Source organism: Myotis nattereri (assembly GCF_964212035.1).
Source record: "Myotis nattereri genome assembly, chromosome: 1".
NCBI lineage: Eukaryota > Metazoa > Chordata > Mammalia > Chiroptera > Vespertilionidae > Myotis > Myotis nattereri.
This window is the reverse complement of record NC_138075.1, coordinates 218665026-218809204: the sequence shown is the minus strand read 5'-3', so window position 1 is coordinate 218809204 and position 144179 is coordinate 218665026. Positions and strand designations below refer to the sequence as shown.

Here is a 144179-nt window from a genome sequence, read left to right as displayed (position 1 = left end):
TTCATGCATCTTGAAAGGAACTGTGGACCACAAGGCTGTGGTAGGCACAGGGGTGGGTCTCAGCGCATCCTGCCTGGCCCCTCCCGCTGGATCCCCCAGTCCCTTGTCTGCTGGCAGCCCTGCTCCCGCCACCACTGCTCCAACATGCTGATGGCGCCGGTCCCACTGGCATCCGCTGATAGCACAGAGCTATTGGGGCCAGCACCAGCAGCTGGTGCAAGCAGTGGCTGCTGCCCCGATTGCCCCTCAGGAGCAGGGGGAGGTAGAGAAGCCCTCAGGGGGGATCAGAGCCAGCAGCCACTGCTCACACCCACTGATGGTGCTGAGTGATTGGTACTGGCTCTGGGCACCAGGAGCAGGTGCGAGTGGGACCAGCGCTGGCAGCAGATGTGAGTGCCAGGCGGGACTGTGGCACGTGAGAGCAAAGAATTTTCAGTAACCACCAGAGGCTCACCCCGATGACAGCAACCAGCGCCCCACCTTGGTCTGGCACCCCTGCTCACCTGCTCCACCATCCCACCATGGCTGATGCCCTCCGTGTTCCATGCATACCCCCTGGTGGTCAGCACACATGATAGCAACCAGTTGTTCAGTTGTTCGGTTTTTCTAGTTCCTCCATTTGGTCTATTTGCATATTAGCCTTTTATTATATAGGACTAGAGGCCCGGTGCACAAAAATTTGTGCACTCGGGGGGGAGGGGGGGTCCCTCAGCCCGGACTGTGCCCTCTCGCAGTCTGGGACCCCTCGGGAGATAACGACCTGCTGGCTTAGGCCTGCTCCCGGGTGGCAGAGGGCTGGCCCAATCCCTAGGTGGAGCCCCTGGTCAGGCTCAGAGCAGGGCTGATTGGGGAGTTGGGGCGCCGCCCCTGTCATGCACAGAACAGGGCAGATTGGGAGGTTGCAATGCCACCCTCAGTCATGCTCAGGGTAGGGCCGATTAGGGGGTTGGGGCACCTCCCCGTCACACTCAAGGCAGGGTCAATGGGGAGGTTGCGGCGCCACCCCCTGTCATGCACAGAGCAGGGCCCATCAGGAGGGTTGGGGCTCTATACCCTGTCACGCACAGAGCAGGGCCGATCAGGGGGCTGAGGAGCTCCCCCCTGTCACTCACAGGGTAGGGCCGATAGGGGAGTTGGGCCACCGCCCTCTATCACCCACAGAGCAGGGCCGATCAGGGGGTTGGGGCACCACCACTGTCACACTCAGGGTAGGGCTGATGGGGAGGTTATGGCTCTACCCTGTCACACACAGAGCAGGGCCCATGGGGGGGGGGGGAGGGGGTTGGGGCACTGCACCCTGTCACCCACAGAGCAGGGCCAATCAGGGGGTTGGGACGCCGCACCTTGTCACACACAGAGCTGCAGGGCGATCAGGGGGTTGGGGAGCTCCCCCCTATCAGGCACAGAGCAGGGCTGATCAGGGGGTTGGGGCACCTTCCCCTGTCACAAACAGAGCAGGGCGGATAGGGAGGTTGTGGCCCCACCCCCTGTCACACACAGAGCTGCAGGGAAATCAGGGCTGCCCCCTGTCACGCTGATCCCGGTGCCGGGAGGCCTCGCAGCTCCGCTGATCCCGGTGCTGGGAGGCATATTACCCTTTTACTATATAGGATAGAGGCCTGGTGCACGGGTGGGGGCTAGCTGGTTTGCCCTGAAGGGTGTCCTGGATCAGGGTGGGGGTCCCGCTTGGGTGCCTGGCCAGCCTGTGTGAGGGGCTGATGGCTGTTTGCAGCTGGTCACACACCCTTCAGGGTGGGGGTCCCCACTGGGGTGCCTGGCCAGTCTGGGTGAGGGGCTGAGGGCTGTTTTCAGGCTGGCAGGTGAATGAAGCTCCCAACCTCTCCTTTTTTTCTGTTTTTTTTTTTTTTTTTTTTTTTTTTTTTTTTTTTAATTCTGGGCCAGCTTTAGCTCTGAGGCTTGGCTCCAGATCTGAGGCCTCAGCTGCTGAAAGCAGGTATCTGGTTTGTTTGGGTTCTATAATCGAAACACTGTTTCAACTCCAGCTCTGAGATCCCAGCTGGCTGAAAGCAGGTTTCTGGGGTTTTGTTTAGCTTCTATATTTGTAACAATGTTTGAAACTGCAACCTAATAGGCCGGCAGCGGCAGGCGGGGAACGTTGGCTTCCTCCGTCACTGAAGCAAGCAAGCCTCATGTTCGCTTCAAGCTGCCTGGCTGCCAGCTGCCATCTTGGCTGGCAGTTAATTTGCATATCGTCCTGATTAGCCAATGGGAAGGGTAGCAGAGGTATGGCTAATTACCATGTTTCTCTTTTATTAGATAGGATAGGGTCTTACTGTATTACTTTATATGAATCGAATTGATCTACAAATCTGGTTCTGTTTCATTTATTATTTTGCACCCAACAATACACTTTCAAGACGCACATAGCTCCATGTAGCACCCCATGGTTGCTTCTAAGTGCTACATGAAAGGTGTTTGTGTGCATCTGCATTGGTTTGCTTATTCTTTCCCAGTGAGGGTTCCTCTAGTTTATTATTCCCACAGATGGCGATGCCGTAAGCATCCTAGGCTTATCGAAGAGGAGTCTATAACCAAGGGCAGGGTTGTGGGGCATAGGGGTACACACATATATTATTTCATGTGGTATTGCCAGATTTCTCTTCCCAGAGTTTCTTCCAGTACTTTTTCCAGTGGAGTCTAAGGCTTCCAAGTTCATTACCATCACCAATGTCTGCTATTATCCCAATTTCTAAGTCTTACCCATCTGAGCAGTATAAGCAGTTATCTCATTACTGTTTTAATTTACATTTTCCGGATCATTATTGAGGGTAAGAAACTCTCATATGTATAAGACATTTAGGTTTTCTTGTTTGTGAATTGCCAATTCGCACCTGTTGATTATTTTTTCTATTGTTTTATTTTAATTGCAGATTATCAGATATTTATATTTTTGTCTAGATAATTTGTTGCGGGTGTGGTCCCCAGTTTCTCAGTTGTTTTGTTATCTTTCATGTCCTTTACTGACAACAATCCTTAATTATTGTGTAGTGAAAATCCAACTCACTTTTTAAAACGAGATCTCTTATATACTTTTTTACATTATACATTGACATCATGGAAAGATGTCCACAATATGTTGTTAAAGGAAAAAGAAAAGTTATAAAACAGCATGTATATTATGATTTTATTTAATGTTAAATGATTCATAAGATCAGTAGTAAGTATTCCCTCTTCATTTGCTGGGGTATAACATTGTCATATTTTTTTTACTCTTCTAATTATAACAGCTCCAATCCTATTCTGCTCAGTTAAGCAGAAAATATGGTTTTCCTTCTTGGGACTCCTGCCCCAAGATTCCTCAATGACATTCCTCAATGTCCATTTTATTGCTTTACACAGTACCAACTCTTGATTTTGTTCATGTTTTTCCTCGACTGTTTTCTATTCTCTGTTGAACTTATTACTGCTTTATCTTTATTATTTTCTGCTCTCTGCTAGCTTTGTTCAACCTACTTTTGACTTTTAGGGTATGTGCTTTAGAGTTTTGTCTAAAAATTAGAGGCCCAGTGCATGAAATTCATGCATGGAGTGTGTGGGGGGGTCCCTCAGCCCAGCCTGCACCCTCTCACAATCTGGGACCGCTGGCTCCTAACTGCTCACCTGCCTGCCTGCCTGATCGCCCCTAACTGCTCGCCTGCCTGCCTGATCACCCCTAACCGCCTTTGCCTTGACCCCCACTGCTGTGGCTTCGTTTGGAAGGATGTCCGGAATGATGTCTGCGAGGTCGTTCAGCTGTCCAGTCTAATTAGCATATTATGCTTTTATTATTATAGATAAAATATTTAAAATTTTAATTTCTAATTGGTGTAGACTTTAAAATTCCAAATTTAATTTTCCCCACATAATAAAAAACAATTTCTTCAACAACAATGACTTAAAAGTCCTTCCTTTCACCATGGTTTTTGTGCAACTTACATCATTTAAAAATAACTAGATTCTGAGTTCTCTAATATATTTCATGGGCCCTTTTGAATTTAATTATTCTAGTACCAATTAATTCATTTAACAAATATTTATTGAGCACCTACTATAACTTAGATATTATTTTATGCGATGGGAAACAAAATTTCCTGACTACCACAGAGCTTACCTTAGAGGTAGATAGTGTAGAACATTAAAGGCCAGTATAAGAATTTTGTTTTTTTCTAAAATAACAATATCAGCTGACACATATGTTGTATTACTATTTGCTGGACACTGTTCTAAGGGCTTTGTACATGTTAAATTTTCAAATCCTCCTCTGAGTAACGCTTTGAGATATCACTATTATTCCCATCCTACAGATGAAGAAACCATGACACAGATGGCTTACATAACTTGCCCAAGATCATACTGGTGATGAGGGATAAAACTGGAATTCAAACCCAGTTAGTCTGATTCTAAAGCCTTTGTTCATACACCGTGCACTGTATTGCCTCTGAGTGGGAGGGGAAACCACTGGAGCAGTACCATGATGTTGACAGATGTTAGGTTTATTCAGGCAGCTATATTGAAATTGGGCTGTAGGTAAGGCAAGAGTAGAGAGAGAGAGAGAGAGAGAGAGAGAGAGAGAGAGAGAGAGAGAGAGAGAGAGAGAGAGAGAGAATGTGTGTGTGTGGGGGGAAGTTCTTAAGGAATATTTCCATAGTTTAAACAAGAGATGATGGTGATTTGGACTAATTAGTAGCAATGGATGAGGGGATGATGTAAGGAGACAAATTCTGATTTGTTGACAACTGGACAGTGGAGTGTGGGAGAGAAAGAAGGATCATTGATAATTTCAGAGTTTTTATCTTGAATGACTTGAAGAATTAAACAGCCATTTACCGAATGGGGAAGACTACCTAAAGAACAAATTAAGGGAAGAAAACTCCCTCCATCTTTTACATGTCACTTTCAAAAGGTATATAAAAGATCCCTTTTAAATGTCATTAGATGCTCAAGTGAGATTTGAATAGACAATTGTGTATGTCGGTCTGGCGTGCAGAGGCACGATCTGTCCAGGAGGGATAAATTTAAGCAATATTATAATGTAAACTTAAAAGACTGGAATAAGTCACCAAGAAAAAGAGAACAGCGGCAAAAAGTGGCTCAAAGACCGACAATGGTGTGCTCCAACATTTCTCCAGAAATGCCGGTAAAATCAACAACAACAACAACACAAAGATTAGGGAGAGGAGCCAGGAAAGGTGGAGTAGAACTAGGAGGACACAACTGTACGGAAGCCAAATGAACAGAGGTTTGGAGGAGGACGTAATCTACTTTTTCAATTCCCAATGATAAGTGAAGACAGAAAAGACTTGAGAACAAACTCCTGGAGGACATTGATCACCATGGAAGGAATGGTGAGGGACTGTGGGATCCAGAGACAACTATAGGAGAGTAATTGGTGACCATCAAAACAGACACTCTATCAAGGAGCTTTGCTCTTAAGAGTGACAACAACAAGGGGTGGGAGCCAAAGGTGGATGTGCCATCAATAAATAGAGCATTCTCCTTAAGATCTGAGAAGTTATAAAATGTTTGAGTGCTGATGGGAAATATTCCCGATGAATAAAAATGGAGAACTCTAATCTGTTTGAATAGATGAGAAAGATTAGAATGTGGTTCTGAAGTGATAAGAAGCATAAAAACTTCACCCATAATAACAGGAGAAAAGGCAATGGACATGAACATAGGTGATGTTTAGTGCTACTGTTTGTTTTTGCAAACTGATCATGTATTCACCAAGATTGCTACAAGGTCTTATTAGGTATAATAATATGGCTGTTGCTTTTTTGTATTTCTTGTTCATTTAGGGAAATACTCATAAATGCACAAAGAAGAAAAGTGTTGTGTCTTATCTTCTGTTCCAATTAATATGCTTCTGCGGTTGTCACTAGTTAATGCCCACCAATATTTCCACATCTTCCCCTTTCTGGGTCCATATCAAGATTTGACTTCCTAGCCCAGCCAGTGTTGCTCAGTGGTTGAACATCAACCCATGAACAAGGAGGTCACAGTTCAATTCCTGGTTAGGACTCATGCCGGGGTTGCAGGCTCCATGCTAATTGGGGGCGTGCAGGAGGCAGCCAATCAATCATTCTCTCTCATCATTTTTTTTTTTTTTACTCTCTCCCTCTCCCTTCCTCTCTGAAGTCATTAAAAATATGTTTGTTTTTTAAAGATTTGACTTCCTAGCTTTCCTGTTCTTGGGTGGACTATGTGATATTTCAGGCCAGCGAAGTTTTGAGTCAAGTGACAGGTATCACTTTTGAAACCAGTGAATGCCAGACCCTCCCAGCTTGTCATTTCCCCTTAAATACAATAATTAGCAATGCTGAAGATGGCGACTATTCCACTAGCCTACCTCTCTGAGTGATAGTGAGCCCAGTTCCTCTGCCAAACCATAAAGAACATTTAGCATGAGCCAGGAAATAAACTCTTGTGGTTGAGCAACTAGAATGTTTAGTTTTTATGAACTGCAGCCTAAGCTAGCGGCTAGTCCATCCTGAATGATATGCCTCTTATTTGTTTTTCTTAACTGGTTGCATTGGTCAGGATTTCTAACACCATGATTAAGAATAATGATGGGAGTGGGGATCCTTATATTATTAAATGTTTGGACTAGATTTTTATCAAGTTAAGTAATTTTCCATTTATTTTTAGTTTTATGCACATATATATATACATATATCTCAAATGCATTTTCTGCTTCTATTCAGATGACACATAATTTTTCTTCTTTAATCCACTGGTGTAGTGACTCTCTGTTATTAAATGATACTTGAATTCCTGGGGTAAACCCTACTTACTCATAACATGTTACATGGTAGGATTTGATTATTTGCATTTTAGCACTTCTATTTTAAATGCAAAGGGCCTAAACTTCCTTTCTCATATCTTCTTCGTGTTTGGAAGAATGATTTTTCTAGCCTCATAAAATGAATTAGACATATGTCTCTCTGTTTCCTCGAAAAATTAGTTTGGTAGGAATTATCTGTTTCATAATAATTTTATAGAACTTAGAAAAAATGTCTTATTTATTTTAATTTATTATTTTAAAATAATTATTTTAACTTTTGGTTTGATTAATGTTCTCTATTATTTTTACTCAATTTCATTGAACTCTTCATTTATCTTTATTATTGTGGATCAAGTGAGTTGAGTATTAACAATGCCTGGGCCAATAAAATTAAATATATTTTAATTTTCTTCCTTATTTCTTATTTGCTCTTAACTCTTGTACATTGTTAATTATTTTGTTAACTGAACAACTGGTTCAATTGACTTCAGTTTTTATTAGAGTAAATGTCTTTAATGCTACATATTTTTCACTGAATACTGCTTTAGCTAAAGTTCATAAATTTTATGTAATAATTTCCTACATCAGTCTAATTATTACATAATCTTAGTATTATTTATGTTTTTACCCACAAGGTTTTTAATAGTATGATTTTAGTTTCCAAATAGGTTACAGCTTTCTAGCTTTCCTTTTGTCATTGATTTCTAATTTTATTGAATTTTTCTGTGTGATGTTGATTCTTTTATTTATGAATCTTCTTTATCACAAAGTACTTGTACAGTTTTATGAATATTTTATGGGCATTCAACAATACTCAAATTTTTCTATGTATATATTACATATCTATTTCTATAAAAATCTATTGTCCTGAGGATATTAATTATGTTATTCAAATTTTCTATTTTGCTTAAAGTCTGTTTGATCAATAGGTTTCTGAGAAACATGTGCTAAAACACTATTGGTCTTCTTATATGCAGTGTGGCTGCTGGAACTGACCCCTTTGCCCACTTCTGATGGTCAATGCTCCCAAACTGAATTTCAGCCCCACTTAAACTTGACTCCATGAACTCTGGCCAAAGCTGAGCTGAATCTGTGGGTTTCGGGCCACACAATGATTCAGGCATAGACAAGCCACCAAGGTAAAAGTAGAAACTGAAAAGATCCCCAACCTCTTTCCCTTGCATATTACCCTTTTGTCTCCCTTCTGTCTCCTACGTTACATGGTCATTTATCTGGTCATGTTTGGCTCCTGACCCTCCATCTGAAAGCAGGTGATTTGAGAGCAGTTTACTGTAGACCCTGAAGCCAGATTCCTGGGGTGGGAATCGTGGCTCCACCTCCTACCTGCTGAGGGACATGGAGCAAAGGATCCCTCCTTGTTGTGCTTCTGATCCGTCATCCATGAGATGGGGATTAGAATGGTAGCACCTGGAACACAGGAACAAACAAAACCAATCGTAACGCCTCAGAGTTGTTGTAAGGAGTTAATAACTGTGAAGCCTCAGAAAAGTATCTGGCATACAACCTACAGCGTGCAAACAAACCCTGTGTAAGTGCCAGCTATTTTATGACTGTTATTATCACAATGATGATCATTATCATCATTATTATTATTTGTTACTGCGTAATGCAGTGCCCCTCAATTAAAGAGAGTGAGTCATTCTTAAGCATTACATAACAGGATTTTAATATAGCACTTGTTTGTCTGATCCTGCGGTTTTAACATGGATCAAACCACCAAGACATCATGAGAGCCACGATCACCTCAGCTCAGAATACTGTAAGTCCCCAATCCTCCTGCCTCATGCCTGCTACTCCCCTCCCCATACCCTCTATCCCCACCTGTCCTCAGTTTCTGCCCTTTGAGCTTCATCTCTCACACCCAGCATCCAAGAAGCCCTAGAACTGATGATAGAGCTCTCCTGGGTCATTTGGGGGGTCAGTTCTCTGTCTTTCACCTGCCTCTCCATCTTATGGTAGTTTCTCTGCATTATCACTGCCTGGACTTTTATACCAGGGGATCAACTAATAACCAATACAGTACAAGAGCATCTACTACACAGTAAGACTATAGAGCTACAATCAGGATTCACAATGTAACCCCAAGACACAGGAAGTGTCTAATTCTGTATTTCAAAAGGATTAAGAATGAGAGTATAACTTCTCTTCAACTAAAATCCCCTCTCCCCATGTCTGTTTTCTTACGAGTTCAAGGAATTTTTCCAGGTAAGTTACCCCCATTCCATGCCAGCAATAGTCAGTCACATAAGTAGGATTAGGATACTGACTTGCTATCTAAGGAAGGTGGCTAGAGGGAGGAGGGACCAGTTAGTTTGCAAATCATAAGGCTCACTGAACTCTATTTATAGAATACAAGACATATGTATGACCTGGCCATTAGTGAGGGTTCCACACCATCACCCATCTGAATGCAGAAGAAACAGCCATCACTCAGAATGTTACCTGAAACAAAATGTGGGATATGTTTAGCAGAAGGCATGGAACCCATAAAAATATCCATGATTTAAACATGAGACGTTTCCGATGTGCTAAACGTGGAATGATGTGCTTACCCATGGTCCCGCTGGAAGAGATGAAATGCTGGGAAATGAAAAAAGAATACTTCAATGTTTTGTTCATAACATACAGAATGGTAACTAGTAATACTGTTTTGCATATTTGAAAGTAGCTAGGAGAATAAATCTTGAAAGTTCTCATCACAAGAAAAAAAATTGTAACTGTGTATGGTGACAGGCTACCTGGGTTTATTGTGGTGGTCATTTTGCATTATGAACAAATCTTAAATTATTACATTGTACTCGTGAAAGGAATACAATCTTATGTCAGTTATACCTCAATTACAAAGAACCCTCAAGGTACTATTGAGAGCAAAAGGAGGTAGGAAAATATACTGAAAACAAATACATTAATGACAAATAGTGGCTAACTCTATTGAGTGCTTACTATGTGCTAGACATTGGCCTCAGCCTGCATATATATAATTTATGTAATCATCACAACAAACTCATGAGAGAGGTGCAATAATTTTTGTGATTTTTACAGATAAAAAACCTGAAGCACAGATAAGTAAAATATTTTGCTGAAAGTTACTCAGCTAAGAACTGAAATTTTTAATCTGGACTGTCCAGTTAGTTCCAGAGTTTACCCTCGTAATCATCGCACCATACTACAGGGATATAATGGCCTTAGTTTTGCTAAATTATCTTTTCTCCTGATCACAACAATATTTTTGGGTGATATTTCAAAAATAGATATTCTTTTTAAATTATTACCTTACAGAGAATGATTTTTTCATGCAAGTCAGGAGTTTAAAAATCAAGATTCTTTGGCTCCTGTATTGGTCTGGCCACAAAAGTACAAAGTCGAGTTGTTGATGTCTAGTAAATGCAGTCATGCTGAGAATATTTTCTGTTAGAGTCTGAGTGGAGCAACAGTAAATAGTTACATTCATTACCCTGACTTACGCTGATTTACAAAACCACCTATAACTTAGTGTGAAAGTGTCTAGGTGATTGGATCTATATGGAGAAATTTGGAAATTGACAAAATAGATTTGTCTGTTATACAATTTCAATAAAGATTTTAAATAAGTACACATTATGTGGGCAATTTGAAAATCATCTGCATATATATAGCCTGGCTGTGTCATATGAGTTCTCAGATAGGTAATCATAGTTACCTCCATAAGTATACTACAAATATCTCAGCGTCCAACTGAAGCCTTCCTGAGAGCATCTCCTAGGGCTAAAAATAAAAGAGTTACCGAGGAAATATTAAAAACTGGTAATTATCTCTTGGTTTCCCACAGAAATTCTCTATAGAATTCATTCCTTTTAATGTTGGCAGTGGCTGAAGCAGTAGTCCTCAACCTCTAGCTTTCAAAGCGGCTAATTATGTCTTTAAAAAACAGATTCCTGGACACCATTCACTCATTAACTCTGAGCGGGGCCCCAGAGTCTGTATTTTAAACAAGTTCCTCTGAGAATCCTGATGCAGAGGCAGGTGGCACCTGGACAGATGGCTGTTTACCTGGCTTTGTTTACTCTTCAAACCAGCCATTGCCTGACGTGCAGTTTGTGACTGAACTGGTGATGTTTTCTTTTTAACCACTGATGAAGGTTTCAATGACTTGAGATTTTGAAAATCAACGCAAGGATTAGTTAAGAAGAACTGAACCTGGAATATAGAACAAAGTATTTGCCATTTACTCAATAGTTAATATAAGCAAACACGTACAGAACCAATTTTTAGGAAGTGATGCTAATATCTAATCACTCCTAATTTGAGGACTAAGGAAAATTATATCCAGATAAGGTAAGGGGTAATGTTTTTGTCCTATAGTACTGCATAATTCATCTCCTTTTAAAGTCTTACTTTAATGAATCTGCTGATTCTCATAGTTTCCACAGGTGTTGATGTTGATCCTGCTACTTGGTAATTTAAAAATATCTTTAGACTACCATGTTCATTCACTAATGTCTTCATCAATTATGCATCTATAACTCCGGTTTTTCATGTTTTTCTTAGCTATTGCACAGATCTGCGTAGAATTAAAAATTTTCTCCTCCAACTTGGTTTGACACGGCCAGTTGTGATAGCATGGGGACAGCTATAATCTTTATTATGACCAAGTGAAGATGACAAAGAGAGTCTTGTTTTTTCACAGGAAAATGGGTTGCCAAACTGAGTGATGTCTGAGAAAGTTCCCATGGATGGGCAGAAGGTTTTACTTTTTTTAGTGTGTGTTGCATTACCCAGCATCTCAAATGGATGCTATTTAAACATTCCTTTCCCTCCACTGTGGTTTTCATGAGCCTAATGTTACTATGTTGGTTCTATTGTGACACAGGTAGAGGTGAATAAAAATCTACTTGGAGTTGCAGATTGGGGTCAAAACGACATTGGAAAAGTTTGGGATTTTACAGATTAGACTTTTTAGGTGGGGGTATACCATCTTATAGGATAGGTCTTACATGCCAAGACCTGTAGAGAGACAGTTAAAAATATTTCTCAATCACTTCTTCCAGTGGTAATTTTAATTTCCTAGGAAAATGAGGCGGTGTCAAGTTCTTACATATAGGAACCATTTTGATCCTCACAACAACCTTATTTAATATGTTCCATTATTATAGTGTTCATTTTCCTAGACCCGTGGTCGGCAAACTGCGGCTCCCGAGCCACATGCGGCTCTTTGGCCCCTTGAGTGTGGCTCTTCCTAAGCCTTAGGAGTACCCTAATTGAGTTAATAACAATGTACCTACCTATATAGTTTAAGTTTAAAAAATTTGGCTCTCAGAAGAAATTTCAATCGTTGTACTGTTGATATTTGGCTCTGTTGACTAATGAGTTTGCTGACCACTGTCCTAGACAATTAAAATGATACTGCAAAAGGTTAAACAAGTTCTAGTTATCACAAGGTAAACTCCACATTGTTAGCATTTTAATGAGCTAGTTATTCATAATAGGAAGGAGCAAAAGAGAGGCCAGACATTATAAGCATGGTCATTTGGGAAGCTTCACCATGAAGCTGCAATTTCACACTCCCCAGGGAACTACCAGTCCATTCCCTGCAGATCCCTAGGCGGAGGGGAAGATGGATGCATGCACAGGAAAGTTTGTGTGATGTAGGGAAGTTGCCTGTTAGTCTAACCAGGAAACAAAAAATAATTGGCTAGGACAGTGGTCGACAAACTCATTTGTCAACAGAACCAAATATCAACAGTACAACGATTGAAATTTCTTTTGAGAGCCAAATTTTTTAAACAAACTATATAGGTAGGTACATTGTTATTAACTTAATTAGGGTACTCCTAAGCTGGCCTTTGCTAAAAACGTCCTCAATCTGATTGAGGTACGTTCGCTGAGGTTGACCCCTTCCAACTCTTCCATCCACACTCGTCTTGTATGCTTGTTTCGTCTATCTCCTTTCGTTCATCCTCTCTATATGTCCAAACCATCTCAACATACCTTTCTCAATCCTTGACACTACATCTTCTTTCACTCCACAACATTCCCTGTACGTGTGCGCCCGCACATGGTATTTTGTGGAAGAGCCACACTCAAGGGGCCAAAGAGCCGCATGTGGCTCATGAGCCGCGGTTTGCCGACCACTGGGCTAGGAGGTACAGAGCCATGGCAAGAAGCATGCTAAAATCTGAAGGCTTAATTGGTTATGCTCCTAGTTTTAATCTTGAGACAAAGGAATTCTCTCCCTCTAGTTCCTCTCTTGTTTCTCTGGCTTTGCTCCTGCTTCGTCGCATTTGCCCTAGTTCTTGGAAGCAGCATGGACCACAGCCATTTGGAATCCACATGCACTGGACTGATGGACTACAGCTGGAAACACAAGCTAAGCTAGGCTGCTGCAAATATGGAATGGAAATGGAGCAAGATCTTTATGCCTAGCTCTCCTAAGGACACAGCTGGACTTCTTCCATGGTGGGGCAGAGGGTTAGGGGACTATGGAAACTCAGGGATTTAATCCCACGCAAATAAATGCCATTCATCCTCCTGTGTGAGTCTTGGAAAATTCATTTTCTTTTGACATTGCAATAAGCCCAATTCCACCAGCAATTCGTGGGGACATGGAGAGCTCCCCACTAATAACAGGATTCCAGAAGTTCAGGAGCTCCCAGTCCAGTCTGAGTCTATGACAGTTATGTTATTGGTCTGGACCTTAATTGATACACTCATGAAGAGTTTCCTGGATTGGGAGCTCACCAGTAGCATACCAAGTGGTGTACACAGAGGGGAAACAGGTAGAAAAAGAAAATAATAAAAAAATAGAGAAAGGGTATAAGAAAGGTACCAATAAATTACATCCCCCAATAAGATGCATTGAAATCCCACCCCCAGTACCTGTGAACATGACTTTGTTTAGAAATGCAAAAGGATCTTTTCAGATGTAATCAAGTTGAGGTCATACTCAATTAGATGCCCATTCTAGCAGCAAAGAAGGAAGAAAATGTAGTTTCTAGATGAATGGTCATGTACCTAGATAAACTCATAGTTTTTGCCCTAGACAAGTGGCTCCATTGGTTGAAGTGTCATCCCATATACCAATAGGTTGCAGGTTCGATCCCCAGTCAGGGCAAGTACGGAAGGCAACCCATTGATGTTTCTCTCTCACATAGACGTTTCTCTAACCCATTCTCTCTCTCCCTTCCTCTCTCTCTAAAAATCAATAGAAACATATCCTTGGATAAGGATTTTAAAAATAATAATAATATGAAAATAAACTCATAGGCTCTTCTACTAAAAGGAGAAATCAGAAGATGGATACCGAAGGACAATTAGCAATCACTAATCTCTAATTAGCGTCTTTCAGTTCTAATTAGCTTCTTTCAGTGCTATTCTCTTCCCAGGTAGCAAGAGTTGAGAAAATAGGCAAATATTTACTAAATATTTACCAAATAGTGCCACAAGTCTTATTTTCAGGGCTTACTGGTACATCGTGTAGGAAAATCCTATACTAACAATTTATTCATTCCAATTATTTATAAATGTTGGAGTTTATTGTTTATGGAACTGAGATTTGCATGAGTACAATCTCATGATCATCCAGGGAAAGATAAGGCCCAGATGCCTCAGAGTAATAGCTCTGCCCACATATCCCTCTTCTTCCTGGATACTTGCATTCATTAGCTTTTGCTAAGTAAGAACTCATCCTCACGCTTAATAGCTTATGATTATTTTTCATGATTCCTGGGTTTGCTGGGGAGTGCCTCTGTGCTGTGCTGGCACAGCTGGGGCTGGGTGGTGTAGGGTGGCTTCATTCATTTACCTAGTGGTTGGCAGGGTGGTTGGTACGGCAGAAGACCCAGCTGGGACAGCTTGTGTCTGGTCCCCAGGATCTCTCCTCCTCCATATGCTAGTCCATGCTTCTCTCCGTGGTGGTCTAGGGTTCCAAAGGGAAGCAAGATCAAGTAGCTTTTAAAACTCTGCTTCTGCCACTTTTGCTAATTTCTCATTGACTAAAGAGAGTCACGTTGTTAAGCTTAAATTTAAGAGGTAGAGAAATAACTCCACCTCTTGACGAAAAAGGCTTTGAAACATCATTATTTTTGCGATCTACCACTGTTTATTCTCTAGCCAAAATCACTTTAAATCTTCCCCAAAAGAAAATTATATAAATCCGCATCCTTGGGCCCCGCAAAGTCTCAATCAACTATGGCATTAGGCTCGAAGCCCAGGATCTGGAGACCTGCTTCAAGTGCAGATGCAGATGAGGCTGCCTGGGTGTGAATGACCAAGAGCAGGTGTTCTGGACCCAGAGACCTGATGAACTCAAAAGAGAAGTTATCGAAGTCCTGCCAATGAATGTGCATTAGTGAGAACAGAACAGGATGACCACTACGGACACTCGCATTCAACAAGAAAAAAATCAGGAGGCAAATAGCCTCTGGTCTATATCAACTCTGAAGTCCAGCCCAGCGTACATGGTCAGGGAGCAGTAAACAGTGCTGTCTTGGGGCCCTGTTCTCCCTGGCAGCGGTTACTCTTTGTTCCTCCTTCTGAACTGATTTCTCCCTCTGAAATAGTCTTACCTTTCCATTAGAAACGTTCCATGTTCACAGATGATCCCATTTCTCAGGCTTCTTCCTGAGAAAGTGAAAATCCCATAGGCCTTTTTTCATTTTCAACTCCCTGTCCTTTTTAGCTCAAGTTGGCTGTACTTTTCCTAGCATAGTTTTCTTTAAAATTCTGTGCACATCCTATGAAAATTACTTGAATTCATTCCATCCCCTAAAAACCACATCCATCCACAATTCTTCCGGAGAGGCTGCACTACCTTGGGCCACCTGTGAAATGATTGGGTGATTAAGCAGTGCTAAGTCCTACTGGGGTAAATTTGCTTCCGGTTCTGATTTTTATTGTTCCTAGATAATTGTGTCCGCACTAGTGGCAATAGTGTAAAAGGTGGGCTTTATTATTATGGTCACTCCTTTAAGAAATGCATGTTAGGTTTAAGGTGTCAAGAATGGGTATGGCAGTAAGTGCAGAATCTGGTACACTTATTAGCCTTTATTTTGGTTTGTATTTGCTTTGTATCTGTAGCAATATGGGCTCCTTTAACTTTGAAGTTTCTCCTTGCTTCATCTAAAACTCTGTAGCCATTTATATTTTCACTTATTATGTGTCTAATATTTTCACAATCAGTGAAAATGGAATTTCTATACCAAAGATGAAAAGCACCCAAATCTTTATCTGGCTTCCTTTGATTTCTCTAAATGAATGAATAATTCCAAATTAATGTTCCCTCAGGGTCTTTAGATAATTTCAAATTAGACAAATTGGTGCAGAAAAATAAGGGTTTCTAAAAGCCATGAAAACAGGAATTATTGGTTCCTCAAAATATAATCAAGTTCAGCCTTTAAAAATGATGAAAATCAATGACATTATTATAAGGCATATGAACAATGGAAAAAATGTTCTTCCATATTCGGAAGAGGTTAACAAAATTGCACAGATCCTCAATAAGAATATGTCCTCAATCCAACTAATGGTGCTTAATTATGTGTTTTTTGTCTTGATAACTGAGAAACACAATAACAACGGACACCTCCATTTCTATCATAAGATCTGTAGTTATCACAATTAGCTCCTCTAATTAACTGAAGAGTTGGTAAAATGTTCATTTATGAATAGGAAATACATTTTGAGCAAACAGTTTTGATATACCTCAGTTATCAAAACTGGAGCAAATTAGTAAACCACATTATAAGTTGTCTCAAAATATAATGGAATAGGGAACTTCACATTCAGCTATTCTAGAGTATCTGAAGCAGACTTGTCCACCATCATAAAGAATGAGAAAAATGGACAAGATATGTGAAACAACTGTTTTTGGACATTAGTGTACACGCAGCAAAGAACTGATCCCTAAGAGAGGAGAAGCAAACACAGTAGACAATACAATACCACAGCTTCTGCCTGGAGGCTCTTACTGACCATGCTGAGAAAGAGAGAATGCATGCAGCGCACAGGCATGTCCCTGAGTCCACCAAGGAAATACTGAAATTCAGGGATGCTCACATGGTTGGAATTTGCAGGAAAGAATCAGAGATGAGGAAGCTTTACAAAGAAAGAGCTTCCGAAATCTGCATTGGGATCTACTCCAGACTATACTGAATACTAAGTTGTGCACACATAGGGCGAAGAAGAGAGAAATTATAAGAGCTCACATAGGACTGACAGATGTTTGAGATTTAACCAGCCAGTGAGGAAAGGCTGTGTTGCCACCTAGAGTAGAGACCTGAGAAGTTTTATTGCTAAGTAGTAGGGTAATCTAGCCTTATAACGAAAGCTACATGAGACAAGACCTCAAAAACAAGCCTATAATATATCAAGCAAATCCTCAGGTAACTTTGTCGTCACCCATATAAAACACCAAAGCTCCTTAAGAAAGACAACACTAACAACATAAGAATCACAATGCCCAGCCTTCCATTAAAATTAATAGACTGAGAAGCTGAAAAATGTGATCCATTTACTAGGCGAAAAAAAATTGGCCAATACTAAAGAACACTAAAAGTGATTTATATGTCAAACTTATCAGACAGGAACTTAAAAAGAGCTATTATAAATGTGATCAATATTTTTTAAAGAAAAATATACACATAATAGAAAATTCAAAGAAGAACCAAAATATGTTCTGGAAATGAAAAATAAATATCTAAAATGAAAAATTCACTCGATCGTCTTCATAGAGATTAGCCTCTGCAGAAGAAAAGATCAGTAAACTTGAAAATATACAATATAAATTACCCAAACTGAAGGACACTGAGAAAAACAGACCAAAAATGAACAGAACTTCAGTGATTTGGCGCAGTATCAGGCTGTCTGACTTATGTGAAAGGAAGAGAGAGATATTCAAAAAAATAAGGCTTCAAATTTTATAATTTTAATAAAAACAATAAACACACAGATCCAAAAAATATATACAGAAAGAAAACTACACCAAACAAAATGTCATAATGAAATTGCTAAAAACCAATAATAAAGATAAAATTCTTAAAAGCAACCAGAGTAAAATGAAACTTTTTATAATAAAATTATCAATTCATTAACAGACATAAGAGTCTTAGGTTTTTATGTCCCCAATTACAGTTTCAGATACATGAAGAAAAAAACCTGACAGAACATAAAGAAGTAGACAGATTTGAAATTATGGTTGGAAATTTCAATACTCTTCTCTCAGCAAGTGTTAGCACAAGTAGACAGAAATCAGTAAGAATAACATCTTGGATAAAAGCATCAACCTAATTAGGTTCTACATTTATAGAACATTCTATCCAACAATAGAACAATGCACACTTTTTTAAAAAATCATCACTTGAAGATACTTTTTCCTTTTTTTTTTTTTTTTTTTTAGAGAGAGAGAGAGTGAAGGGGAAGGGAGAAGGTAGAGAAGAGAGATATGGATGTGAGAGAGATACATCTATTGGTTGTCTCTCGTTCACATTGTGACTGGGGATGGGGATTGAGTCTGCAACCGAGGTAGGTACCCTTCACTGGGAATTGAACTTGCGTCCCTTCAGTCTGCCGCCAATGCTTTAACCACTGAACAAAACTGGCTAGGGCTCATAATGAACATTCTTTACACATGCTCAAACAAGATACAACAAGATAGGTCATATGCTGGGCATCAAATATTTCTCAAATTTGAAAGGACATATAAAGTATGTCCTCTGATGACAAAGGAATTAAATTAGGAATCAATAACAAAGATATATGGAAAATCTAACACACTTCTAAGCAATACATGGGTCAAAGAAAAATTAGAAAATATTTTTAAGTGACTGAGAGTGAAACAAAATGGGGATGCAGCCAAAGCAGGATTTAGAAGAAAATGTATAGCTCTAAATTAGAAGGTCCAATTAACAGAGTTTCCACTCTAAGAATAGAAGGGAAGCCTGCCTGGTGTTACTAGGTGGTTGAGTATCTACTTACAAACTATGAGGTCACAGTTCAATTCTAAGTCAGAGCACATGCCTGGGTCAAGGGCTCAGACCCAGGTGGGGATGTGCAGGAGGTAGCTATTCAATATCTCTCTCTCCCTCTCCCTTTCTCTCTGAAGTCAATAAAAATATATTTTAAAAAAAGAATAGAAAGGAATAGCCTTGACCTGATAAAGGGCACCTACAAATACCTTATACAGTACCTAACTCATATTTAAGGTGGAAGACTCAATGCTTTTCCTCTAAGATTTGAAATGAAGCAAGGAAAAAGAAATGAAACACATAGAAATTAGAATTAAAACTGTCTTTAATTGCAGGCAACATGACCACATGCAGAGAAAATCCTAAGGAATCTACAAAACAGTTACCACAATTAAGTAAATTTAGCAAGTTTGCAGGAAAAATCAATATGTAAAAGCCTATTGTCTTTCTATACACATATTTTCTATGTATAAACAATTAGAAACTTTTTCCTTCTTACTTTTCCTGTTGATCTTATTTTGCTTTGTTACACTGCCAATTGCTAATTTATTATCCAGCCTCTTCATATACTATTCAAAACAAAATCATCCATTAATCATAGCTCAGAAAGAGCCTCAAATTACCTGTAGCAGATTGCAAAAAATGGCCACAAACTCTTCCCATCCTATATGCACACTCCCTTGAAATATGACTTTGAAGCTCTTCCCATTAAGAGCTGGAGTCTATTCTCTTCCCCTTGAATTTGGGTGTGGCCATGTGACTTACTTCAGTAGACCCATTTAGCAGATTAGTAAATATGTCAGAAACAAAGGCTCCAAAAGTGCATGTGCATTAGAGTTTACTTTCTCTTCATGCTCTTTGAAACTCTGTGACCACTATATGAAGAATCCAGATCTAGTCTATTGATGGAAGAGCACATGGGGCTAAGAGGTCATTTCGACTGGGGTCCTCCTGTACCATCCAGCCACAACCAAGCTGCCAATGGACCACAGAGATAGGCCAACTTGTCTCAGATCAAAAGAAATGTCCACCCAATCCAGATTGTGAGAAATAATGCTTGTGCTATGCTACTGAATTTTGGAGTGGTTTATTACACAGTAGTAGCTAACTGATCCACATTATTACTGTTCTCATTTCAGTGGTGAAAGCAAATAAGGTGCCCATAATTCACTTCAACTTCCAGTATACACAGCAGGTTTTGGAAGGGAGACCGTAATGAATAGCAATGATGTATGCATCAGGTTAGGTTTTAAAAGATGCATCATCTTTGTTCTTGCGGGATATATGTAGATATATTTAGAAGTAAAAATCACATGATATCTAAGTTTGTTATGAAGTAGTCTTTATGGAAAAGGAGGATGAAAGAAAGGAAGACAATAAGAATAAATGAAGCATGACATAATGTTGATAATTACTGAATATGGTGTATGGATAGAGGGTGTATTCATCTGCTAAGGCCGCCATAACAAAACACCAGCGTGGGTGGCTTAAATAACAGATACTTATTTTCTCACAATTCTGAAGGCCGGAAGTCTGAGATCAGGTGCCAGCATGGCAGATTTCTGGTGAGAGCTCTCTTCCTGGCTTGCAGATGGCTACTTGCTGACTGTGTCCTTACATGGCCTTCCTTGGTGTGTGCCTGTAGAGAAAGGCTTCTCTCTTCCTCCCTTTATGAGGCCAACAATCCTAAGGCATTAAGACTTTATCCTTAAAAACTCATATAACCTGAATCACCTCTGACAAGGTCTAATCCCAAATACACAGTGACATTGGGGATCATGGCTTCCCATATGAATTTAGGGTGGGGGAACAACCCAATTCAGTCCATAAGAGGGGGAATCCATACTATAATTTCTCAAATTTTACACTTGAAAACGATCATAAAATTTAAAAGATGCAACTGTATTTTGTCCCTATTGTCTGTTTATACTTTATTCGGTAAGAGACAAAAGTACTCCCAAGAAGAAAATTCTGGAAGGCTCTCTGGTCCCTTTACACCATTAAAAAGTCTTAATTAGAAATTCCAGTTCAAGATCATAAAGCTGTAAACTTGCTTTAATGTCCAATCTTCTACTCTCTTCCCAGAACAACTATACTTCAAAGCCTGAAATAGGATAGTGGTGATGGTCAGTCAGCTCTCCATTTCTGCATCTTGTTTCCCTCATCTATCTGAAGGACAAGTTCTATCCAAATGGACAAGTTGGAGAAAAAAACAAGAAACGTTTTCCTTGAATTGGAACTGTCATATGTTGGTCTTGAGCTCTCTGGGTCCTACTCTGCTGCAGTTTGCTTGACATAGATGGATGCTCACCCTTAACAACAGGTAGTCAATGGCCAACCTCTAGACTCATCCTGGTGAGACCTCCTTGCTCCTCAGAGGCCATTGTTGAATAGGCCTCACAAAAAACTCTTGCCAGCCCTCTCCTGTGAGATCCTTATCTGGCCCGTGGAAAATACTCATCCATCCCTCTTCCCACATTCTGTGATGTAGGTCAACCTACATCACAGGAACAGATCTGAGCTTTGTCACCAAAGCATCAGCCTATATATTAGTTAATTAAAACAAATAATCATACACTTACTGTTTTACAGTAATAGAGGTCAGAGTCCAAAATCTTTCACTGGGTTAAAATTGAGTTTTTGCTCGGGCTGTTACTTTGGAAGGCTCTGAAGAAACAGGGAGCAGCCGTTCTTGCCTTTTCCAGAGTCTAGAGGAAGATTCTGCTCTGACCTCTGCTTCCACTACATCTCTGATTCTGACCCTCCTCCTTCTCTTTCAAAAAGATCTGTGTGATTTCATTGGGCCCACCTCTTTATCCATGATAACCTCCTTCCTCTCAAGATCCTTAACTTAATCACATTTGCAAAGTCCTGTTTGCCATGTGAGGTAACATATTCACTGATTCTAGGGGTTATGAAGCAGACATCTTTGGAGAACCACTGTTTTATCTATTACATCCTGTCTTTTCCTACATGTCTTGAGGGTAAGGGTGAATTGGACCCCCAGTCTCCTTAGGTGCACCCCTGCCACCATGCTGGAGGAAAAGGAAGCGAATTCCAGTCCTTTCCCAAGGATGGCAACAGCTCCTCCTAAGGTCTTTCTTCTCCAGGCTCCTTCACAAGTCTATCTGACCTCTTCTTTGATCCTTAGCATGTCAGGTGGACATAAGGTTGTGAAACAGATTCCTCTATGTTTATTTTATAAAATTGGCATCTGATGCTTTCATTTTGTTTGGTATCCTCATATTCATAGAATTGGCACCTTTGTTGAAGTTGAGGCAGGGGAGTTCCATTCTAACACCTTGTCTATAACTATTTCCTTAAAGTATAAATATGAAATTATAAACAGATCTTCATGAATTATTAACTTCTTAAATGTCTTCTATTTTGTGACAGAAAAATGTATTTGATGAGTCAAAAAGAATTTCACTATTCAAATGAATATAAATGGATAGTATTCAATGGAATATGAAAGTATTTTAAGAATATTTTTGCTGCTGAAAAGCTTTTCAGTCAGTTATGGTATACTGTTGCTTCTTGAATAACTACCACTCAACCAATCATCTGTTCATATGAAAAAGAGTAATTTTGGCTCAAGAGCAAATCTCACCTGCAAAATATTAAATATGGCATGTGATGTTGGCATACTATTTATTGCCCCCCAAAATGTCTTTTTCTTTTTAAAATCTCTCTCTAGTAGTGCAATGGTTAAAATCACTTATAAAACCAACAAAATAATGGTGCCAAAATTATATTTACATTATCAGATATTTTCACTCAAATCATGAGAATGTATTAGAATGTTTATCCAAAAACGGAACAATAGCATTTACTTATCAGAGCTGAAGTATTTCTTCCATCAAAACAGAGATGTCTAATCTCTGAGAACGTGCAAAAAAAAAAAAAAAATGAGATGAAGGCTCTACTGGCATATTTATTTGAATTCTTGGGATGTAAGTAACAGAAAACAGCAGCTTTCACCAAAAAATAAAAAAATAAAAAAATTGGGTGACTGAGGGAGATTCAATGATAGAATATATGTCACAGAATTCACAGGTAGAAAATGTAAGGAAGACTTCAGAAATTTCTAAACCCAGGCACTCAAAAGCATTTAGCACTGTTTCTTGTCTCCACTCCCTCTGGTTTTTTACATCCTTCTCTCTGGCTGTAGGGTTACATGGCAGAATACATGACAGGCCTAAGAATCCCGAGTCTTTAAATTACCAATCAAGTGACTAAAAGAGACTGCTTAGTTCAAATTCTGAGGGAACATTTTCAGAAAGGGAAATTTATTACTTCCTGTGGGGAGGTAGAAAAAAAAAATAGGAAGACGTTTTTTCCCTATGAGGTATTGACCTATGGGTCAAGAAACAGGTTAAACATTGGAACGATGCATTGCAAAATACCAGAGCAAAATTAAATAGCAACAAAAATAACCATACACTCCACTTCCAGTTAGTTTTTCCTTGTCTTTAGTAAACATCATCCTGCACATATGCATCGACTTACCAGAAGCTCCTGGCCAGACAGTGGTCCAAGGTACAAGGGGCACATCCATCCATCTGGTCACCTTGCTTCCCCCACCAAAAAGAATGTCTCTAAAACTAACACCTGATGAAAGCCTTAACTAGAACTACCAGTTTTCTTATTGCAAAGCACAACGATTTATTCCTAATGCAGTAACCTAATGAAAAGAACGTTATACTCTAATGGGTGACCTCGTGGTGTCTGTGAGAATTACTCTGGGAAAATAAGCAGTAAATCAGATTTCGAGGTTTATCAAGGTAAGCTTGACTCTTAGCATTTCTTGAATGTAAATTTTTGAATCTGATCTGATTTAAACCTGCAGACTGCTGGCAATAATAGATCTACACGCAATGTACTACACATGATGTATTATAGAATCTTACACTTGAAACCTATATGATTTTATTAACCAATGTCACCCCAATAAATAAATTTTAAAAAGCCAACAGATCTTATCTGTCCAATCTTTTCAGGCATATCAGAGGGACAGGATGCACAAAGGAGTCAGGGCAGACCCCATCCACCTTTCCGGAGAGAATTCCAGGAATGGAGCACAGTGAGATGGGACTGCAGATGGACAAGGACTATCCTGCACTGATGATCAATGTTAACTTTTGGATGAGACCTGCTTTTATCTTTGCAATGGAATTTAAAAATCAGTATGTTAGCATGAACCCAAGGGACTTCCTCTCTTGAAGAACAAAATATTAAAGAATCCAGAATAAGTGAATGGGAACCTTGTATGGTAGCTCTTCATTTACATTCAAAAATCATATGCTGAGAAAAGGAAAAAAAGATTGAATAAGAAACTTAAACCCAAAAATAAACCGTGGAAAAGCCACAAGAGTGCTAATAATAGTAAAAGGATCCAATTGATATGGCAAAAGTAATGAAATTTAGAAAGACCTTTTTAGAAACGTTCTGTGAGCTTATAAAACACTTGAAGCATTCAAAATAATATTTATAAAACATCAGTCCAAGAGCCCTTTGATTCATATGCCATAATCAGTGGAGTTAATCATGTAAACATCTGCTAACCAACCTGTGTATATAGCTCATTAAACTACCCCAATGTGTAAAAACATCATTAAAAAAGAATTCGCTGCTTCTATTGTAAAATATTAAAATGTACGATTGACACAATGACCAACACCTATTTATTGTATTAAATACACATCTGAAATGTTAAGTCGTTATCACAGATTTCAAGAAATTACATTTCAGACCCAAATGTCCTGCTCCTAGTCTGACAACTAAAACAATGCTTTTGAGGTTTTCTTCCTTTCTTTTCTTTTTTTGTTTTTAATTCATAAAAAAGCAACAACTGGGGGGGGGGTATAAAATAACTAAAGTCCAAAACTTTGAAGTTTATTCAAAATTCTTTTGGATCCCTAAGGTGGCTGTAAACAGTTTGTTTTCCCGCGTCCAGAGCTTAAAGGAATGTGACTCTCAGGGTTTGCCCGGCGCTCTCTCTGCCCAGGAGGCCCACCACCGCTACACAGTCGTTTCGTGTTTCCATAGCCCAGTCCTCACGTTGCCCGCGCTGTCCGCACCCGGCGAGGGCCCCTCCTGCCCGTTGCTGTTGATGGGTCCGTTCTGCGTGGCCAAGTTGAGGCCGTAAGACTTCTGCTGACTTTCAAGTTCAACTGCAGTTGGCTTCCTTAAGGCCTCTTTCTTACTGCCACCCGACACGGTCTTGTCCGCATTCCGGCTGCTTTTGGGCAGCGTGCTGGCAGCGTCGCTGCTGTCTTGCTGGGGTGGGTTGTACTGTCTCTCTCTGTAGGCGAGGTAGGCCCTGCGACTCCTCGAGTGGCCCTCGCTGTTGGCCGGCCGGCTCTTGGGCAAGCCGTTCTGCACGCTGCCCTCCACGCTCGTGGGGACGTCGTAGGCGTATTCTCGGAGGACGGTCAGCCGGCTCGCCCGGTGCCCTTTACTTCTGTTTTTGTGATGGCGGCTGGGGTGCACGTTTGTTCGAAACTGCACTTCCAAAGGCGCCACGTGCATCTTGATGTCGTTGTCCATCGAGTGCTCCGTCAGGCTGTTGTCCAGCTGCGGCGTGGCGTTCACGGGGAGCGCGTTGGCGTGGCCCTGGGCCGCGGCAGCCTGCAGGTTGGTGAGTTTGCAGCCCTGGGAGGAATTTTTGAAGCTGGACGCGCTCTTGTTCGTGCACGAGGATTCGGCGCTGCTGTTGGTGCACTTGGGGGCCTCCCCGTTCGTCCCACTGGAGTTGGGGGGCTGCACGTTGACCTGCACCGAGTAGGAGCTCCGGCCTGGGCAGCAGGTCATGATCCACGCGAGGCGCACGTCCTCCCGGTTGACGCAGTGGTGCACCACGATGAACGCACTGAGGCTTAAACACGTGGCTCCGAAGAAGAAGCTGAACACCAGGTCCAAAGGGGAGTACAGGGCGACCGCCAGGGCCCCGCACGTCCACAGGGCGACGTAGAGGAGCAGAGCGAGGCCGGCCCCCCGCAGCTGCGCCTGGAACGTGTGCTCGTTTTCCAGCGCCGACGTGGAAATCAGGGACAAGGACATGGAGTCCTGCTGAGCCACTTCGCCGTTTTCGTTGGCCGCCAACCTCTGCTGCTCCTCGGCCGGCTCCTTCAGCTCGTACTTGCGCTCAGGGTGTCTTTTCAACTGAATAAATATGCTGAGAAAGTACATACAGTTTACGAAAGCGATGAAGCTGGCAGGCCCGTAGAAGGCTCCCAAGGACGGTTCCCAGGCCATCCAGCAACTAGGAGAGAAAAGGGTGAGCCAGCTCAGATGCTACTACATATGTCAGCAAAGTGTTTACGAAATTGCAATAAACTTTAGTGAAACAACTGGGTCAGGCCAGGTGCACCGAGAGCGCAAACTACTCACTAGGGCGCACTTGGCCGGCTGCCGTAATTCTTGATGTTTGCTGCCGCGGTGATCCCACAGACGATGACGGGGATGCCGCCCCCGATCAGGTAAAACCTGGGAGGAGGAATAAAAGAAGTCACAGCTCATCATCCCATTAGTTCAGGTGGACACATCCCCTCACTGCACAAGCCACTCCTTAAAGACTGTGAATCCTCTTACACAGTAAGCTGAAGGTTAACTTTCAGTGGCTGCTGTGTGAGCAATAATGTTTTTTAAAATTTTTTGTTTAGATTTCCTTTTTTGAAAGCACGCGGTCCACCAAGTTTCCAAGTGGAGGAAAGCTGGTCATCTTCTGCCACCTTGTGGACAGAAATGGTAACACAGCTATACCAGGGAGGGTTTTAGTCCATACTTTTTCTTTTAGGGGGAACTGTTGTTTTTTGTTGTTGTTGTTTTGTTTTAGATGCAGCTGGTGAACTGGAAAGTTAGTCCATTAAAAAATGGACTTGAAGATCTCACTGTGCCATACATAGTGCAGCCAAAACACAGAATGACAAATAAATTACTTATTTTAAATATATTTGTATTGATTTCAGAGAGGAAGGGAGAGATAGGGACATTAATGATGAGAATCACTGGGCGTTTGCCTCCTGCATGCCCCACACTGGGGATAGAACCCACGACCCGGGTATGTGCTCTGACCTGGATTTGAACCGTGACCTCCTAGTTCATAGGCTGACCACTGAGCCATGCTGGCCAGGCTAAATTATTTATCAATGCCCAGCTAAGCCTGTATTTCCAGGACGTTCCAGTGCTGGTGTGCTTATTTCTAGTCAACCGAGATTTAGGCTTGGGAGTTCCCTGGATCCCAGCAGCCCCGTCTGGTCCCTCCTGGCCCCTCTCCCTCCGTCTAGCTGAGGAGGGCAAGACAGATGACAGTGCACTAAGAACTGAGGGGAACAGTGGTGGCTGAGCCTAGGTGCACACCTTCTTTTTATGGCCTGAGCTTTCCTGAGCTCTCTGAAACGAGAAACAGGCAACTTTCCGCCCTGGCTGGGTACCCGCTGGGCACAGAGTCTTAATTCTGCATCAGCCACTCCCTGGACACAGCCCCAAAACTGAATTGGCTGGATAAAGGCAATAGTCATGACCCATTTCTCTGTTTCCTGGTCATGCTCACAGGTACTAAACCCCTTCAATATGATATTAATTAGTGTTGCTGAAAAAGACAGCTAATTACACTATAAAACCATCACCCTGTCTTCTCCTTCACACATTAGAGGGAAGCCAACATCAGAGATCCTCTCCCTTCCTGCCATGCTAATTCCCATCAATTCTTCCCTCAGAAAGAGGTGTCATTTCCCACATTAATCACAGGAGCTGCCCTTCCCCCTCCTACCGCCAGGACTTCTTGTTATCAACTAACCCTTCTTTTTCAGCTTTAAATCTTCTCCACTGCCTCGTACTTCCAGCCTAAAAAATTACGTTCACGTTTTCTCCTCTCTTCTAAAACTCGCCTTGGCCTACCACCTTCTGTCTCTCTCCCATGAGTGACAAACTCCTGGGAATAACTACCATCACCATTTGCTTCACCTTTATCACCTTATTTGAGGCTGTTCCCATGTATAAGCTACTGAAACTGCCACCTCTGGGGCCAGGAGAGACTCAAGCACCTCCGGCCCAACCTCCGGTGGCCAGGTTGCTGGGGCTTCCCCAGGCTCAAGGTCTTAGGGAAGGAAGAGCTTGCGCTGTCTAAAGGTAAAGAGGTACCTCTGGGTCATTCAGGGACCACAGTGGGTTTAGAGGCCAAGCCATCTTTTACTTACAGAGGCAACAGCTGCTTGAGGACAGGATCCCCGTCTCTTTGCTCAGTTCTTGTAATGAAAGTGACAGAGATGCTAGAGCCCTCACTCTCTAACCTGACTCTGGCTGGGAATGCTGCTGCCCTCATCATCCTGGGCCACTCTTCCCGAATCTTCTATGCTCTTAGGTGCTCTTTTCAATGCTTTCTTTTTTTAATTTTGAGAGATTGAAACATCAATGATGAGTGAGACATCGATTTCTGCCTCCTGCATACCCCCCAACTGGGGAGCGAATCCGCAACCCAGGCATGTGCCCTTACTGGGAATTGAACTGGATGCTCAACCATTGAGCCTCACTGCCCCCTTCCCCCGCATCAGAATACTTTTATTTTTCACATTTTCTTTTTTCATTATGTTTATTGGGATGACATTGATTAATAAGATTATATAGGTTTCAAGTGTCCATTTCCATGACACATGATTCTTCACCCTTTTATTTCCCAGGGTCTGTCTATTAAACACCGGCCTGGCCTGGGACTCATTCTCTTCTTAGCAAACTTCTCCCTAGGGGTCCCATTGCAGGACCACACAGGTAAATGTCTCCCGTCCCACCCACAGCACGTCCAGCTCCTCTTCCCTGCTGAGCACCAGACTTCCAGAATCGTCACGTTCCACGAGAAGGTGGTAGTGAGTCACCTTCCCTCGCTTACCAGCCCACCCACCCCACCCACCCCACCCTGCCCCATTTACTCTCTTACATGACTTCCTCACTTGACGGAGGTGCCACTTGCTGGCAGCTTCGCTCATTGAAGTAGACATTTGCAGCCATCTTTGTCACCTCCCCCTCACACACCTCTCAAATCCAGGTCATCGACCCTAGAGAAGCTGCCTGGAGTCTCTTGAACAGGTGTCCTCTCCCTACTCCCCATGTCACTAATATCACCATCAGCCCCCAGGGGACCCCCTAATGCCCTCGGCAGACTTCTTCATTCTCAGGCATTCCAATTCATATTCCAGGCCAATACATGGTGCTGCCCTCATGTAAAACCCTCAGTGCTCCCACATGTCACCAGGCACCCAGGGGCCTGAAGCTCAGCATCATCCTGAACTCCTGCTCCTCTCCACCACTCACCGGGGCTGTAGCCACAGTGCACTCCTCGAGTCCCTTGGCTCACCACCTAATCCTGTATCTGAAGTGCCACCTCCACGCTCTGCTCTAATCACTCATGAAGGTCCATGCCAGTGGTCTAACCATTAATAATAGCCCCTCCAGCTGAAACCGGTTTGGCTCAGTGGATAGAGCGTTGGCCTGTGGACTGAAGGGTCCCAGGTTCGATTCCGGTCAAGGGCATGTACCTGGGTTGCAGGCACATCCCCAGTAGGAGTGTGCAGGAGGCAGCTGATCGATGTTTCTCTCTCATCGATGTTTCTAACTCTCTATCTCTCTCCCTTCCTCTCTGTAAAAAATCAATAAAATATATAAAAAAAATAAAAATAAAAATAATAGCCCCTCCTGCCCCCTCTCACAGCTGCTTGGTTTGCACTTTCAGAAAATACATCTCCAAGGCAGGTTTTTTGTTGCTGCTGTTAATCCTCACCCGAGGATATATTTTTCCATTGAGAAAGAGTGGAAGGGAGGGAGTGGGAGAGAAAGAACCATCAGTGTGAGAGAGATACGTTGATTGGTTACCTCCTGCACACTCCCTGACCAGGGTCGGGAACAAACCCGAAACTGAGGTACGTGTCCCTGACCAGGAATCGAACCAGCGACCCTTCGGTTTCAGGCCAACGCTCTAACCACTGAGAACACGGGCCAGGGCTCCACAGCAGTTCTTCAGTCGCCAGCCAGTCCCTCCCATGCCTGTCTCCTCCAAGACTATATATAAGCTCCTCGTGGCGGGGAGGGTTTCTCTCAGTCACAGACAAACCCGGCACTTAACCATCTCAGAGACATTGATCGATTTTTACTTATCAAGCACAATGACCCACTGACAACTTTTTCATGATAATGAGTAGAAAGGACATAATTCCAGCACTATTCTGTCTTTTGCAGAGAATAATAAAACTGACGCATACTTGAGCGGAGTAAAATCTGTGACCTGACCCCAGGAAAATAAAACCAGCTGCCATTTATCCATGAACTCATTTCTTCAGCACACAGCTCTGCTTTGCAACCACCCCACCTTATAGATGAGCCAGAAAGGCCCCGAGAGGGTGAGAACTTCACGAAGGACTCCCGGCTGGAAGAGGCCCAGCCAGAACTCAAGCTCAGGAAGCCCAGCCTCCAAGTCCATTCTTCCACTTTCCAAACTTCACTCAGCAATATTGTTATGACGATGCTTCATTAAACGTAACGGTTAACACTGTTCAGTGAACAGAGGTATCGGTACCTGAGCATGGGTCTGGGTGGCGGAGGCAGTTCATCGGGATCCTGGCATCTTTTCGCTTTCCTCGTGACCTGCTTGTAGATATTGCGAGCCGTCACTCCCACCCACAGCACTGTGGCAAGGGTGGAATAATGAAGGAGAATTCCAACCTAGAAAGAAGATTGAAACACACACATAAACTAAAGGAAAAAAAATCCCCCATTCAGTCATAAAGCTGGCAAGGTTTATCAAAATGATTGGTGAGTAGCTTCCAAAAATCTGGTTCACAAACAGTATGAAGGTGAGGTCTAATGGTTGACTCCTTTGCCTGCGAATGAAACTAAGAAAGCCCTCTAACTGCCTATTAGAGAGGATTAGGTCTGATGACATGCTAACAGCTGGATCGAGGACACCACAGACTACACCTGATACCCAAGGTGACCCTTGATACACCCCGGAATTGGTGACCCCAGCAACTATAAAGCAAAGGCATGTTTCTCAGAGATGCAAGGTTATAAATTAGAGTTCTGTTTCCGAAGCCCATGCTAAGCAGTAATAGAGAGGGCAAAGTCACAGCACACAAAATAAGCTTTCCGGTAAGAGACCCCAGTCCTAATTCAGAGCTTTTGTACACAACCGTGGTGGGAGAGCAGTATCGCATATTGCTGGTTAGGAGGATGAGACCTGGAGTCAAAAAGTTGTGCCTGGTCTTCCCCTTATCTGCCCTGACACCATAGCAAGTCACATGACATCACAAGCATTGTTTTCCTCATTTGTAAACCGAGAATAACGTGAAAGTACTGTGGTTTTCATTCAATGTGACAGAAAGCACTTAACGTATTGCCTGGCACATGAGGAGCAATCAACAACAAAAAAGACCTGTATTTGTATTATTATTTATTAAGGATGTGTCTTTAAGAAGATGCTACTTGTCTGAAAGTAACTTCCTTCTCTTGAACAGTGGAGGGATTATCAAAACCATCCCTAGGGTTTTTGTAGGGATTTAATAGGCAATATCTAGAACATAATACGTGTTCAATAAAGAGTGGACAACTGGCCCAGCCGATGTTGCTCAGGAGCTGATCATTGACCTAGGAACCAGAAGGTCACAGTTCGAATCTGTCAGGGCATATGCCTGGGTTGCAGATTCGCTTCTCAGCAGGGGGAGTGCAAGAGGCAGTGGATCAATGATTCTCTCTCATCATTGATATTTCTATTTCTCTCTCCCTCTCCCTTTTTCCCTTATATCAATAAAATCAATATTAAAAAGAGTGAATAAACCATGTAAATTATTATACTGAGTTTCTTCAAGGGAGATAATGCAGGGCATGTTTATCATATGACCTGTGTTTGAACCAACCCTAGTTAAGGAAACAATTTCAAATGAAGATTTCTATGAGGCTAAGAGTTTTAAAATCTATTTTAAGAAAAATAAATACATGTGTCATTGAAGCATCAAGGACACAAGTCAGCTTTCTTATCGAACTAATTACTTACTATCTCTTTGATCATTTCTTCTTATATAACTATTACAGATAAAATCCTATTACTAAAAATCTCCAAGAAAAAAATATTTCATTCTAAAAGGATGGCTCTCCAATCTCAAGAAAATCAACTTGATAGACGTTATCCAACCTAGGTTAATCACAGGAGCATTTAGACTGCCGCCCGAAGTTCCTTTTAACGAGAAGCTCTCTGCAAGTGAAACGTGGAGGCATGAGAGCTCAGGGATCCTTTTGCAGGGCAACAAACTAGGGTGGTCAGTGTCCTTGCGAGGACTGGGAAAGTGCTGAGGGTGGGTCCAGCGTGGCCAGAGGAGAAAAGTCAGATATATTCCTCCTAACGAGCAAAGTGGCTCCTTGGTGCACGCTGGCTTCACTGACTGCACTGTAAAAGCAAAATTTACAGATAGAAGTGGAATAAGAAGCATAACATGGCACTCTGAGTTACCTGGAGTCCCCCCAAATATTGCAAGTAAAAATAGCATAAGTGAATTTGGTCCACAGGAACCAACACCTTCAAGATAAATCGCTGACACTGAGGGAAATGGCAGCAGCTACTATAGCTGGAGTTTTCTCTGGTGCAGAGGTCGAAAGAATGAGACTGTCAAGTAATAAGGGACGTAAAGTAATAAAGGCTGTAAAGTAATAAGTTAAAAAACAGCAGTTAAAAAGATTTTCAACCCAGGGGTTGCAAGACAGGAACCTCTTTTTTATTGACATATAATTGATGTACAATATCCTATTTGTTTCAGGTGTACGTTCCAGTGACTTGATATTTATACACATTAGTAAATGATCCCCCCGATAAGTCTAGTTAGCATATTCTTCCGTACAGAGTTATTATGGCATTCACTACATTACCTGTACTGTACATTATATCCCCATGTAATGATACCTGAAAGTTTGTACTTCTTCATCCCCTTCACCTATTTTGACTGCCTCCAAACCCCTCCCTCTCCGTAACTACCAATTTGTTTCCTAAAAATTTCTAAAATTTCTATGGAAGCATAAAAGACCCTGAACGGCCATAGCAATCTTGAGAAAGAAGAGCAAAACTGGAGGTATCACTATCCCTGATTTCAAACTATACTGCAATGGTATAGTAATCAAAACAGTATGGTACTGGGATGGAAACCAACATATAGATCAATGGAATTGAACACAGAGCCCAGGGATAAACCTATGTCTATCTGGTCAATTAATCTATGACAACGGAGGCAAAAATATACTGTGGGGAAAAGACAGTGTATTCAACAAATGGTGTTAGAAAAACTGAACAGCTACATGCAAAATATTAAACTGGACCACTATCTTATACCACATACAGAACTCACAATGGATTAAAGACCTGAAACCATAAACCTTCTAAGAGAAAATATAGGCTGCAAGCAATTCTTTATCGGTCTTACCAACTAGTCTCCTCAGGCAACAGCAACAAAAGCAAAACTGCACAAATGAGACTATACCAAACTAAACAGCCTTTGCACAGGAGGCAAACCATCAACAAAACACAAGGCACCTACTAAATGGGAGAAGATATTTGCAAGTTCAATCAGGGGTTCATTTCCAAATTATATAGAGAACTTATACAACTTAATATCAAAAACAACAACCAACCAATTAAAAAAATGGGCAGAAGATTTAAACAGACATTTCTCCAAAGAAGACATGCAGATAGCCAATGGGGCACATGAAAAGATGCTCCACGTCACTAATCATCGGGGAAATGTAGATCAAAATCACAATGAGATTGCATCTCACACCTGTGAAAAATGGCTATTCTCAAAATGACAATAAAATAACAAGTGCTGGTGAGGATGTGGAGAAATAAAACCTTCTGACACTGTTAGTGGGAATACAGACTGATGCAACTACTACGGAAAACAGTATGTGTTGCCTCAAAAAAATTAAAACTACTATACAGCTATAAACTACTATAACATATGATCCAACAATTCCACTTCTGGGTGTTTATTCAATGAAAATGAAAACACTAATTTGAAGATATTTATGCACCCCTGTGTTCACTCCACATTATTTACAATAGCCAACATATGGAAGCAACCCAGTGTCCATCAATAGATGAATGGGTAAAGATGTGTGTGTGTGTGTGGGGGGGAATGTATGTATTTCTATATATATATATATATATATATATATATATATATATATATATTAGAATATTATTGTACTCTAATAATATTGAAATATATGCATATACGCATACACAATGTAATATTCCTCAGCCATAGAAAAAAATTTAAACCTTGTTATTTGCTACATGGGCAGACCTAGAGGGTATTTGGTTAAGTAAAATAAGTCAGAGAAAGACAAATACTGTATGATTTCACTGGTATGTGGAATCTAAAAAATAAAATAAAGAAAGAAATAAAACAAAAACAAAAAACAGACTTACCGACACAGGAGAATTTTCTTGTTTTAGATCTAAGAGGGAAAACTTAACCTTTAGATTTCTGAAGTGTTTTCTAAAACATGTCAACATTTCTAGAGACTTGTTCATATTTGAAAGATACCGACCCTTTCAGTTAAACAATTATGACCAATAGTGGAATTTTAGTCTTTTGATGTCATCAGTCAAGTAAGCAAATCACCAAACGTTCCACAGGAACCAGAAGAGAATAGGAAGTGAGATCTAGTAGAGAGGGCACTTTCAGCTTCTGGAATGAGGTACTTCCTATTGTATTCCCCATCAGATATCCACCTACACTTCAAATACAACTCTATCACAATCTCTCCCAAATAAACCAGAAATACAAGTGAAAAGTTTGTAAATGCTTTGGCAATAGGTAATCTAATTCATAGACATGTAAATGATATTAAATGCAACAGATGATCACTTAAGTCACCTTACTTCAGGACATCAATTTCTAATGCTGCAAAATGGATATTAATTCATTATCCTAAAGAACTGTACTGAACATATAGGTATGTAACCATACACTCTCCTAAATTGGATATCAGAAATTATAACGATCATACTCTTAACCACCAAAAACCCTAAGATATAGCAGCATGCATAGAAAGTGTGCAAAAGCAATGTTTAATATTTACATATCATATATGAATACATACAAACATTAAAATACTAACACCTTCCACTACTGAATGCTTGCCATGTGCCCAACATTGTATTAGACAATTATGTACATGTTTCTATTTTATACTCCCAGCACCACCATTCAGTTATTCATAATGAACTTGAATTTCAGACAAGGAGGCTGAGTCTGAAAGAAGTTCAATCATTCACCCACCAGAGGTCACAAGGTCAGAGGCAGGGCCACAATTCAAACCCAAGCCTGGTGGTTTCCAAAGCCCGCACCACTGCCATTATGCCGTGCTGGTCCTCACTGAATAGGAACGCACAGTGATGGGAATGAGGGATGCCCAGAGTCAGAGACTGGCATTTAAATTATTCCTCTGCCACCCAATAGCCCCAGTGATTTGGGGCAAGTTAGTCAAATCTCTTAGACTTTACTTCTGTACTTACAAAATATACTAGAGGCCTGGTGCACGAATTCGTGCGGGGGAAGGGGTCCCTCAGCCCGGCCTGCAGTCTCTCCAATCCAGGACCCCTCGAGGGATGTCTGACTAAACTGGCAGTCGGACATCCCTCTCACAATCTGGGACCACTGGCTCCTAACTGCTCACCTGCCTGCCTGCCTGATCACCCCTAACCACTCTGCCTGCCTACCTGATTGCCCCTAACCTCTCTGCCTACCTGCCCGATGCCCCTAACTGCTCCCCTGCCTGCCTGATTGCCTCTAACCACCTCTGCCTGCCAGACTGATCACCCCTAACTGCTCTCCCCTGCCAGCCTGATCGCCCCTAACCGCCTCTGCCTTGGCCCCTGCCACTGTGGCTTTGTCAGAAGACATCTGGTCTAGATAGCACGTTACCCTTTTATTAGTTTAGACTAGAGGCCTGATGCACGAAATTCGAGCAAGAGCAGGCCTTCCTTCCCCTGGCTGCCAGCACTGGCTTCTCTCTGGCACCCGGGACCTGGGCTTCCCTCCAGCCACTGGCAGGTACCCAAGACCCGGGCTTCCCTCGCAGCCCTGGCTTCATCCGGAAGGTCATCTGGAAGGATGTCCAGTCTAATTAGCATATTATTCTTCTATTATTATAGATTATTATTACAGATTATTATAGATGAACAAGAAGTGTGGTCTAGGGTTAATATCTGAAAGTTAAGATAACACATTTGCAGCAGTTGGCAAGTCAAAAGCTCGTACTAGTCCCTGACTAAACTTCTCCCAATGCACCTCCCATGCCATTGCAGCAGTCTGCTGGATAACAGATATTAAAGGGCACCGGAGAAGGTCAGCTGGCATTATATTTAGTTGATTAAATCATGGAGTGGTAGAGCAACAAGGTCACTTAAATGAGTCCCAGCCAAATCCTTTCACTGCAAGCTAAGGAAACCAGGGACCAGAAAATTAACGATGAAGCAATTATTTGGCGGTGGGTCATGACCCAGAGCCTCGATCCCTTCCAACCTGCAGTCAAGAGCCCCTGTTACTCTATCATCACTCATTCGGCTCCTCTGGCAAAAGGGAGTTACAGGTTCTAGTAAGTACCCAAGGTACCACCTGGAACTGACTTGGAACCACAGTGGGAAATACCTGATTGTTTTCAATCCTTGTGGGGTGGGAACTATATTAGAACCTGCTCACACTGTCCATAAAATAGGTGAGCTCTAAAAGGCAGACAAGGAAGACAAAACTACACCGATGATGTGCACATATCAAACACGTGAAATGTGTCCATGTTAGAGTTCAATTTTAGAGATGGAAGAACCTTAATGCTCATTTCACTTAACTAGCCCAATCCATTGTGTTCGAGAAGAAACATAGAGCCCCAATTGGGTTATGTGACTAGCCATACTGGCTGTTCTAGAAGTCACAGAATTAGAACCTACCTGCTAGTACCTGGCATCCTAGGTGGCTCCTTTCTGCATTTACCACTCCCCTCTCAGCAGGCTACCAACAGAATTAAGTACAGATTGCATTAGGCAAGCGCAGCCAATCATGTCTGAGTCAGAAACAAGTGAGGCTATGTCTTTCAGAAAAGGGGAGGACTTTGTGAAAACAGAAGGACATGTGGAAACAGACACAGACTTGCCTTTCCCTTTTCATGCAGATCTTTAACAAATGGACATTGGCCAGCAATTGTTCTTTTCTTTTCTACCAACGGTAGAAAACACTCTTCAGGACAATGAATGGCAGCCATGTTTACAATGTGGGTTTTTTTTTTTCTATTGCTGTCCTAAGGGAACTCAATGCATGTGCCTGCTTCAAGAAAATGAATATTTTTCAATAACTGATTACTATCACGGTGTGCTAAGTACTCCCCTAATAGTTCATGCTCCAAACGGCTCCAGGGGTAGATGATTTCTCTATTTGCAAACAGAGGCCTTTTGTTCACTCACCCAACAAATATTTGCTAAGCACCTACTGTGGTCAAGTCCCGGGCTGATCCTTAGGTCAAATCAATGTGATTTCTGCCCCTGCAGAGCTCAGAGGCCAGGACAGTGAGTAAGCAAACACCAGCCAGCTACAGGGTTTTGTAGGCACCATGGAATTTTAATAAGCTCCACAGGAGGATGAGGGAGGTGAAGGAAGTGACTCTAGACCAGTAACAGTAAACTGAGACCAGGACAGTAAGTGCGGTGAGCCTGTGAGGAGGGAAAGGCTAAGTTGTACTACTGACCTGAGTGAGACCCATCGCCTGACTTCTAACGGGCTCCAAACAAGGTTGTTTTCAAGTTACAGTAATAGCCTAAAACAGGGAAATGCTCTGCATAGCTGAGAGGCAATTTCATTAATAATAACAGTAATAGTAAGAGCTAGCATCTACTGAGCACTTACTGTATGCCCGGTGCTCTAGTCATTGAATCCTCTCAATGCTTCTTATATTGTCCAGACTCACATTTTATTTACTAGTATTTTATTTTTTAAAATATATTTTTATTGATTTTAGACAGAAAGGGAGAGGGAGAGAGAGAAACATTAATGATGAAGAGAATCATTGATTGGCTGCCTCCTGCACACCTCACACTGGGGATCAAGCCCACAATCCAGGCATATGCTCTGACTGGGAATCAAACCGTGACCTCCTGGTTCATAGGTCGATGCTCAATCACTGAGCCACGATGGCCAGGCTACACTTACATTTTAAATGGCATCTCAGATATACACGATTGGATAAATCATCTGCCTTTAGGTTCATGGCACATGTTAATGATTGGACCAAGTATGGCCTGCCTTCATTTAGTCATTTATGTAGTTACTAGAGGCCCAGTGCACGAAATTCATGAATGAGTAGGGTCCCGATGCCTGCCCAGTGATCAGGGCTGATCGAGGCCTTCCTTCTGGCTGCTGGCTGGGGCCTTCCTTCATTCCGCACTGCCCTCTGGTGGTCAGCACACATCATAGTCAATGACCGGTCTCCCGGTTGAACTCCCGCAGGGACAATTTGCATATTAGGCATATATATATATATATATACACATATATAGTTAACACCTTGGAAACCAGTAGTTTTATTGCTAGCTTTACCCAGTGGTCAGATAAGTTTCTATTGAATGAGTACAAAACACATTTTACATAAATGTTAAAGGCACGCTTTAAAATTAAATACCCATTGCATTTTGAAGTTATTTATTACATGTTCTTACAAGCTAGTATCTTTTTAAAGTATGATACTTTGTAAAACACTGTGTAATATGAAGCAAGAATTCTCATGATCTGTCCGCAATGTGTTAATAAGTATTCAAGAATCTACCAACAAGACAAAAGGTAAGACCTGGACAAAAAACCCATATTGAAATAGGATCCCCCTCACCCAAGGTAACCAGCACCTGACATCGTATGTTTATCATCCCCTTGCTTTCCTTTTATGACAGTTTTATTGCACACTTCATTAAAAGTGTAATTTCATTTTAGTTACCTTATCTTTATAAAAAGAGATAACAGGAAATGTAATTTATGGTACTATGACATATTCATAGTTACACATTGCTGCAATCCATTAGTATTGACTCTCGTATAATATCACGGTTTATTCATTCACTCTCTCAGCGATAGGCATTTGGGTTGCTTCCAGGTTTCTGCTACTGTGTATAGGGCTGCTATGAATATTCATATGCACATGCATACTCATATGCACACCAAAGTTACATATGGGCAAGCTTACTCTCTCAGCCCAGGCGTGGGACTGCCATGTCCCAGGGTATGTGAATGCCTAGCCTGAAAAGGTAAAGACTCCCAGAGTCACCCAGGTACATTCCCACACACACAATGGATAAAAAGAGCCTGTGGATCCACATGCTCAATGCCTGGCAGTGTCAGGCTTGATTTTTGCCCACAGAAAAGGCTAGTTAACTAAGTGTGATCTTAATTTGCATCTCCGTGACCACCAATGGTGCTGAACTTCTCTTTATGTGCATATTGGCCCTGGGCATTTACAGTTCTACGAAATGCCTACCTACTCTCATGTCATTTTGTTCTACTGGGCTTTCAGTGTTGGCCTTCTCACTGATTATATATTTTTTATTCTAATGCTGTCTGTGGTATGTATTGAGAACACTGTCTTGTGTTTTCACTTTTGCTAAGAAATCTTAACCAAAAAAGGTCTTATTTTTAAATTAGTCAAATTTATCTCTTTTCCAGTCAATGCCTTCTTAGTGTCATACTTAAGAAATCCCTCCTTATCCCCCAAATTGTGATATTATCGAATGTGAATTTTAACATTTTGGCTTGGGCATGTAAGTTTTTAATACACTCAGAGTTGAGGTTTTGTTTGTTTGAAATATGGCATGAGGTATAGATCCAGGTCCACCTTTTTCCAACTAGACTTTCCCAGCTCCCTTTACTGAACAGTGATCTCTCTTCACCCAATGACAAAGCTCGCAACTCTGTCTTCTACAAAGTTCCACACGGGTCTGCTTCTGATCTCTCTCTTCCATAGCATTGGTCAAGTTAATGATCGCTAAACCAAATGCTCGTTTCATTACAATAGCCTACTTAGCTCTGATGAGTAGAAGGACAGACAACCTCCCCACTCTATTCTTCTTCTTCAGAAGTGTCCTGGCTATCTTTGATCCTTTACTTTTTTTAAAAAAATGTTTTTATTGATTTCAGAGAGAGGGAGAGGAGAGGGAGAGAAGGACAGAAACATCAATAATGTGAGAGAATCACTGATTGGCTGCAGGGGATCCCAAACCCCAGGAATGTGCCCTGACTGGGAACTGAACCCTGACCTCCTGGCTCAACCACTGAGCAACACCAGCCCAGCTGATCCTTTACTTTTATATAAAACTTACAACCATTTGTGGAGGAGAAACTGGTCCAGATGTGACTGACTGGTCCAGATGTGACTGCTGCTGGACCCACGAGCTAGACTGGGACCAGGATGGAGATTACTTCCTGTTACCCCCTCGGAGACTGTGGGATCCTTCCTGGATGCTCTCCTGACAAAAACCAGTACCTCTCCTATGTGTCCCACAGTGTGCTGGTGCCTGGAATAGGCCATTGTCCTGGCCAGGTCACGCATGTAAGGCATGTTCCTGTACCTGGGACTGGTCACATTCTAGTACCCCTGCCCATCCTGCCCTATTCTATATAATTCTTTGGCTACATATATAACAATTATGTAAAATTAAGTTGAATATTTTTTTAATTCTTCATATTTACCACACCTAAGATGCATCTTGTTTTATCTTACAGTTAAATCATTTTCTAACTCCTATTGTTTTCATCAACAAATAAAATAATTTTAAAAAATATATATTTGTATTGATTTCAGAGAAGAAGGGAGACAGAGAGAGAGAGAGAGAGAGAGAGAGAGAGAGAGAGAGAGAAACATCAATGATGAGAATCATTAATCGGCTACCTCCTGCATGCCTCCTACTGGGGGTCAAGCCCACAACACAGGCATGTGCCCTTAACTGGAATCAAACCCATGACCCTTCAGTCCACAGGCCGGCACTCTATCCACTGAGTCAAACCAGCCAGGGCCAAGTAAAATAATTTTAAAAATCCTTCTGTCAAAAAATGTTGCTTCTTCTTCAGAGAAAGTCAGGATTTGGTAAAAATTTTAAATAAAATGCTCAGCATTATAACAGATGTAACAAGTAGCACTGAATTCCTAAAGCTACAGAGACAAAACCCTTCAGTCATTAACTCCTTAGGAAATGACAAGTGAAAACCGAAAGCATGCTGGCAACTGTTTAAGGGACAGACATTCCGTTCCACTTAAATTAGCTAAAGAAAAAAAAAAATAAAGGAACATTTTCCCTATTATAGTTCATGAAACATATGAAATCACTTTCTAATAGCAGCACTTTTTTTCCATTTCAGTTTTTTGCTCGGACTTACCGCTTGGCAAACGCTGGCATTTCTGGTTTGGGTTATGCCTCCCACAAAGACCACACAGGTCAGGAAAATATGGAAGCACAAGTTCACAAGCATGTGCCAGCCCTTGAGACTGATTCTGATCAAACTGTTAAAAGAAAAAGGAAAATATTAATATCCAGGCTAGTACATTTGAAGCAGGACACTACATTTCCTGCCTTCAAAACTTCACGCTTAAAACACCAAATTTCATATGCTATCAGACCAACAGACAGAAACACACACACACACACACACTTTGAGAACTCATTTAACTCAATATCATTTCTTAACATTTAACTTTACACATTAAAAAAGACAAGTCATAAATGAAACTACTGCCCCCACTAAAGGCTAAAGAAATGCTCCATAATAAGAAACATGTGGGCTTTTGTTACTTCCAATGTCTGTGACAGATGAAGGACTTGTCTGCTTCCTAGCTATTTCTGCAAGGTGCCAATCTCTACTTCCCTGACCTACCCCTGCCCAGTGCTTTTCTTCTTGGCCTTTCCTAATAAAATGCTGAAGTCTTTCATTCTTTCTTTTATTTTAATATCAAAACCTCCTTTTGTTTCTTAACTAAATGTCAAGAAATGCCATGCAGGTCCAGCTTGAATAGGAAAATACATTCTATCAAAACCTCTTCTAACGTGAGTTGCTGCTTAGCAAATCCCTTCAGTGCACTGTTTCCTACCATCAAAGTTTCTGTAGCTCTGCCCCCAATGAACAAAAACCATACCTCGTGCTTAAATGCCACAAACGTTCTTAAAAATGCCATCTATAAAATAAAGGATATCGGGACAGAGAAAAAGTCATAAACCAGAAATAACTCCCCATTCTGGTTCTGGAAGACACGGCTCCAGGTAACAACCTGCACCTGACCTCACCCCTGGTGGCTGCCCGGCCCCCTTCCCAGCCTCCCTCCCAGACCTGCCACGTTCTCTCCCAGATACAACTGACTGGAGGCTGTAAAAGCTAAACTGACCATCTCATGTACTAATTATGTCGCAAACTACATGAAATGAACACAGCTTGTATGTATTCTAAAATAGCTGTTCTTACCCTGGAAAGATGGCAAAAAAGACACAAAAACTGTCAGTATTATCGTAGTGAAATGTAAAATAAACTCCCCTCCATCAAAGTCCTATACTCGCCAGGCTTTATGTCTCACCTGTGATGGTACACGTAACTGACGATGACCGCTAACAGGCACAGGAGAAGGATGGCGGCAGTGGTGTAGACCACGGGGTGCAGGAGGCTGGCGGCCTGGGTGTAGAGTTCAGATCCTGTCAGGTCCTGAGGGGAAAGAAAGCATCACTGTAGCTGAGCTCTTCCGGACACGTAACCTCTGAGATTTTCTCCTGTGAAAACACACTGATAACAAAACTCTGGTCCCTGCATTTGGCCTCTAGGCTCCTTCCAGGCACTGGCTGCTTTGCCTTCCGCTAGGAACTGTTCAACACACGTCGCCACTTTCTTGCTGGCTGTGTAATCTGGGGGCAGTTGCAAGTGGAGACGCCACCAGTGTCTGGCAGGTTTGGGGCAAGGGCAAGAGGAGGGTGTGAACATGCCTTCCAAGTCCCTGGCAGAGAGTAACAACACAGGCAGCTGGATATTATCTGATAAGACGTTGGACAAAGCATCGAGTTCCCAAAATATATTATAGATTGTAATATTTACATTGAACAGAAATAAGTGTTTCTCAAAAGCCAGATGAATGTGACACAGTCCATGAAAGTAACGATTCTGAAACAGAGGGCAGTGACTCCTAATTCAAAGTGACGAATGGAGAAAAACACGAGGACTACGTCCCTGGTCACTGCGGGCACGGCTTCCACAGGCCACTGCCGACCTGCCCAAATGCAAGAGAGGCCCCGCGGAGACGCTGACCAGGGGACGGTACAACGGGCCGGACAGTGAATGTTTGGGGCTTTGCATGCCACGAGGCTAACTGAGGCCATGGTGTGGGTACTTAAAACCACAGACCATTTAAAAATTTTCAAATCACGCTGAGCTTTCCAGCATTTAAAACCAACAGCACCAGACTGAATCGGTGGGTCAAATGCTTGCCAGGGTTTACCGGCCTCTGGTACAGAGAGAACAAATAAAAGAAGAAAAGCCTATCTCGATGGCCCACAATTCTTGAGACTATACAACTATTTAAGACAACTGCGATTAGGATAGGAAAGATGCTAAGATCTCAAACAAGAGAAGTCACGTAGAAATCTGAATCAAAACCATTTTTAATTATACTAGTAAATAAATACAGACTGTGATGCTAAAAGCAAAACATTTCTAAATACACTGCCCAAAAACGGCCACTAGGAGACACCCCTGAGAAAGAAAAGTGAGACCTTCAGTCACACTTGCAATACAGTGATGAGACAGGAAGTGTCCATCTGCCACCAGTGCTTACAGGACACAGTCCATCTCCAAACTAAGTGGTGATCGTAGTCACTCTTCCATAGGGTACAAAGTCCAAGGAAAACACTCAGCTCGGAGTGAAAAGCAAAGCTGTCTGCAGACATGAAGCAGGATTAGAACACCTGAAAGTACGTTAAAAATCACAAAGATTATTATTAAGGACACAAATCAATGAAAGAAGTGTTCTTCAAAATCTTTGTTTCCTTGACGGACAAATGTTTTTTTATTTTCAAGCTACTTCTAGCCCAAGAATAACTATATAAATTCACTGGCAGTTTTAAAGAGTTCATTAGCATTGTATCAATAACAAGGATAAGTATAAATCACTAGTCCTCTAATTTCACCAGGATCTGAACAATGGAAGAAAGTAGGGTACATTCTGTCAGAATATAAAGAATTATTCAAAAAAGTTTACCAATACATGAAAATTTAAAAATAGATCTGAAATCAGAAAAGTTAAAAAAAAGACTATGAATTCTATGTTGCTTTTTATATTTCCCCTAAGAAACAGGCATAATTTAAAGATTTTGCTCCCCTGACATCACAGCATACACAGTCCTTTCCAGTCAAACCATGGACTTACATGTGAAAGATAAAACACATTAGAGCTTCTTAAAGAAAACAAAGGAGACTATCATTATGTCTTAAATAGAACATAAAAAGCACTAACTATTAAAAAAAAACTTCAGGAAAATTAAGAAATTCTGTCCATAAAAAGAAAACATTGAGAGAAAAAGAATAAAGGCATATCCATAGGCTTAACGTTTGCTCCCCACCCCACTCATATATGTTGAGATCTAACCGCCAATGCGATGATATTAGGAGGTGGGGCTTTTGGGAGGTGATTAGGTCATGAGAGGGGAGTCCTCACAAATGGGGTTATTGCTCATATAGAGAGACCCCTGTCCCTTCCACCATGTGAACACCAAAAGAGGGCCCTCACCAGACACTGAACCCTGATCTTGGACCTCCAGCCCTCAGCGCTTTGGGAAATAAATTTCTGTTGTTTATAAACTACCTAATCTGCGGGATTCCATTACAGCAGCCTGAATGGATTAGATCAGGCACGGATGAAGAGAAGATATCTACAACACATAAATCCTACAAAAAGCTCCTGTTCACAGTCCATATCAAGAATCCCTGCAAGTCACTAAGAAAACAACAGATAACCAGATTAAAAACAGGCCAAGACTTATATGTGGAATAAAAAAACAAACAAAACCTCATAGAGAAAGAGACGTGAGGCAGAGCGGTGGGAGGGTGGGGAATTGGATAAAGGTGGTCAAAAGGTATAACTTCCAGTTATAAAACGAGTAAGTACGGGAAAGTAATGTGTAACATGATGAATATAGTTAATACTGCTGAATGGTTTATTTGAAAGTTGCTAAGAGAGTAAATTCTAAAACTTTTTATCACAAGGAAAAAAAAATTTCTTCTTTTTATTTTTTCGTTAATCCTCATCCGAGGATATATTTCGATTGATTTTTTAGAGAGAGTAGAAGAGCGAGGGGAAGACAGAGAGAAACATCATTGTGAGAGAAACACATCAATTGGTTGCCTCCTGCATGAGCTCCAATGAGGGCCAGGGCGGATCCTGCAAGCAAGGCATGTGCCCTTATCCAGAATCAAACCTGGGACCCTTTGGTCTACAGGTCGATGCTCTAGCCACTGAGCGAAACAGGCCAGAGCAAGTTTTCTTTTTTTTAATCCCTATGAGATAATGGATGTTAACTAATCATATCACAGCATAGGCAAGTCAAGTCGTCAGGTGGTACACCTTAAACTTATACAGTGCTATATACCGATCTTATCTCAATAAAACTAAAAAAAAGTCAAAGATAATTTTTAAAAAGGGCAAGATCTGGGCAATAACTTCACAAAAGGGGGTCCCAAAACTGACAGTAAGAAAATGAAGAGGTGCTCAGCATCATTAGTCACCAGAGGAAGGCCAAGTAAAACCACCATCATATATCATAATACCGCCACCAAGACTAAAATTAAAGACTTCGAATCCCAAGCACTGGCAAGGATGTGAGGCTGCTCAAACTCTCATTACGGGAGCGACTGTAAACCAGTGCAGCCACTTTGGTCAACTGTATGGTATTATCTACTAACGCTAAAGTTAGGGATAGCTTCAATCCAACTATTTCATCCCGTCCAAAAACATGTACATGAATAATTACAGCAGTGTTTTCTTGATAGCCAGAACCTAGCAACAACCCGAATGTCCATCAACAGTAGAATGCACAAGTCTGGGTATTTGCATACAATGGATTACTATGTAGAAATGCTGCTACATGCAAAAACAAGGATAAATTTCACAGATATAAGTAATGAGAAAGACAAGAGACACACAAAAAGTACGTACTATAGGATGCTAATTATACAAGCCAAAACTTATCTATTATGATAGTCATCAGAAGGGTGTCTATCCCTTGAGATGGTGAATGAAATTAAATAGAAAGAAATACATGGGATCTATCAAGTGCTCAAGTAAGAATCTTGATTTTGATGGTAGCTAAATGGGTGTTTTAATGTAAAAATATCAGCCAGCCACATATTTAAGATGTGTGCACTTTGCTCAGTATCACAATTTAAAGCATTGGTCCCCTTTTGATTACTAATCCCACTTGAGAATCTATCTTCCAGATTTTCTATTAAATGTGCAAAATAATACTATATAAGCAAATTACTGGAACCCAACAAAATAGAGGAATATGTAAATAAATTATGGTAGAGACATAAAATAATATTCAAAGGTGAAAAGGGATGAGGAAGCTCTTTTATACCAATATGAGAAGATTTTAGAAAGATTTAGCAAAGTGATTAAGAACACAAGTTTTTGGCCCAGCCAGCATGGTGCAGTAGTTAAGCATCAACCTACGAACCAGGAGGTCATGGTCAGATTCCCAGTCAGGGCACATGCATGGGTTATGAACTCGATCCCGAGTGTGGGGCATGCAGGAGGCAGCTGATCAATGATTATCTCTCACCACTGATGTTTTCTCTCTTTCTCTCTCTCCCTTCCTCTCTGAAATCAATAAAAATGTCTTAAAAAATACAAATTTCTGAAGTCTGAATTCAAATCTCAATTCCAACACTAACTAAATTTGTAAACTGGGGCATGGCACTTAAGCTCTCTCTGCCTTGGCTCTTCCATCTGTAGACTGGGGGCAATGATAACAGTACTCTACTTCATGAAGTTGTTATCATGATCAAATGAATTAATGCATTTATAAAGACTTCAGCAGAGTGTTTAGCACATAAGTGCTTAATGTAAATTAGCCACTGCCATCACCACCGTCTCGGTCATTATCACCACTGTCATATCATCATTAGATCTCGTCATCACAAAATTTCTTTTTCCATGGAAACCATCATTATTGTAAAATGTGGTTTCATGAAAAAAAAAAAGAAAGGCAGCACAGTACAGAACAATGTTTGCAGCATGGCAGCTTCCTGTAAACATGGAAGAAAATGTATTCATTTTTGTTCCAATATGCCTGAAAATCTATTCAATAATATTCAAAAAACTAATTGGTGGTTACATATTTTGTGGAGAATGTGATGGGAGAGAGGGGTGGGAATCAAGGTGCCACTGTACATTAATGTGCAGAAATAATTAAAACTTTTGATCCGTGCGCATGCAGCAGTACCTATTTAAAAATGACATACACAGAAACATGACTAGCTCTTATGTTCAATTACAGAGAAAATGAAACCAAACTTTGCTTTTATTCGGCAAGTTTTATATAAAGAATATTTAAAAGCAACACTAGAGAGTTGTAAGAACAAATGAGTGCTCTCTAGTTTCACATATTTCTAGGTGAATACAATAACAAAGAAGATTCAAGATACAGAGATGATTTTATCTTCACTACTCTTACCCATTAAAGTATTAAGTGCTACATAAATGGTTTGACCCTAATCATTACCTACTTGATATTTAAGTTTTTTTGTTTGTTTGTTTCTTACTGGGCCAGCTCCTAGAATTCTTCCTGACCCAACCGGCTTTCTCTGATCATCTAATTCAAACAGACCCAATTTCTGTTTTACTTTTTCTCTGGCTCCCACAGAGACCTTATGATATAATGGGTTATGGCAGGATGTCTACTGAACCAAACTACAGTATCTGTTTGAGATTTAAAAACAAATATATTCTAAAAACAAACGAACGAACAAAAAAATACATATTCTTTTTGTCTCATTTTTTAGTACAATATTCTTTAAAATCAGATCAGGAGGAGAATTATGGGCTACCTACAAAAACAGAAATTTAGACTTGTTATATAAAACAATATATGAAGATCTTTTTCAAGAAGAATAGGATTTTATCTATTATTCAAATTAGTGTCAGGTAAGGAAAAAAGATGTTGAATTCTGATTTTGTTTTTTAAACCTCACCTGAGGATATGTTTATTGATTATTTGGAGAGAGAGAAGGAGAAACAGAGAAAGAAAAAAAGAGAGAAACAGGGATGTGAGAGAAACATCAATCAGTTGCCCCCTCCATATGTGCCCTGACCAGGGATCAAACCCACAACCTAGGTATGTGCCTAGACTGGGAATTGAACTTGCAACCTTTTGTTGTATGGGAAGATGTTCCAAACAACTAAGCCACCTGGTCAGGACTAACTTCCAATTTTTAAAAGACATTTCTTCTATTTTAGACATTATTTATTTGAGAGTAGGTATAACTTCATTTAGTAGCCTTTAATTAGCAACTCTAAAAATCCTACATACTAATTTTATTATGTACTAGTATGTTTGTCAACATTTTAGATACATTTCAAGTTGCAGCCTCTAGGTGGCACAATTATATTTAAGAAAAGCAAAAGAAAGCATATTCTTTGAAAATAGAACAAAGTCTTAGTACTATATTTTAGCTTTAAAGAATTGTGTTTAGCATTTTTTAAAAGATTAAAGTATGAAAGATAAAAGAATAGCTTATTCCTTCTGGAAAGGGATTATACTAATTTAAATAGTTTAGAAGAACAGCTAGGAAGTTCAAAAAATAGATGCTTAAAACGGGTATTAGATTAAATAAAAATAAAAGTTTCACATGGTACTGTATCAGGTCATTACCAGTGGAGCTCATAAAATGCCTTTTTTGTGTGTGTTTTGTGTCTCATTTATTTTCCCCAACATTTTCTACTTAACTATTATATAAATTTCAGACAATGTTGTATCTCTATTGTTTCTCCTTCAGTGCTTGATAGTTTCTGGTTATTTTATAATCAAAAACTGAATGAGAAAATACTTACAAACGGAAAGGGGAAATGTTTCATACTTTCGTCAATGGTTCATGCTTTAATTTGAAAGGTTACTACAAGTTAATACATTGTGAACTTACAGAAACCAAACTCACACTTACAGAAATGAAACATCCTCTATTTGTGAGGAGATTCCTAAACTATCAACACAAACTTTAAACCCAAAAGGATAAAGGACTTATATAAGCACAGCTGAGTCTAAACAGGATAGAAGACCCTGCCTCTGTCCCCGGGGATGAATAACACTTGGTAATGGGTGTCAGTGGAAAAGGCAAGCCTCATACCCTTGCTAAACAATCTATTTACTCTTCCTGTTTGACAGGGGTGCCTGGTAACAGATACTAATTTGAGGGGGGAAGAGACAAAAGAAACAAGAGTTGAGGAACATCTGTTCTAACTGAAGCTTGCTTTAAGTTCATTTCTAGAGGTAAAGGATCTTTCTTTTTTTTTTTTTTTCAAGAAGAGACTAAATCACCAAAAGGAAAATGTATCCTATTTCAAGGCTAGTTAAGGCTTTCATAAAATATTGTCGCGATAACAGATTCAGAGCTGGAGACAGAAATAAAACGTGGGCGACCTCACTCCCAGGCTAGCCTCAGGCCATTCCTGAGAAATGTCTTTCAGGTTCATTAGCCATTCCTTCCACTGCACTCTAAATACAGGCATCGGTGCTGCGGGAAGTTAGTATCTTATAGTAAGTGCAATATAAAATAAAAATTAGCATGATTAATTTAATACCTGCTGGCTCGGGGATCAGATTCACATAAATAACTCATTCATGAAAAGACCTGTCCCTGTGCATTAATAATTAGTCACTTTACCGAAGATTAATAATAATAAACAACATAAAACATTAGCCTGAGTAGCATTAAAATTGAAGACATGATTTGTGTCAATACTGTTGCTTACAGAGACGAAATTGAAATGATCACTAGTCCCCTAAATCAGCGGTTCTCAACCTGTGGGTTGCGATCCCTTTGGCGGTCGAACGACCCTTTCACAGGGGTCCCCTAAAACCATCCTGCATATCAGATATTTACATTACGATTCATAACAGTAGCAACATTACAGTTATGAAGTAGCAACGAAAATAATTTTATGGTTGGGTCACAACATGAGGAACTGTATTTAAAGGGCCAGAAGGTTGAGAACCACTGCCCTAAATTCAAAAGGAGACCGAAGAAAAAAAATCTCTCACTGCTCACTGTTTATCTGTGGGCAAATGAGTCACTTACTGGGTTGAGAATTGGACTGTATAGACCCCAAGATGTCTCCAGATCTTAAGGTCAAAGTCTACCTCGGTGAGCTGAATCATTTACAGAGTTTACTGAAAATTCCTATATCAAATTCCATCAAATACGTTGCACTGGATAGGAACTTGATTTCCCTTTAAAATCAGAATTGCACTAAACGTCACCTGATACGTAAAGGGAGCAATTATGCTAAAAGTTTTGGTTGTTTTGTTTTTAAACCTTCATTTGAGTTTAACTATGCATAAGGCAAAAAACGAGGAGACTCAGTGTTTATGCATGAAGTGAGCAACTGCCATACCATTAACACGGCGTAGTTACTCAGGGAGTAGCACTGGATGGTGGTGATATTCTCATCCGAGTAGAGGATATGGCACCCGTCGGACTTCCAGCCCCCTTGTCCGTTCAGCAAGTCGAAATCCCACTGGGCGGCCACGGCATCTGCTCCGTGCGCGATGCGACGCAGAGTCACATTCACGGGGATGCGGTGGCCATCCACACTCACACCATCTGGAGGGAAGGGAAATACACGCATTTCTGAGACAAACTTCACGAACAATTAAATGTCAAACTTATACACAAATGGGCACTGTGCAATATCCTTCTGCGCTGGTGGCTCATTACAGCAAGAAGGAACAACAATAAGCATTTGCAGGAACAGGGAATAATAAACTCGCGTTGCGCAGCCGCGACAGGAAGGCATATGCCACGTACAAACCTATTTTGGTGAGAATCACGGGGGTAACCACGGTGCGGCGTTTTCCATCATCAGCCAGATTCGTCGAGTTCCCGGTGGCTGGAAACAGCTTTCCGTTGCGGAAAGCGATGAGCTGAAGCTTATAGAGAGAGTCATCGGTTGGTCTGACTTCTCTTTTGTGCTTTGGTGAGAAAAGGGATGGTGGGAGCTGAATGGAAGCTTCTACAATAGTATTCTGAAAGAAAACAACAGCAGCAGAAAAAAAAGGTTGTGGTATTAGTATGTAGAAACCAGCAAGAATATTTAACATAGTTTACAAATGTTTTCCAAATAGATGCTGAATACTTTTTTAAATGTATACATAAAAATTTAATAGCTGAAACAATTTATCAGTTCAGTGAAATGTCTGAACACATAACATCACAGAAGCAAAGACTATAAAAATAAAGAGAAAAAAGAAACTCTATTTCAAAATTAAAGAAGTAAACAAGAAATAATTTCAAAACAGAGTGAATTTTCCCAGGATATCATCTACAGTGGAAGCAGTCAGCATTAAACAGATCAGGAATCTCTGATCACTCCTTATGACAATTTTATGATGACAAAATTTGGTAAATAAGTACAAATGTAGCATATCACAAATGTGAGTATAATTAATTTGGGTTTATGGGATTTTAAAGTGATTTATGATGGATTCAAACTGTCGAACAGCAAAAGAAAGAAATGACACAAACATAACAGAAGCTTAGATTCAGCAAATTCTTCTTTTAGACGTTTCCCTGAGACTAAGAAAACACATAATGTTTAGAAAAACAGAGTAACAAATAGGAACAACAGAAGATGCTGGCTGGTCACTGCATGTTTTTCAGACTGCTTTATTAGGAATTTTAAACTAATAAATTATTCAGCATTCAATAAAAAATAAATCTATAAACCCAGGAGGCAAATAATAACTATCTCAAACAAAACTCCCTATTTTAAGAATTTATCACAGTCTTTCCCTTGGCACCAACCAACCTCTCTCTCCAATCTAATGTTCACGCTGCCAATGGAATTTCCTCTTAAGAAATAAATCTGATCATGTTCTTGGTTCTCAAATGATTACAGAAAACTGCCCCCCAAAACCTAACGAAATATACCATATAATTTGGATAAAATCTATGTCTCGAATTCAGCGTTTAACACTCCCTATACCACAACTATAATCTGGCCACACGGAATTTCTCTATATGTGAGCTTTCCTCCGTTCTTTATGCCCCTGTGAAAAATACCGCACCGGCCAGTGTCCCTGGCTGAAATGCTCCACTATTCTTCTGTCTGGCAACTCAAACATGGCAGATTTGATGTTTCGCAGGATAACTGTGTTGGCAAGGTAAAGGACAGGTCAGGATGAGGAAGGTTGGCAGCCAAGAGAAGGACGTTACAAAGTCCTTTACACAGGGCTCTTTTTTTTATGATTAATTACCTGAGTCCTCAGTCTACTGCATTTGCCGGTACTTGCTCCCTCTTGTGGACTCCTGCGCCCATCCGCACAATCTCTAGCATAACTCACACTAGCAGCCTCACAGGTGACTCACTGTCTGGCCCTCCAGCTAGAGCAGGAGGAATTTTAAGTGCAGATAATCTCACTGGTTTTTCTAGACCCCTCTTCAGGTTAATAATAGTTCCTGGCAGTCATATTTGATAAAAGTAGCCTATTGTTTATAAAATTAATAAAAGTCCGTGTCACACGTTTCTGTTTTTGTTTTAAAAAGGTTCTACTTAGGCAAGTGAATAATTTTGAGAGTTCGTTTTTGACTGCTGTACTTAGAACAATGTCAGAGCACAGCAGATCCCCACAAATATCTGTTGAATGGAAGTATTTTGGGAGTTTGAATATTGACAGTTTTTTAAACTGAAGATGCCTAGAAAATATGAGAAATATTTCATCTAGGAAAATGCATAGAAAGTTTTCTGCTATTGTCACAAATATAATCTGGGGAGGGGGACAGAGTGTATTATAAACTCATTCATTAACCTAATACAGTTCTATTAAGTGTATACATTTCTTTTAAGTATATAATGAGGCATTCAAAAAAGGGGAAAAAAAAAAAAACAGAGGGGGTAAAAATGGTGATTGGAAAAATAAAATGTTTTTAAAGAAAGGAAAAACATCAGCAGATTTATTAAAATGTTTCTTGAAAAAGTGTTACACATACAAGATATTTATTAAAACTTAAGTATAAAATCCTTGAACACAAAATGATGCAAGCTCTGGCTGGGTAGCTACGTTGGTTAGAGCATCATCCCAATACTCTAAGGTTGCAAGTTTGATCTCCCTTCCGGGCACATACAAGGATTAACCAATGAATACATAAATAAGTGGGACAACAAATATATTTTTTTCTCTCTCTCTCTCTTCCCTCTGCCTCCCAGAAAGCAATCAATCAATAAAAAATGACTTGATGCCCGGCCGGCTTGGTTGAGCATTAACCTATGAACCTGAAGGTCGAGGTTTGATTCCAGGTCAGGGGCACATGCCTGGGTTGTGGGCTCAATCCCCAGTAGGGGGCGTGTAGGAGGCAGCTGATCAATGATTCTCTCTCATCATTGATTTCCTCTGTCTCTCTCCCTTCCACTCTGAAATAAATAAAAGTATATTTTAAAAAATAATAGTAAAAATTTCTTGAAAATAAAGCATAGTTCTTAGGAAAGTATTACTTAATATAAATCATTTTTTTAAACAAATCATAGTAATATTTTCTAACAGAGAGCTGAAAAATTAAATGACACCTATAATTCCTAGAACTCCAAAAACTTTTTCTTCACAAGTTTAAACTTGTAAAACCAAACAAACAACTATTTAAAAAACCCAAGTGTATAGACAGGTCAATGAGAAATGGGAGCTTCATTCAAGACTGATCCATACTTATGGCTTCTAAAATATCCTGCAGAGTCCAATAAACAATACTACTAAATAATAATTATAGGTTCCTTGTGATGGTGACAGGGTAGCCTAGAGGTGCTAGAAAAGCAAACTTCAGCTATATCAATAAAATTTAGAGGTTTATACAGAATTTAATATCTGTATATTTAATTCTTTGAAAGAAGGTTTGCTCATTTATTACAAAAAGGTTAAAAATCTAGTTTTTGTAAAAAAAGCACTGAGACACTTATTTAATTTTTTTACATTTATCATGATTATACCTATTGCTACATGGCCTGAAGTGAAGAATCACAGCGTTTATAATTTCATTTAAACATATATTAATTTTTAAAAGTGTGGATCACAGCAATGGAAATAGATATAAACACATGAATTGTAGCTAATAAGTGAGAAACATCTCTGTTAGAATCCTTTGGGAAGTACTTTTCTTGGTATCTGATGTTGATTATTAGAAGCTCCTATGCCACCCCAGGGGAACGAACACAGGGCCGGAAACAAGAAGCCAGGACCCGGGCCTCAGCTTCTCCACGCAGCAGCTGCCCAGCACTGCCCAGGTTTGCTGTCCTCTCAGGGACGCGTCTCCGCACACAGCTAGTGAGTGATCTTTCTAACAAACACATGTGAGGACCCAATGTGATCATGGCCATGACAAAAACAGAAGGCTAAGGGACTGTGAGTGGGTGGGGTTTTTTACTATTATTATTTTTTAAATGTATTAGTGTTGATTTCAGAGAGGAAGGGAGAGAGAGAAATAGAAATAGTAATGATAAGAGAGAATCATCGATGGGCTGTTTCCTGCACACACACACACACACACACACACACCCTGCCCCCCTACTGGGATCAAGCCTACAATCAGGCATGTGTAGACTGGGAATCGAACCGTAACCTCCTGGTTCATAGGTGGACACTCAACCACTGAGCCACATGAGACAGGCGGTATTTTTGTTATTATTAATGCTGCATTGTGGTGAGTGGTTATCTGGTGGCAGAGGAGAGAGAGCGAAGAGGGAGCCGCAGGCTTCCCACAATAATCTAGAAGCTCATCATGTTTTCACTTTTTCAATTCTGGTGTTAATTGCAATACTAAAAAGTCACCAAGTATGAACACACATGAAATCAATGTTATCATGGAGCTCTTACAATGACTTTATTTGCTAAATTGCCAAAGTCATATATATTTATCTATTTACAATGACATTAAGGTGAGAAGAAAATGTTAAGTATGCTAACTCAAATACTTCTAGATTTTAACATCATTCCTTACAGAACAATCTATAGTTCCACCACCATGTAATTGATAAATTATATTTCTCTGAAATCCTAATTTGTTTAAGTCTATGGAAGTCTAAGACTAAAATTAGAAAGAGTCAAAGAGCCACCTGATTTAAAGAATAAAAACTACTTTCTCCTTGTGTTCTTAACCCTCAACCACACTGGATTTTAAACAGATAGATATGATGATGCATTTTAATTGTTTTCTTGTGTCTATTTAGTTTTGAACTGCCTACCACCTTTTGATTATTTCACGGCTAAAGATGAACAGGGATTATGTTTGCCTTTAGAATTAATTTTTTAAACTGACTTTCTTTGCTAATTAAGTATGGCTGTTAATTTTTATTCAACATTTACTGAACGTTTCATTGCTCTGTGCTTGGCACTAGAGATACACAATAAAATAAGCCCAGGTTCCCGCCCTCAAATATCTATCATTTAACGAGAGGGACCACAGTTATAATAAAACAGTAATACGAGCTAACATTTATTAGGAGCTTACTCTGGGCCAGGCACTGTTGTAAATGTCTACACATTTATCTCATTTAATCCTCTTAATAATCCTTTGAGTTAAGCACCATTTCATGATTCCTGTGTAACAGATGAGGAACTGACATCAGAGAGGTTAAGTACTTGCCCCAGTTTGCACAGCCGTTAACTGGGGGAGCAGAATGTAAATCCAGGCTGCCTGGCTGCAGAAAGTCCACATTCGTAGTCACCATATGCTATGGCCTCTCTCCGCCCTATAACTCACCTCACCATCACATCGGCTTCTAATTATTCTGGAGAATGAACAAGGCACCATGAGACTGACAGGCAGTGATGAATTCTGAGGAAGAAAGGATGGTGCCATGTGCACGGAGGCTTACTGGGAGAGTAGCAGGGGTGGTGCTGAGGGCACAAAAAAGGGCAGAAACGAAGGCAGGAAGCAAAAAATATATATAACTGCTCTGGAAAAGTAAAAGGACCTCAGTTGGGCTAAAGCCCCAGATGTCGGAGATGAGGGAAATAGGTGATACATAGGTAGATAAAAACTGATTTCTACATTACAGTCAAGAAAGGTTTAAAGAACCAATTCTTTCAAAACACCAAAACAAACAAACAAACAAAAAACCCCCAACCAATAAAACAAAGTCTTTCACAAGTAATATTTTGTAATGCTAACATATCTGAATTATGGTGCCCAAGGTGTCAGAAAGTGTTTGGTCATGAAACATATTAGATTTGGTGCTTTAAGAGTCAGATGACAGGTAATTCAGCCTCCCACTGGCCAGGAGAGTAAGGCCCAGCACTGGAGTCATCGATGGCTCAGCACTAGCTCCGCTCAGTCCAGCTTAGGAGGCCAGAACCCAGCTTGTGTGAGTGTAACAGGTAATACAGAGAGACGAGCAGAGTGTTAGGGGCAGAGTGAGGTAGGGAAATAAAGGATATAAGGATGGAGGAGTGAGCACACAACCAGGGAGCTGGGGAGGGAAGGAGAGGAGGAGGAAACTCCAGCAGCAGAATTAGCCTGAGCCTGGCCTGAGAAGGGCCAGTGGTTGGCAGAGGAGCCATGGGCAGTTTGCTGTTACTGGACAAAAGGATGAGGAGGTAGGAAGAGATATGCAGCGAAGGAATAACTGCCAAATGATGAAGCCACACAAAAGCCAGGCTCCAGAGAGACAGGAAGTATCTAGCAGGGGGGTATAAGGTCATTTCCGTGTCGGAAAAATTTAGGATGATGTTCATAATATGAGCACCCTGACATGATGCACAAAATGACCATCAGAACAACCTCTGCAGAGGGAGGAGGCTCCGAGACTCGCTCTGCTCTACAGACACCGTGCAGATCTGGGTGGTGTCCCTGTAGGATCAGCAGGGCTGAGCGGGTACTCATGGGCTGTGGAAGCAGTTGGGGGCCAAAGGTAAGGAAGCATTTCAATACTATACTATGTGGCACAGTTGTATTGGCACTTGTTGGCCAAACAGCAGTCCTAGGTAGACTAATCTGTATGAGAAGGATAAATTTTTTAAAAATATATTTTAATTGATTCCAGAGAGAGGAAGGGAGAGGGAGAGAAACATCAATGATGAGAGAGAATCACTGACTGGCTGTCTTCTGCACACCCCCCTACTGGGGATCGAGCCTGCAACCCGAGCATGTGCCCTGATCAGGAATCAAATCTTGACCTCCTGGTTCATGGGTCCATGCTCAACCATGGAGCCACATCAGCCAGGTAGGGATCAATCTGTAAGGAACAGCCTGGAGACACAAAGACTAAAATAGGTCACAATGGTTTGGGCAACAAAGAATAGGAGTCCATCCAAACCAGGCTGTGATGCTTAGTAAATGGAGAAGGACAGAGATTCAAGGAACATGTAGAAAGCAATCAAGGACGCTCCGACACTGCTAAGGACTGCGTTTTTATGGATTTAACTTCATATGCTAGCATATTTTCTCACTGAAGGGCAATATCATCACTTATTGGATGTTTGAGTTATCTACTGCTATATTCAAAGCATTTGGGGGGGGGGGGAAGCACAGGCACAATGAATATAAATTGTCCTGGTATAAAGTTTCTGAGTTTAGCAAACTAAATGCAAAGTTTTCTGTTAAAGTGCTAAAACATTTTGAGCTGCCGACATTAAACTGATTTTGTGTCACAAAGGATACATTCCTCTTTTACTCAGTTTGAATCATGTCCATGTATGAAGCTTGAATAATAGTGGGATGTGTTCTTGGTTTCTGGACACAAAATGATCATAAAAGGGTAGAATAGTATGAAATTGACACAATTGAATGCTCACTTAAAGCTTTCTACTTTAGCAAGTAGAAACTTTTCTTACCCAGAGGGGTAGATTGTATAATTGATGCAATATATAGGGTTTTGCCATTTTTTTACCTCTTTCTACCAACGATGATCCCCACGGATGGAAGGACTCCTCAATTGTAAGTGCTCCTCAAGGACACACACCTTTCTCTCATGGGCTTGTGTGCAATGCTGTTTCTATTCCTTTTGTGGTTTTTCTTACCAATAAAAAATGCAATAAGGCAGGGTGCAGCCCTGCAGCAGTATTGCTGGGTACATCACGCATGCTCACAGAGCCCAGAAGCACACATGCATCATGACAACTTCCCTCTGAGTATTCAACACCAAGTACATAGATGATCATCAGCCATCCTGACCTAGTTGAGAACGTCTCGGTGGTGGAGGAAGTGGGCTGTTTCTGAATTTAGCAAACTAGCTTGCCCTGTGAGGTCACCAGGGTAAGGTATGACAAAATACATGAACTCTTCATTCTTTCATTCATTCACTCACCCATTCAATGTTTATTGAGTGCCTACAATGCATCAACACCTAACACCTTTATGATCAATTACTATGCAGCCACCTAAGTGACTGCAATACTGTCTGTGACCTACACTTCAGAAACAAGCCAAAGAAAGTACTTAGTAATTAACATCTACAGAGAACACAGTCACACATGGCCACACCAAGCTAAATGAAAAAAAAAAAATGTGGTCCCATTAGGGACCTCTACTATTTGCTTCAATGTAGTTTAATGAAACACATCTAAACCCAAAATTAAAAAAAGAAAATCAATAAAAACGCTTTTGATTTTTCTTGCTGCAAAAAGCCACACATTTTCTCAAGACATATCGCGTTGGACTTCTTTGCCAAAAATCTTGATATACAGGTTGCCTGATTAACTGCCTTGTCTCGAGGCTGATTTCCCATTAGATCCAGTGGGCCCAAAGCCAAAAGCACATGATACTTTCATGTCTTTAAAATCAGGAGCAATAAAAAAGAAACGTAAGGTCAAAGAAAATGTTTTAGTATGTAATATTAATATATTCGTCTTTCTACCACTGCAGTCGTAAAAGATTCAACTTTGATATTTTTGTGTGGAGCAAGGAGTACAAGGGGCGAAAATGCCTGGGCTCTAGAAAGTTATCACGTATCCCTTCCTGGTCTGAATTTATTTTACAACAACAGCAAAGGTAATACCAATACTCCCTCCCCACAAATAACTTCTAAAAAGGTTATTTTGCAGTACAAACCCTTTTGAGTGCTCTTATCTAAGGGGAAAGGGTCTGAAATGCTTACAGGCGATAACGTACCTTCAGTGCCAGACTTGAAAATGTATTGGAAACATTGCACTTGAAGCTCAGCTGCTTGTCCAGGCCTCCATCGGGGTCCCGCCTGCCATAGTCGGAAAGGCCTGTGCGGTCCGAAGCTGCCACTTTCTGGAACACGGTGCATGTCATCCCAGTGAAGCCAGTCGCCTTGATGACATAAGCTTCCAGAGCAATATTGGGTGAATACTTCAAAAGTCAACCAAACAGGGGTTATAAAAGATTTATAATATGGAAAAAAAAGCACGTGCAAAGAAATTTCAAATGCAAAACACTGTAAATTAAAAGAGAACACGCAGATTCTTACTGAACAAAGACACTGTACAAAACCAGATGGCAAGACTGGACAGGATACGTGCCATAAAAGACGCTGGGAACAAAAGCCCAAAATAGAAAGATACCGATGAAGAGGAAAAGAGTAAGTCATCAAGTGTGGAGGATCAGACATAAATCCAAAGTCAATTAAAAATAATTTAGTTTAAGAGCGCTTTGCAGAAAACAATAGGCTGAAAATGAAATGTCTTATAAAATCGAGAGATATGGGTCGGCCCGTTAATGATCGCGGTACAGGAAGAGCAATAGGGGTTTAGGAGATACACTTAAAAGTCACCTTGTTCAGCACTTCATGCCATAGTCATCACTTTTTGCTTTTACAGGGTGATCTAGTTAATTCTTTGCATTAGGTTTCACAGATAAAAATTTTACACAGGCTCACTCCAAAGGTACTTCTGCCATTATACTGTCTACATGGGCACCCTAAGATTCCAGCAAACAACTAGAACTGATAAGTAAATTCAGTAAAGTAACAGGATACAAAATAAATATCCAGAAATCAGTTAAGATTATATACACCAATACTGAACTATCAGAAATGGAAACTAAGAAAACAATCCCATTTATAACTGAATTTAAAAAAATACCTGGGGATAAATTTAACCAAGGATGTAAAATATGGACATGTAGTCAGAAAATTATAAGACACTGAAGAAAGACACTGGAGAAGATATAAATAAGTGGAAGCATATACTGTGTTCATAGATAGGAAGAATTAGGATCAGTAAAATGGCCATACTACCTAAAGCAATCTATAGATTCAATGCAATTCCTATTCACAGAACTATAACAAATATTCCAAAAATTTATATGGAACCACAAAAGATACAGAATAGCCATAGCAATCTTGAGAAAGAAGAACAAAGTTAGAGGAATCACATTACCTGATATCAAACTATACTACAAGGCCATAGTAATCAAAACAGCATGGTACTGGCATAAAAACAGACATATACTACTAGATTAATGGAACAGAACAGAGTCCAGAAATAAACCCATACTTTTATTGATGGCTATCATCAATAAATCAACAAACACCTGTTGGCAAGGATGTGCAGAAAAGGGAACCCTAATGCATTGTCGGTGGGAATGCAGATTGGAGCAGACACTTTGGAAAGCGGTATGGAGTCACCTCAAAAAATCAAAAATACAACTGTTTTATGATCCAGCAATTCCACTTCTGGGAATATACCTGAAGAAACCCAAAACATTAATTTCAAAGAATATATGCACCCCTATGTTCATTACAGCATTATTTACAATAGCCAAAATTTGGAAGCAGATCAAGTATCTATCATTAATGAGTGGGTAATAAAAGCTGTGGTACATTTACACAATGGAATACTACCCAGCTGTAAAGAGGAGGAAAATCTTACTTTTTACAACAGCATGGATGGACCTGGAGGGTATTATGCTAAGTGAAATAAGCCAGTCAGAGAAAGACAAGTACCACATGATTTCACTTCTATATGGAATCTAATGGAAAAATAAAACTAACAAACAAAACAGAAACAGACTGACCTGACGATACTGAGAACAAACTGACAGCTGACAGGGGAGAGGGGTTAGGGGTTGGGTGAGAAAGCTATGGGATTTAGCAAACAAACAAACAAAACCTCATAGATAGTCAACAGTATGGGGATTAGCAGAGGGAAAGGAGGGTGGAGGAGGTAGAAGAAGGTAAAGGGGGGATAAAAGGTGATGGAAGGAGACATGACTTGGGGTGGTGAACACACAATACAATATACAGAAAGCGATACAGAGTTAAATCAAAAAATTAAAAAAAAATTCATTAACCAATGCCACCCCAATAAATTCAATTAAAAAATAAAAGCGAAAAAATAAAGAAAAGAGAAAAGGAAGGGAAGTGGTCGTCTAAATAGTTGTAGCTGAACAGTTGTTCAAATTAAGCCAGAAAAATCACCTGAAAAAGACGGCACTTGCCCAACAATTTTAAGAACTTCACGAGTGAGACTGAACTCAGGGGTCTGCCAAACGCAGGCCATGTGGATACTACAGCCGCCATCCCCCTTCTGGGGGGCCTGCCAGCATCACTCTCATCTCAGAACCACGCAGAGAGGGCACAAGAAGTGACCAGTCTTCCACTCCCAGGAAGATGACAGAATTGACCGTAGAGCCAAAGGACAATACAGAGTCTCTTTCACTTTTAAGGTGGTTACGTGCATGCCTACTCCTAGGCAAGGCACCATTCTAAGTACCACATGTGGACAGAGTCCCCTGGTAAAAAATTTCCTGTAAAGCATAGGACTTTGCAGAATGGAATTCCAGAATCACGTTGCGCTTACTGTTGAATACACGTGAGCTCCGTTTGCCAGGCGGTACGTGGCGATCCGCTGCAGGCACTGCACGATCCTGCTGCAGGCTTTCGCCTCCCTCTGTGCCAGCCACAGGACTCGCTCATCGGCCAGCATGATGTTGCTTGCAATGTCGACCATCACATCCCCTAGCTGGCAGGCAGCGGGAGAGAAAAGAAACATCTTAACAAGCTGTTTTACACCATCCACAGCCTCCTGAGAAACCAAGATGGGTCTGCAGTCTAAATTTCCCAGTGACAACCCAACAGGCTCTGTACTGGTTTCCCATTAAAACCTCTTCAAGTAGGAACAGCACATTCAGCCCTGACCAGTTTGGCTCAGTGGATAGAGCGTTGGCCTGCGGACTGAAAGATCCCAGGTTCGATTCTGGTCAAGGGCATGTACCTTGGTTGCGAACACATCCCCAGTAGGGGATGTGCAGGAGGCAGCTGATCGATGCTTCTTTCTCATTGACGTTTCTAATTCTCCCTCTCCCTTCCTCTCTGTAAAAAATCAATAAAATATATTTTTTTAAAAAAGAATAGCACATTTGTTTATGACCATTGGTGATAGTTAAGTCAAAACAGGTTAACTATGTGACCACAAAATCATTGGTGAAAAGATTGACATGTGTCATTCAAATTGAGGGAGTGGGAGGAGATACAAATTAATCAAGAGGAAGGAAAAGACATCACATGATCCACAAATAAAAATATCTAAACTCGCCCTAACCGGTTTAGCTCAGTGGATAGAGTGTTGGCCTGTGGACTCAAAGGTCCCAGGTTCGAATCCGGTCAAGGGCATGTACCTTGGTTGCGGGCACATCCCCAGTAGGGGGTGTGCAGGAGGCAGCTGATTGATGTTTCTCTCTCAACTGATGTTTCTCTCTCATCGATGTTTCTAACTATCCCTCTCCCTTCTTCTCTGTAAAATCAATAAAAATATATTGGGGAAAAAAAAAGATCTAAACTCTGGGAAACCATTTAGAAACATTTTTGTGTGTGTGTGTGAGTGTTAGCTTAGTAGTATTATGAAGAAACATCCACTGTCTAGCTTTTTAGTTTCTGGTCATGTTCAAAAGCCTAGTCATGTCCAACCACAGGAAGTTCCTGCCTACACAGGGCCATGGAGTGTGTCCTCGCACAAGTAGCTTCCTCTACCTCGAATGAACTCATCCTTCCCTTTCCCAATTCCATGAAATAATTAGATTCGAACACATGCACACTTTTGCATTACTTGCTTTATTGAGTTAGTGGATTCTTTCTATTCACTCGGTTCATAACTTACAGATGTAAGCATCTGTCAGGCAATGCCAGTGAATGTCCACTGACTACTGCTGACTTGCATGCCCCGTGTCAGAGAATGCATTGGAGGTGCAGGGCTAATGAGACGTACCGGTGTCCAGGGGATTTGGTATTGAGCAAAATGTTCCTGAGAGGGAGATCTATGGCAGAGAGAACAGCAAAAGCACTCCCAGGGGCAGAATCAGAGGAGTTAGAAGCCGGCTAGCTCTCTAATCAAGACACAAGCATCAAAGGTGTGAGGCCCCGAAGCTGAGCCAGAAAGCCAACGCTGCTTGCGGATGTCTTTTGATCATAGCAGGATCCCAGGGGAGCCTTCCAACCCCTTCTGCACCCACCACTCTTCCCAGGATGTATCATTATGAGGGCTGAGGTGGGTTTGGAACAAATTCAGTCTATCCCACCCAGAGTCCACTTCACCAAGACAGGCCTGCGGAAATACACCCGACACCAAACCCGGGAACAAGGGGTTGAATAACTAGAGTAAGTACAGGGGTGAAGGCCAAGACTTCAAATCCTGACCCCTAGCTGTGCTGGCCACTTAACCTCCAGTAGCCTCCTTTATGTGAATAAGGGGGACAATAACACTCCTGTCTGTGCTGAATGTTGTGAAGATTAAGTCCTGATGATACACATAAGGCTCCCAAGACCACGCCCGGCACACGGCAAACACTCAGCAAGTGTGAGCTCTCCTTGGAACTTTACTGCTCCTGTTTCTAACACTTGAATCCCAATACAGGCTCTCTTTGAAGATCACAGGCTCTGGAAGAAGTGCTAGGAAAGGCGCATTTTTAAGTCTGTCTATATGCAAATGGGACCCATGTGTCCAGCAAAACTGCCTCTTCCTCCTCATCCTGGACCCATGCAATTAAAAAAATACTTCACTGGCCTCGCACTGCCCTGCACAGAGTGTATCATGATCTGTCCTTATTTTACTTTCAATGTAAACGCCCCAAGAGCAGGGGGGCAACTCAATGTCCTACTTATATTTATAGCCTTGTTCACGAGGAATCTAACCCCTGGTGTAAAAGCCAATAGCAATACAATATTCATTTGCTCACTGACTAAATATTTACCGAGGACCAAGGTGAGCCGGACACTGTCCTGAGGAATGGAGACAGAGCAGTGAAAGAAACACACTTATAATCTAGTGAAGAAAACATATGAAATAAGTACTTTTTTCAAAAGTGCTCTAGGCCCTAGCCAGTTTCTCTCAGTGGTTAGAGTCTCAGCCCTCTGACTGAGGGGTCACAGGTTCAATTCCAGTCAAGGGCATGTATCTCACACGCAGGCTCAATCCCTGACCCCCTGTCGGGGTGTGTGCAGGAGTCAACCAATCAATGTCTCTCTCTCTCAGTCTCTCTCTCTCTCTCTCCCTTCCATTCTCTCTAAAAATCAATGGGAAAAAATATCCTCTGGTGAGGATTAACAACAACAACAACAAAAAAGCGCTTTAGATTACAACTGCAATGAAGGAAATAAGCAGAGTAATAAAGATGAAGAGTAATGGAATTTAATTCAAGCACCCTGTTTTAATGGACTCACACATTCTCAAAGGGCATTTTCCCAAACCCAAGAAATTAATAGCATCAACTGACAGAGAATGAGGAAGAGCTGATACTGAGGCTTTGCAGAATCCGGAGCCTGTTTGCACAATAAATGGGCCATTAGCATCCCCAGCACTGATTCATACTAAACAGGTGTGGGGTGAATTTAATTCTAGCAGAATCTCTTATTTCTGAAGTTATGAAGAAGGGCAAGAACTCCAATATGTCAATTACTGAATATGCAGATCAGCTGTTTATGAAGCAGATCAGCTGTTTATAATAATATCTACCATCTCTCAAAGGAAATTCAGAGTAGCTGGAATAATTTGGCTAAGTTTTTGTGGATTATTTTTACTTGCTATTATATCAAATTTTCATACAAAAATAAATAGGATAAAAGAGATGATGTGGTAAAGAGGCTCTCTGACTCTCAGCAAATAAATCCCCATTGGCTGCAAAAACTTGAAAGAAAAACCACAGGAAAATACTGGTTCTACTCTAAGAAAGTGTTAACGGATTCTCAAAATAACAGACTTCCTGTTTTATACATTTTAAAAGTTTTAAATGTAGAAACTTTATGATGATCTAACATGAGGTCTGCTGGCTACCGAAAAGCTATCTACACTAATAAAAGACAAATATGCTAATTGACCATACCTTCACTACACACAAGCCACGCCCACCAGCCAATCAGAGTGACTATATGCAAATTAAACCAACCAAGATGGCGGCCAGCAGCTACGGAGCTGGAACAAGCAGGAGGCTTGGTTGACTCAGTGATGGAGGAAGCCAAGCTTCGCGCCTGCTCTGGCCGGCTGTGGCCTCCGCAAAAGGCAACAAGTTTCAATTATAGAAAGTAAATAAATCCCAGATAACTGCTTCCAGCCAGCCTCCACTGGGAGCTTCGGTGGCTGTGGCCAGCCTGCAGTCATCAGCCCCTCACCCAGGCTGGCCACACCCTAGTGGGGTGAGGGTCTCCGCTTGAGGGCTTGGCCAGCCTGCAAACAGCCATCAGCCCCTCACCCAGGCTGGCCAGGCACCCCAGCGGGACCCCCACCCGATCCGGGACACCCTGCAGGGCAAACCAGCCAGCCCCCACCCATGCACCAGGCCTCTATCCTATATAACAAAAGGGTAATATGCAAATTGACCCTAACAGCAGAGTGACTGGGAATCACTATTCACTATGATATACACTGACCACCAGGGGACAGACGCTCAATGCAGGAGCTGCCCCCTGGTGATCAGTGTGCTCCCACAGCAGGAGCTCTGCTCAGCCACAAGCCAGGCTGACGGCTGCCAGTACAGCGGTGGTGGTGGGAGCCTCTCCCGCCTCCTCAGCAATGCTAAGGATGTTCGATTGCAGCTAGGCCTGCTCCCCGCTGGCAAGTGGACATCCCCCAAGGGCTCCCGGGCTGCCAGAGCGATGTCTGACTGCCAGCTTAGGCCCGATCTCCCGGGGAGCGGGCCTAAGCCAGCAGGTGGTTATTCCCCGAGGGGTCCCAGACTGCGAGAGGGCACAGGCTGGGCTGAGGGACCCTCCCAAGTGCACAAATATTTGTGCACTGGGCCTCTAGTAATTATTATAAGATCAAAAACCCCTGCTATGGCTCACCTGATAATGCCAGTAATGGAAATTAATGTGTTAATAATTGTAGGACAAGAAATATCTCTAAGAAGGTATGCAGTTAACTCGAGTGACTGCCTTAAGTTGAGAAAAACCTGTTCTTCATTGTTGCATCCTAAATGGCAAAAAACTAAGGGAAAGGAAACGATGCCAACATCTTCCCGAGCGTAGGGGATGATAAAATGCTGTAGGCGTGTGTGGCTGGGTTACAGAAGCAGTTCTGAATCCTCCACAGCGGCAAAAAGGGCACAAAAGGGAGAGCAGTGCATAAAACATTACACTGGGGTAAAAAATATTCTTGAAATCTGACACACAGAGAGCTTCAAACCCACAGCCGGCATGAGAAAGCATTGTACTTCCCCCTTGACCCCATTCCCCAATGGCCACTGCAGCCACAGAAGGGTCAGAAGGCCTCACGCACCTGCTCTCCCACCTGTCACACTCAACGGCCGGGATCAGATGAAAATGCATGGGAACGCACTCTATCACAGATAAAGGCCAAAGGATGAAAATGCCACATTAATAACAATGAAAAGTTAAATGTCATCTGTTCTAAGAGACAGAAATAGTTCTTGTTCTTCTCGATACAAGGGCTGAGCAAAAGGAGGTTCACAGTTGTTTGTATGGAAAAAGGCATGCAGGTTATGATGATTACAAGAGACGGATAAACTCTGTGTTTCACCTACTCGCAGTGTAAACTTACTTTGCCCACCCTTGTATAGTATATGTTTGGAATTCTGATCCGAATGAGACCAAAATCATCAGTAAATTTCATGAGTTTGATGTGGTAGCATATGAAACACAGAAGATAACTACATAAACTAAACGTAATGATATTTCATTTCAATGTAGTAGGAGAATAAGATAACACTGAAGGCAGAATATTTATGTGTCTGGGAGTTAAATTCTCCTGGGTTAAGATTTCAATTCTGTCTCAAGTTAGGTGCCCATGAGCAAATTATTAGCCTCTCCAAGACTCAGTTTTCTCATTTGTAAAATGAGGCTGGAAATTCTATGAAAAGTGCTTGGAACATCTCATTCTATAGTAAAGTAAGATAAAAAATATAACAAAAGGTAGATATCTTTATTAAATAATTCATGCCTTTTTTTTTTTTTTTTTTTTTTAGAAAAACCAAGGAATCTAGATCCCTCTGGACTTCTCTCCACACTTTTTCTCTTTCAAGCAGAAAGCAGCAGGGGGCACTCTTGTTGATTCTAATCACCAGAAAAGCAAGAATTACAGGCAGAGTGTGGATGAGGCAGCAAGTGAGGCAGTTGTTTGGGTACAGCTAAGATAGAAATGAGAACTACAGGAACCGACAAGTAGTCCAAACTGGACTAAATAATAGTAACAGCAGCTGATGTTGTTATTGAAGTTCAAGTATTCTTCAGGATTTTCTCCTACGTATGAATTAAGTATATTACTGAGATGATGCCTAACTTAAAGAACGTCATTACCCTGATTGATTTTAATGAAGAAACGGCTCTCTAGTGCCAGTCAGGTTGTAAAAGCGTATTTATGTCACTGTTAGCTGCTCCAGTGACCTGCATGTCTCGGGATCCCATTACTGGCTTCCAGCTTAGTTAAGCTGTTAATATTCAATAGGAGGTCTCCTTGAGATAACCATCAGGACCCATGGCAGATATTAAACCTCTGGTTCTACTGTGGGATAGAGGTGGTGATGGTGATAATGATGATGATGATGATGATGGACCCGGAGAAACAGGTGAGAAAGGAAGAGGGGAATGATGCTGAGAAAAATGCTGCATTTATTCTTCATTAACTTTTTTTTTTTTTTTTTTTTTTTACAGAGAGGGAGGGAGAGGGATAGAGAGTTAGAAACATCAATGAGAGAGAAACATCGATCAGCTGCCTCCTGCACACACAATACTGGGAATGTGCCCACAACCAAGGTACATGCCCTTGACTGGAATCGAACCCGGGACCCTTCAGTCCACAGGCTGATGCTATATCCACTGAGCCAAACCGGTCAGGGCTCTTCATTACCTTTCAGAAAGGATTTGAGGTAGCCCAGCAAAATTTTAAAAATAACTATTTTTAATTAAGAGCACATAAATAAAGAGTGGGAAATACAGACTTAAAAGAAGAAAAAGAGACAGAGACAAGTGAAAAATATGCATCGAGAACAGAGCTGCTGTGACTGGGAAAAAGGTGATTCTTGATATGTTTCCAGTCAAGGCGATAAAGGTATCTTTTCAGTTACCAACAGAAAGGTGAACATTTGGTCCAGGTAGACGAAGTTGCTTTATGACAGATTCTAGGAACTTGGGAGGTACACTCGTCCAGAGACACAGGATGCAATGGACACCCACCTCAGCCACACCTTAACCACACATAGAAAAGCTTAAGATTCCTCCAATTCTCCCAGTGGGAGCAGATTCTGTGTTTTCTGATGACAAAATGTCTGTGCATCTCCCTTTCTGGAAGAACAGAGAGCTGAGTACTCTGGACAATTCTCCTGCTAAAAGAGAAAATCGCTGAAGGGAAAATAGTTGTATTTTTCTACTTACCACTGACCAGGCAGAAAGCAAAGACTCCTCCAGAGGCCAAGAACAAAACAACAGCGGGACTAGGAGCTCTGCGAGTGAACTCTGTCCCCATGGACCGTGCTTGGACTATGCCTTGACATCCACAAGGGGCCGAGGACCGCCCCCTCCCCCCCAGGCTTCACAGGAGCAGACCAGCGATGAAGCTGATAACCAAAGAGACACCTCCAGGGTCAGGGCACACCAGCACCAAATCAGGCTCACAGAAGAAGGACGGCAAGGAACTTGAAACTTGATCTTGATTCAAGGTAGAAGGAGTAAGTTGTCCTCTCTCACACCTTATCAACACAAGTTGACCTTCTCACAGGTCTGAGGTCAGATTTCATAGGACTTCCATGGTCGGAAAAACCTCTAGCTGAGAACTAATTTCAAAGCGACTGACCGATTACCCTGGTATTGTCCCCAGACACATGGCAGAAGCAAACATATCACACTTATTAATAATGATAAATTAGACCATTATCATTAATATCCTGTATCACCAACACTAATCAACATTGTTCTGAGGTCCTCACCAATGTATAACTGGAAAAAAAAAAACATTTAATACAGGAACAGTTAGAAAAACTAATTGTTATTTGCTGGTGATATAATTATCTGTCTAAAAAAAAAATCCCACATACCAACTGCAAAATTATATGGATGAAATCCATAAGGTAACCAGACATAAGGTCTAACTTTTTCAAAAACCATCATCAGCCCTGGCCGGTAGCTCAGTTGGTTAGAGCATCATCCAGATGGATACTCCAAGGCTGTGGGTTTGATACCCATCCAGGGCGCATACAAGAAGCAACCAATGAATGCATAAATAAGTGGAACAGCAAATCAATGTCTGTCTGTCTGTCTCTCAAATCAATCAATTAATAAAAAACATAATTAAGGAAAACTGAACATGGACTAGATATTTCATGATATTAAGGACTTGGAACTCATTTTGGTGACATCATAATATGGTTCCATTTTAAAATTCCTTATATTGTAGAAAAATTATGGATAAAATATGACATCCAGAATTCACTATAAATAATGCAGCATTGAGAAAGAAAGAGAAGGGGTTGAGGAGAGAAAGAAAGGAAGGAAAGAAATGAATGAACAAACAGGGGGAAAGAGGAAAAAAGAGAGAGGGATGGAGGGCAAAGGAAATGAATGGACGAAAGGAATACATCTGGTAAATACTGAAAATTGTTGAAGGTGAAAGGTATAATGTAGGTATTAATAAAAACATTCTCCTATACTTTTAGAATGTAACCATAAAAAGTTTCTAAAAACTTTTCAAAAGGTTAGACCCAAAGGAAAAAATGTTAAACAAATAAGTAGAGAACATCTATATATATATATAAAAGCCTAAGCGACCATTACGACTGAATGACCAGCCGCTATGATGCACACTGACCACCAGGGGGCAGACATTCGATGCAGGAACTGCCCCCTGGTGGTCAGTGCGCTCCAACAGCCAACCTCCCATGGCCAGACAACCTCCCCGTCCCAACCCTCAGCCAGCAAACCTCCCGCGGTCCCTCCCCACTCCTTCCCCCATCCGGCAGGCCCTATCTGGCAGCTGGCAGGCCCCCAGGCCCTGGCTGGCCAGACCCTGATCGGGACTGGGCGAGATGGCCCCGATAGGCCCTGATCACTAGCCAGGCCTAGGGAATGAATTTCATGCACTGGGCCTCTACTGAACACATAATAGTGGTTGTCAAAGCCTGTGCCTTTCTCAGAGACATGCTGTCTAGCATCGCCTGGAACTTAACTAGATACGCAAACTTTGCTTGACAAACCTCCCCAGGTGACACAGAGGCAGGGTCAAGTTTGAGAGACAATACTCTGAAAAGGATCACAAAGCCAGCAGCTGGGTCTCTGCAAAGTTGAATAATACAGAAAAGTCTGACAAGCAAGATCAAGAAGAAAGAAAACAAAAATAGAAATAGTAAAAAGAAAAAAGAAAACACAACAGCTGATACAGAAGTAACTATGTTTTAAAATGAATAAATTAAAGACTTTACATTTTTTAAACCTGTGCATAAACATGTGCCCAATGAGCTGCCTCACTTCCACTTTGGAACTAGAACACAGGACGGGTACCACCACACAAGCAGAGTAATCTCTACCTTCTCATCTTCTGAAATGGGCACGTGATGCTTTCATCATGCTCCTAAATATGGAACAAACGCTTATGCTGCCTGACAGGCAGCCTTCAGCTGTTTTTAAAAGACCCCACTGAACACACCACGTGGACCTGGCCATTTGGTAGCGTTTAGTATCCGCCCTCACCACAGAGCACCGGCTTGGGTCGGCCAGATCCAATCCCAGGTTACAGAGGAAATTGCCTCACAATATTTCAGCTGTGAAATTATCCAGAGCAGAGCAACTTTTTGGACATAAAACAAAAATCAATTTAATTATTTGTCCAATTAAGCCATATGCATTTTAGGTTACCTTAATATAATTTTATGCTTTTGTAATTAACTTAAAATGGCGCCTCCCTAACCCTCATAATTTCATTTTATTAGACTAATAAACAGTGAAAGCTACAGCCTTCAGTTTAACTTTCCAAAGAATCAGGTAGGATGTCTGTCAATGCACCATGAGTAATAATAGTACCTTTATACCTCAGTTATTCAATCCTGAAATTGTTCCTGTTTCTTCTTTCGATATCATTTATTTTCAAAGATAATTCAATCTTTACCTCCCAGGTCAACCAGTGAAAGTGACAGGAATCTACATCAAACCAAGGTTTTAAAGTCACTAAAGCATTCTGATATATATATATTTTTTTTTAGAAAGACCCTCATTCTTATCTTCTGAGATCATAAGAATGTTAAATTTCCGAAACCTACAAAATCACATCCTAGCTTTGCAACTATTGCACAAAATAGTTTCACCTGTATTTTCTCACTTGTGCGCACACATTTTGAAGTTAAGCAGGGCAAGTGTCATCCCCATTTTAAAAATAAAGCGCCCTCGGTTAATTAATAACTCATGAAACAAAATTCACTTTCCGTCATCAACAGGACAAAGTGGCAGACCATTCCCACCACATATGGGCAAACACGGTGAAACGCACACCTCTGGGCACCACACTGCTCTTCAGGAGCGGGGGTGGTGAGCCAAAGTCCCTGACATCAAAACAGAGAGGCATGGGAATACATATATACGATGGCAAAATCTTTTTCAGTGTCCACATTGCAAATGTCATTCCAGTGACTGGAAACATCCCACTTCCATGAATGGCTCGTAATAATGTGGGCAGCTAAACTGTGATTATAATCAAGAATGGAGAGGAGTATTACCACAGAGCCAGAGCCAGGCAGCTTCTCCCAGGGCTGAGAAAACTCACACAGGGAGCAGGCTGTGGCCCAGAGGCACAATCAAAGGACAGTTCACTACAAAACTGGTCTGAAGTTCAGATAACAACACTGAAACGTTTACCCACGTCCCATTTACACACACATATCTATGTTACGTCCCCCTCCCCTCCCCTTTTTTTTTTTTAGGATTTATTGATTTCAGAGAGGAAGGAAGAAGGAGAGAGATACAAGCATCAATGATAAGAGAATCACTGATTGGCTACCTCCTGCATGCCTCCTACTGGGGATCGAGCCCCAAACCCAGGCATGTGCCCTGACCAGGAATCAAACCGTGACCTCCTGGTTCATAGGTAGATGCTCAACCACTGAGCCACGCTGGCTGAGCTATTTTCCATCCTTTAATAGCTACATCATATCCAGTAGAGCGCCTGATGACCTGGGGCTGCATTTTCAAAACTTATCTCCAAAATGCAAGATATTAATAGATATTCTACCAAAAATTTTCCTTGTTTTAAATGATTTAGGAAAACAGGCTTTTTTTTTTTTTTTTTTTTTTTTTTTTTTTAATCTTTCAATATATATGAATCTGAGAGGCCCACACATAGACTTTGTTTAGCATAGTATTTTCCCTACCACTGTATGCTGAGTACTTCTGGAATATTAGGACAGGGCAACATTGTGCTAGAAAGTAAATGTGAACCTGCAGGAAACTTCTGGATTAGACAGCAAGGCTCTGGCTTCTGTTTCCAGCCCTGCCCTACCCTAGCTGGATAACCTTGGCTAAATGATTTCATTTTCTTTGGGCTTCAGTTTATGACTTGATCTAGGTTTATTCTACTTCTAAAAGTCATGATTCCATCAAAAAAGAAACAGTGTGGCTCAGTTGGATGAGTCCCATCCCATGAACCAAGAGGTCACAGTTCTATTCGCAGTTAGGGGGTGTTTCTATCTTTCTTTCACTCTCTCTTCCTCTCTTTCTAACATCAACAAAAAACATATTTTTAAAAAATGAAACAGTCTCAGTCTATATAAAGTTCCCGTGTAGCTGGAAACTTAAATCTGCATCTTCAAACTCATTCAAAGCATGATTTGCTGTTCATTCATTCTGAAAACTGCTGCAGTCAATGGTTTCCCCTACAGGATACCATGTGGACAAGCACATCATAGTTTTAATATGGTCCCATTAAAATGCACTCATTTTCAAAGCCACGGGATTTTCATAATGTGCCTATCCCAATAATTTGAAATTTCAAGCAAGTCCCTAGGACAGTCTTGCATTTCTCCAGGACATTACCAAAGGAATTAAGCAACTTAACACACAATCTGGGTGACTACAGCTTATGCAGAAGAAGGAACAGAGGGGGCTGTGTGGGGAAGAAAAATCTGGAAAGCCAGTCACAGGCAGCCCTGGCTAACCCTAAAGGATATAATGAGCAAAGCTTCCTTCTCACAGGAAGGCTATGCTCTATCATATCCCTTTGCTTCCAAGAACTGACCGTTCACCTCCAGTCCTCTCAATGAAAGGCCACTAACAGAGCGTAAGTTTCTCAATGACAATTTTCAACACGAAAAGTGTATTTATTTAGTTCAAATACAGCCAACATAAACAGGTGTCAAAAAAGATTCAGTCTATCACGTGACCACTTGTTGACTTGCTAACGACTTGGAACTAGAAAAATACCTCTTTTGATTTTTCCTCTTTGGTAAATCTTCCAAATTTTTCTATCATTTCAGCCACAAATATGACATCCATCTTGTCAGAAAAGTTGGCTGCTTCCACGGTGTAAGCCAGTAACTGCCTGGCTGTGGCCACAGCGTTGGTAATATTGAGAGGCATCTACATCGAAAAGGTAAGAAGAAGCACTTAGCAAATGGATGAACAAAATTTTGGACATTTTTCTTCGCATTTCATAACATTGCAATGCATTCACATTACATCATTTGCTCACTATAACCTCCTTTACATGCTTATTCAAACTTTAGAAAATGAAATTTTAGTGGAAACAAACCTGAGTGCAATGTTTTGAAAACTTAGAATGAAATCCAATACATAAGTCTCCACCAGGTAAACATGCTGCACCGTCTCTTGGTCTCTGTTCATCCAAATTCTACACAAATGCAACCCCAATTGCTTAGTGAGCCCTTTCCTGAGAACTCCAGCTGGGAGGACCAATGCCGCCCCACACGGGAGTATGAGTCACTGACTTACTTGTCTGTATCTCCAAGCACTCACTGCCAGGGACCTTTTACATTCATTCATTCATTCAGTCATTCATTCATTCATTCATTGACTTAAACATGACTCGGCACCAATCACTGCAAAAAGGGTATACCGGTGCTAAGGATCATAAGAAAATGTGTAACAGAAACTATCTTCCAGGTGCTTATAATCTGGTTTGGTTTAAAAAGATGCATAGAACCCTGGTTGGGTGGCTCAGTTGGTTGGAGCATCGTGCAGTACACCAAAGGGTTGTAGGGTTGCAGGTTCAATCCCCAGGTGGAGAGCACATGGGAGGCAACCAATCAGTTTCTCTATCACATCGATTTTTTTCCCTCTCTCTCTCTTCCTCTCACTCTCTGATCAATAAAAACATATTCTCAGGTGAGGATAAAAAAAAAAGGTGGATAGAAGTAAAGACAGGAAAAGGCACCTGAGTGGTACACGTATGACAAGGGGTGCCGGGAGCCGGTCCATGCTTGCTGTTTCAAGGGACCTGGCATATATGGCATACTGTTCTTAATATGTTTGCACACCTTCTGGGCACTATGTGTTTTAACCAAGGTCTCTGAGAAAGGTTGTTTCCCCAGGTAGGGATTTTCCCCTGAAGTTAGGGAGGGAATAAAACCTCTTAACTAAGTGCCAGGAGGGTAATTAATCACTTTAACTACGAACAATCATGCTTAAGCTACATAATCTTTACTCCCTGGAATGGAGATAAGAAACGCCCTAACCTTTGTAATAGAGATTGATAGGATTGAATCTACTGGTATAAATACAGATGTAACAAGACAGCAAGAGACAGAGAGAGACAGAACCTAGGCACAGAACCTACACAGAACGTTCTCTAGAGACAGAAGAACTTCACTGGAGAGAACATGGCAAAAGATCCTGGACAGAAACTGGCCTCAGAACCTAGAGACAGAACCTAGCGAGAGAACATGGCAAAAGATCCTGGACTGAACCTGACTACAGAAATTGGCAAGAGAACCTGACTAGAACCTGGTGACTGAACCTGGCTGGAGAACCTGGACAGAACCTGGCTGGAGAACCTAGCGAGGGAACATGGCTACAGAACCTGGCTGGAGAACCTGGAGAACCTAGTAAGAGAACATGCACACAGAACCTGGCTGGAGATCCGAACCAGAACCTCTCTGGAGATCCAGACCAGAACTTGGTTGGAGATCTTGGCTGGAGATCCTGGCTAGGCTGCTGATCAACTGAACGCTGTCTCCGTGTCCTTCCTTCTTCACCGACTCCGTCTACACCTTTGGGAACCCCTGGACCTGCTGGGGTTGGACCCCAGCAAAGGGGTCACTTGTGACAAAGGGGCTATAGAAAGGAACCCAAGAGTTGGCTACCCAGGTGGATGTGAAGGCTGGTTGGGATTCTGTCTGGTGGACAGAGATGATAAAGGTATCTAGACAAAGGCACAATGTCAGGTGGTAACAGGAAAGAGTGACGCCACAGAGGGCCTTGCTCACCAGTTGAGAAGAGGAGACCTTATTCCAAAAAGCAGATCCATTAACTGAAGTATTATCACCAAGTCCTTATGACTTATTCATAGGTAACCAAGAGACCTTACGTATAAGGTTTGAACACCATGCTTTATCAGCAACCTCAGCAAACAGCAGGCTTTCCAGTTACCTGGTTAAACATATAAAGGACTCTAGTGACATCGTTCGCATACTGGCAGCGAGAATAGTCGTCATCTGCCCAAAAGCCACCTCGGTCACATCTGCGCCAAGCCTTCCTCTCATCCTGCGGGCTCCCCGGATAGATCCCACTGCCATGGGTATTCCGCGTGCACTGTAGGTAGGCAGTGATGCCCGCCAACGTCCTGGGCCACCTGGGCACATGAAGGCAAAACAGTGTAAGAAACCCACACAGCCACAGAGGAGGAAAACCCAGGAAGAGAACATGCCACATACAATCATAGGGAAAAAAATCAAGAAGAAGAAACAAACAAAACTCCTTTAAGATGAAACATCCGGCCCAGCCAGTGTGGCTCAGTGGTTGAGTGCCAACCTATGAACCAGGAGGTCACAGTTCAATTCCTGATCAAGCCCGGGTGTGGGCTCGATCCCCAGGGAGGGGCGTGCAGGAGGCAGCCGATCAATGATTCTCTCTCATGTTTCTATCTCTCTCTCCCTCTCCCTTCCCCTCTGAAATCAATAAAAAAATATATTTTTTAAAAAGAATAAAGACCCAAATTACTTTTTTAAAGGTTCACATGGCCTAAACAGTTTAAAGCTAACAGCCAAGTATATTTTAAAAGCATAAGAGAATAGGATATTTTCATAAAATATTCTAAAAGTTGCTATAAACATAGGGAAATTGTATCTTGTGCAGCAAAAAAGAAAAATGGTGCAACAACGAGTTTTGCGTTTGTTTTTAATTACTGTTAAAATATTGTTGACTTATATAACCATGAGGAACCTTCTCCAGGATAATGAGAATGTGGCCTTTCGCAGAAGCAGAGCTAGCATATGCTCAGAACAGAGTTCCCATGACAGGGCCAGGACTGCCGTCCCTGGAAGGGCCTGCTTGCAACACTGACCCCTCAGTGGCAAGTGGAGTCTAGGAATTTGGAACCGAGAGAGTGCCCGGGAACAGTTAGCTGGTAAGGGCAGCTCACTGTGGCTAGACTCTTGGCATGAGCAGTTGGGTTATGCAGAACACCTGCTTTCTTCCTGGGAGTCTGAAACTTTATGTGCCTACATGAGCAGCAGTGAGAATTCTGGGTGCTGAGACTCCAATGGGCTTCCCCGGGCAGAAACACTGCTAGAGGTTGTTGCCTTTTCATGGCTGGAGAGGGAGTAGACTCTGCGTGAGCCCCATGGGAGGGAGAGAGCACAGAAGAAGCCTGCACGTGGGTCCCTGTGACACTGCTGTGCACCTTACTACATCACCATAGTACACCTTAGCTGTCACTGCAACTATATGCTGAGTCCTGTAGCCTTCTAGCAAATGTCTGCACTTGGGGTGAAGGGTCTTGAAGGCCCCCAACACAGTATGAAACCGAATTTGCCTGGGAGAAGCCCCTCCCTATGCTAGTGACTAGGTCATCACGAACTGGGCTGGGAAAATCTTTGTTATCTGAGCTCCATTTCTCTAAAACTGGCAATGAAATTGGACATAGTTAATAAAAGTTAGAGCTGACCGGCAACACAGGAACTGCTAAATTATACCCGTCACAAAAAATATAATTCATCATCAAAATTGGCATAAATAGCCCTAACTGGTTTGGCTCAGTGGATAGAGCGTCGGCCTGTGGACTGAAAGGTCCCAGGTTCGATTCCGGTCAAGGGCATGCACCTTGGTTGCGGGCACATCCCTAGTGGGAGGTGTGCAGGAGGCAGCTGATCGCTGTTTCTCTCTCATCGATGTTTCTAGCTCTCTATCCCTCTCCCTTCCTCTCTGTAAAAAATCAATGAAATATATTTTTTAAAAAAAATTGGCATAAAATAGATCAAGCAACACTAAACTAAATTCTTACAAATGCAGTGGAAGTTTAAATGCTAATACCTTAAGGCATGTCAAAAGATGAGTAATTCATTAATCAGCTGAATGATTAGATTTCTCTTATTTTTAAAAATATAAAATACTCAAACACTATAAGTAAAAATAGAAAATCCACCATAAACAGAAAACTATTATAATTATTTAACGAAATATTTTGACTATAAGAAAATTAACAAATGTTTTCTATTTTACTTTAATATAAGTATTATAGATTAACAGTTAATCAATATAAAGGACCTATCCACTAGCAATAATAAATACTGACTTCCACATATTCATGTCAAGAAGATTTAAAAAAAGACAATTTTTAAAAAAGCAATGAAGAATTAGCTCAGCTAAAGATGTTGTTATGGCTTCTTCACCTTGGACTTGAAAGACTAACACCAAAGGATTGTCTTATCCTTAAAAATTGGGCTGTACACGAAGGAGACAGCAGTGGTATCAATCACAAACAGTACGAACTGGCACTCACAATCTTCACACTGCTTTTAAAAGCAACACATTCCCCTTCATTTATATCGACTACAAATTCAGTATTAGAATCCTGAACATAAAGGACATTGAGTAAATAATAAATTTAAGGATGTTTTCAAGCAACTTTTTAAAAGTAAACGAGTCTAAGGTAAAAGTCGTTACCTCTCACAAATTCTAAACTTTCTAAAAAAATTAAAAAAACTAACACAATAGTTATCAGGAAATTTAATTTGCAGTCTTTTAGTCGTTCTGCTCATGTTAACTGAGTCCAATACCAATGGCTCCCCAGTTTCAGGCCGCCCAATAGCTTTCATTTCCCAAAGATTTACCTATTGGCAATAATGAATGCCAATTTCCATATACTCAGGTCAAGGAAAATTAAAAAAAAAAAAGGAACAAAAAACACAAATCCAATTTCCTCCCCCATTTCATTCTTCTGGCAGCTAAGCAAGAAGAACAAAATGGGGGAGGGAAATTGGATGTGTTTCTCCTAATTATAGTTCCACTTAACTGCCAGTAGTTAAAAGGGACTTAGTAATATAAAAGTTTGCAAAGCTCTGCGGGGGTGAGGGGGAAGATACTATTAGTTTGAATTCTGTACTTTAGAATTTCCAAAATGTTTCCCTACCATAGTAATAGTTCTTAACTTTTTCAATAAAACCACCTGTTAAAAATGAACATCTCTAGCTCTACCTTCAGGACTCATAAATCAAGAGATTTGAGAAAAAGTTCAGGCCATTTGCATTTTTATCTTTGTAAATGATTCTTAAATCACTGTTCTTCTAAAATACAGTCCTTAGCTATATAAGAATACATAAATACAGATATAGATATAGATATAGATAGATATAGGTATGGTATAGGTATAGGTATAGGTATAGGTATAGGTATAGGTATAGGTATAGGTATAGGGTAGGTGTAGGTGCAGGTGTAGGTATAGGTATAGGTATAGTATGAGTATGGGTATGATATAGTATAGGTATAGATATAGGTATAGGTATAGGTATAGGTATATTATGGGTATGGTATAGTAGGTATAGGTATGGTGTAGGTGTAGGTGAAGGTATGGGTATGGGTATGGGTATGGGTACGGGTATGAGTATAGGTATCGTATAGGTATCGTATAGGTATAGGTATAGGTATAGGTATAGGTATAGGTATAGGTATATAATGGTATGGTATAGGTATAGGTATGGTGTAGGTGTAGGTGAAGGTATGGGTATGGGTATGAGTATAGGTATCCTATAGGTATAGGTATAGGTATAGGTATAGGTATAGGTATATTATGGGTATGGGTATGGGTATAGGTATCGTATAGGTATAGGTATAGGTATAGGTATAGGTATAGGTATAGGTATAGGTATAGGTAGATATATCTATATTCCCCATTTATATACACTGAGTGGCCAGATTATTATGACCACCTGACATTTGTAGGCAAATTAGCTGTAATTTCGTGAAGTTGCTAGAGGGCCAGACCATTATAAATAGGGAAGCAGGTTATTTACCACGACAATAGAAGTGATTTTTTTCTGAAGATATGGGTAAACAATGTAATTTAACAGCCTTTGAATGTAAATGTACATATACATTTCTCCAATATTCTTACTGAGAATAGGAGACAAATTATGTGCCTTTGAGGATAAAAAGGGAAATGGGGCAAGTCACTTTCACGCCACTGACCTGAAGTCACCTTTGTTGTTTACCACCCTCTCGGGAGGACAGTACTGTGCAGAGCTTTCTAACACGACAATATCGACAGTTCGTGTGTTGTTTCCGCGCTTGGTCTGGACATGACAGCCCCAATTTCCAGTTGATCCAGCCTGAATATTAGAAATGGTTAGGGCACTGCATGAAGAAAGATTTTAAAAAGAGAGAAAATATGGTCAGGCAAAAAGGGAAACAACCTGGGCTTCTATTACTCAGTTAGCAAATACGCCTGAATGCACATTGTGGGCCACGCGCTTTTAGATTAAAACACATTTTAAAAATGTCCCTCCATTTAAGGACTTGAGCAGCAAGTCAGGACGAGCAGGTTAAGAGACTTAAATACGAGGACAAGGGTGATAACAGAAGTAGGAATAAGGTGCAATGGTACATAATGCCTGAGACTTCTTCCAGAAAAAGGGAGAGCAGGGCACAGCAGGGACGGGGAACAGCAAGTGCAAAGGCAGAAACATCGCGGCACATTCCAAAGCAAAACCAACATCTACCTTCTCACTGATTCTAAGGAAAAGATTCAAGCATGAACAAAGAAGATTCATATTTTAAAGTATGTAATTATGAAAACATTTAAGGTAAAACAGTCTTTGGAAAAAGGGTTATACAAGAAATAACTTGCTAAGTCTCTAAAAAGAGGTAGCAAATCATTAATTAATGGCTTAACAAAAGGAGTTTCCACATAAAGGTATACTTTAATTTCCAAAACGGCTACATATCTCAACAGTTATCAGGAAATTTGACTTGCAAGATGAAGTCACAATTCTCTAATACAAAACCTATTCATTAAAGAGCAAATGTCAGAACATTTAATTAACCTTTACTCCCCACCCCCACAGGACAAATTAGGCTTTGCGTCTAAGTAGATACAAATGATAAGTAATTAGACATAAAGTATCATTGAAGTAGCTTACAAAATTATGTCTTGGAGTTTAATACACATTTTTCCAGTCTCCTAAGTCATCAATGGCTACACAACAACAAATGTTCTAAGGAAGACTTTGAGGCACTACTATTTTGAATCAAAGACAATGTCCTCTTTACTATCAGTAAATAAGTCAATACACTGTAATTAATCGATTCCCAGATAAAGTGACACAAATGAGTCTGGCATTAAATTTAAGTAACCAGAAAGTTTATCACACTATCTGTTCATATGACTCTACTGAACTAGGAAGAAGTGTATAAAAGAATTGGCAATCTGGGATCTAATAGGTTCCCAAACCTTCTGGGTTCACAGCCCTTTCACTGACCAGGTAACTTTCTCATGGCGCAGTTTCCAATTACCAAGTTAAATCTCCAAGCTGTGCATCTAGGTCCTAATAATGTACTAGCCATTTGAAAAAATACTACACATCAATTTGGAAGAAACATTTCACTCTTAAATAACAACTATATCTAATGGCCTGTGTGTACCTGTCGGGCATTATACAATTAATCAAACATCAGAATGATATACTTATTTCTTGTTCCACAGTGATTTTTCATTTGGTACTTGCTTTGTAGCAAAGTAATGGACAAAAACCCTACATCCCAAAGTATGACACTAGCAAAAGGAACTCAGCATGACTTAATGGTGACAGCATAACTGCCTGGAGCTGGTAGCTGTGTGGTGTCTGACAAATGTCGAGTATCGCTATTCTTCCTCAGAAACCTAACATACCCCTGGCACCTCTGTAACCTCATATTGTGTCATGGGTACCTTACACGCCTGCTGGGAGCTATGGTCCTAATATATTTTGTAAATATTTCTTAAGATAACTTTTAGCCATAACTATAATGTCTAAAACCCATCACCGGAATAAAATTTTCAGACATCCTCAAGGCAGCACACTTGGAATGTAAGAAAAAAAGGCAGCTTCAATTTCATCTTTGAGGAAAATGAGAAATTCTCAGTCTTACCGATCAAGGATCAATAACATGAGGAGACCAATGGAGAATGAACAGGTGTCTCAGGGACCAATTCAATAACCATATTTCCTTTTCCTACAACTTCTTATTCTTCTGAGCTAACCCTGGGTAAAGGATTTCTCGGTCTTCACATGAAAGATTTTCACTTTAGTCAAGTGTCCCTGCCAACAAAAATATTAGGCAAGGCTGCTATCCTTAGCATATTTCTGTACTTCCAGAAAGAATTTCAAATAAGGTATGATTTGTAAAAATAAATTGATCATATTAATCTAGTTATTTTACAATCATCAAAATTAAGGGCTCTACATTAATCAAAGTTCTTTCCTTTAGAAAAGGGGCCCCTGTATTTTTAAAACTCTACTGTTGTAACATATGCCAATTTTGGTCCATTCATATAGTCACTGCTTATAATGCACAACTGATGCATTTTAACATACGTATACACGTATGAAATTTATCAGCACAGTAAAAACAACATGACAACCAGTGTTCTCACTGGGACTAACATACTGCTTCTGACGAAGGAACTCTGCTTCTGCGGAAGACAGCTCCTATCAGACCACCCTCCCTGCAGTTTGGTTATGAGCTCTCGACAAACAACAAAATGACAACTCTCTGAATACACTGACTGACACAAAGCAAGCAGAAACCAGAGAGGAGCCGACACTAGGAAAAAGGCATTGGCCCTGGGGAGTAATCATAAAATTGTTTTTAATGGCTTCTGTCCAAGGACATGCCCTCCTCAAATATAAATTCACAATCTGACGTGTTGAAAAATCACAGGACAAAGGTAGAAAGGAGCCTGGCTTGAGGCCCAAATGTCTGCATATAAAATCTACCCAGATCTCTAGCTGACCCCTCACCTGCACACAGATAGGGTAGATGCACACAGATATCAGCAGCTGCCTGTCACAGAAAGGGGTTTGGATTCAGCCAAGCAAACTGCTTGAGGAAACAAAAAATCAGCTCCCTTCACGTGAACAGAACAAAATCTGGAGTCAAGGGTCAAACTTTTTCTTCAAAGGCCAAGAAGCAAAATTGAGGATATTATATAGTTACTTCTGTAACAATTAAACATATAACCATTTAAAATTATTCTTAGCTCACAGGCCCAGCAGGCCAGATTTAGCCCAGAGGTTATAGGTGACTGACTTCTCTATAGTGAATCATTCACAATGTCCAGGAAATAATCCAACATTACTACACATATAAATAATATGTATTTTTTCAAATAGAAAAATATAAGCCATAGTCAAAAGAAAAGTAGTCAGTGATGATCCCAAGATGACCCAGATGTTAGAACTGCCTGGAAAGGATTTAAAAGCATCTGCTATAAATACGTTAAAAGACATAAATGAAAATATGCTTCTAATAATCAGATAGGAAATCTCAGTAGAGAACCAAATTATAAAATAGAATAGTCAACCCCACAATTCCAAGACATGAATTTCAACTAAGAGACCCTTCAGTTTCTGATAATTTTTTCATGTGACTCCTATAGGTCTGTTGTGATACTACCCTAGGGTGACCCAGCAGAGTTTAGAAACCACAGCTCTACTCTTTAAAAATTCAAGCAGAATTCTAAAATTTCTACTAAGAAATTGATAGGAAGGAAAGAAGGAGTCAGAGAGAGAGAGAAAATCCAATGTCTACAGATAAAGATTTTACTAAAGTAAAATATATTGTGCGCAATAATATCATATATATGTTTACTCTGCTTTTTACACTTTAAAAAGTTCATTTGAATTAAGTATTTTGGTGCTCACAGCAGTCATAGGGTTAACAAGACAGGTGATATATTCTTTTATACCAGTGGGGTAGATAAAGGAAGTATCTTAAAATGTAGCATTAATCATAAAACAGTGAAAATTAGGTGATTCCTAAAAGTGAAACTCTGAGCTTAGCAGCAGGAATTAGGTAGAAATTAAGTTTGACACTACAAGTTTACAGCATTCTTCCTAAAACTTTAAACAAAATGTCTCTAATTTTTCAACAGTGTTTCTCTTTTATCCTATACCCCCCCGCCCCCCCCCAAAAAAAAAACAAAAACAATGGATGGAAAGACAGCTATTTAATTTTACAAGATGAGTAACAATCAGGAAACCAGATGTCTGCATTTTTAAATGCAAAAAAGATAAAGTATTGATTCAAACTCCAACTAAACATTACAATTCTCAAACAATAAATAAAATCCACAGAAAACAGTTTCTGACTTTAAAAAGGTTTACCTTGCAATCAACGAGCAGTTGTGAATCATGTTCTTCTCAACAAAGATACCTTGCGATTCATCAGTTTCAACAATCCGCCCATCCTGATACCATAACACCTGCATGTCCTGGTCAATATACGAAGCCATACACTGGAAGGGAAGGCTGTCCCCTTCAAATACGACTTGACGGTGAGATGGAGTCATGTAGAAAGAGGGTAATTCAAGGGGAGGATCTAGAGACAGTAAAACAAACTCAGTAAACAAATACAATACTATATGCAGGCTCCAGAATGAAAAGTTACGGAAATTCTAATTAAAACTTGAACAATGGAAAAACAAACATTCCTCAACAATGACACATTAATACTCGCACAAACAAGGCTGCTCCTGAGATAAGTGGGTCCCAGACGAAAACAAATTTGGCAAAATTAAAATGAAACCATTTCGTAATCAGTTCTGACTTTTAGAGTGGTTCCTTTCTGGTGGTATCACGATGACGAGATGACCACAGGAGCAGTACTAAAAGAGCAAATTGTAGCCCTAGCCGGTTTGGCTCAGTGGAAAGAGTGTTGGCCCTCAGACTGAAGGTCCTGGGTTCAATTCTGGTCAAGGGCATGTACCTAGGTTGCAGTTGTACTCCCTGGCCCTGGTCGGGGCATCTGCAGGAGGCAATGTATCTCTCTCACATCAATATTTCTCTCTCACTCTGTCTCTCCTCCTCCCTTTCACTCTCTCTAAAAATCAATGGAAAAATATCCTCGGGTGAGGATTAACAAAAATAAATAAAGAAATAAGTAAATAAATAAATAATCTATGTATATAAAAACCTAAGCAACCTGCTGACCGGCCAGAAGCTATGACGCACATGCAGAGCTGCGGTGACCTGGCATCTGCAGTTGTCAGGTGGCACACCTGGAACCAGAAAGGAGGGAGCCCGATTCCGGGGTGGTCACCCGAGAACCGCCATCTCTCAGCAATCCAGGACCCCTCGGGGGATGTCGGAAAGCTGGTTTTGGCCCAATCACTGCAGGCCAGGCTGAGGGACCCCACTGGTGCACGAATCCATGCACTGGGCCTCTAGTAATAAATAAAAGAACAAATTGTAAAATGATACTTAACTTTGGAGAAGGAAAATAGTGATAAAAAAATGCTGATATAGATACAATTTAAAAATATCTTTTGGAGACTATATTACCTTTGATTAAACCACTGGTTTCTGGTTATAAAAGTAATGCATACTCATTGCAGAAAATTTAGAACATTTAAAAAAAAAGGAGGGAAAATCTTTTAAGATTTCACATATTATAATCACATTTTAAGAGCTGATATATTTCCTTTCATTCAGAAAAACAAAAGGGAAAAATTATAAATATATGTGAAAAAATGCATGCAAAAATCATGGGCTTATTAAAAGCTTTTAAAATACTTGGTCTATTGTCTGACACAACAATTCTACTTTTAGTAGTTTACCCACAAGGAAAATTGTATGTATGCAAAAAAGTATGGAAGGAAATTAATCCTTGTACTGTTTATGGACTGAGAAATAATTAACAAACTAAATATGCAGTAATAAGGAAGTTGTCAAGTTACAGCTACATTTATATAATGGATTGGTATGCATCTATTTTATATGATGAGGAAATAAGTTTACATGATTTCAAGTTAAAAAAGCTTACAAGAGCATGAAAATATGATATTTTGGTCAAAGCCTAGGATAAAAGAGCAGAAGACAATACATCAACGTATCGCTGGGAGAGATAAAAATGCAGCATGGGTTTTGTTTGATGCTTTTAGTTGTTTCCTTTATTGAGGTATAATTAACAAAGTTATAAAATATTTGACGTGTACATCATGATGATTTGACATACATATACATTATTTATTTTCATGAATCTTAATTTTTTCCCAATGAGCACATTGCATCTGTGAAACAACAGTAAAAATGATAATAAAGAGAAAATGAAAAAAGTGATAGGATTGTTTGTTTCCAAACACAAAGACTAAGTCGAAATCTCCTTCTATCACCTTAGGACTGTTTTTTTGTTTGATGTGTATTTTTTTTTTTTTTTCATTTAACACACATTTCTTAGGAATACACCTTTACATACAGAATTACGGGATGAAAATGTATCAACTACTTAAGAGCACTGATAGGTTTTGCCAAACTATACTTAAAAAGGCTGTATCAATTCACGCCCCCGCCAACAAACAGTGATTGCATCCTGAGATTTTATTACTATCAACAAATCCCTAATTTGTCAACTGACAGAAAATCTGAAGGTCTCTGCTATTCTTTGAAACTGGTTTCCATAAAGCTGTTCAGAGCCCAAGAACCTTAAATTCCAACCGAGATGACTTAATTGTTGGCATCAAGGAAGTATTATTGAATCCATGAAGATTAACGGCGGCATTCAGTTCCATCAACACGTAAAGGGAATCTTACAGTTCGTCAAGGGAAACGTGGTGGCAGGTAAGTGACAGTAAATGCTCTGTGTTTTCTTTCCCGCTTACCGCATGTCAGCAGCTCCTGCTTCACGCCCGTGACCGGCTGGGCCTGCAGAGATTTCGGGTAAACGCACCGCGTGTCCCGCACAGTGATGTTCCTCTCCCTCACCCAGCGATGCATCCACAGGATGTTACAATCACACAGAAGATACTCGGTCTGAAATTCTCTGCAGCGACATAATACAGATTGGAGATTACGGTGAATAAAAGGAAGCAGCACTTCGGTTTTACGGTGGCTTAGGCTCTGGGTGGTGTATTCACTTTTAGCACACCGGTGACCGCCGCCATCCACTGGATATGGTCTCCTCTCCAGGGATATGACCTGCAGAGGGTCTGACTCCAGCACGGCCGCCCACAGATCTAGGGACTCACGCTACTTTCAACGCAAATTGCTACTTGAACAAAATCTATGCATCAGCTCTCACCTATGCGATAAGCTCCATAAACCCAGGGTTTTGGAATACCAAAGCCTCATCCTTTTTGCCTATCAAAGGCTTACCAAGTCATCTTAAAACATGTAGCACTAATACTGCCTTGTTACCCTAACCGGTTTGGCTCAGTGGATAGAGCGTCAGCCTGCAGACTCAAGGGTCTCAGGTTCGATTCCGGCCAAGGGCATGTACCTTGGATACGGGCACATACCCAGTAGGGATCGTGCAAGAAGCAGCTGATCAATGTTTCTCTCTCATCGATGTTTCTAACTCTCTATTGCTCTCCCTTCCTCTTTGTAAAAAATCAATAAAATATATTTTAAAAAAATACTGTCTCGTGAAGGCGCTCCAATTTTCCCAGCCATCACCTCCATGTTCTTGGCTAACTGCCTGCCAAGTGTCCTGTGAATTGGGGCAGCATAAAGAAATATATGATGGTTTCACCCGGTCATACCCTCAAGGATGGGGTCCATTTCTGACACTTCCTGCTATGTGCCAAGGGATACCATAATCATTTACAAACTTAAGGGATTCACACTCAAACCCATCAAAAAGGTAAGATTTAATATGAAAGGAAACAGAAAATTGTATTTTTAAAAAATACATTTTTATTGATTTCAGAGAAGGGAGAGGAAAAGAGAGAGTAAAGGAAAAAGAAAGATCAATGATGAAAGAGAATCATTGATTGGTTGCCTTCTGCAACCTGGGCATGTGCCCTGACCTTGAATCGAACCGTGACTGCAGGTACATTGGTCAACGCTTAACCACTGAGTCTTACCGGCCGGGCAAGAATTATATTCATATGTGGCAAGAAGTGTTATAATTTGGCACTTGGATGTAAGAAACCAAGAGAGGACATATATAGCTTGTACATTAGTGCAATAATTTCTTGAGTATTTTTATATGAAGCACTAGATATTCATGAGCCGCGAGTCTCACTAAGTCCAGCTAATAAAAGTTGTCCTCTGCTAACCTGGAGGGCATTATGTAACGGGGGAACAAATGTAAATATAACTAAACGAGTGTGCCACATGGTCTGTACAAATAAATCGACACAGTGCAAAGAGCAAATATAACCGCTTGTGCTTCCAACACAGACTGTGCGTTGGCACAGGCTTCGTCTCAGGTTTGGCAATAAAAATGGAGGGGTGAGGGTGGGGGGAGTTGGGACAACAAAAGCAAAGAGAAAGTAACTTTTAAAAAAGTAGCCAAAGAATGACTGGACTGATTTCTAATTCCTAATCGCCAGCCTCTGGTCACTTTCTGAAACTACCAAGTGAAAACACTGGCGATTTAACCCAATTTGGGGATGAAAAGCCTTCCCAAATTCCTGCTACCCAAGGTCTCAAGAGCCACATTATTCTTTGCAGTTTTTCTTATTTCCTAAACTTCACAGTAATGACTGACTTGAACATCACTAACGATGCCCAAAGGGATGTTTTCCTTAAAAAGCAGCTCTGGATGAGAAGAGACCTGATGGAATCTGATCCAGTGTGACCCTAGGAGGATCCACCTATGACCACCATGGGAGGAGGGGCCAGATGGATGGCTCACCTGCTAGCTGCACCCCAGTGAAGGTACTTCATGAGGTTTAAATGATAGGTTTAGACAAGCAGAGGCGAGGCGAAGGGAAGGGTAGACGTGGGGAAAGAAAGAAAGGGAGGAGATGAGCCCTACCGGGTTTGGCTCAGTGGACAAAGCGTAGGCCTGGGGGTCCTGTTGATTCCGGTTAAGAGCACATACCTCGGTTGCAGGCTCCTCCCTGGCCCAGGCCCTGGTCAGGGCTGATGCAAGAGGCAACCAGTTGATGTGGACGCATGTCTCTTACATTGATGTTTCTCTCTGTCTTTCCCTCTCTTTCCATTCTCTCTAAAAATCAATGGAAAAACATCCTCGAGTGAGGATTAAAAAAAGAAAAAAGGGAAGAGAGGGGAAGGGAAGGGAGAAAAAGAAAAGAATTCAGCATATATAGAACAGAGGCTCTGGGTAGGGAAGACGATGTAGCATGGGAAAAGAGACTCAATCTCATGAGCTATATATAACAAAAATCTGAAAAACATTACATTTAACTGTGAGTCTGACAGAAATTAGCATAACTGAATGTTTAAAACATATTAAGGTTTACCTGGAAATACAGTTACTTTCAAAAGTATTATTTGTAATATCTCACAGCTAAAAAACTTTTTTTGCGGGGAAATTCAATCAATTCTAAAAATACAGAGAACTGTGTAAATATGATCTTATATTGACTTCATAAAGCAGATAGATATTCTACATTAACACTCCTAGAAATGTAATACGTTGTGAATTCCGTAGGTGAAGAGGTTATAGGATCCAATTAAATCTCTGAAGTACAAAAGATTCTGAAGCACAAATCCTTCCGAGGGAGGAATACTTTGCACTTAGGGGATTTAATTAGTCAAAGAACAAAATGTTTTCTAATTTGAAAACGAAGTCAAAGAGAAAGAATTACCAATGTATTACCTTGAAATACAGATTTCACATATAATATTCTAAAGAGAAAATGGTTGCCCCCATTTGAAATGTATTATACTAAGGTTTACAGTATGTTTTTCTTTCTTTCTTTTTTTTTAAATATATTGTATTGGTTTTTTACAGAGAGGAAGGAAGAGGGATAGAGAGTTAGAAACATATTTGAGAGAGAAACATCAATCAGCTGCCTCCTGCACACCCCCTACTGGGGATATGCCCGCAACCAAGGTACATGCCCTTGACCGGAATCAAACCTGGGACCCTTCAGTCCGCAGGCCGACGCTCTATCCACTGAGCCAAATCGGTTAGGGCAGTTTTTCAATGTGAATGCAAGCTCTCAAGAAAGATTCTAATTTCTGCAAATATCACAAGATTTTCCCATGAACTCTCTAAACCATACAATAACTTTTAATTTTCAAAACCTAAGATATATATATGTGTATATATATATATATATATATATATATATACATATATATATATATATATATATATATATATATATATAGAGAGAGAGAGAGAGAGAGAGAGAGAGAGAGGAGAGAAGAAAAAAAAATTCTTACTTACAAAGATCGTAATGAGCCAAGATAATCAAAAGTCCCTTGAGATAATGAAGAAAACAAATTCCCGGAAAGGTTTCTGGGGAAAAAAGGAAATGATTTCACTTAAAAAAATACTAACAAAGATATCTTTGTGTATTATTTCATATTTCCTGAAGTGCCCTATAATCACGAAATATTACAAAGAATGTATAAAAGTTGTTTTAAATCTTATAAAGAGAGAACAATTAGCAAATATTTCTCCAAGGCTGTAAAAGAAAATTGCTCTTAACCTCGTATAAAGCAGTAAATATTTGAACATTATTTCTGTTAGATAAGATTTTTCTATAAAATATCAGGTGAGCCTGGAGCATACCTCACTAAACCAGATCTTTAGTCATGCTGTCACTGCAACTAGAATTACTCTGTATCATTTAAGAAAGCAAAAATTCTAAAATACAAAAGAAAAAGTATGGCCGGTATGATTAGCAGCAACTCACAGTAACTGAGTAAAAACATCAGCAAAGTGGAAAGAGTGCAGGGTTTAAAATGAAAGATTCAGTGTTGGCCTTTTCTCTTGCTTCTGCTTGTACCAGGTGGCTTTCATGACTGCCTTCACCCTTGCAGCATCGTATATGGATTAAAACCCAAACACCCCATGCTACAATCTGAGTAGTATGTTAATCCCACAATGATTCTTCCAGGTTTGACTATGAACCCCAGCAGGGGAGGGGACCAGTGTGTTTTATTTATTGGGGTACCTCTGGCAGCTAGTAACATGCTGAGGTATCCAGTAGGTGCTCAATGGTGGTGGCTGACTGCTCAGGATGTGGAGCCCATGTGCAGAAGGTTTCTGCCACTCAAGGGGACCGAGGGCTCTGGGAGAATGGCAGCATGATCCACCCACCATAAGATCTGTTCTGTGTCTGTTGTGGTATCCACAACAGATACAATTTAGACCTGGAGTTCTCAAGGAAGAAGTCCTAGGACCTCCCAGGAGGCCTTTGGAGTCTGGGTTGAATGTGTCAAGTGGGGGAGAAGATGATGATGGGGCACATGGATTCCCCAGAGGGGAGAGGAAGAGAATGGATCTGGGAGAGATCAGCTGCTCCCATGACACGTGCAGCAATGAGTTCCTGCTGACTTGGTATTACACAAATGCCAATCCTTTGCCAAAGAATATATAATGAACTTCAATCAGAACCTCACTGGATGGGGTTTAATAATGTCTCTGGATGTAAAAAGTTGGATAAAATGATTCTGATCCTCACAGAATTGCCTAGGAACTAAAAAAAGCAAGCAAATAAAAAAGAATACCTGCAAATTAAAAGAACAATAAAAGATGCCTTTTTCCTTTGGGGCCTACAAGAGTGGATACCGAATGGGAATTCTGCAGGTCACAGGCACGATTCAAATGGTCATTTTACTCCTAATACCACTTGCCTTCTCCTTAACAAATAGACCTCGCTCTTATTTCCACCTCATTTGCTCAGCTTCTTTTCCTTCCTAAAGACCCAAATGTCTCCAACCTTTGGGTCATAAACTGAAGTTTTACCTCTTCCAAAAAACTTCCCCATAATATCAAAGCTTTCAATCATCTTTCTCCATGCTAGCATGTTCCCTGGAGCATACAGGGCACTATGTGTCTGCAGGTGTCCCTGCATGTGCAGTAATGCAATATTATGTTCTGATGACATTATAAAGTACCTCCGTGACTCAATTCCAAGCTCCTTATCCCCTACCTACTTCAGTTTTTACTATACTGTTACTATTTGAATATTAAACATGGCATAGGTATTTATAAATACTTGGATACCAATTCAAATGTTTCTTTATATCTTAACTAGAGGCCTGGTGCATGAAATTCATGCATGGGTAGGGTCCCTAAGCCTGGTCAGTGATCAGGACCAATTTGTGAGATCGGGGTGGGGGGGGGCGGGGGTTCGCTAGCACCCATCTTGATTGGCCTGAGGCCTTCAAGCTGGGGGAAGCTCCTGTGTTGAGTGTCTGCAACCCTGGGGGTCAGTATGTGTCATAGCGACCGGTCGTTCCACCAGTGGTTCTGCAGTTTGGTTGATTTGCATATTAGGCTTTTATTATATAGGATAGGGAAGAAAGATGTACTTACAATCTAACCAGATTGGTGAGTCCTCGAAATATGTCTGCATTCAGACATCCTATCCGATTATTTGTCAGATCCCTAAGGAGAAAAAGTGGGGGGGGGGGGGGGGGGGGAAGGAATGTCTTCAATCAGTTCTCTTGGTTAATGAAGGTTTCATACATTTAATATTCAAAAAACAGCAACCAGGTATCAGACAAAACCTTTCCTTTCAGCATCTCCGAGATACTTACCTGCCTCAAGAGAGATACTAGGGCACGGGAGAGGCAACAATCCTTGCTCTCGCTTACTCCTGGCATGTGCACACTAACTCTGCTTCCTCATAGTGCCCTTCGTATTTTAAGCACTGACTCCTGTAAAATGACCCAAGATACAACTGAAGTGCACACATGAGAACCTACCCTGCTGTCTGTGATACAAGTCCCTAGATGACCTACACAGTTAATTATGCTGGGAAAGGGAGGGGACAGAGCACCATTGCATCTCAACCAACATCTAACAAGATGGATAAAAGAGCAAATCATCGCCCTGGCCTGTGTGGTTCAGTTGTTTGACTGCCGTCCCACTTCCTTACAAGAAGTCACAGGTTCAGTTCCTGGTCAGGGCACATGGCAGGGTATGGGGCACCATCCCCAGTAGGGGGCGTGTAGGAGGCAGCTGATCAATGTTTCTCTCCCCTCTCCCTAAAAATATCAATAAAAATGTATTCTTTTTTTTAAAAAAAGAGGGCAAATTATCAAAATAAATGCTGGAACTTTTATCTCCTCAAAAATATCTGAAACTTAATGCTTTCTAACTTCATTCCTTAAATACTTAGAAGTTTTCAAAGTAAAGAAAGCACAGCTGAGTGAGCTTTTACTTCGGAGATCTATCATTTAGGCTCCATAAAAAATAATTGGGCCATTACCTACATATCCTCTAACAGTATCTGTGTAATGGCTCGATTATTTTTTCCCATCACTTCAAAATCTTAGCAAACGTTCCCATCAAATGTTACTTTCTCAATATTTTCTCTTCTCAATCCATAAACCCTTTTCCTTTCCATCTATGTGAAAAGTTTAGTGAACACAGGGGTGGGCAACAGTAGGTTTAGATGTATAATGCAAGTAAATAATAATATAAGAATAAATTTTGTTTTGAGTACTCACAACTGTAAACCTACTTTTGCCCCCCCCACACACACTATATTGTATTCTTTCTTCAATATTTTTCTTCACCCCAAGGACAATGAACACAACTTTACATCTTAATCTGGAGATTACATTTTAATTGGGACATAACTGATAAGTTCTATAACCTTCAAAAAGGATGGCATGATTTTCATCATTTACTAGGGGATTTAAATTATATTGCAAGAAAACCCTAAAACAATGAATCTTTACTTTTATCAGTTGTTAGACTTAGATCTATTCACTGCTTTAAATTCTGATAAAAGAATGAGAACACATTTTCTAAACCAAACTTTCAAAACTATTTTTATCACATTTTCTTTTTTTTTAAAATTAAATCTTTATTGTTCAGATTATTACAGTTGTTCCTCTTTTTCCCCCCATAGCTTCCCTTCATCGGGTTCCCACGCCACCCCCTGCCCTTACCCTCCCCCCGAACTGTCCTCATCCATAGGTGTACGATTTTTGTCCAGTCTCTTCCCACACCCCCCACACCCCTTTCCCCCCGAGAATAGTCAGTCCACTCCCTTTCTATGCCCCTGATTCTATTATATTCACCAGTTTATTCTGTTCATCAGATTATTTATTCACTTGATTTTTAGATTCACTTATTGATAGATGTGCATTTGTTGTTCGTAATTTGTATCTTTACCTTTTTCTTCTTCTTCCTCTTCTTAAAGGATACCTTTCAGCATTTCATGTAATACTGGTTTGGTGGTGATGAACTCCTTTAGCTTTTTCTTATCTGTAAAGCTCTTTATCTGACCTTCAATTCTGAATGATAGCTTTGCTGGGTAAAGTAATCTTGGTTGTAGGTTCTTGCTGTTCATCACTTTGAATATTTCTTGCCACTCCCTTCTGGCCTGCATAGTTTCTGTTGAGAAATCAGCTGACAGTCGGATGGGTACTCCCTTGTAGGTAACTGACTTTTCTCTTGCTACTTTTAATATTCTCTCTTTGTCTTTTGCTCTTGGCATTTTAATTATGATGTGTCTTGGTGTGGTCCTCTTTGGATTCCTTTTGTTTGGGGTTCTCTGCGCTTCCTGGACTTGTAAGTCTATTTCTTTCACCAGGTAGGGGAAGTTTTCTGTCATTATTTCTTCAAATAGGTTTTCAATATCTTGCTCTCTCTCTTCTCCTGGCAACTCCATAATTCTGATGTTGGTACGCTTGAAGTTGTCCCAGAGGCTCCTTGCACTATCTTGATATTTTTGGATTCTTTTTTCTTTTTGTTTTTCCAGTTGGGTGTTTTTGCTTCTTCGTATTTCAAATCGTTGACTTGATTCTTGTGATCCTCTAGTCTGCTGTTGGAACTCTGTATAATATTCTTTATTTCAGTCAGTGTATGCTTAATTTCTAGTTGGTCTTTTTTCATATCCTCGAGGGTCTCACTAAATTTATCGGCGGTTTCTAGAAAATTCTTGAAAAACCTCATAAGGGTGGTTTTGAACTCTATATCCTGTAGTTTGCTTTCCTCCATTTCTGTCATTTGTGACCTGTTTCTTTGTCTCCACATTTTTTATGTTTCCCTGTGTTGATAGAGTGGCTTTCTGTGCTAGGTGTCCTATAGGGCCCAGTGGCTCAGCCTCCCCAATTACCTGAGGTGGACACTCTTGATGCACCCCTTTGTGGGCTTTGTGCACAGTCTTGTTGTAGTTAAGCCTTGATTGTTGTTGGTATCACTGGGAGGAATTGACCTTCAGGCCAATTGGCTCTGAGAATCAGCTGTGTCTACAGTGGGAGAACTTCTGTGCTGGAGACACACTTCTGGGGCAAGACTTGCTTCAGTGGGGCTTTGGTGCTCACTGAGTCTGCCTCTTAGTGTGTCCCTTATGGATCTGAGGAGTTGTAATCTGGATGGTCCCACTCTGACTACTGGGTATACTGGCTCTTGGATCTCTAAGGGGGTGCCAATTTAGCCTCTGCCTGAGGCTACCCAGCAGGAGCTATGGAGAGATCTGCAGATTCCTCTTCTTTGTTTGGGGTTTGGAGATGCCTAGATGAGGCCCAGCTGTGAAGCAATGCAAGCTGCTGTGGGGCCTTGGGCCTTCTTTTGGAAGTTCTGGGTCTCTCTGACCCAGCTGCAGATTGTTAGTTAATTTTCAGATTGCAAAGGGCCAGGCCTTTCATATGCAAAAGCCTCTGCGCACAGCTTGGGTGGGGCAGGGTCTCAGGGAATTAACAGGGTGGAGCAAACAGCTATGGCTGATCCTCAGTCCTACCCTAAGAGGCCCCGTGTCTCAGTGTCCTGGTAATCGCTGCAAGCACCTCTGAGAGAAAGCCGCCCTCGAGTTCTGACCGATGCCAGACAGTCCAGTTTCTCCCCGTATGAGTCTGGGTCCCCAGAGACTCGCCCGGAACCGGAGTTCAGAGCATTTGGGAGCTTGAGACTCCCTCACAATTGAAAAAGACAACCGCATCCTCAGTTGCCAGCCCTTTCCACGTACGCCTCCGTACCTCTGCACTTCATTTCTGCACCTCCTCTGAGTCTCAGTGTGCTTTCTCCTTCCTTATAATTGTAGAATTTCCACTTAGCCAGCCTTCCTGTGGTTCTGGATGATGTCTGTTTTGTCTCTTAGTTGTATTTTTGAAGTGGTTGTGCAAGGCAGCAATTTCTGGTGTTTCCCTATGCTGCCATCTTGGTTTCTCCAATCACATTTTCTTTAATGCCCATTTTATTCCCTATAGTGGAGAATTTCCACCTCCTTTTTTTAAAAAAAAATGAATGCATTTTTATTGATTCATAGAGGAAGGGAGAGGGAGAAAGAGATAGAAACATCAATGATGAGAGAGAATCATCGATTGGCTGGAAGAAAAAGTGTCAACCTGGTGAGAAATGATAAGGCCACAGCACTGAAACCTACTTGCTAAGTTTTTCACTTAGATATTCTGTAGCTTGGGTAATCCTGGGGTTCTGTAATCTCATAGTTCTGCCTCCCCTTTCTTATGTCAACTTTTGACAAAAGAATCTTAAGCAATACAAATCTTTATCCGTGTCTGCTAGTCTCACGCGTCTCAGACGATTAAAGCTAAGTATTTAATCTTGCAGGACTTAAAAAAAAAAAGTTCTAGCTGATTTTCCCTTTATTTCTAGGTTTTTACTGTTTAAGAAAATGAGGCATCATCTTGTGAGTTGTTGCTTAAACAAGCATTTCTGGGCTCTATTCCTTCTCTTGTCTCAATTCTGAGCTTTAAATGGTGCAATTACCATTGATTCTTTGGGAAACAATTTCATTATAGCTATATCTATTTAAAATGGTATTAGGTACTGATAATGGGTGTTCATTTAGATTGAGAACCGGCTGGAATTAGTTGATAAAGCAAAAAGGGACACCGAGTGAGGCTAAGTTTCATCTACTCTGGTAGTTTATTCTGCAGAAAGCCACTTAATATTCCTGATTCAAAGTATCTACAAGATAAAGGCAAGGGCATGGTGCACTTCCAAAAACACTTATCGCGTGCCTGTTAGGTGAGATGCACAATTGAAATGAATGATTTAAGGTCCCTAAAAATAGTGCCCATATCTATAAGCAACTATGAAACAGCACTACTGCAGAGTATCTTTATATTTCACTGAGTTTACATCTAAGACCCTCTCAGCTTGCAAGCTGTACACTGTACGTTCAATTACAAGTCAGCTGTGTGGAATTAAAAGTATATTTTCTAATAGGAAGAACATTACAAACGGCAATTACCTTCCTTGGCAAGAACACAAGAGACTACTTAATGGGTAATGCAATGAAAAATGCTAAGGCGATGCCTGTACGACATTAGTCATGAAATTCAATGCTATGGAACAAGAAATTTATATATTTATTTTGGATGGCAGTAATTGAGAAATTATTTACTGAAGGATAAAGAACTCAATGGAGAACCTGAGATATTTTTGCAGCGTCCTTAAAACATCCTAATGAAACTGCGTTTTATTAACAGTCCAGCTTCCTTCAACCTCCATCTCGACATGGGAGATATTTTTAGGATTAATCTTCCTTTTAAAAACATAAGCTTCCTTCCAAAAAAGCTGTGACGATAGTGTGTCAATCAGGGAAGGTAAAAATAAGTGACCTTGCCTGGCAGTATGATGTCACACCCCTCCCCTTGGATAAAAATGTTGGAGGGAAAATGATTCAAATATTCTAGAATTTCTCACACTTTCGTGTCAAAATCACTGGGAGGGACAGTTAAAACAAAGATGGCCCAGCCTGGGTTGCTCAGTGGTTGACCATCGACCTATGAACCAGGAGGTCTTGGTTCGATCCCTGTCAGGGCACACCCCCTGGTTTTGGGCTCAATCCCCAATGGGGGCTGTGCAGGAGGCAGCTGATCAATGATTCTCTCTCATTGATGTTTCTATCTCTCTCTCTCTCTCCCTTCCTCTCTGAAATCAATCAAAATATATTTATATTTTTTTAAAAAAGATGATTTGATCTTGGCCCCAGAGTCTGCCCCAGGGTAGGTCTAGCACCTACACTCTAGCTTCCTACTTTAGGACTCGTGTTCACAGGCAGAGGTTCGAAATGACCCATCCAAACACGGGGCCAGTGTGCCCCTGGTAAGAAGCACAGAGACAGTGAGCTGCTGTTATAAGTCAAGCTCACTTAGCCACTGCCCTCCGCTCCCTATGGACTCTGTTTCTGGGGAGATGTGCTGTCTGCCCATGCCTGTGCTCCACACGCCGGACTGTGTCCATCTGGCTGAATCCTAACAGCTTCCAAACTCTTAGCAGCTGGACTCTGCCATGAATCCTAACAGCTTCCTAACTCTTAGCAGCTGGACTCTGCCATGGCTCCCCTCTCGGTAAGCAGATTCCAAGTCCATAGCTAGGCTGTTGGTTTGTGCATATGATTCCACTATACCACAAAGCCTCCAGGGGTTCCCCAGCTACCTTGTATCCCTGAAGCCTGGCTCCCCGTTGAGCAGAGAATGGGCTCAACGAGTCTGTTGTGCAACTGAACTGATGCTGGTCTCTGTCTTACCACTTTATGCTGCTAAACCTGCTGCTACTGCTGCTACTGAACTCGACTGACCCACTGCAACTCTCATGCCTACTGGTGCCTCCCACCCTCCAATCCTATCTTCCCTTTCTAGAATTCCAGTCTCCATACCCTACTGACCTACCCCAGACAGGCCATTTTTTCTGAGTTGTTTTATTAAAAAGCCTTTACTGGGAAACAGTGAAGAGCAGCGTGAATGGGGAAGAAGAAAACCAGTCTCCTCCTCACATCCCCGAGTGTCTTCCCCTGTGCACACAGAGCCAGACGGACACCATGAATGACTGCCCCCGCTCGCAACAAAGGCCATGGCAATAAATTCCCTTCTACAGAGTCGGCCTGAAATTTTAAATTTCCCAAGACTGAGAAATCCTTTAACTCCTACTACTCTTAATCTTCCAAGACTGTCCAAGAGGGGGAACTGAGAGGAGACCTGGAGAGAATAAATGTTGGGTGAAAGTTAATTTTACTTGCAAATGTAACTTAAAAAAAAAAAAAAAAAACCCTGGAAAATTAGCATGGCCAACTCTGACAAGTGGACCTGACTAAAAATGATCTGACTAGAAGTGAGCAGGTTTTGAATGACAGAATAAGAGCCACAAGATGTCCAAAGTATGAGGATGGAAGGTCAGTGTCAACATTTAAGTAAGTCATGCCATGATTAAACTAAGAGCAAGCATAGCCAGCTTTAATATACAGACACGATGGAAAACAAGTAAGACATGAATAATACTCAGGCACCTTGAACTTTTAAAAAAAACGTAAATAATAAGAAAGTCTGATGGAATCAAAAGAGAGACAGACAGAGACAGAGATAGACAGGGGCTGAAAGAGAGACTATGAAAAAGAAGGAAAGCATGGAGCTGGCCTCTCTCCACTTTATCTTTTGTCCCTGATTCTCTGCACTTAAGTGGTTTCTCCTTACTGTCATCAGGGTAGAAGGAGGTGGGCAAAGGTGGGGGTGGGGAGTGGGGATAGAAAGACTTTGCTTGGGGTGGTGGGCACAAGATGCAGTGTGCAGATGATGTTTTGTTGGTTGTGCACTTGAAAACGGTATGGTTTTGCAAACCAATGCCCCAATAGATTCAATAAAAAAAAAAAAATATTCTGAAACACAAAATACAAATCTGATCATATCAATTTCATATTCATAAAGTTATGCTACTCCCCCATCTAAATAATGGATTTGAAATTTTTTTTTCACATGGCAAGAGATCATCAAAGCCTACAAAAGCCTAGTCCCACCTTGATCAGCCTAACCTCCCAACATTCTTTTCTCCCTTCCACTTTAGACTGGGGCCAAAGAGCTAAACTACTGTCCCAAGAGACATGGGTTCATCCTTATGCCCACTCTTCTGGTATTCTCCCACACAAAGAGCAAGGCCAAAGCTAAATGTCACTGCTCCTGTGGCAGGCCATTCCCTCTCAGGTGGTCCCTCCTTTCCCTGAGGGTTATTACTGTGTTATCTGTTACAGAACATCTGCAGGGTATATTCTCATCATCCACCTATTTGCCCCCCAAGAGTCTGATAGCTATCCCAGAGAAGCCAGAGTATGGCAAGCAGCCAGCACACACTAAATGCCTTTAGGAGGAATAAACAATGATGGACAGACAGCACTACTTGGCTTGAATGCAGGGTTACTTCTCAACAATTGTGAAACAGCATAAGGGGAGGATGGGGAGAGGAGTTCTCAGCTTTAGCCTAAAAATTGGTCCTAAGGTTTTAAAATAATAATAATACATAAAGTATACATGAAAATGGCAAGACCTTAAGTCATTAATAGAAAGGTACCTCAACTGATAGAGCATTTACAACAGATCCGATCTGATTGCACTCATAACTTGAAAGTTAGCTGCAGATGAATGATAACAGACAAAGCCAATACAGCAATGATTTTATTAACATATGAGGGACACCACCAGCAAACAAATCAAATAGCTACACAAACTAATTCCTTCTAAGCTGCTTATATTAAAACTCTCTGTTTTCTATCATGGATCTGGCCAGGTAAACTTATCAAAGCTGTTAAAAACCCATCTTTTATCATGTGAAAGCTTAAAGTTGATGAACGGTTACTTATATGAGAAACAGTTCAAACTCATAAGCAAGCAAATCAAACACTTACAGTCTTTTTAGCGATGACAGTCCCCAAAAGGCACCAGGATCTATACTACTAATAAGATTATTTCGGAGGTCCCTGTTAAAATGAAAATAAAATAAGTTATTTACATATGAACACTGTAACAATTATTTTGGCATTTTGTACTTAACTACCATGCAGAAAATAACAATGACAAAAATAATGGGAGGAAACTGAAGCCCAAAAGATTAAGCCAAGATCACTCCAGTAGAAGTGCCAGAGCCAGAATTCAAGTTCGAGACATCTGGCTCTAAAGCCATTTGTGTTGGTCAATAGAAGAATAAAGGTATATGTCAAAAAAGATATGTGTGTCCTGATGTTATTCAAATTCAAAGGTATCATTAAACTACAGTCCTAGAAAAGATCGTACCTATAAAAGATTCCAGAATTTGACAATGATAACTGCTGTAATGGCTATCAATTACGTAATGTTAAGTCACTGTGCTAGACAGAGTTTTTGTTTTTGCAGCCTTCTCCCTTGTTTTCCCTACTTTCCCATAGCATATGGTACACTCCAGACAGTGCCTGGAATTCCCAACACCACCCCTGTGGCACCTGATCAACCCCAGTCCTTATTTTTCAAATACTCTGGCCCCAGTCATTGGCATGATTACATGACCTTGGTCTAATTAACCCCAGGACCTAGGGCAAGGAGACAGACAGAGGTCAAGGAGTAGCCATGTCCACTGGTTTGACTAGAGGTAAGATGTAAGTCTAAAACTATCAGGACCTTCTTGCTACCATTGAGAGATAAAGCCAACAGACAAGAAAAGAGAGTAAATCCTGAGCCCCTAGATACAGCCAAGCCTGAAGTCCAGCTTTCGCTCTGGGCTCAGTTACACAAACCACTAAAATCAGTCAGTTAGTATCTGTCACTTATCATCCCTTTAAGATCTTACAACCAATCCTAGAAGGTATTACCCTTGCTTCAGACAAGGAAATTCATGTGCAGCAAGATGATGACATCTGGCCAAGGTTTTGGTGTTAATATGTAGCCAAGCCAGACAATCAGGCTGTAAACACATCTTTCTGCCTGACACAGTGAAGATTTACTAAAGAAACTGAGCAAATGTATACCTAGAGCAAAAGGGAGACAGATAAAGTAAGCATTCCAAAAGTTGACCATAATGAAATCATGGTGCTAGAGATATTGTTCTTTAAATCTTTATATGTTTGAAAAATTTTATAAAAAATGGAAAAAAACTATAGTATGTGCTGTCGTCCAGCACCCTCATGGTCATCACTCTAGCCCAGGTTATATAGCACAGTTCTCACTCGTGTCCTTGCTTCTCTCATCAGTTCTCCATTTACATCTTTTTTCTTTAATTGATCTTTAGTTTTTTAGAGAGAGAGCAAGGGAGAGAGAGATAGAAACATCGATGAGAGAGAGACAGGGAATCAGCTACCTCCTGATACTAGGAATTGAGTCCGCAACCTGTGAATGTGCCCTGACTGGGAATCAAACCCATGAACTCTTGGTTGATAGGTCTATGCTCAACCACTGACCCACACTGGCCGGGCTCCATTTACATCTTTATAAACATGAATCTGATCATGTCTCTGTGCCAGCTAAATCCTCCAAAAGCTCCACAATCCCCTCAGAAGGAAGTTCAGACTCTTCCAGTAACTTAGAGGTTACCCATGGCCCTGACTTTGCCCATCTCCCTAATCCAACACTCATTTCCTAATCTGTTCCAACACCCTCCTTTAACACTCACTCGCTCAGTGCCTCTCTCTTCAAATATACTAGTCATATTTCTAGATGTTTCTAGAAAGAGTCATATTTCTCTCACCCATCTATTCAGTGAGAGAGAGACTGAGACTCCTTATGTAGAGGGTAGGTGGACAGTGCTATGTTCTAAATGTTTGTCCTCCTCCCCCAAAATCACACATTGAAAACCTAACTCCCAAGGTGATGGCAATAGAAGGTGGGGCCTCTGGGAGGTGACTAGGTCATGAGAACAGAGAACTAATGAATGTGATTAATAACCTTACAAAGGAGGCCCCAGACAGCTCCCTCTCTCCCTTCCAGCAGGTGAGGTTTCAGCAAAAAGATGGCCAAGTAGGATGTGGTACCTCACTGGACACCAATCAGCCGGTGCCTTGATCCTGGACTTCCCAGTCTCCAGAAGTGTGAGAAATAAGCGTTTGTCTTTATAAGCTACCCAGTTTCTGGTGTTGTTATAGAAGCCAGAAGAGACTGAGACAGATGATAAATGGATGAAATCCTGGCTCAGAGACAGAATTACAGTTACCTAAATTTCACTATAAAAATCTTCTAAATAAATTACGGTTAGCCACTAAATCATTAGACTATTCATCAAGCCAGACAATGTAGAGACTATTGAATGTCATTCATAACGTAAGTCCACTTCGCGCACTTATACCTCAATAAAGGCAGAGGGTAGTGATGCCTGCACTGACCGAATAATTTAAGCAAATGTGTGTATGTAGGCAAATTCCAAGGCAAAGAAAAATAATACCGCAAATTGTTAATAATTATTTACTCTGGGTAAGTAAACTGGTGATATGGGAGGTTACTATAATATTCTTTCAATTTTGCTGTATGTTTGAAAATTTTCATAATAAAGATTAGTTTCTGTCCCCCACTTTTTAGTCCCAGGAAGTATAATTCATCATCAGGCCCAATGTACTAGCTTCTACCTTCCCCTCTGCACCAGATCCCAACCCTATACTTCAAAGAAGATTTTTGGAGAAAATTCAATCAGAATGTGTTTGACTTACATTGCATAAGCTAAAAGTCTCTGCAAATGGAAATATAATGTCCGTTCCATTTTTTTTAAACACACTTCACTTCTCTGATTTTAAAAAGCATCTGCAACAGGGAATGACTTAGCTATAGTACTACATAAATTTGTGGTCCATGATGCATTGCATGTGTTTCTAGAAAATACCTCTCATGAATAACTAAGTAGTGTAGTAAGATTTAAAGATACACTTTTTATTTAATAATAAAGAAATGCTTGACATGTTACATAGCACTTAATGATAGCCATATTAATCAGGCATTGCCAAAGGATATTTGTAGTCAGAGCCTCTCATTTACCATTCCCTTCTCCAACCCACAGCTTCCCTAGCGAACACAAGTCTAATGTTAGGATGTGCAGCTGAATCTGAATGGGTTAGGTCATTAAAACATAAATGCAAAAAGGTGCACAAAAGTTGCTTCAACAAAATTATAGAAATACTTAGATAGATGTTAGAAAAAGAGCTAGCTCCTTTACGCAAAAATACAAAGTATATAAGGAAAAAACACATTTTAAGTACAAATATCAGAAACCTCTACTTGAAACAGCTTCCACAATAAAAAAATAAAAATTCCCTAGTATTACAGGAAATCAATAAGTAAGGAAGCCTTAGTTGGCTCCATCTATCTCTCAGATCCCCATGCTCAGAAAGTTAAGTTTACCTTCAGGCTAAACTTCAATCATGACATCATATCTCAGGTCCAAAAATCACTTCCAAGAAGAAAGTCGTGAAAAGGAATAGAGACTTTCTTTTCTTAGGAACTGGGAAATCTCTCTCTGAAACCTCAAAGCTAACCATCCCTCATCTCTTATTGGCTAAGGCTGGCTCTGTCAATCACTAGAAAGAGATGCTTTGGTGGCCTGGACCCATCACTTGAGTGGCGGGGTGGGGGGGTGGGAGGGGGAGGGAGATGAACACATTGAAAAGTCAGACACACTGACCACTGTGTCTATTCTAGTGTCAGTAATTAGAGTATAGGAGAGTGTCACTAAATTCTGACCCATATATAACACAACACAAGAACGCTCTCTCTATATAAAAGCCTAAGTGACCAGATGACTGGACAAGAAGATGACCAGCCCGTAGCTATGACATGCACTGACCACCAGGGAGCAGACGCTCAATGCAAGAGCTGCCCCCTGGTGGTCAGTGCCCTCCCACAGCAAGAGCACCGCTCAGCTGACAGACAGATGCCAGACACCGGGCTGATGGCTGGCGAGTGCGGTGCCCAGGCTGGGGCTCCTCCAGGCCACCTGCCGCTTCACGCACTACTTCTTGCTGTGTGGGACTGACGCAGGCAGTGGGCTGGAGCCCGACGAGCTGGTGGGTAAGGCCGGGCTGTGGCCACGCAGAGGTCCACTGATCCCCGCAGGCCAGGCCTAGGGACCTCACAGTGCACAAATCCGTGCAGTGGGCCTCTAGTAATATTATAAAATGAAGAGGGAAGATGGACGGGAGGAGGAAGGGATGAATGGAGAAATCACAGAGTTCTCAATTACAAACAGTCTTAAAAATCTAAAATATATATATATATATATATATATATATATATATATATATATATATTTACCAAAAAAGGGAGGGGGAAAATGTATAAGTATACATTTTAGAGAATTCTTTTAGTAACAATATACAGTTCACCCTTAAACAACACAATCTGAACTTTAAGGCTGAATTGTAGCCGCCACCCCAATTCCTATGTGGAAGTCCTAACCCCTAATCCTTCAAAATGTGGCCGTTTTTGGAGGCAGGATCAAACACGATTGAGGGTCTATGCTTAAATAAGACCTCAGTGATGGAAGCAATAAAGTCCTGTGGGAGTTCAATTGTGGAAGAAGCCAGGAGGTGAAATGGCCAAGGAAAGGTCACCTTGAAGTAGAGAAAGTGAAGCACAACAGAGAGGGCTAAGAACATGAGGAAAGATTGATTTTCAGCAGCAAAGACGTTCCAACCTGCGTGGCTCCCTGAAGCACTCTGAGTGGTTATCCTAAGTGTGTGGGTGACATGGGAATTTGAAACACGATCCTAGAACAGCATTTGGAAAGCAAGCAAATTAAACATCCATTGTGTAAAACTCACCAAGGCCAGAAAATGAGTGCTACCTGTAATACAACTGATCATAAGCAAAACTAGACCTAATTGCTAAGCCAAACACAATGATCACATTCAGAGATATCTGGATAAAAACATAAAAGTTTATCCATACGTTTTCCACCTTGGTGTGTGTGTGTGTGTGTGTGTGTGTGTGTGTGTGTGTGTGTGTGTTTAAATTCTGGGATTCCTTTCTGGGCTTTGTAACCATGCAACTTTGGCAGCTTGTTCCTTTTATGAGGCATTCATGTCATTGCTGAATTTAAAAACAGCATCTACACTTTAAAAGCCAGTGGCTAGCAACCTAGGGTCCGTGGCCTGTTTTGTAAATAGAGTCACCTCCACATTGATTCACTTATTTGTTGTCTACTGCTGCTCTCTCACTACAATGGCAGAATAGAGTCACTGTGATAAAGATCATACGGCCCACAAAACCTAAAATATTCACTATCTAGTCCTTTACAGAAAGTTTGCTGGCCTTTGGTCTAACTAGTTGTTTGTTATTTTAAATTTTTATTTCAATTACAGTTCACATTATAGTAGTTAAAGGTGAAAAACTAATCAATATATCTTATATACCTTACAAAGTTACATTTATATACCTTACAAAGTTACCACCCCAATAAATCTGGTTCCCACCTTACACCACATATAGTTATTACAATATTGGTTGTATGTCCTATGCTGTACTTTACATCCCCATAACTGTTTTTACAACTGACAATTTATAGTTCTTATATTTCTTTCAACCTCCTCCTCACTCATCCTCTCAACCCCGCTCCAACCATCAATTTCTTCTCTGTATCTCTGAGTTTGTTTGTTTATTTAGGTTGTTCATCTGTTGTGTTTTTCTGATTCCATACATAAGTGAAATCATGACTAGTTGTTTTTAAAATTCAATTCTTAAAATTTCTCCTAATAAAACATTGGAAAAACTAAATTTTTATTTTGAAAAGTTGAGATTGTAGAACTAGATTAACAATACAATCATTTTAAGTAAAATGACAATAACAGATGATAACAAAAGAATACCCATTGCCCTGGCCCTTACAGTATCTCAGCTGTTTAGAGCATTATCTTGATACACAACGGTTTTGGGTTTGATCCCCGATCAGGCACATACAAGAATCAACCAGAGAATGAATAAATAAGTGGAACAACAAATGGATGTTTCTCTCTCTCCCCCTTCTTCTCTCTCTCTCTAAAAATCAATAAATAAAAAATGTATAAGAAACTAAAAAGAATACTCACAATCTTTCAAGGAGACTTAGCCCAGAAAATGAACCATTCTTCAACTCGGATATTTTATTGTTACTCAGAATCCTAAAAATGACAGAAAAATAAAATGTAAGTTGCCTAATATATGTACACCATCAATATCAAAATAATTTAGCTCATTGTATTTATATCTACGAGAAATTCTAAGAAGTCCTTTATCACTCTCCTTCCCCAATTTTTGAAATGCCTGACCAAAACAAAATAGAAAAGTTTCTTTGTCTTTCTTTGAAAAACCACCTAAAAGAGCTTACACATCTGTCGCTTCTTAAATTGCTCCTGTCACATTGAACCAAAAATTTAAAATAGAGAAGTCAACATAAAATAGCTCTCAGTTCAATATAAGAATAAAGAATGCCACATACATTTATATAATTAATCAACTTACTAAGTTGAATACTTATTTAAAAATTGGAAACTTAACAGAAAATTATGTAAGCACTCTATAAAATAATGGCCTTACAAAGAAATAAAATACCCCCTAGATATCTTTGCAATATTATTTTTAATCTAACAGTATGCAAATCTACGTGTCTACGTGTGAAAAGATACTTGTCACACACACTCACATACAGAGATAGGAGCTGAATCAAGTTCTGTTAAATGGAAGATTACACTAGCAAATGACAGATCCAAATGGCTAACCCAGGACATTTCTGCTCCAAACCCCATGTTCTCCAACTACTCCATGCTGGTCAAGAGAGGCACTGCTGGTATCTTGGGCAGAAAATTCTCCATCACACTCAGGGCTGTACAACTTCTGGGGCACCCTTCATAGTGGGTCCAAGGTGGAGTGGTGACCCCTCCCTCCCAGACAGGGCAACACTCACGTCTATGTACATACACATGTAACACAATGCCTGCGCCCTAACATTTCAGGTACATTTTCACTACTTTCAATATTCTAAAAATGTATTAAAATAAAAACACCCATTTGGCATCTAACTTTCTTGAGATATAAATGTGTTTTGTTTTGTTTTTTAATTCCTACTCATGCAGATTCACATTTCAGAGCCTGCTACATGGGACGATCATTAGGAGCTTCTCAGGTCAAGTACACCTGTGTTTGGAACCCAGATCTCCAATCCTTCTCAAGTGCCACTGATTTTGGGCAAGTCACTCCACCTCTCTGTAACAGAGTCCCCTCAGTCATAAAACAGGTAGGATAATACCTGCCGACTAAACATGGAAGGAAACTAGTGAATGCACGACACACCCAAAGAGCATTCCTTAGCAGTTAGATTCAGTTTCCCTGGTTCTAAGACTCATACCCGCCCATTTGAATGTTTCTTGTAATCAAAGTATATTACTGTCGTGTTTGGCCTCTTCCCAGAGCTGTTACTAAAGTAACAACCAGGGGACCAAGAACACATGGTCATCAAAAGCGTTCCAATTAAAGTACAATATAATGTTCTCTAATCAAAATTGCAAAGGTTTTTAAAAGTGAGGTAGTTGGCAAGGGCAAAGCAAACTCAGACGGACACATGGTCACCAAAGTCCCTGAAGCAAAGCTTCACTGAACAGCCTGGGGGTGCATACCCAGGAGCCTCCATCCTGCTGTCCAGGCATCAACCCTACGCTAACAAGTCACCCAATCTGACAAGAAGTATACCTATTTCAGTGACCTTTTTCAGCACGATTTATAACAGACAAAGTTAGAAACTCCCGAAGAGGTCAGTAAGAGGAGATAATCACATTGTGATATATCCAAACAACAAAATGTTACACACCATTAAAAATGATTCTTTTAGAGAAACTTGATGAAAAGGAAAATGCTTACAATCAGTTATAACAACAAAACCGATACCATTGATTGAAAAGAATCCAGACATCCCTCCAACCTCCCCCGCTCCCCCCCAAAAAATACTTGGAAGAAATACATCAAAATGATGAGACTTCTATTAGTTTCTCTTTTGTTCTTTATAATCTTGCAGTATCTTTTAAAATATCTAGACTATGAGTCTGATTTTTAATATTTTCTCAATAGCTAAGCACAGCTCAAAACAGAGTTAATTTTGAATACAATTATATCTAAGCAATAAAAAAATAAAGAACATTTTATTTATACTTTGAGATTAAAGAATCATTTATTTATCCTCCAAAAATGTTTATGTAACTTATTAGACACTAACAGTAGGGCAGAGAACAATGGTGACAATATCCAGAGTCCAGGGCCTGAGCCAAGACCCCACTAGGAATGAATGGTTTAGCCTGTGATAGTCACTTCTCTAGGAAGAATTCTATGTCATCATTTTAAAGATGGAAAAAATTAGACCAGAATGATCGTCAAGCTGCCTTCTAACTTCTCTAATTTTCTATAATTATTCATGTTTTAATGAGCAAAGCTGTTGAACTTTACAGTGACCAAGAATTTATAACCAATAAACCAAAAAGAAGGAAAACTGCCCAGTCTACTTGCTAAGCTCAGTGACACAAGAGCCCTGTGTCTGAGTGAAGAATGAAACCCAGACATGCAAGTGGCCTGGGAAACACTGTCCGCGCAGTGACCATAATACTCACTGCGCTCAGCATTATTTCATTCAGCCAAAGGACCTTCATTTGCTCAGTCATAAAGGCTTTGGTCCAATAAATGATAGATTTTATTGAGGAGAGTAAAAAGACATTTCATCACACTTAAAAAGTTATAACTGTAACCTTAAAAATATATTTACAACCTCCCGTTAATATATTCAGTCTCCACATTACTTGCCGTGTTTAAGGATTCTGTGCAAGAAAACAGGATCAGTAGGAATAAATCTACCCCACAGACAGTTTTTATACTCAATTCTGAAACAGGGGACTGCGGAACTAGAAAATGCATAATGTCATGTATCATTATAAACCTAACACCCATTCATAATCAATATTTTTGCTGACATCTTTGAAATTTCAAACTTCCTAGGAGGTACCTAAGTGAAAAATATAAAACTTGACTAAAGTTATAAAGTGTAGATATACCCGTTTCTGTTCTATACTAATGGTGATAACCTCACATGATGTATAGACAATGCTTAGAAGCGCTGTGCTGGGCTCAGGCCTCTTGAATTTTAACACTGTAATACATGCTCCATGTCCACTGCTGTAACTCCACACAGTCCCAAGGTGGTTCAGTATATCATTTATGCTGAAAATGAAAAAAGGAGTAAAACAATATAAACATGTTTGTGGTTTTGTTTTGTTTTATTTTTGTTAATCAAAGTTTATGGAACAGAAAGAAAGAAAAATTAAGTATTACATGCTCTCAGTGGCTTGCTATTGCAGGTCCGGGAATGGAATGCTGCTAATAACACCCACACCCTGCACGGCAGAGGGTAGAGAATAATTCTCCTTTTGAGAGGAAATGAAAATATATAATTCAAGAGCATTACATATTCAGATCAAATGTTAGGAATATAATTACTAACGAAAACCACTGGAGGGAAAAAAATCAGCTAAACAATCAAACAGGGTTATTGTGGTGGATGGCATGGGCGATCCTCCAAAAGATGTGCCCACCCAGAACCTGTGACTGTGATCTTAACTCAAAAAAGGCTGTTTGTGATGCAAATAAGGGTTTGGAGATGAGATCATGCTGGATCAGGGTGGGCCTGAAATCCAGGGACAAGTGCCCTTAGAAGAGGTGGGCAGAAGACTCCCAGGAGGTCTGATGAAAAGGAAGGCAGACTCAGAAAGAGAAAAGAAAAAAAAGGAAGGTGGGCAGATTTGGAAGCCTCAACAACTTTAGGTTTTCAAGACCTAAGGAAAGGAGCAAATAGGACTACACTTTAAGCTGTAGTACATTTTAAAAACTTCTTGAAAATTTTAAACCCAGAAGCAATGTTAAAAGATAATCAGCAGCTCTGGCCAGTGTTCTCAGTGGTTAGAGCACTGGCCAGAGCACCTAAGGGTCTCAGATTTGATTCCTGGTCAAGGTCAAATGCCTGGTTGCAGGTTTGCTCCCAGCCCGGGGTCAGGGTTCCTTCGGGAGGCAATAAGTAGATGTGTCTCTTTCACATTGATGTTTTTCCCTCTCTTCCTCCCCCTCCCTCCCTTCCACTCTCTGACAAACAATGGGGGAAAAAAAAAGATAAACCACACACAGGTATAACTACTATCAAAAACAAATGACTAATTTTTCAAATATATAAAGAGCTCTTTTTTAAAAAAAATCCCTAATAAACTAGCAAAGGCCATGACCAGTTAAAATAAACAATAAATCATAATCATATGAAGGGATATACAATCCCAATCATGAGAGAAATGTAAATTAAAACGAAAGCAAGATACCATATATCACTAAGGGTTGATAAAAATATGCTAACTTTTTTTTTTCAGAGGGAAACAGTCACTCATATTTTGCTATAAATCAGTAAAATCACTATGGAGGGCAAAAATACAAATGCATATATAACTGATCCATTAATTCCTCTTTGGAAATATATCCTAAAGATATACTCGTACATTGCAAGATACATTACATTAAATGTTGTGTAATTATGTATTTATATAAGACAATTCTCATTGTGCTATTGTTTGTAAAAGCCAATGACTGGATATTTAGGTTGGTTCCCATACTATGGGATAGGTGACAGTGGTCCACAAAATGGTACCCCATGCAGATGGGGGTGGGGGGGCGCTGCAGAATTGGGGAGAGGGAGCTCTTCAGGTATTCATACAGAAAGATCAGTGACATACTGAGGGAAGAAGGCATGAATTCAAATATTATGTTTCCCTCCCTTGGCACGATTGCTCAAGGAGTAGTAATGCAATTTGATTCTGTGTATTAGATTCATCATGCAGACTAACACTTGTTATTGCTACATTGTCCTCAAGTACAAGGGAAATGGACAGCACAGCTAAGCGATGCTTTTGAGTCACTAACCTATTGAACATACGGCCTCCAAGCATGTCAAACTCACGGCCGGCAAACAAGCATGTTTGCCGGCTGCGAGTTTGACATGCTTGGGGCCCTAAACCTTTAGAACCCTCTCTGATACGCTAAAACGAGGAATGTTAACTCCTCAAAAGTATATGTTCAGTGCTTTGCTTCATTTACCCCAGAAATGGAAACTGGTTCCACCACAAGTTCTTCGAAGTTCTAGTCCAGGGTCAGCCAACTCCAACATTCCACCTGGTCTCCTGACAGACCATCGGCTCTAGGAATGGTTTTTTAATATTTTTCAATCGTTAAAAGGAAATGGTAAAGAATAATATTTTATGATACATGAAAATTATATGAAATTCAAATGTCAACGCTCTGAAAGTGTGAGTGGAACACAGCCATGTCCATTTACTGACGTACTGTCTATGGCGGCTTTCATGTGATGATGGCAGAGCTGAGTAGCATCCACAGACTGGCTGGCCAACAGAGCCTAAAATATTTACTATCTGGCCCTTCAGAGGCAAAATCTGTCCACTCCTGTTTTAGTGTACTCTGTCCCAGTTTTTCTGCCTTTCCAGGCAAATGAAAATTGAGTGCTGATTTCTCAATGAATTCTTTTTTTTAATCTTTATTGTTGAAAGTATTACCTATGCCCCCCCCCCTTTTTTCCACATTGACTCCTATCCCTCACCCACCTCCTACCCCAGCCCCAGGTCTTCACCACACTATTGTCTGTGTCCATGGGTTATGCATATATGCATACAACTTCTTTGGTTAATCTCTTCCCATTCCCCCCCCCCCCCGCCCCATCCCGCAATTCTTCCAAGCAAGTAAGAATAAGAGAGTATCTACTGGACTCCAAACTCCCCATCAATTTGAATAATCTTTATTTTAAAATCACACTAAACTCCACATGCCATCAGCAATTACACACATTTTTTCCTAAGCATTATTTGATTACTCACCAATGTGTCCTCCTCTTAATGGCATTCATTCGTTCATTCGTTCACTCGTTCATTCATTCATCCATTCACTCATTTATTCATTCAGGCAGAAAAAAAATTCTGGGTGGTATACTTTAGTTCTCGTATGTCAAAAATGTTTTGCCCTCACTCTTTCATATCATCTTGTTTTAACAACACTACTTATTATCTGAAGTAACTGTTCAGGGGTTTGTGTGTTTACCATGTTTCCCATGAAAAGGTCAAACTCGCGAAGTGTAGAGCCCTTGACCATCACTGCATCCCCATTAAGAGTACATACGATGGGGATATGCAGGGCACTGTTCAGATCTCCTGCGGCTGGAGAGGATCTGCCTCAGTTTCCAGGCAGGCCATGCATTTCGCAGGCCCAGCATTGGTAAGAAGCGCTCCACTCCTGGCCAGTAAAGACCCCCTGATGGCAATCTCTGCACTGAGCTTCTGATGGGCTGGCCAAGACTTTCCTGTAACTGAACCTTAGTCTGAGGCCCCTCCTACCAGATCATCCTTCCCTCCCCCTTTCCTTTCATAGGTGCTAGACCTGCACCCCAGGCGGAAGGTTTCCCATGCCCACTTCTGCCTCATATCCCTTTGTTTTCCAGTTGTTTCCCCAATAACAATAAAGCAAGTCTAACCTCATCCTGGCATATGCTTCCCAGAAGGTCCCATTGACAAGATGCCCACAGTATCTGTGCAATAAATGAATGAAATAAAATTATGCCTGGATTTAAGTTTCTATGTTTGGTCAAAGATCCCTCTCTAGTCCAGCTGGGGTGGCTCAGTGGTTGAGCATCAACCTATCCCAGCCAGGGTACATGCCTGGGTTATGGGCTCGATCCCCAGTGGGAGACGTGCAGGAGGCAGCCAATCAATGATTCTCTCTCATCATTGATGTTTCTATCTCTCTCTCTCTCCCTCACCCTCTCCCTTCCTCTCTGAAATGAATATATATATATATTTTAAGATCCCTCTCTAGGAAATTAATGATACAAAACATTGTAATGCCCTGGCATTAACAGAAACAGATGAGGAGCACAAATATCAGTTCCCTCTCACAGTCCCCTTTCTTCTATCTGAGGCTTAAGAACATTTGCGGGGAGGGGTGGTCAAAAATTCTACCACAGTATGTCTAGTTTTCTTCTTTTAATATTGCAATAAAAGTATTCTAAGATACTTTTTTCAACATTATAACTCTCCTAAAATTAGGACCATCTTAACACTGATATCAAAAGAAAATTTCCAGCTGCTAGAAGAAAGAATAACTTATGAATTAAACCGTGGCTGTCAATGTTGGCGCATACACAAACTGTGGTTGAATTTTAAGTTGAGACCCCTAATTATGGCTTAAAATTTATACATTAAGGTTTTATATGATACATCCCTGAAATAAAAAGTTGTATAATAGGAGGCTGCATATTCTGTGGCAAGCAGCATAATGACAGGCAGCAGAAATGTTAAACCTCTCAGAATGTAACATTCAGGAGGGGCTGGTGGGATTCCTTTATGTGTCATGGACAGCGATCACTCAAGCGGCTCGCATCTCAGCTGCCAGTTAATGTATAAGGAAAATAGTTCAACTTCCAGTGATGCATGATTAGAATGAAATTGGGAAGAAAAAAATAGTGTGTTAAATTAACCATGTAAAAAATACAAACAATGCCCTATCTACATAAATATCCAAATTATATTACCAAGATTAAAGATGCAAAAACATAAACAAATGAAGTCAAGGTCACCTTTATAAAGAGCTCAGTGGGTTAGGAAGTATGCATCACACTGCCAAATGAGTGAAAACATGTTTATCACACATTCATGGGCAGAAAAGCAACGGAGAAAGCAAAGGCATAAAAGTGAGTAACAACAAAATCTGTACAGGGCTTCTGCTTATTATTCTGATTCCTTTAACCTTCACGTAAGTTTAAAATTATTTTCAAATAAACACGGTGTTCAAATGATACTATGTATTAAGGAGAATGGTCCAGTGACTCGGAAGGGCTCTAAATGAGAAGGCTGGGTGTCAACTTAAGTACCAAAGAATTGGTATTTCATGGTGTGGGAGAAAGAAATACACATTTTTAGAGAAACCAGCTAATAAAAGGACTGTCTCTCAGCTCCCTCACTGATAAGCTCTTTGGAAACAGGCATCTGATTTTTGATGGAATCGTAGAATCAAAGAAATACCAGCTGAGTCTTCCTTCTCCATGGGCTTCTTAGTTGGAGACTGGTCTGCTGGACTCATCCTCCACATCTAACTCTGCTTCATAGTTCTCAGCTTCAACCTATTGCTTTGAATGTTGGAAGAAATTCCCTGCTCAATTTTCCAGAGGGCTATTTTCTTTCTTTTTTCAATATGTTTTTATTGATTTCAGAGAGGGAGAGGGAGAGAGGGATAGAAACATCAATGATGACAATCATTGACCAGCTGTCTCCTGCACGCCCCACACTGGGGATTGAACCCACAACCAGGGCACGTGCCCTGTCTGGGAATCGAACCGTGACCTCCTGGTTCATTGGTCAGCGATGCTCAACCATTGAGCCATGCTGGCTGGGCCAGACTACTATTTTCTGAGTTCTAAGCAGTTCCCACTTTCCTCTTGATTCCATCTCCTGCCTCAGCCAGAGCTGCCTAACATCACCACCTCACTGTTCACTTCTCAGACCTCCTCTTCTCACACCCCTCACCCATGGGTGCTCTTGCTTTATAAAGTTGTTCTCTTAGGTCTGAGACTAGGAATGACGATTTTCCTGTCCTAGCTTTGCGCTGATCATCCTGTTGACTTCCTTTCAAGTATCTGATGACCCCTGGTGCCTGCTCACACTTACAAAGGGGGATCTGGATTGATGAGAGTCCCTTTCCAGGGGAGGGCTGCTAAATGATTAACAAGAGAATAAGAGTGAATGGGTAGAAAAAGGAGGTGGAACAAAAGTGCCTTTATTTCAAGGTTCAGAAGTCACATATCCTTGGAAAGTAGGGACACAAAAGAACTCTGGGGTCCCCTAGGATTTCTCCTTCTGGCTACAACCCCCCACCAGTGTTCTACCTTGGCAAGTCTCCCAGTTTATTGAAAACTAAACTGCAGGGCTTTCTCAGGGAGGCAAACCCTGCCACCAAGTCTTTGAGCCAAACTCACCGAAAGCAGAGTGAGAGCAGCTGTTCGAGGCGTGCACATTCTGGGCCAGCTCTCTGCTCACCCACTTTTGTTGCCACTCCCTATAGATTCAACTCTTGGAAATCTTCCAGGATCTCGACAGGAAAATTCATTTTTCTAGCTATCCCCGCTCTCCTCTCTACTGGGCTGTAAGTCCCTGTGCTGTGTAATGTCACCATCAATCTGATCCCATCTGTTTTATTTATACTACGTTGTCCTCAATGCTTCTGCACCACTGGAACACCTTTCTCATTTCCCAGCCCCGTTAGTTATGGGTCTGCTCATATTTTATGTGTGTGTGTGTGTGTGTGTGTGTGTGTGTGTTGTTTTTGTTTTTTTCCTGTCATTTTCAACAGAGTTTTGGAAGGGAAGGGGAAAAAGGAAACAACCGTGGTTCAGTGCATATCCACTTAGGGGGGTGGGAAGGGGTCTTTTCCTAAAAGTCGAGGACTATCTCTCCTTCAACCTCCTCTCCAGATGCTAAATGGTTTCCCTCTAGCCAGGGGTGGGCAAATTTTTGACTCGAGGGCCACAATGGGTTCTTAAACTGGACCAGAGGGCCGGAACAAAAGCATGGATGGAGTGTTTGTGTGAACTAATGTAAATTCAAAGTAAACATCATTACATAAAAGGGTACGGTCTTTTTTTTTTTAAGTTTTATTCATTTCAAACAGGCCGGATCACGGCTGCCCTAGAGGGCAGGCATGGTTTCCCCCTCATGCAGGTTGGCTGACATTTTCCTTTACAAATTTTGCCAAAACCTCAACTACCCTTCACTGCAGAATGATGACCGTTAATCACAAATGTGCCTGTTCAACAGAACACTTCATATGTCAATCCGAGTCAGAGCCCCAGGGTCCCTGTAAAACAGTCAGGGTGCCCCAAGCCAGCCCACTCCTCAGTGCCACAGCCATCCTGGTCCAGCATCCCAGTGCCCAGCACAAAGCAAGGGTCAGATGCTGGGCCTGGGGAAGCGATGTGAGGCTCTGTTCCCTGACCTGGTGACTCTAACCAATTTCTGGTTAGGGATCAGTTTCCAGCCTCTGCTCTGTCCTAAGAATTATTGAGCATGAGAGACAATGTCAGAGGATAGACTGTGGATTACAAAGGACCTGAATTTAAATCTCAACTCGAGGATCTGGCTTCATAACTTGAGACAAGATCCTTACTCTCAGTCACTTAATGCCTCATCTCTAAGCCATTCTGGGCATTTCTGAGAGGAAACGCAGGGCTTTTGTGAAGGGCGCATGTGGCGGAGCACTTAAAGCACACGCTGGAAAGTTGCAAGCAATGGGACAACATCACAACCAGAAAACGGTAACGCTGAGGCCCAGACTTTTCCATTCGTCTGCATCCGCTGCTGACCAACCACCCCGGCCACTACATCGCCTTCTGACAAAATCTATAGCATCTGCTCTCCCATACAAAACTCTTCAACATACAGAGTGGGGCAAAAGTAGGCTTACAGTTGTTCCTTTGGAAAATCCTATATAATAAAGAGGTAATATGCAAATTGACCCTCACTCTGTCATGCCATCACAAGATGGCTGCGCCCACAGATGAGGCAGGGTTCCTGTAACACAAGATGGCTGTGCCCACAGCAGAGGCAGGGTTTCCGTAATGAGCGATCACCAGGGACCTGAGGCTGTGTGGGGTCGGGCTGGGTGACCTGGGGCCGTGCCCCCCGCCCTGGCGCCGGGTCAGGGGACCTGAGGCTGTGTCCGCCACCCGGCAGGGCTTGACGGGGGACCTGAGGCTGCGCCGGCTGGGTCTGGATCTCGCCCAATGGGGGTGGGGCCGGCCAGGTCTGGGTCTCGCATGATTTCGAGGTGCACATGGGTGGGCGGAGACTTGACTCTGGGTCCCACGGAGTGCCCCAGACTCTGACAGGAGGAAGATTTTCATATACATTTTACTAATTTTCTTTCATCTGACACTTCTATTATAGAGAAAGGGCAAATAGCAATATTAAAATATTTCCTCCAATTAATTCCCTTTTAATGTGCACAGATTTCCTGAACCGGGCCACTAGTAATACAATAAATAAGGGATAATACAAGAATACACTCTGTTTCACATACTCACAACTGTAAGCCCACTTTGTCCTCCTACCCTCCCCCCCCCCATTTTTTCTATAGATCTGGTGAATTGGGGGAGAGTTCCGTATACCCACCTGCCCTCTTGGAGCTGTATACAATACCAACTTCTCTCTACGCAAGTGAACAATTATTCAAAATGAGCCAGCAAGTCAAAGATATTGACAGCTAACATCCTACTTGAGGGTCACAATATAGTTTATCATCAAACAGACACCTGGGACTAAAAGGAGGTACCATTAGTATTTACACTAAGACAACAGGTATCAACCCGGGCCTGTGGCCACCCTTAACTACTCCAGTGGGTCATTAAATAACCTTTCAAGTGCCCAGGCATTTTTATTAAAGACCTGACATTGTTTTAAGGTCTGTTTTTCTTATAATTATTTCAGATTCTTTATTCAGCAGTTTCATAAATAAAAAGAAAATAATCTGTTTTTCTGCTTTAGCATTAAACAGTACGTTTACATGTAATTGGATAGCATTCGGGTGATAAAGAAAAACTAGACAGCTTTCAAAACTGCCTCAAAATGAAAAGCTGTTTATTAAATAACACTTCATCTTATCTTATGAACAAATCAGCACCATGAGAGCAGGGAGCCCATATTTCAAGGTGTGGGTACATCATAAATAACACTAGATGCTTCATATTTATGAATACAATAAAAGAAAATTTATTTGGCATGTTAAATGAATGGAGAGCTTTCTACTGAGACCACACTGAGGTTCTTCTAGGATCTTTGGTTTTTAAGCTGAAATTTCACAACTACTCATAGTATAGATCTGAGAATAAATCTGAGCACCTACTGTGTGCTGGGAGTGACACTGAGGACACAAACATGGACCTCAAGGACTAACAGCACACATGCTTCCAAGTGCTACGTGCTACCAGAGGGATGCAGGACGGATCCCAAGTGAACAGTGTCAATGTTGCAGAAAAGCACAATGATTAGGGGAAATGTTTCTGAACTTTACTTTTTTTTTTAAAGTAGAAATCCAAAAGACATAAGACAGGAAAATTTTTTTCAAAGGACGGTATGGGTCTCCTATTGCTGCGTAACAAATCACGGTAAACTGCATGCTTTACATCAACACCTGCTTACTGGCTCACAGCTCTGCAGGCCAGGAGTCCAGGCACTGAGTGAGTGGGCCCTCTGCTGGGTGGAGCTGGCTGCAAAGAACCTGGTCTCCAATAAGAGGATGCTCCTAAGCCAGTGGTCAGCAAACCGCGGCTCGCGAGCAACATGCAGCTCTTTGGCTCCTTGAGTGTGGCTCTTCCACAAAATACCACGTGCGGGCACACACGTACAGTGTGATTGAAACTTTGTGGCCATGCGCAGAAGTCAGTTTTCAGAAAGGAGATAGAGGAAACAAGTATACAGGACGAGTGTGGATGGGAGAGTTAGAAGGGGTCGACCTCAGCGCACGTACCTCAATCAGATTGAGGACGTTTTCAGCAAAGGCCAGCTTAGGAGTACCCCAATTAAGTTAATAACAATGTACCTACCTATATAGTTTAAGTTTAAAAAACTTGGCTCTCAAAAGAAATTTCAATCGTTGTACTGTTGATATTTGGCTCTGTTGACTAATGAGTTTGCCGACCACTGTCCTAAGCTAATGAATGGGTTTGGGAGGGTGGGGGGGGGGGGGAGGTGGAGATGCAAGTAAGTGCACCGCCTATGCAGCATGCTGGTCAGAGTCTCACTTGAATCAGGTAGTGAAAAGTGGGTCCTCATAATTTTAATTTGTATTTTCCATTGTGAATTGCTGTTCCCTTCCTGGGACGGTCTGGAAACGTCCTTTGATCATTGCACCATACTGCTAATAAGTATGGGCTCTGGAGTCAGACTGCCTGGGGTCAGATCCCGGTTGCATCACTTACTGCCTGGGTGACCTCTGGAAATTCATGAGCTTCTATGCCCTACTCCCTCAGGCACAGGAGGGATCATACTAATGATGCTCTCATTAGGGAAATATGAGAATTGACTACTACAGGACTTAAAGTACTCCGTCAGGATCTGACACACTCAGCAAACATTACCTGGCCCGTATTTCTAATGGATCACCTTTTTCAACTAATTTGTAGGAATTTAAATGGGAACCAGCATTTTACACCAATACAATCTCCCAGGAATTTAATAAATGAGAACCAGCATTTTACTCCAATACAATCTCCCAGAGATCCTCCGGCAACTGGTCCAAACCCTGGGAGCCACTCTCCATAAAATACTTGGAGAGCACATTTTGGAAACTATCGCTGAGGAGTGAAATCGATTATTTTTAAAGGGAGAGAGCTTCCTGCTAAGTATAGAATCTAAGTAATTCTACTGGTAAGAAGCCTCTTGAGACTATTTGTAAATTTCAGGGGCTGAGCCACAATTTTAAAGTAGCTGTTGAAACTCTCAAATAGTGAACAACCTTGAGATGTACAAAAAAGCCATGTGATTCTATGATTATAAAACCAAAGAAACGATGAATCTAGTCATTTACAGAGCTCTGGGCTTCCAGGGCCCCTGGCTAACAACGGCCCGTGTGCCGCCACCTTCTTGTCCCACCAAATCACGTGTCCCCGCATTTCCCTGATAAGCTCCACTCATTCCTAATGGTCACTCTCGCTTCACTGGTGAAGACTTCTGAGAAATCTATTTGCCACACCGATGGTTCTACTACAGAAGTGACATCATAGCCAACTCTGACCCCAAATGTAACTTTCACAACTGCTGGCAGGGTCATGACCAGGAACTGGCCTGTTCACCCAGAGGGAGGGAGTTAGGAGGAAAGGGTCAACAGGAAACTGCTGTGAGACAGAATTAGCCAGATGGCTGGTGCTGGAGGAAACCTGGAAGGGGCGGGGGAATACAGGCGAGCAAAAATCACCGTGTGATATAGAATCTGCAGGATGTCTCTAAAGCCTAGAAATAAAAGGAAAATATTGTGCGTGTGTGTGTAAAGTCATGTAGGGTATCTTCGCCGGGCTAACAATATGTCTGTTTCCAAACATTGTGGACACCCTACACATTCTTTTGGTACTCAGCAATCCCGACAAGCAGGCTGGCTGACTCAGTGAGGTTTAAAGATCTATATTCCTGTGAAGAATATGTCCTAAAAATCTATACCCCAGAGGAAGAAATAGGGACATGCAAAGAAACAACCAAAGTTGCTAATCAGCTCCTCAAGTGTTCAGATCTTAAAGATGAGACCTCAGGGACAAAAAATAAAAAACAATAAATAAAAAAATGCAGTTAACAGGAGAGCACAAGGCCCCATATGGGTATTGCCCTGGGGACTGAGGGCAGGTCTCAGCAGGTGAGTGGGGGCAATCAGGGTTTTGGGTGGTGAGGAAAGGCATGCAAGGCTCAGGCAGGATCCCAGCAGGCCAGGAGCTTAGGACTAAACAGACCCAACACCAGCCTCTGCTCTCACCCGACCCCCAAGAAAGCAGGCCCTGCATTTACTTACCACTCTGATGTGTACAATGAATGAGTTCCAATAGCATGATCTGAGCTTCATTCAATGTGCCTGTGAACTACAGGATTTCAGAAATACCTCGGTCATCTTATCAGGTTTGGTTTGCTTTTGTGGGATACGTAAAATCACAGAATTTCAGCCGAGAGTCCTGAGAGACGTTCTAGTTTAAAGCCTGGTGTCCCTATCGAGAAAGTGAGGGCCAGAGCGATGAGGAGTTGTGAAGGGTCACCATTCCTCTGCGCAGCAGAGCCAATGGGAGGCCCTGTATCCGGCCTGTCTCCTTGCGGTTTCCTCCGTGTCCTCCCTTCTGGTCGCCTTTATCAAGTAAGAGGCAGGAGGCGCCAGTTCTCTGCTCACCCAGCAGGATGCTGACATGTAGAAGTGAACCCTCCCTAAAAAGAGAGTTAGTGTTCTCTTCCCTTCAGATGAAGGCCTACCAAAAATGCAGCTACCCTCCTGATGAGGTTGTTACTGCTTTCATCTTCACATGGCAGCTAGGTTTGAGGGCGAGTCATTTATTATTCTAGGATAAAATTTTCCATCTCAAGGATACAGATAAGAGAAGGACTGATTATTTAATAATCTATAATACTACATTGCAGACCTCAGTATGACCACCCGAGGTCACTCCCAAAACCACTTGACGATAGTAAAAAGGGATGTTAAAATTCTTTCCTTCAGCAATTAGTTCCCAGGACATCAAAGGTGCTGGGTGAAGATTCTCAGTTACTGTTTTCCCACCAGTCAGCCACCTTCAAAGAAAAGGTTCAGCATAAACAAACAAACCCCTGTACCCTTTGTTTCAAAAAAAGGCTTATCCCAGCCCGGCTGCTACACTGAGCGATTAGGTTGCCTGTGACTTTTACAGATAGAACAACAGCGAGAATTACAGGCGAAAGGGTCATAATCCTGGGCCAGAATTCAAAGCATGTAAACTGGGAGGAGCAATTTACCTGTTCACATTCAGCTGGCACAGCTGTAGCAGGGGGCAGTACCAACCTCATTAAGTTGTTTTACAGCTGTGATGCTGTATTTGGCCCAGTAGCCGGCACATGATACATATCTGAATGCCGGTTGTTAGAGCATTTAAATCTGTAAAGTGCACTTACATATAAAGTTCTGAAGGCCAAAAAGTTTTACAAATACCTTAGGTTTCTCTCCTCATGGGAGTTCAAAATACTTATGAGACCATTTAAAAAAAAAAAAGTCAAACAAATGTCTGAAAGATACATTTTTTAACTATGTAACTCAATCATGGTGCCTTTTAAATATATTTTTTATTGATTTCAGAGAGAGAGAGAGGGCGAGAGAGATAGAAACATCAATGATAAGAGAATCACTGACTGGCTGCCTCCTGCACGCCCCCTACTGGGGATTGAGCCTGCAACCCAGGCATGTGCCTTGACCGGAATTGAACCAAACCCGGGACCCTTCAGTCCACAGGCCGATGCTCTATTCACTGAGCCAAACTGGTTAGGGATCAATCATGGTGCCTTTAAAGGTTACCTCAAAACTAGGAACAGCAGGTCTGTCAAATTCATTTCCTCAGAAAGCTAAGAAGTGTTTTCTAAAATATTCTCTTGAAAGAGGACAATGAGAAGAAGACCAAGATCTTTAGCTTCTCTTTACCTTCCTGTAGCATCCCAACAGAAAAATAACTGCACCGCTGGAATAGAAACTCAGTTGGAATAAAATACAACCACATACTTTCATATGAAATTAAAAAGGAACAAGCGAGAACATGAGTGAAGCAGGTTATGGTCGCCTCCCAGAAATACTTTCCTGGGCACAGAGGGGCCTGTTAGCCATTGACTAAAGGCCCAGGGCTGCCCACACTTCCCTTCCCATTAAACAGCTGCCACCATCTACTCGACCCCTGGACATACGAAGACAGTGCAGAGGTCTTCAAAACCGCCCCCCATCTGTTGCATGCAGTGACACAGGAACAACAGAACACCTGCAATTTGAAGGGTTTTATAATTGCTAAAATGGGAAAAGATGGGCACACTAACCTAAGGACCTGAGGACATTACAAAGGTTAACACTGGAATCTAAAGAACAAAATAAATGAACAAACAGAACAGAAACAGATTCAGAGATTCAGAGAACAAAACTGATCGTTGCCAGAGGGGCAGGGGGTTGGGGTCTGGGTGAAAAGGTGAAGGGATTAAGTGGTACAGATTGGCAGTTACAAAACAGTCACCGAGATGTAAAGTACAGCATGGGGAACACGGTCCATAATACTATAATCGCTATGTGTGGGGCCAGGTGGGTGCTACACTTACCGGGGAGATCCCTGTGTAAATTATATAAAACTCTAACCACTATGCTGTACACCTGAAGCTAATACAAAATAATACTGAATGCCAACTGTCATTGAAAAATAAAAAAGTGAAAAAATAAAATAAAAATGCAAATAGCTATTTTTTTTAAAAAAGCGAAAGTCTGACAAGGATATTAGAGTCACGGATAGTCCCAGACTGTGGCTGCTAACTTCTAGTAAGCTGAGTAAACTGGTGGACTTGGTTTCCAACTTTATTCCTGAGAGAAGACACAAATGCTTTCTTCTTCTCAGCAAGGAGCCCTGAAAACTCAAGTCCTACTCAATCAGCTAACTAGTGTTCTTTAAGCAGGCAATCAGCTCAAGTAGACAATCTCTATTTCTCTAGGGCACAGACTGGGTGACACCTATTCCCAAGAGCCTTCCCTCAAAAGGCAGGCCGTCCCTGGGAGGTACTGCACATCCCAGGTTTATCCTGGCAGGGAAACGATATGGGAGAGCCAGCCACTTCCCCGTAGGCGCTTCTGAGCCCAAACAACATAAAGTGGCCAAAATTCAATAATTAGTGAATGTGATAGCAGATGTGGTGACCATGAAGCTAAGGACCAGAAGCAGACACAGGTAGTGGTGAATGAAAGATGCTTGAATCTAGGCAGACACTGGGCAGCAATGAGCTAAAAGTAACATGAGAGGTAAGAAAATGAAATTGATGGGTTCAAACTACTTTCTAAGAAGTTTCATTCTAAAGGGAGGAGTTTATCTTACAGAGGAAAAACAGGGCCGTGTAGGCCGAAGAGAAACATCACAAACTTGGGGAAATGTTTACAATGTAGAAAAGATAAGTGGTAATTTCTCAAAATGTAGGAGGACTTTGGAACAAGAAAAGGGGAAAAAATAAATGAATCTGGGTAAGAGACTGACACTTCTCACTATCAAACGGAGAGTGGGAGTTTAAGCCTGGACCTTGTAGGTTGAGCATTCTGCTTTGAAGACCCGCAGACTACCCAGGATAGATAGATGCATGAGGCATCCCATGTTAAGAATAATGCAAGATTCTTCCCCCAGTCCTACTTGGGGAAAATCTATACTAATAACAGCCTAGGTCAGTGGTCGGCAAACTCATTAGTCAAGAGAGCCAAATATCAACAGTTCAATGATTGAAATTTCTTTTGAGAGTCAAATTTTTTAAACTTAAATTATATAGGTAGGTACATTGTTATTAACTTAATTAGGGTATCCTAAGGCTTAGGAAGAGCCACACTCAAGGGGCCAAAGAGCCGCATGTGGCTCGCGAGCCACAGTTTGCTGACCACGGACCTAGGTGGTCGTCACGCCCTCAGGCATCACGCATCATCACAAGATGGCCACGTGCACAGCAGAGGCGGAGCCCGGTGGAAGAGGTGGATCGCAGCAGGGGAGGACAATTGTGGTGGATCAGGCCTGCAGGGGAGGGCAGTTGTGGGCGATCAGGCCGGCAGGCAGAAGCGGTTAGGGGCAATCAGGCAGGCAGGCAAGCGGTTAGGAGCCAGTGGTCCTGGATTGTGAGAGGGATGTCCGACTGCCCGTTTAGGCCCAATCCTACATCCGGCCTAAACGGACAGTTGGACATCCCCCGAGGGGTCCCAGATTGGAGAGGGTGCAAGGCAGGCTGAGGGGCCCGCCCCCACCCATGCATGAATTTCGTGCACCAGGCCTCTAGTAATAATAATAAAGCAGGGAAAATGGGACTTCTTTAAACAAGGACTTCCTGAGTATTTATGTGGTTTAGACAGAGGACACAGGGAAAAATAGCACCAAGAGTTCACAATCTGGTGAGAGTGAGTACTGTAAGCAGATAACTTCCAACAGTATGACAGCTGTGGTAACACAAGCGGACCTGAGGTAGGAGGGGGTCACAAGGAATGAAGAGTCAGCCCAGCACTGGAGTCTTGGCCATAAAGGGAGAGTTTTCAATGCTTGACTTTGTGTAGAGCAAACAATAAACAAACAAAAGGCAGGTTAAAAAGAAGATGAATCTAAAAGAAAGCACATCCATCTCAAACGCGGTCCTGGAGACGCACACACCACCAGTCAATGTCTCTTTGCCTCTTGTGTGAGAAAAGAGCTGGTAAGAATTGCACAATAAAAAACAAAGAATGCTTTTAGGTCTTATCTTGATGGGAAATGAATCAATTTAATTAGATTCAAACAGGCTTAAAGAAAGGAAAGTTTAACAATTGCACTTAAAACGTATGTATTACTGTTACACCTCTAAGGCCACTCTAAGGAGGATTTCGACCAAAGTGTTCTCCAACACAATTTACAACCTGCTTTCCATCTGGTCACAATATGAGGCTATCGAAGGAGAGCCTGTTAGATGCCTATCACTATCCTAGGTGCTATGGTTGCAAAACAAAGACTCTGACCTCAACAGAACTGACATTCTAGAAAAGTTTTCATATAGAGAGTGAATTCAATCCACAATTTAATCTACTTACCATGCATTATGCACTGTACTTGGAGGATGAAGGGTGAGGGGAGCATTGGGGAGCTTAGAGTACCTCAGGGATCCTCTTCTCCCCAAGCCCCCATAGAGATCTGGCTTATTCCTCACCTTAGACTGCAAATACAATTCTTGACTAGGTGGTAGCAGCACTTACAAAGTCTAACTACCAATGTGCTAAAAGGATTTATGACAATTCTAAAACACAGATTGTGCAGGTGATAGACAATTCAGCCTTCTTTGTATGGAATATGTAATTGTAATTCCACTGACCTGCCCCTCTCCCTCCCATAGCGATTACTCAGGAACAAAAGATTTCAAATACAAGCAACTATTCAAATCTACATATACAAAAGACTAATATGCTAAGTGTCCTACCGTCCACTATGATGCACATTGACTACCGGGGGCAGATGCTCAATGCAGGAGCTGCCGAGCTGCAGTGACTTTGCAGTGGTCGTTCTCAGGTGATTCACCCCGAAACCAGTGAAGAGGGAGCCCAATTTCTCACGGGGCCGCGTGATTCCACCTCGGCTGTGGGTTATGTTGTTGCTGGGGCACTGTTGGCCCCGAATCTGGTTAGCTGCCCTCAATTTGTTCCTCTGCTCTTTCTCCTTTCTTTTGTGGCAGCTGATGACCCCTGGTGACCATGGTTAACCCTTCAGGTCACTGGGCTACTAAACAAAAGCTTCTCAACCCAAATGACATGGGTATCACCTGCAGAACTCTGAAAAACACCAACATCCAGGCCCCATCCTTAAACAATAAAATCAGAGCATGAGGTCCCTGGTCCAGGCATCTGAACTCTTAATGCTCTCAGGTGATGATTCAATGCAAGGCTGCAAACCTCCACAGCCAAGTCACCACCCAGGTGACAGGAAAGCGGAGATAACTGCTCCCCTGACCCCTGGGCTGGGCTGCAGGGCTTGGGGCAGTGGGACTAGCCCTAGAGCATCCTTCACACAAACATCATTATTGTCTACATGAAAAGTCTTGGAAAGAACTGCCCTAAATATTGGAAGTGACTATGTGCTACAGAAAGTCTGAGACATACTAAGCTGGGGAAAGGTTGGTTTTTTGTTTTGTTTTAAATTTATGGGGGTGACAATGGCTAATAAAATTATATAGGTTTCAAGGGTACAATTCTGTAACCTGTAATGCATCATCTATATACTAGAGGCCCGGTGCATGAAATTCATGCACAGAAGTGAGGGAGGTTCCTCAGCCCGGCCTGCACCCTCTGCCTGCCTGCCTGATCACCCCTAAGTGCTCCCCTGCTGGCCTGATTGCCCCTAACTGCCTCTGTATCACCCTACACCCGGGATCCAGGATTCCCTCCTCTGGCCAGTTGCAGGCACCCAGGACCTCGGCCGGCTTTGCCTGGGCTAGCCGCAGCTGCTGGGGACTGTGGGCGGACAGCTTTACCCGGGCTGCAGCCACAGGTGCCCAGGACCGTGGGGCAGCCGGCTTGTCCCTCTCCTGGGCCGCAGCCTGGCTGTTCTCCATTCCTCTCTCCCAAGCTCATTTGTGGCTGGCTGGTCCCCGTTCCTCTCCCCTCAGTGTTGAGTGTCTGAGCTGTTACGGCATGACGGCGTGAGGGCATGACAACCATTTGCATATTAGCTCTTTATTATATAGGATTCGATTGTGTGTTCCTCACCCAAAGTCAAGTCTCCTTCCATCACCATTATCCCCTCTTCTATTTCTACCCACCCCTCTCCCCCTCAGTAATCACCATACTGTTGTCTGTGTCTAGGAGTTGCTTGTTTGTTGCTTAATCCCTTCACTTTTTTCACCCAGTTAGTTTGTGCCTGGCCCGTGAACAGGAGGGGAAAGCAATGACGGTCACGGAACAAAAAGGTCTAAGAGTCCTTTAGCAAGGTTGGTCCTAAACCAGTCTCGCGAACTTCCCCTAAGAAATCCAGTGTCCTTAATAATTTCTAAAAACCCACTAGTCACTTGCCTATCTCCTGCTGTCTTAGCAGAGGATGCTGTGGAGGAAGACTCGGTTAAACCTCATCAAATAGAGCTGGATAGTCAAGCCTAACTGGAGAGACGCCCGACAGATATTATACAGCTAGAAGGCAAAAGGCAGTGTTCCAGAAAGAGATACTTAGCATGCAAGGCTAGGAAAAAACTGGTCTAATGAGCACCCTCCCCCCACAAAAAAGTCCCGCCCAGAGATGAGAAGTCACATAAGCTCACCTGTGCCTACAGCAGGCAGAGTCGGTGATGCATAACTATTTGCAGAATGAATGCAAAAGCAAACAGCTTAAAAATCTCCAATGCAAATGATCAAGCATGCCATGAGAGAAGAGTAAATATCGAAAGTAAATGATGGCCTTTGGACAGCCCCTGCTGTAGGAGGAAGGCACACATTCTAACCTGGGCTTGAGGAGGAAGACAGCCCTGGCTGGGTGGCTCAGTTGGTTGGAGTGTTGTCCTGTACACCAAGAGGTTGCGGGTTCGATCCCCGATTGGGGCACATGTGAGAGGCAGCCGATCAAGATTTCTCTCTCTCTCTCTCTCTCTCCCTCTCTCTTTTTCTCTCTTTTCCCCTCTCTCTAAAATCAGTAAGTATATCCCTGAGTGAGGACTCAAAAACAAAGAGTGGCTAAGACAGACAGGTGCCTCTGATGAGGCCCCACCACAGGCCAGCATGTAGGTGATTCCCTTACCACACATGCAAAATGTATAAAAAGTTTGGGAGATATACTGCTTACTTTTTGTAAAACTCCCTCTTTAGACGAAAATTGGCTGCACTAGAACATAAATGCAAGCTAAACCATACATAATGCATTAAAATATTAAGTTTTAAAATAGTCAGACAATGCAAAACTCATTGAACAGTTTCGCATCTATAGCTTCCTAATCTTTGCAAAAGTCAAGTTGATAAGGTACTAAAATTTAAAGAACTCTGTATCCTCATTTTTATCTGTTTTGAGAAAAATGTTGACACAACAATGAACTAGTTATGTTCTCTGGACTTTAAGATCCCTCCATAGGAAGGCAGTCAATGTGGAAAACTACTGCCTTTAGAAACTTAGTTGAATGGGGTGGGGGAGGGAGGAGTCACCTTATACTAATAACAAAACTTCACCCTGTGTCATTTTCTGAGTTATTTTCTGTGTCTTTTTACTTTTGTCTGTTGTTTGTTTGTTTTTTAAGCATCTTTATAGACTTCTGGGAATAGAAGCTATAACTTGATTGGGGCAACAATTTACAAACATCCCTGCAATTCATTTGTTTCTGGCATTTTGATTTCTGGGTTATTGCCAAACCCACCAATTTCTTGCATACATTCCCGATGTTGGAGGACTGTAAGCAGGCAAGAAGCAACAGGATTCCGAGGTGGGGCTATGCAAAACTTTCTCATCATATTGGAAAAACTTAGGACTTGCATTCATCCACCAAATGCATAAGTCTACCCCAAATGCTACAGTATTTCTGAGCAACTTGCCCACATACTGTCGTATGTGTGTGCTCACCACACACGTAAGATCATGTAGATCATATGTAACTGTGAATAGAGGTGATAAACTTGTTCTTGAATTAGAGATCCCACAGCTATGAAATGCTGACCTAAACTAACTAAATCAATGTTCTCATTTGCCATAATGGGGTGGAAATTTGAATCTGCATCCCTCTTCATCCCTCCACTCGTCCTGATCTTCCACCAACAGCTGTACCTTTGTTAGCCTTACTCTTATCAATACAGATAATTTTTATTCCCGTGCATACTGCAGGCACTTGCTAAGACAGGCCTCAAGGTCCTTCCCTCCCAGGGGATGGCTGTTATGAGAGTAATGTCAGCATCATGTAAGTGACACAAGAGCACAGACAATAAGCCCTGTTGGGTTCAGAGAAGGGAAGAGAGATGGCAGAGTCATAGCAGCTGAACTGGATTGTGAAGGACCCAGAATTTACGGGATCGGGGACTCCTGGCAAGAATGACTGACATAGCCAAGGTGCACAAGACACCAGTACAAACGCTGCTAAGGCCAATTGAAGGCACATTCTGGTGAGCAGAGAGCTTGTGGATAAGCCTGATCCTTGGATGAAAGAATCATGACTTCTCACCCCCGAGCCCCTAGCACTCAGCACTGTGCCTAGACCACAACAGCACCTCAGTCGATGTGCAGGAAAGGATGTTTGTGCTGAGTGTCTGGAAATAAGGCTATCAAGACATGTAAGACCTGGAGACCTTGAATTCAAAGATAGAAACCTCACTCTTGACCACGAGAATTCAGGCCCCAGAAGCTTGCTGGGCTATTCATGAAACTCCCCTTGCTCTTCCCTCCCTCTGTGACACTCACCTGGCAAAGCAGCAGCCCAGCTGGTCCCAACTATGCACATCTCTAGGCTGAATGTAGCTGGAGAGAAATACCCATGTGACCACCTCCATTTGAATCTGATCACAAGGGAAAAAATGGACATGACACCACCCTGTTGACACCTCTGCAATCCCAGGACGCTCACTGTCCACTTGCCAAAAGGACCACCTCCCTCCTCTTTCACCAACTCCTCACCCGCCCTGCCTCACCCAGCCTGTGCCCCTCTGAGAAAGTAACAGCAATGGGGCAGGAGCTCCCTCCTCACCACACCCGACCTCCCACTGCCCGTCCGCCTGCCCTTCTGCTCATGTTTACCACCTTCCCTGTCATGTGGGGATGAAATGGCCCTGCTGCCACCAAGAGCCAAACCCTCCACTGTGTGCCAGCTCCCAGCCATCTCACCCTCCCATCATCCACTTCTCCCTCACCCGAACTACTGCCAACCTCTCAGGCGTGTTCCAACACTCACTCCTTCCTAAGAAACCCCCCTTCACATCAAACTCCGTCCTCATCCTGTTCTCCCTTCAAGCCAACCAACGCCTTCTATGGCCCCTGGTCCATGGATCCGCTCACGGAGGGCACTGGGCTCCAAGCTGTCAGCCTCAGTGGTGAACTCCTTGTTCTTACTGTTCTTGACTCTCAGCATCTCTCAACTGGGGCGCCCATTCCTCTCTTCAAGCCTGAACTACTCTTCACACTGCTCCCCACCTCACCAGTGGCCCCTCCATTGCTTGTGTGGGGCCACCTCCTCTTCCCTGCTGCACACTCATTCCTAAGTGACCCTCCCAGACCCAGCTTTTAAATACCATGACCAGCAGTTCCAGAAACCATCGTTCCACTTCAGTAGGGCCAGTCACCACCCCTCACTGTGGGGAATGTCTCTCCCTACAGTTCAATCCCATAGTTCCCTTCCCTCAGGCCATGCTCAAGTCCTAACTTCAGAAAAATACAAGATCTTCCAGCGCCTCCACAGCCCCACAGTCTCTCCCCTTCTCGGGCTTCCTGATGCACTGAAACAGGCAGCAGAACAGAATTTATTACTTAATGACAGACCATCTGTAATTGTTCCCTAAAAGCCTTCTTCAGTGCAAGTCCATTTTCCCCACCTGGGTTAATGCATTCCTTTTGTGTACCTGGCACCCAGCCGGACACACCAGTGATGTCCAATGATCAGTTTTTTCACAGAAAACAAACATAACATTTTATAAAGTCAACATCAAAACTCATGCACTATTTTAGTCTGTTAAAATATCTGAGAAAAACCTGGACTTTGTCCCTAAGTTACCTGACAAATCATAAATAATTGTTGTTAAATCCTTTGTCTACAATCACTATGCAGCATCCTGAGGAAGAACTTAACGTGTGGAAAAGCAAGCACTAAATGTGTACAACTTTCTATCACTGAAGTCCTCAGAATTTTTAAAACTCAAAATACTGAACAGCATTTCACATAAAACATGGAAATTTAAAAAATTTTTACAATACTCCTAACAAAAATGTTCAATTCAGTGGGGTTAAGTTTTTATTCAATGTGTGCCCAAAAATAATGAATGCAATTTAATCCTTTAATCCAAAAGGCTACATGAGATACAAAGAGCAAGTGTGGTCATGCCAAGAATTTCTGCTAGAACTCTATGTGGCTTTGGGAGTGAGTGTAGTTCACAAAGACAGTTGAAAAGACTGCACTTCAGGCTACATTTAAGTCCAGTTCATCCGCTCTGTGGAAATAGTCTTATTTTTCATTATGAAAATACATAAATTAATTCTATCTTATCCTTGCCATCCTCTCAATTCCCATCCATTTTCCACTGAAAACAGCTGGCCACACCTAAGAGATTAAAACACAAACCAGAGAGCCTACCAGTTCTCCCACTGGTCCCTCTTGCCTCCCATCTGACCAGTGGGCAGTGGACACTTGCCACTGACATTCCAGCAACATCCAAGGCACAGCATCATAGCATCACAAGCCACATTGCTCTCTCCAAGCAGGTGAGCATGCTGGGGTCCCCAGTCTTCCATGCCCTCATGTCCTCGCCTCACCATTTCCTCGACAATTATCTTTCTCATCTTCCTCAAATCGGATCAGGATCTTCAGGTCCTCCATCCCATCCCACAAGGAGGTCTTGGCTGCCCTGCCCTGCTCTGGATTTCTTTTGCTATATGTGCAGCCCAATAGTAGAACATTTACCATTTGTTCTGAGACTTCTTCATGAGTCTTTCTCCCCAAATACCTCCCCAAGTTCCTGGTGAAGGAAGACTCTGTTGATATTTATATTCTGCACTGACTTGCACAGTGAACACCAAAAAGGTATGTTCAAGTCCCAACTTCTGGTACCTTTGAAAGTGACCTCATTTGGAAACAGCGTCTCTGCAGATCTAACTAAGTTCTGAATCTTGAGATGAGATCATCCTGGACTTAGGGTGGACCCTAAATTCAACAGCTGGTGTCCTCATAAGAGAAAGGAGAGTATCTGAGACAGAGAGAGAAGAAGGCCACGTGGGGACAGAGGTGGAGACTGGGGTGGATTTGCCAGAATCCAATGAGGGTCCGAAGCAAGGATCCTCAGAGGGGTTTTGGAAGGATCCTGGCCCTGCTGACACCTTGATTTTGGAATTCGGGCCTCCAGAACCATGAGAAGAAATTTATTGTAAGCTAGGAGTTTGTGGTCAATTACTACCGCCCTAACTGGGAAACTAACACGTAGTCCAAACCTCATCATGCTGCCTGCTGCCCCGGGAAACACTCAACAAGAACTGCACTTCACTAAGAAGGAAAATGAAGGCAAAGGGGGAAAGACAAGAAGCGTGGGAGCTGCAGGAGGAGCACCTGGGACATAACCCCTCTCCCTGCCCCCCCCCCCCCCCCACCATGTTCATTCACTCTGAGCACCTGGGCAAGTGAGTTATCCACAGGTACCCTCTGATTGATTCCCTAGTGGAGATGAAGGAACTGGCCCCGAAGACCTTCTACCAGCTCCAGAACACCTTGAACCAACTTCATCCAGAACATCCGCTTTATTTGATCCTAAAATAAATTACAAGTTCTTGCCATTCACTACAAAATTGTATCAATTTCATCTAAAGAACTTTCAGGTGTAAAAAAAAATGTATTAAAATGACATTTGAAAGGCACTTATATTTTCAACAGCTCATAAGAAACTTAGTGAAACAGTTGAACTGATACTATGCTGCAAAGTGATTTTCTACATTATCTCTTTTTTTCTTTCTGCAAAGCAATATCAACAATTTACAAATAGCAAATCATTCCAGCTGGAACAGCTGACATTTCAGAAAAACTCCTTAAACTCAAATCAGCTTAAGTAACACTGATCCACAACCCAAATGTAGGATGACTGGGGTTTTCTCCAGTTGGCTCAAGACTGTAATTAAGGCCCCATACCCCGAAAAATTTCCATTTCAAAGAATCAGGCTAAGAAAAAAATACAGCTGCTGCCACTACCAAATGGTCAAGTGTTGGTAAAGGAGTCAAACAAAACAAAAACTATTTTACCCACTTTTATGCCTCCATAAACACACACACACACACACACACACACACACACACACACATCAGTGTTAAACCTTTCCTAATCCAAATAAACAGAAATGAAGACCAAAGGTAGTAGTGATGCAATTTATACTTATCTTACCTAATATCCTGCTGAATTTGGGTTAAATTAAAAAGCATATTTTAAGTTTTTCATGGGTCATGCTGCTCCCCTGGCCTTCATGTATTTATAGTGGCAGCCTTGGTTTTGTGTTCTGTTTTGTTTTGAAAAGACCATTTGAAACCATATAGGGGGACACAGAGCTGAGAAAACTCGTATTTCCCTCCAATGAAAGATCCCCTGAGAACACTTGAAAGCTTTTCCAAACCAATTCACGGTTCGGAAAATACAATCAAGAGGACTGTTCCACTGGAATCCGCAGAACCACGCTTGCAGAACTGGGCCCTAATCTCAGCACACACTGACTTAGTCAGGAGACCAACAACTTTTCCTTCCAGGTGGCAACTCAATCCGAAAACCAACCCCTCGAGTTGGAAGGCTAACAAACCCACAGTGTTCAAATCCAAAGTTCTCGGCTTTTAAATCTGAGCTCGCACACACACAGAAACGGGGCTGCACATGGCAAGACTTCATCTCCAATATGTTTCTAGCCCTTACTAACAACTCCATTGTAAAAGGTGCCCTTTCACTCACAAAACAGGACAGCAAAAGGCAAGGCAGCCGCCTGGGGGCTGGGGGATCGCACGCAGAGGCGTCCCGAGTCCGGTGTGGTTTGATATCGTTTTGTTGTGCTGCAAACTAGCATCTGGGTGTAACTTGTGCACAGAGCGCGGGGCTGGCTCTGGGAATCCAGCGCGGTTTTCTGGAAGCCCCGAGCACAGGATGAATGAGCGGCGACTCTGCCAACTGCATGTTTACTCGCGTCCTCACGTGGCACCGCGACGGGACCGCTGCGCCCCGACCGCGCGGGGCGCGCCAAGGAACCTGGAAACTTTTCCTTTGCAAACTAGCGGAGCCAGAAGCCGGCTCGGAGGCAGAGCCTCTAGCCTTCCCCCGCCGGGCGCCCCAGCCCAGCCCGCCGCCCAGCAGCACCCCGGCTCCAGCTCCATTCACACAAAGGCGCGCGGTGCCGGCCGGACCCCGCTCCGAAGTTGCGCGGAGAGCGGGGCGGCGCCACCGGAAAGCACGGGAGGGCGAGGCCGGGGGCCGGGGCTACTCACAGGGTGACCGTGCGGTTGGGCAGCGTGTCCGGGGGCAGGACCTGCGCGAGCTCCAGGCTGCTGCACACCACCTTGCCCTCGGCGGCCCCCGCCGCCCTGCCGGCCACTCGCGGCCGCCCGTCGTGCTTGCAGCCCGGGGGCAGCGCCGCGGCGCCGCGGCCGCCTCCCAGCAGCGCCAGCAGCGCGATCGGCAGCAGCAGCGGCGGCGGAGGGCGGCCCCGCCGGCGCCCGGGCGGCTCCATGCTGCGGGCCGGGGCCTGCGGACCGAGCGGGGAGCGCTGGCCTAGCGGGGCCCGGCGCCCGGGATGGCGGGGACGCGGCGCGGGCCCGGCGGCGCCCGGAGCCTCGTGGCGGCCGGAGGACGGGCCCTCCTCGGCGCCCGCATGCTCCTTTGTCCGCTGCGGCCGCGATCGGCCTCCGGGAGCCGCGGGGTCACGGCAGCGCGGGTCCCGGCGCCGCTCCACAGCCCGGCGGGAGCGCCGCTTCCTCCAACGTTGCCGCCGCCGCCAAGCCCGGCCGCTGCCCGTGGCGGCCCCTCCCCGCCCGCCTCCTCCGCCGCCACCGCCTCCTCGGGTCTCCGCCTCTCCCCGCGCCGCCCGCCGCCCGCGGCTCCGGGAAGGAGCGCGCGCTCCCGGCCCTGCCCCGCCCCGCCCACCCGCCCTGGGGCCCGACCCCACCTCGGCCTCCGGGCAGGAGTTGCAGGGGGGCCCGAGGGAGCGTGGTACCTAGTGCAGAAGGCGGGAGAAAGTTCTAGTCCCAACTCCAGCCAGGGTGGCCACCTTCACACGCCTCCCTCCTCCATCGCCGCCCTCCAGACAAAGCCGCCCTGTGCGCCCCTGGGGGCCGCCCATTGGAGCCCAAGGAGCCCGGGCCTGGCCAGAGTGAGGGCGCAGGGCGGGGCTGCATTTCCTGGGAGAAAGGAGAGGCTAGGAAAAGTGTCCCAAACCAACCATCTCCAAAGGAATCGCCTTCCCACCTCACTCCCCGGGAAGGGGTTTCAAGCCTTCTCATGCCACAGCGTAAGTAGTCTCATTCGTCCCAAATACACCAGGGCTGGGAACAGGTTCCGCGCCAGGATAGTGCGCTCTCTCAAGATCTGGCCTTCAGCAGCTCTGGCTTTGGTCCCTGCAAAAGGTGCATGGGGCCTCTCTGGACCAGCAGCCCTTTGAGAGAAATTTCCCTGTGAGATCCAGTACTGTCAGCTGTGATCAGTTAGCTTAATCGTGAGCAAACTAGCCAAGCAACCCCAGCTGCCTGACCCGCCTCATCGTTTGCAGACCAGGGCTCACATACCCTGTGTTTAAATATTTACAAGGAGTGTATTAAACTAACAAGTAAAATATAGGGTGTCCTCCACAGATATATACACGCACTTTGAATAATTATAAAGACAGTGTTTATTAAGATCCATTTCGTTTTCAAAATTAAGCTACGAGCTGTTAAAGTGTGAATACATTTTGGGGGAACACCATGTGTATTCTATTCTCCTGCCTTGGGAAATATACCTTCATAACAACCTGTTAGGCCAGGTGTGTGTGTGTGTGCAGAGTCCTGGGTACCTTGGACAAGGTCTAGAAGTAGGAAGGGAACTGTAGGCTCTTGAAGTACATGTCCCTTGGCCCTGGAGATTATTCACCCCTTGGAGGGGAGAGCTAGGATGCTGCCCTGGGAAATGCAGAGCCCAGGGCAGGGCTTTTCTTGCTGGGTGGGAGCAAGGGTTCAAGGCCAGTACTACCTAAGGCCCCTACATAGTTTACCTTAGGGACCAATTCCCAGGAACCTGTTCATGTGACTAGAACTTTCCTGGTAGTAGGTAAATGGCCTTCATTTAATGTACACTGTGGCATTAACTTTATTTTTTAAAAATATATTTTATTGATTTCTTACAGAGAGGAAAGGAGAGGGATAGAGAGTTAGAAACATCGATGAGAGAGAAACATAGATCAGCCGCATCCTGCACACCCCCTACTGGGGTTGTGCCCGCAACCAAGGTACATGCCCTTGACCATAATCGAACCTGGGACCCTTCAGTCCACAGGCTGATGCTCTATCCACTGAGCCAAACCGGTTAGGGCGGCATAAACTTTAAATAGCACTTCATTTGACCAACAGTTTTTAGATTCAACTATGTAAACCTAACAGTGTCCTCTCTAATTGTACGTCCTGTGATAAAAATGTTATAGGTCTGGGCTGTTCAGGATGACGACTATGGATGTCTAACACTGCAAACAAAGCTTGAGTGAGGTAAGAAGATAACTTCTCATTTTATTTGATTTTCCTGAATGTAAATTTGAATCTAAATAGCCAATGTGCCTAGTGTCTATCACGTTGAACACTGTAGGTCTGGATACTGATGGATAGAAAAAGTGGGAGACCATCACCACCATTAGGTAACTCTAAATCTATTAGTAAGTTTACCAAGCAAACTGGTGCTTTTGCCTTAAGTGGCTGAAATTGGTCACATTTCCCTTGAATTTACTTAAAAAGAATTATTATTGCCTAAAAAACCCATCATCATCATCTATTTTCTTTATAAAAATAAAAGCCTCTTATTGTAGCAATATGGAGATTATAATAGCTATGTTACTATTGTCATGGCCACAAATTCTCATATGAACTTAGCATATGTGACTATTTCCACAAAGTCTATTTCAGCCTATAGCTGAAATAAGCATGCATGTCTCTTTTGAACTTTGTTTACCAAATAATAGCATCGACTTGGTACGTAGCATCCTTCTACTTCATAGGTGAGAAAGTAGTCCAAGTACAGAATTATCAGGAAAAGAGTTATCTCAGGTGTTACCATGACTCCAAAGAGAAATATGGAGGAAATGTTTTATTATTTGAATAATTTCGGTCATTCGTGCATAGAAATCACTCAGTCATACTCTCTTTGAAAATAAAAATCATTATAGATCACAACAGGTGGTATGTTTAGGCTGGAAAGGACTTTACGAAGTGTATCTTTCAGCACTGTAGTCCTTTGAATGCACACAACCCACAGTTATTATCATTCTGTGCAAACGTGGGTTCATAAGACACGGCAAGCAGTCTTTTCCACACATACAAAGCTCTCAGAGGACCATACGGTCTGACGTTTACTGTCACTTAGGCTCAGTCACACCAAACTCTTACTTTAATTAAGCCACCCAGCCCTGACAGCCTCTTGCAGGACTGGTCTATCTACTGCTGCTCCTCCCTCAGGCATCAAGAACATTATAGCATTTGAAATTATAGGACATAGTAGGTCCTTTCTAAGTTTTTCTGTGTTTGTGATGGCCCCACGTCCCAACACCCTACAGAAACTGTTTGAGAAATTGCTGGTTAACCATATCCGTGTACACAATCCTGTAAAGCTGTATTGCATCACCTGCTGCTGCAGGGATGGCAGATGGGCCACAGTCCAAAGCCTCTGTACTGCAGATCCCGTCTTGCTATGTCGTGTGAGGCTTGTGGGAGATCCCAGGGAAACACTCAAGGGTTGCTTTGTTTTTCTTCCTAATACAGACATTGTATTCACTGCCTGCATAAGTAGCTATGTAATAAATGTGTGTGCATATGCATATATGCCACTCTGTATATGAACATATTCTTTTACATGCTCGTGTTCTTTCTTCTCTCTACCAGACTTTGAGATCCTGGAGGCTTTTCCCGACCCCCTTCTTAAATGACTCCCTCCCACCTTCAGTCAGTCCCTATTACGTTACTCCAGAATCTAGACCAATTATCTAGACTGAGTTTAGATAACATGACTTGTTCGGACCTGAAGATAGCTACCTTTTTAAATGTATTCACATCTTCGTGTTGTTGGCCTCCCCCACTGCCATACCAGCTCTATGACACTCTCTCTGGTTTACATTTTCTGGCAGACACTGTTGGATGCTGCCCAATGGCCATTCCTAAACTTTTTCTCCCTTGGAGACTGTAAAAGCTAATTATCCTCCGGCTTCCCTCCCAAAGATAGGTGGCTATAACCTAGTTCTAGCCAAAAAGAAGCAAAGATCGCACTGTCCGATAGGCTAGACATGAGGTACATGTGTTTCCATTTCAATTAAATAAAACTAAAAATTCAGCTCCTTAGGCACAGTAGCCACAATTCCAGTGCTTGCTGGAAGATACTGTTTTGGACAGCACACATGATGGAACGGTTTCAGTATCACGGAAATTTCTATCATCAATACCCATCCAAGGGGGAATTCTGCTGGGAAGCCTTAGGATAGAAGTTGTTTTTGTGATAAAAAGAGAATTGTAAGAGATCTCTCTCACCACCTCATTCATCTTGCTTAGGGACGGTATTGTGAGGACAAGATACCTGAAGCTGAAACAGGTGTTTTGTGACCACAAGGCAAAAAGCCCAAAGGAAAATTCCAAATTATGAAGAGGAAATGTGAAGACAAAAACCATTTGTATCATGGAGGTCATAGGTGAGCTGCCCACTGAGGCTCTGGACTTATTTTTATTGATAGTTAATATTCTTTATTTTAAGCCACTGCTGCTGCAGTATTTGGGTGCCTAGGACAGTGTGCCTGGCACAGAGAAAGACGTGTTTGTTGATTAACATAATTTAAATCTTACTAACCGTTGTTTCCAAGCATCTAACCCAGTTCATATATATTATCGGGTGAGTAAAAGCTTTTTTGAATTAAATATTTTGGATAACTGGGCATAAACTCCCAGCTAAAATCAACTAACTTGAGAAGATTGACTAAAGTTTAGTCTTCTAGAAGCAAATGGAAATACGGATCTTCATGATGAAATTGACAGGGAAAAGAACAGCAATGTTTAGCACTTGAAATGTCTCAGTGACACTTCCAGGTACCCTGTTAATACACAGAAATTCTCTGTGGGTGTGGGTGTCTTTTTCCCCCCTCATTTAATGTTAATGTATTAATTGTGACAGCTGGACTTCCTATTTTTAGTCATTACATAGTATGTGCTGGCCTGTGTGCTTGGTCACTATCCAGGACCCAGAGAGGAACAGCCATAGTGTCTCAAATAACCCGAGCCTCTGTAGACAGCTCAGCTTCTGTGCTGGCTGACTCGTTAGTAGAAACGGTGACCTTTGACATGCCACTAAATCTCACCTTTCAGAATGAGAGTTTGAATTGGAACCAGCTTCCAAGAGCTTGGATTTTATCCCGCGGAACCATGAATTCTTCTTTTGTTTGTCTACTGCTGCCAGACAATTCCTGAAATGTATCCCCGTGACAGTTCAATGCTCTTTTTAGGTGACCAGATGTCCTTCTGAAATGGCATACCCCTTACCCATTGCAATGTAATTATCATCCGTTGTAAATATAAAGAAAAAAAAGGGGCCAAAAATGGCCAGCAGTGCCACGTGGGGAATGACCTTGATGGAACTGTTGTCTCCAAGTACAGGACCAGGCATTTTAGCACAGAGGTTACAGCACAGGGCGGCTCACGCTCCAAATTAAGGTGCTCCAATCACACAGCTTATGATATACACTTAAAAGATATGGTGAGAATCAGCAAAAGGTTAACCCACAATGGACAGGAAGCAACCAGATGGCAGATCGCACCACCTGAATATTGGGTCACACCATGTTGTTATGAACTGTCCGAGTTACTCCATCGGTCTGTGTCTCTTCTAACTCGGACACATCAAACTTCCCACTGCTGGGTGTGGTTACAAGGACCAGAGTTGAGGTTTAAGCAAGATGGCTCAAGAGGTTTAGGATATCTGGGGCCAACATCTCGCTTGCTCTATTAGAGAGATGCTGGGGTAATTGTGCCTGTCCGCAATTAGAACACCTGATAACCAACTGTAAATGTCATTTGTGCTTCTTGGACAGAGGACGTGCTGAGCCATATTGGATGTCACCCATGGATAGCTGATGTTCAGCCCATTAATTATTTGGTGCCTCATGTGCCATGCGCATACTTAGTGAATCACAAATATCTACAATAGACTTTTTCTACCCTTTTCTACCTAGAAGTAATTTTTACCGTTGTCCCATCATTTTTATCTGTTTACCTCACATGGATTCTTTCTCTTTTATGTCTGCCATGTCTCACAAGCCATTTGCCGCTCTACTTAATGTCATCTCTACTTCCTTTTTTCTATTATTTTGTAGCAAAATTGAATATTTTAAAGTTATACATTTAACACGTTAGGTGACAGATGAAACAACAGCCTTTTGGGAAATTTAGAAATATAATCCGTATCAGAAATATAGATGGCTTCCCCAAATAGCAGTATTTCCTGAGTATCTATTTCCCAAATATAATTAATCATATTATATCAGCTATCTATGTTATTATAAGTTTTAGTGCTATGTACCAACTAAAACTGTTAAAATCTATCAACCAAGTAGTAACTTTTAATGATAGGCATAGTAGCAGATAGGCTACTCATGAAATTCTATCTAAATAAAAAAAAAAATAAGACAGCCTGGCCGGCATGACTCAGTGGTTGAGCATCAACCTATGAACCAGGGAGATCAGGGTTCAGTTCCTGGTCAGGGCACACGCCAGGTTGTGGGCTCATTCCCCAGACAAGGACATGCAGGAGGCAGCCAATCAATGATTCTCTCTCATTGATGTTTCTATCTTTCTCTCTCTCCCTTCCTCTCTGAAATCAATGAAAATATATTAAAGCAATGCTTAAAAATAAAATAAAACAGTAACTTTTCTTTCTTCTTGTCTGTCAGTTAACATCAAAATCCATTTGTTGAGCTGAATAGAATGGAAGGTATATTTGAAATTATACCTGTCACAACAAAGTAATTACCACTTTGCATCAATCTCTGAATCAGTATGTTAATAAAACATTGACTCTCTTGTTAAATTTCTATAATATATTTTAACACCCTTATGTATCACTTAGAAGCCTCAAACATTATTAAATCATAAACAACTTGGTTATATAAACTTAATCAAATTTTTAAATTTGGTTATATTAATTATATCATTCATATTACATGGATTTTGGATAATGGGATAGTTTTAGTTTATATTTCAATAAACCACAGTGCATGCATAGCTGTCTGTAACTTTATAGTATGCTAAGATATAAAGAAAAGTGCTAAAATAGGAAAAAGCATTGGGTTTTGCAGTTGGGATGTCTGGATTAATGTATTGACTATCTTTAGCTGGTTCACCTTAGGCAAGTTACTTAACTTCTTAGTGCCTAGGTTTTGTCATTTGTTGTGAGATTTAATTTAAAATGTAATTCAATTTAATATGGTAGCATCAGAAGCATTGAACACATGATTTGCACACAATAGGTGCCTATTGAAAGTTAGTTGAACCTGAATCTTACTCATCTATACTAATAAAAGGGTAATATGCTAATTAGATGGGATAGACTAGATGTCTTCCAGACAAAGCCATGGTGGCGGGGCCGAGGCAGAGGGGGTTAGGGGTGATCAGGCCAGCAGGGGAGAGCCATCAGGCGAGCAGGAGAGAGCAGTTAAGGGCCATCAGGCAGGAAGGCAGAGGGGTTAGTGGCAATCAGGCAGGCAGGGGAGAGCGGTTGGGGGTGATCAGGCAGGCAGGCAGATTGGGCCTAAACTGGCAGTTGGACATCCCCCAAGGGGTTCTGGATTGGAGAGGGTGCAGGTTGGGCTGAGGGGACCCCCGGGCACCGGGCCTCTAGTTGTCTCATATTCCAGACAGTAAAGCTGAAACCTAATGAGGTTAAATGAATGTGTGTCAGGGTTATACCCTTGGTTCATGTGAAAGCCTGAACCAGAGAGCTGGGAAAACTTTGAAGGAGTGATTGGCTCCCCTGTAAACCTGTAATCAGACTTTCTGATTAACCTGGTCATGAGTTATGATGCAAACAAGTCACTCACTGAATATCTCTGTTTCCCTACCTGCAACATTGAGAGACCAATAATCTCCCCTGCCATTCTGGTAACATGGGAAAGGTAAAGAAGTAATGCATGGAATAAATCACTGGGAAAAACATCCTGTGTAATGCTAACCTGTCATTATAAACATTATAAATTACAAAAGCATTTCATCTGTAGTAACACTACATTACAATTATAAATATATCAGCTCCTTTCATCTCCAGATTTCTAAATTCCTCCAAAAACAGTGCTGTGAACATTCTTAGCTGATTCCTAGACAGTTCTACTAGCAAGTCAAAATGGAGAATTGAAGCAATTATGCAGAAAATTGGGGAGGAAGTACGTCCATTCTCTCCACAATGTCTGACTTGCACAGTTCCATTTGTCCAGGTAATGACCCCAATTGTTCTCATCCTTTGCAAGTGAACACCCATCACGATACAGATTAATACATGGAGATTCTAAGTTCAGTTCAATCCACCTGAGAGGTGTGGTCCATTCAGGGAAAGCTTTTGTCTTGTTTATTACTGTGTCCCTAGCCCTGAACAGTGCCTGACATGCAATAGGCACTCCATAAGTGTTTGCTCAATGAATAGATGAATGAAGAAATAAATGAATGAATGAATGATCCAAACAATGGATAATATTTCTCCCTTTATTAAGATGTCTCCTCCTGATAACAAATAACCACAATCTAATTGTTTTAAGGAAACTTAAGCAACATCTTTATTTATGAAGTCAACTCTTAGCTCAGTTCACTCTGCATTGAAACTTCTCACATGTGCACTTACCTCTTAGAACTATTTGAGTATTTGATGCCCTCACTGCTAGAGTCTGCTCTGAATGAGGCAAAGTTAATCATCTAATTGAAGCCTGCTTGGTTGTAAAGATTCTATATATTAAATTCTAAATCCACTTAATTAGCTTCCCTAATCTTCATCATATAAAACTCAGTCCCTTCTGCTGGGAATATATAATCAAAACAACCTGTCTGGAAACAAATGGGGCAATGTGCAAGGTGGGGCAAAAGTAGATTTACAGTTGTTTGATTGGAAAATAATATGGTAATTAATAAATAATAAGACAGTGACACACTTTGTGTTGCCTGTACTCATATCTGTGAACCTGCTTTTGCCCTGCCCTTTATAAAGACTCTTAGGAGAGAGGGAGATTCTATCTAGGGCTCTGTCCAGTGCTGTGCCTAACCTTTCCTTGAGGATCTCAGGGGTTATTGGTTACTC

General features: G+C 41.7%; 1 protein-coding gene across 1 annotated transcript; it reads right to left on the bottom strand.

Moving 5' to 3' along the window:
- Positions 1-24406: 24406 nt before the first annotated feature.
- ADGRA3 (adhesion G protein-coupled receptor A3) lies at positions 24407-135363 on the bottom strand (the record flags this gene model as incomplete). The annotated part of the gene is made up of 19 exons (XM_081111898.1): positions 24407-26008; positions 26137-26232; positions 30311-30456; positions 41187-41310; positions 42373-42497; positions 50449-50657; positions 50866-51079; positions 59148-59351; positions 61802-61963; positions 73843-73998; positions 76027-76228; positions 80062-80226; positions 84237-84450; positions 86729-86889; positions 90214-90285; positions 92314-92385; positions 100592-100663; positions 106718-106789; positions 135122-135363. 19 exons carry the CDS (start codon positions 135361-135363, stop codon positions 24766-24768), a joined length of 3951 nt encoding a protein of 1316 aa, XP_080968024.1. The 3' UTR covers positions 24407-24765.
- Between the last annotated feature and the right edge of the window lie 8816 nt (positions 135364-144179).